The sequence below is a fragment of the Ciconia boyciana genome, chromosome 1 (genome assembly GCF_034638445.1).
Source record: "Ciconia boyciana chromosome 1, ASM3463844v1, whole genome shotgun sequence".
Lineage (NCBI taxonomy): Eukaryota > Metazoa > Chordata > Aves > Ciconiiformes > Ciconiidae > Ciconia > Ciconia boyciana.
In genome coordinates, this window is record NC_132934.1 from 149,376,137 (window position 1) to 149,520,315 (window position 144,179).

Consider the following 144,179-nt stretch of genomic DNA (forward strand, 5'->3'; position numbering starts at 1 on the left):
CTGAGATTCCATTCTTTCAGAAATACAGAAAGCCGGTGCTCAGCAGTAGCTGATGATCGTCCCTGAGTATCTGATGAATAGCGGCCCTGCTGAAGTTCATGGCAAATTCCCAATGCCTTCAGGAGCAGGATTTTGCCAATCACATGTTCAATACTGGCAACACACACTCACACACACATACACACATGCGTAAATATACTATTAGTTATATATTTATATACACAGATATGAGAATATATGTATGAACACTCATATGTTTATACAGTGTGTTCTTTTAACTCTCTGGATTAACAGAATGTAAATCTCTTAATTAACAGGAACGGAATTGTGCCTATCACGTGTTTGATGGGGGCAACATACAGAGAATATATAGTCGTACACTATATATTATCTATTAAATATATTATATAATATACTGTATACGATATATTTATATGTCCTATATTATACAATATATAGTATATAATACATATTATATAGCATGTACGTACATATATATGAAAGTACATACATGTATGTATGCAGAGTGTGTTCTTTCATCTCTCTAAATTAACAGAATTTCCCTCTTAATTAGCAGGAACAGAATGCTGTCTTTCATATGTTTGGTAGAAGCACCTTTCCCGTATGTGGTAATGGCAACATATTTATGTACCTATACACGCATACATATGTACATACGTATACAAAACCTACTTTTTAAAAGTATATCTACATAGACTCATCTGTATGTGTATACCTACACGTTCGGATGTATGTATATACCTATACATACACAGGTAATCTCTATACACATGTATCTAAATTACTTCTACATATACATACACACATACATAGGTAGCCTCTATACGCATATACCTAAAAGATATCTTTAGGTATCTGTATATAGAGGCTACCTAAGTATGTGTGTATGTATGTGTACATACAGGCGTGTACGTATCCACACAGAGTGTGCGAACTCTCGGAATTAGTCTGTACAAATACATACACGTATGCGCATTTATATGAGCGCACACGAACCTCTTCGGAAGTAAGCGAGAGCCACAAGAACACACTCCGGCTCTGCCCCTGCCTCTGCGGGCCCGCTCCTTTCAGGACGGACGGGGGGCAGGAGGCGGTGCCCGGTGCTGAACCCCCTTCCCCGCCGGAGCCCCGCCGGCCGCCGGCAGGCTGGCCCGCACCCAGCCCGAGCACCTGGCGGCGGCTGGGCTGCGGCCCCCGCCCGGGCGCTCCGCGGCGTCTGCCAGCGGCCGGCCGGGCCCGGGGGCGGCGGGGGCGGCGGCCGGCCGCGGCGGGGCCAGCCCGCGGCTTTGCCCCGCGGGGGCGGCCCGGGGGCGGCCCGGGGGCAGCGGGGCGCCGCGGCCGGCCGGCGGCGCCGGGCCGGGACGCGCCCAGTCACCGGGGAGGAGGCGGAGCCGCGGCGGCGGCAGGTGCCCGCGGCGGCGGGATGGTGGCGGCGGCCGGCGCGGGGCCGTAGGGTAGCGGCGCGCCGGGCCGGGGCGGGGACGCCATGGGCAGCCGCGGCGGCCCCCCGCGCCCCGCCGCGCCTCTGCTGCCGGTGCTGCTGCTGGTGCCGGTGCTGGCGGTGCTGGCGGCCGTGGCGGCGGAGGCGCGGGCCACCTCGGAGAGCCAGCCGCCCGGCGCCTCGGCGATGGGCACCGGCACCCCGCCGAGCCCCAGCGGCACCGCCTTCGAGGAGACGCGGCTCCACGTCTTCACCCTGGACTACCCCCACGTGCAAATCCCCTTCGAGATCACCCTCTGGATCCTGCTGGCCTCCCTCGCCAAGATCGGTGAGCGGGGCCGTCGGGCGACCCTCCCTCCCTCTGCCCTCCCGGGCCGCCCGTCCCCCGGGGCCGCCCGTCCCCCGGGGCCGCCGCGGGCAGCCGGGCTGGGGCCGTCCGCGCCCGGCGGCGGGGGAGCGCGGGTGCGGGAGCGGCCGGCGGCTGATGCTCCTTCGCGGGGCGGGATGCCCGGGCGTGATGTGGCTGGCAGAAGACGGGGTTTCCTGGGCTGGGAAAGGTGCGGAGGAGAAAAGCGATTACCTCCAGCCCGCTGCAGCGGCGCGTAAACCCCGGGCTGCGAGGGCTGTAAGACCCAGGGTTCACCCAGTGCGCGACTGGCGCTTCCTCGATCGCCCTACTGGCATTGGAGCACTCTCTTCTTTTTCTTAAAATAACGCCGGGTATAATGGCAGTTTCAGAACAGAACAACGGATCGATGGAAAGCAAATATTTATGAGGGGAGAGTAAGCTGCCTCATTGTACTTTCCCACCATTCACTTATGTCCCGAGAAAGACGAAAAAGACAGCACTGAATGAGCGAGAAAGGCCACCTCTTCCCTCATGTGGAAAATATTTGTATTGCATAGTTTCACTGTGTTTTGTGCAGCTTTTATATAATGTCTTTAATTAGCTTTCTATGTCCCAAACAGAAGAATGAGTACACGATCATAATCTCAAGAATGTCAGGTAAAGGTGCACGAGAGAGCGATTTACAAATCAGTAAATCTCTACAAATTATGGACTTCGTATCTTCTTACCTAGAAGATAATCTTAACGTAAGGAATAAAGCCGTGGGAACAAAAAAAAAAAGGTTTACTCATATTCCAGTTGTTTGATTCAGAGCTCTGATTTTGCAGCGCAGATTTCCATAAAAAACTATGATCATACTCATTCTCATAAAATGCTTTGACAAAACTTAAAACTTTGACTTCTGCTTGTGACATTTAATAGCCTGTGTCACATTCCGGTTAGTGATCAGGTAATTAAGATTCTGCAAAACCAAAAAGTTGTACTCACTTCCTGCCATGGCTAGCATTGTAGCTGGGGGCCTGATCCTCTTCCCAAGCAACTTGCTATGGCTTCATTACTTCCTGCAGAAATACTGTACGTCGCATCCATTAAGGATGCCTGTATCTTGATGCATGTATCTTAATGCATTAAAGATGCATGCTTAGTCCTGAGTATGTATTTAGGTATTTGCAGAATCAGGACAGAGTTCAAATGTGATACACTCAAGTATATCATTAACTGTAATAGCCAGAAAATACAGAGTTTGGTAAAGAACTTATCTCAGCCAGTTGAGTATTGTAAAATTGCTCTGGCTTCTGAGTTCAGATACAGCAAGAAGTCTTGAATAAGCTAAGACTAGTGAAACAGTTTCTGTTTTATTAAAGGTTACAGGGAAGCCATTTGAAACATGTAAACACACGTATATACACAATAATATGTAATTTCTGTAGGACTGTACATTCTGACTGTCGTGATATTTTGCTAGTGCATACGCATCTAAAAAGTAAAAAAAAAGTGACTAATTTTCCAAGCTGACTGCAGTACAGTAAACAAGCAAACAGCGTAGATGAGGAAAAATGCATATAATTTTTAAACCCCTTCAGTTAGACCAAATGAAAGTTCGCGTGGCTAATCTAGGGCATTACCTCTGCTGTTCTAAGTGTGCGTGCGCTCAGCAACGAGGGCTGGATCCAGGAGAGGCCCTAGGTGTGGCAGTGCTCAGCTCCACCACACCTATGCAGGTGCCCTGACTCTGGGACTGGAATTAGGAACATCCAGTTCTTGCTCCTGGAGCTCCGTCTGTGCTTCCTTATCCAGCGAGTGCATCAGATAAACCTTCCCAGGACAGACTCCCATCGCTCCTAAGTCACATTCCCACAGCGTAAATTTTTCACTTGCTTGTGCCTTCTTTCATACTGAAGGTAGCCCAGATGGCAGAGTTCTCTAATCACTGCGATACAGACATGTCAGCTCTGCCACGTCCTACTGTGTTACTGAGAGTGGGCCATGTGTCTCCGTTCGAAGCGATGGAGAGGGGTTTTCCAGCCCGTCTCACTGCCTGTAGCCCCGAGAGCGGCCCCGTGAGAGAGGAGGCTCTCCGGTGCATTCCCCTCCCCAGTATTTCCTGCTGGGCAGCACAGGCATCTCACCCCTGTCACACCAGGCAGCGTGAAATCCTCCTCGAGACTCACGCACTGCCCAGGAAACTTCGGTGCTTAATCTGGCATCACAAATTCCTTTCTGGGGCTAGTCGCTGAATGCTTACGCTTGGCACTGCCGAGTAGCAAACCTTTATGAACGGAGCCCTAAGTTCTTTTCAGCTGCAAGGAGCTCAGAAGATAGGGTCGGATTTAATAACAGCTCTCACAGTGTGTGAAGGATCCTGAAGAAAACTCTATTGCTTATCGCCCGACTGGAGCCTTTTTGAACAAATGTGTTTTTGCAGTAGTCCAGTTGCACTGGAGCTGAAATGTTCCAGCATTTGCTAATTTTTATAGGGGATTTACCTGAAAGGTTTCTCAGATCCTGGCTGTGATCGTGTGATTGTAGACTAGGTTTAGAGAGCGCAAATGAGACAGCATGAGAAAGGAAAACCTGAAGTTGTCAAGCAGAACTTGAACATTTTGACAAGGTACATTTTCACGAAGACGTTAGAAACCTGGTGCTTTTTATTCCAGCGTAGAAGAATATGCCTTGAACGGCATTGTTATTTTCTGGCTAGCTCTACTTATTTATTATCTTGTGTGGTGATACCATATAGGAGGTATGTTACTAACATGCCGATGGACTCCATGAGTATATTAGGTGGGACCCAGTGCACCTGAAGTATGCTGCAGTCTCTAGGCAGTAAGACTAGTCTACTTACCTCCCAGTTTTGCTTAAATCTTATGCTACTAAACCTTCAAAATATTGCCTAACTCATCCAGATTCCCATTACTCCTACGTTTAATCACAAATGCACGATTAGAAGTGCTCCTTCTGGGAACTGAGCTGATATCCTTCCAACACTTGTCTCCTGAAAAAAAGGTTTAAGCTGTTCAGAGGGCCCTTGGAAAACTCACGTATAATCAGAAGTACACATCTCAGTGGCATTTCCAGCATCAGAGTGCACTGGATTTCACCCAAGAAGTAGGAAACCAGGACTCTAAGGACTTTTGCCTTGAAGAATACTGAACTTGCACTTTAGGCAAGTGTCTTAATGGCCCAATGGCCTGAGGGTAAACATCTCCTGTGCTGTTGAAGTTGGGTGACTGCATAGTCAGGAGCCCAAGAACAGGGTCAGAGGGGGAGAAAGTAGCTGTGATCCTGGGTTCAGCATAACAGTCTGAGTATTCATGTACTGCAGGGGATCTGCTCCCAGGGCGCTCCTGACCATGTGGCTGTGGATTCTTCAGAGCAGGGAAGATGTTCCTCATCCTGCAGGGCACCTGCACCTGAATTGATGTGCACTGGATCCTAAATGCTAGCTCTCTGCCCTTAAATGGGGAACCACCACCTCTCCCTGATCACCTTTGAATGTCTTTCATGGAGGCAGGCAGTCTTTTAGGAGTTTTGATGCTGTTTACATGGATAAAAAGCACATTTAACTTTAGTGGGAGCCTTTCCGTTACCTTTAAGGATGAGTTGAGTCCCAAAAGCTCTGAGAGGGTATGAACTTTCCAAAGAGTGATTTGTAAAGAAGAAAAGAAAAAGATTTTTATTTTTATATTCACAATAGACATTTTGTTGCTATTGCATTACAACTGGCTGGAATGTTTTTTGTTTTCATTAAAAGCTGCATTTACAGATATTCCCTCCTCTTCAATTTTTGTTGAGAAAATGATTTAAGATACTTTTGAAGGGCTTAAAAACCCTTTTCTTCTAGCAAAGTCTACTTACTCAGGGGAAACTTCAATCACTGTATTGGAAATTTTGGCGTCCTGCCACTGCAGAAACTAAGACAAACCATAAAATGTTTATGTGGAAGTGGCTGAAAGGTGAAGAGTGAAGTCTCCAACCGCAAATTCTTGTGTTTCCAGGGTCATTACCTGTTCTGCCAATATAGGATATTGGTGATTCCGGTTTTGAATAATGACAGTGAATTTGGCAGTCCTTCTAATGAGTCACATAGGCTGTGTTTCTAAATATTAAAAAGCAGTCTGTATTCATCCAGAAAGGAAAAAAAATGCAGCTTGAGCTGCTTACTTTAAAAAATAGCTTTAATAGTTATAGAATATGTACGTAAAAATCTGTAGGTTAAAACAGTTTTCCCCTTGGTCCTTCTTAACCATTTATTTTTCCTACTTATAAGTTCGGGCTTTCTTTTACCTGGAAAAAATTTATAATGAAAGGAGAATTAACAAAGTAGGTGTTACAAGATACAGAAGCCTGAAATTGGGAAACTGGATGTGAACTATACCAAGCTTACACCAGTTTAACTGTTTCGACTACAGGTGTGATTTTTACTGAAATAGTTTTACTGAAATAGACGCCCGTTATTACCACACCCAGTGTTTCCGTGCAGCTCTCATTTAAAATAATTTAAATGCTTTTTAGTTAGGCAGGAATTGTGGGATCTTGTGGGTGTGGATAGTTTTCTATATAATTACGTGGGCCAAATATAGATAAGGAGGAGCCTGGAAAAGATTGGCATCGCCAGGACCTGGAATGTGACCTTGGTGCATAAGGTTGATCGTTCCATTAGATTGGCCAGAGTAAGTTCCTTCAAAACTTTTCCCATTCATTACCAAAATCATCCTTAAAACAGTCAAGTTATGCAAGTAATGGGAATCTTTAAATCAAAACTGCATGGCTTGGAGAGTTTTAGTAGGCTAAGGAACATCCAACCATTAATTCCTCATTCAGACCCTTTTTTTATTCATTTTTTCAGTACTTTGCACAGATCTTTACGAGACACTCCCAACACTACCGCAATTCATATGATACAGAAGAACGAGCATAATAATACAGGCTACAACTTACTGTCACTTTATGGAAAACACGTTGGTTATTGTGAAATTAATTTGGAGGCTCCGCTAAAATGGAATAGTAATACGTCTGTAAATGCTTCCTCATGGTGGCTGAGGAAGTGACCGTGGGTGCCTGGTGCAGGTCACATGTGCTAGTTCCCCTCCCTAGCTTTGAGACTCTAAAAGACTTCTAAAAATGAAATGAATGTACTCCTTAAACTCCTTTGTGAAGCTGTGCATGGAGGAAGGGGTGGTTAGTATGACTTTTTTTTCTCTATCTAGATGTAATTTGCCCTAGAAAAGTGTTTGCATTGTGTTTCTGGAGGATTCCACGTTACAAAAATCCCCACACATTCACAAACAGAACCCTTGCACACAGTCGCTCCAGCCAGCCTAGCTATTAACTGGAACATCTAGCTATTAAATTGACTCTCCACCAATTCAACTGAATTAACTACCCTAGCTGACAAATTTGTCTTGACCTGTTATGGTGGTCGAGTTCAGTCTTTGCAACGAAAATGAAATAGCCCTGCAATTGCTGTTTGTTTACTATAGAAACTAAGATAACAGAATCCAGAATAATCTTTTGGATTCTGTACAAATAACCATTTTACTTTCCTTTGTTTGAATTTCCTCTGAAGGCTTTCATCTCTATCACAAGTTGCCCTCAATAGTACCTGAAAGTTGTCTCCTCATTCTGGTTGGATTGCTTCTTGGTGGGATTATTTTTGGAGCAGAGGAGAAGTCCCCACCTGTAATGAACAGTGATGTTTTTTTCTTGTATCTTTTACCACCCATTGTACTCGACGCTGGATATTTTATGCCAACTCGCCTTTTCTTTGAGAACTTTGGTACCATATTCTGGTATGCCGTGGTGGGCACGCTCTGGAACGCCATCGGCATTGGAATTTCACTTTACGGAATTTGCCAGATCAGTGCATTTGGTTTGACTGATATCACATTGCTGCAGAATTTGCTCTTTGGCAGCCTCATTTCAGCTGTGGATCCTGTGGCGGTGTTAGCCGTTTTTGAAAATATTCATGTCAATGAGCAGCTTTACATCCTGGTGTTTGGAGAGTCTTTGCTGAATGATGCTATAACTGTGGTAAGTTACTTGACAAATGATTAGTTGATAAAATTGATAAATGATTGTTTGCATGCCGCTCATTATATCTCTTTGTATCTGGTTATTACAGTTTGCTAATAGGTGGAAGTCAAGGAGTGCTGATGCATTTATGTAATTCTCTAAACTGTAGTTTTAGAAACTACGGTAGTCTTACTACACCAGTGTCACGTGTAATGGTAGCATATTTGCTCAAGGGATTTTACTACCTGATCTCTTTAGTTTCTGTGTCTTTGAATTCTATTACTTCTGTAAACTGCAACTGGAGGTTTTCCTCATCTGCAGAAATGTCGTTGGACAGGAGGGGGAAAAGGGCCAATGTGGGGTGTCCCAGCATGTTCCCAGGGAGAGAATGGGCAAATCGTTGAGATGGCACAGGACCCGGTTGATGCTCATCTTTTGCATGTGCCCATCCAGTTGGGACTGCCCTGAGACTGCCAATACATTTCTCCCAGGCTACAGATGAGATCCCAGGCTACAGATGAGATAGGACAGCCATCTGGAGGCAGTAATTTCTAATCATTAACTAGCTGCACGGGGTTTGTGGTGCTGACCTGAGGACAGCAATCTGCAAATTCCATTAACACCCCCAATGCCCCTTGTTTGTAGCTGATGACACCATGTCTGGGACATTACTCCCATTTATCCATGCCTTACTTGAAATCCTGCCTGTGCCAACTATGTCCTGGCACGCTTTCTGGTTTGTGAGACATGGAGGTCCAGTTTTTCATATGCCAGAAGGATCAGAAAGATTCATGAATTGGGTCTGCACCTTCCCTGTTTCTGTCACTGGCTTCTTATTCCTGTCCCATTCTAGGCACAATTGTCCTTTGGTTTTCTCCTTTTCTAGGACTTTGCTTCACCTGCTTAACACATGTATATCTCATCATTTAATCTGAGCCTTCGTACTGATCATTTCTTGTGTGTCTGTGGGAGTACTGTTTTTTTTTTTTCCACTTACGCTTCATGCTTTACCTGATTCTGTTGCTATCCAGCCAGCTGAATTGCATCCTCTCTTATGGGCTTGCCTTAAAGTCTAGCTTTTCTCATTAGCTTACAGCTGAAACTGTCTGCCATTACTAAACTGGTACTTAAGCCAGTCCTGAAAATAAGTGGGTGTAAATACTGAGTTTCAAAAGGCTTAGCAGTTCAGCCATGGCTGTGTCTGTCTCTATTCACTCTTAATGGCCACTCATGCAGTGGAATTCTTTTCATACAAGTTTTTCTGGGGGAAAAAGGTCTGGTTTTATGTTAATGTAAAGCTATTTTTTTGTTGGATTTTTCCAACCAAAATCACTTTTTCCAATCACAAAATCAATCACCTTTCCGTTGGAGCAGCAGTTAATCCAGCAAGATTTGCTAGGAAAACACTGCATCCTGATGACAGAAGTATTCATGCGTGCCATTGCCCAATGGCAAATTACTCTAAACCACCATTTTTATAGGTGCTGGCATGGCAATTTAATAACCGTGATGCATGGCTTTCCTGTAGGCATCATTATTGCCTTCTTTGGAGGTAGTCCTTTCTCACGGCATGCCTGCCCAGATGCCCTAACACAGGGGGAGATACTCTGAGGAGTCTGCGGGGCCAGCCCAGCATACACACTGGCCATACATCTATTCATGAGGGAGTGAAAGGAATTTAAGAGTACATTCAGTCTTACTTCCCAGCTATTGCTTAAAGGTAGCACTTGGCAGGAGATAAGTGGTTTCCACATGCTAAGCATTGGTCTGCTGACGGTTCCTTGTTATGATTTTGCACACCTGCAGTCGTGTGATTGTACTTAAAACGTGACCCAGGCCGCCACACGGATCCCCCATGGGGTGCCCGTAGAGGACCTCACCTCCCCTGCCCACAGCAGTGCTGCCGGACCAGTCCTCGCTGTGGTGCTGCCAGGGTTACGCCGCTATCCACTCAAAGGAGATGATGTTTTGTAAATACTATCTCTTCCTCTGCCCTTGTTGTGTTACCGGCAGAGCTGATAAAACCAGCTAGCAGGCAGAGCTCAGACCCTTCCAGCTTTCGCCTGCTGGAGCCCTTGAGTCCCACCTGCCCTGGCAGGTGCCTCCGGTGGGCTGTGGGGACGAAGCAGGAGGGGAGTTGGCCGTCCACCGAAGCTGCCTAATTCCTATGGCCACTGCAGTTTCAAAAAACCCAGGGGCTACACAGATGGGTAGTGCAGAATGACATGGCTTTAGGAAACATGCTTTCTAAATACTTTAAGCCCTTCTTCCTGCTATCCCACTTGCACTGTCTGGCTGCTCCTAATAAAGCTTTTATTAGGATAGCAGTGTCATTATGCTTTCCCTTTTCAGAAAATGTGCTACCACACCTTCATTTTAGATACAAAGCGAGGTGGGCTTTCTCAGGAATCTCAGCTCTGCTGCGTTTCTCAGATGGTCTTTCATGCCTGATGGTTTTAATGATATGCCTGTGCATTTGGATGATCCCTTTCCTCCACTGATGGAATTTTGGAGCTTGGATTTGGCTAAGGACAATGTTTGCCAGTTGGCTTCTTGTTCAGAGTTGGTCCTTTATGAAAAGAGTGGGTTGGTGATAAATAGCACAGTGATACTAAATGGCAAGATCACAGCTGAAGCTGAGTGTTAGCAGTTCAAATTCCAATTCTGGGCTTAAAATCACAAAGAAGGAGCCAGTGTCATTACAATAATATTATTCCCATGTTAGAAAACATTACAGCAGTGCTCTGTATTCCGCCTCTACTGAAAACATTACTTTAGAGTGCTTTAAAGTAATTTCAGAATTAAAAACTAATAACTGACGAAAATAAGCAATTAGTGTCTAGAAAGAGCAGAGATACTCTGAGACAAGATTAAAAAGAGATTGGTGACTAATATTCCTTGGTGTAACCTTCAGTGAGTTCAGCTGAAGGATGCAAATCTTGAACTTGAAAAAAACCCCGTTCTCATACCAAATGCATTAAAAATGTGACCCGAGTTGATGTTAACTCACCTGAAAGCTTAGAGAGAGCTGTAAAACTGAACTGCTGTAGAGTAAAAGGGAAGTTAACCTGATTTTGATCTCATTTACAGCAGTGTAAATAAAGCACAATAGGAACAAGATTAAAATCATGTTCATGACATTCCGTAGTCCTAGCTGCTGCTTCTACCATGGTGTTCTGGTTTTGATCCGAGGTACGAAGGAGAACATAGCTTTTCTTCTTTCAAATAACTTAACGGCAACAGACTTGAGATTTATGGGGATATCTGTATGTGGAAACAACAGGCTTCATTCTGTCTGCAGGGTGAATACTTTGCTGTGAGGATGAGGTGATGTTATGGAGAGGCTATTGCTTGAGTAGGTCAAAATTATATGCTTCTTTACAAGCAGCTCGCAGTGGCCTTACTTTGGAGACTTGCCTTGTGTATATTTATATAGTTACTTTTTAAAATATAAAAAAGGCTGTTTAAAACTCCAATTGAAGAAAATAATCATCTTCCCTAATACATACCAAGGGAGTATTCTGCCAGGTCAAATTCTGTAGATGTCTTAAAGAGTCTTAAAGAATAACACAGGTCTGGGGTAGTCCCAAGTTTCAACAGGTGACTCAGGGAAACTCCTGTCCTTGCAAACAGCAAGTATCGACAGTATTTTTTCTTCAGTCCGTGATTCATGGAGACTCCTGGGAGTCTGTGGACTGAGAGGTCCTTGTAAAGTGACCAACAAAGGCACACCTGTTGTCAGTAGGCTTAATTCTGGTATACTTCTCTTCATGCAAATCCATAAGGTCCACAAATCAAAACAAGTTGAAAACCACTGGAGACTGTGACATTACTTTCCTGTCCTGCACAGGACATAGTAACAAGGAACAGGGCAAAAAAGCTGGGAATCTGCCTCAGAGCAACAAGATGAAGGGGTTTGTCCAGGTGAGAAAGGATGGTTCTCCCAGGTGGACTCATCCTGAGAGCATCATTCTTATCAAATAAATAGTTCATGCTCCTGCTCTTGCCCAGTTTTTCGCTTTGTAATGGAAATTGGAAATTACTGGTGACCATGCTAATTTTGATTTAACCTTCTTTTTTCATGCTTGCTCTGGAATATATTTTTTCTTTTCTTTTTCAGTTCTTTCCTTTCACTTAGCCCGAAGGACCCATAATAGACCATGTCTTTGCATTAGTCTATAGTGAGAACTTTTACTTCTGCAAGACCTGTCAAATTTTGGCCACGAAGAGCTGTACAACTTACTTTCTGTCATGTGAGAGAGAACAAGACCGCGAACATGACAAATCCCTCCCAGTCGCTATTCAAACACCTACATTGTTGGCACAATGCAAGTGCTGATGAAACATTGTTCTCTCAAACAGCATTTCTGATAGAGAAACCTGTTTGGTTTACTAAGAAGTCCAGAAAGAAAGCAGAGGTTTAACTCCTGCAGACTTTCCAAGATGACTAGTCAGGTGTTTATTATGGCCAAGGTGGCTTAGCCTGTGAACCGACTTTCCACTTCTGGCTTAGATCCTTTTTGTGATAGGAGTAGGTCCCTATGACCAAGCTTAGATCTGTACAAGGGGGCTATGTAGCCATCACAGTATTGCATGGCTGGGAGCATAGATCCATCACAGTATCGCATGTCTGGGAGCATAGATGCAGCACCAGGCAATGCTTAAATCTCCCAAGTAAGTCTGCAAATGGGGAGGCCTTTTAAGGTTTCTTTAAGAGTAACTGATTCCATTGCTGTCTGTTTTGTAGTAACTAAAATACTGGATATTAGAGAAATGTGACGTTTACATCATTCTGTTTCCTGTGTAAAACAAAAAGGCTCTCTGGCTAAGAAAATGTGATAATCCCATGGACCCAGTTTGTTTTGGAGGATGGTTATAAACTCTTCGAAAATGAAACTGAGCAAATACATGGTAACAGGTCTTTTAATGGGAATTAAATCCCAATCTCCAGGAATTATCTAAAGTTTGAGATGTCTTTAAACCATTGGATTCTTAATGGTAATATATCAGAGAAAGAGCACTCCATGGATGCCATGTTTCTTGTACTCCTTGGGGTGGTCACTGTCCATCCCCTTTCCCCCCCCACCCCATGCCAGATGGATCTATGGTCTAATTCAGTACTGCAGCTCTCGGTGTCTTATGTAGCTCAAACACATCGGAAAAAACCCTGATTTTTCACTGATTATGAAACTGTATTTTTTCCTTGTCCTTTTTTATTTCTTTGATTCTGGGGAAAATCTGAAATGGCTATTTATGGGAAAATTATAAGCTCTGCAAATAAATTAATTTAAAGAAAGATTAGATAGATCTATGCTCCTGGCCTGCAGAATGGCATGGGCTAAGAAACCTGTCCCATTTGCAAAAATGGGATTAATGATATTTACTCTTCTTTCTATATCTCCCTGATATTTATGGACGTCAAGTAATATGCCAGGGGTAAACAACAGCATATCTCAAAAGTGAGTTCAAGGTAGATAGAGAAATTCAAAGTTCAACATTAAAGCAGAGGAACATAATGACACAAAGGGAAATATAGAAGAGTTCAGAAACATAACGTGCTTTCTTTTTCCTCATAGGTCCTGTACAATTTGTTCAAGTCTTTCTGCCAGATGCGCACAATTAAGGTTATTGACATATTCGCTGGGATTGCTAACTTCTTTATAGTGGGGATCGGTGGAGTATTGATTGGAATCCTTTTGGGATTTGTAGCAGCCTTTACCACCCGTTTCACCCATAAAATCCGAGTGATTGAGCCACTCTTTGTCTTCCTGTACAGTTACTTGTCATACATAACAGCTGAAATGTTTCATCTCTCGGGCATCATGGCGTAAGTACCCCAAACTTCAGTAATAATAGCACCCAAGTAAGAATGCCAAAGGAAATTGCAGAGAGGACCAGGTTTTGCAGACTTTGCCATATGGCATCGTTCCACCATGCATGGCAGTGATGCTGGCTTGAGGATTTCCGGCCTCTCCCCTCCCGCTTCCATCCCATTCTCTCAGCTTGCCACCACACCAGCTGTGTCACTAAAACTGTTCATGGCATCACACCGTAAACCATATCTTTGAAATGTTCCAAGTTAAAAATAATCCCTTGTATTTTCAGTGGGGTTATTTTTAACTCGGATCAGTTTGGTGACCTGTGTCCTCTTGTGACCCCACAACTAGTCATAAGGGCATGGCTGAAGGGTGGCCCACAGTGATGTGGGGGCAGCGGTGGCCGGGAGGGAGTGGGAGTGGTAGCTGGGAACTTCATGAACTGGCTTCACTTCCGATGCCAATATATTGTGAAACTACGTCTTACACTTTGTCATGTGAGCAGCCAGTAAGTACCATTCGATGAAGACAGCGTATATATCATTAAGGCAAACTCCTGCTGGATTACAAGCACAGTAAGGATTGGGTGAATGTAAAATTTGCAGAATCTAGTCCTATGGTGATATAACCCTTTAGTTTACTATCTTGATACGTGTGCCTTTGTGTTACAATGCTCCCTGTATACATCATTATGTATAAAACAATAATATTCTTGCTACTTCCAACAGATAAAAATATTTTCACTCCTGGTTTTTCCCTCCTGGGCTTCAGTAAAGAGAGAGCACAGCCTCTGGCTTGATGCTGTTTATACTGTAACAACCTCAACTTTAGAAAGAGCCTTTATGACATTTGATACACTTAAATGGTTTGCTCTGGTTCCAAGTAATATTTTTAAAGGCCAACCTTCTTTAATGACTTTGTATTGTTCTAGTGGCAAATATGAGTCATTCAGGCATTAGGAGCATAGCTTTTTATGAAAGCTCAGATGTTACTTCTGAGTATCACTAATACTTGATAATACCTCATCTGGTGATTGTCTTTTAGGAAAGTGAAGATAGGTTTGATACATAGTCATGTCAGTATAACGTTTTCTGGGGCTGGGAAGCAATTTACATGGAAACTTACAGCTGATGATTTCAGTAGTATAAAAATAGAAATATACCATGAAACGGGAGGGGTTAGTACTTTAATGTAAGTAAAGAGCTAAAGATTGCATGGGTTTCTTTCTCTGATAGGAGCCTAAGTAAAGTAACATATGCACCCACTTTGACCGAGTTCATAAATGTGCCATCTCTTTCCCTAGCTTCTATTCATAGCATTTGTGTGGTTTCTAGTTTCCTCCACTTCTTAAGTCAAATGTCCTTGACATCCTATGATCAAATACTTAAAGGGCTTCTAAACCAAAAACGTGTGGCTAAACTGTACATGGAAAAAATTGTGGCAGTGTGCATGAAAATACTGATTTGGACATGCTGCATCCAGGATACAACAGAAAGGGCACGGCGGGTCAGCGGACCCACCGCATGCCAGTGCCTGCAACCAGCAAACCAGTGCTTCCCATGGCACTCACAACCTATTCCTTCGCATTTGTAACAGTGGCCCGAATGGGAGCAAAACAGAAGAGGAAACACAAAGTATTTTTTCCCTCCAACAGCGCAACAGAAAATAAGTTATCTTTAAAATGTCCTGTATGTTTTTTGACTCTAAATGTATTTTGTAATAGCTAAGAGAGCCGGATACATCAGTAACGCCCAGGCGGAGCAGGAAGGGCTCTCTGCAGCTACGTAGTGTCTTCGCTGTCGTGGGACGGCAAGCGTGCCCCCTCCCAGCAGTGCTGCTGAAGGTCTTGGAGCTCCGGTGATCTCCGCATCCCTTTGGAGAAAATCTACCCTGTGCTTTTCCCATGTTGTTGGACTTTGAACTGCAGAGAGTATTTTGCTCTGTGTCACAGTGCAACATGCACCGGTATTGAGTTCCCTGTCGTTTTCTGCAGCGAATGACTCATGGCAGGATTGCTTGGGTCTGACTTCCAAGTTAGCCTCCTTTGAGCATGTAGTTGGACCAAATGACCTTGGAGTGCCCCTTACAACGTGGATTGTTTATTCATTATATGCTTCTGTGGCCATTTATAGTTCTACCTATAGGGGATAACTGTCTGATCTCCCTTTTTTCACCCATATCCATGCGAGTCTGTTTGTTACAGTATTGATTCCCACTTCCTTCATAACGAGGTTTGTAAAGATGCTCAGTGAGACCTTGTAGTTACATGTTGTACCATACTTTAGGTGGAGGACATGAGCAGGAATGTACAGTGTAACCAAATAAGTAAGATACATACACAGAGTGCCTCATTTCTGTGCAAGTAGGAATTCACTGGCAGAGGAATAGAGGGGAATGAAAGGTGCTTGTCCCTCTTCTGATGTCTGCGTACTCGTTCTGGGGACAGACGATTCTTGGAGCACCTGTGTATAAGCCCTGCACTGGGTTACCCAGCTGAAATAGCGAAGGGACTGAGCCATGTCCCTGTGAGCTGCAGTGAGAAAGTCCTCTCCAGAAGGAGAGGAAAGAGCTTCTATTGTAATTAGAGCCGGGCTTGAATCAGGAGCACGTCTGTAAAACATGCAGATGTGAATCTGAACTTTATTTGCTTGGTTCCATTTCTAATTATAATGCTGCATTTTCTGCTTACTAATTTCTCATAAAGGCTGTGAAGCAGCAGAACTATTAATATGTGTTTCTTTTTTTTTTTGCAACAGTGAGTTAGCAGGCTGAAAGGAACAAACATTGAAACTACTGTAAATTTAGTAGGTCAAGGAAACGTGAGGATTGAACCCAGTGGCCTAGTTTATTGCAGTCATGACAGAAACTGTACTGTTTGTACAGGAGGACTTTTATTCTTCAGAAGCACAGAAGGTTGCAGGTTAATTGCAATTAACTGTTGTTTCCCTCCCCTTCTTGACCAAGGCAACTACCTCAGGTCACAGAAGTGGAAGCCAGAATTAATGTGTGTGGATAAGAAATATAAAATATAACACATCTAAGCTTTTGCTTAGATTATGGTGACAGTAAAAATTCCGTTTGGGAAAAACATATTATAATAATGTACATAAAATCTTGCATATGTAAAGAAATTGATTTTATATTAAATTCTAACACTATATTGCCATATCATTTTCAAATTAAAGAGACTTCAACAGGTTTTTTTCTAAGGTAGATAAGTACTCTGAAGAGATACTAGATTCATAAAGTGAGCAGTGATTAGCTGTGGAATATTACTTATCTGAAGAGTAACAAATAATGTACAGCACTATTTGTTATACTGGCGAACCAACTTATCAATTAGTTGACATTAATTGAATGAATGCAAAATGTGACTGAAAATAACATTATATATATGAGTGTTGTCTCTTTAAATTCTAGTGGTTAAGCATGGTAGGTGTTTTAAGTTACAGCTTGCAAAGATCCTGATTAATCTGGTGACAGATTCTTATCAGACGTCTATTTACAGTGTCTCCATTACCTCAGGATCCAAAAACAAACCGTATCCAGAGCATGCTTCCCCACTCCCCAAGCTGCAGGGCTTTCCTAAATGACTATAATCATGAGAACTATTTATTTTAAGAGGGTAATAAATAGTGCTGAGTGTTTTGTTGTGTCTTTGGTGCAGACCTGACGGCCCTAATGCTTCGAGCAGTAAGCTGCAGCTTTGAGACTCTGAAATGGCCACGGGTCTGGAAATGGCTGTTTTGCAGCCTGCCCACTGTGTTCTTGCTATATGGCATTTGCTGCCCCTGCACTTGCCAGCTCCACTGTGTGTGCGATCGGCTGGAAGGAGCTGGGATGCATTGGACTTTTTTTACTTGTACAGATAAGCTGTGCACACACAGGAGAGCTGTCATGACCCATGACATAAGCTGAGATATTTGTAGGTCTGTCAGTGCAGCCTGTGGGTTGTGAAGAGCTGGTTTGCCACTGAGTATGAGAGTTCTGGAGGGTGAAAGTGTTAAGTAGATTTGAGACCCTTCTTCACATATACTTTCAAGGTTGGTCACCAGAACTATGTGTAAACTGAAGAACCTGGGAATGTTTGACAGCTTCCGGGCTTGGGTGTATGGCCTGGCCAAGTCATTAGTCCTTGTCAGGACAAAATCCATGCATGGCCCAGGTCCTCTCCCACTTTCTTCCTGAGATATGCAGGCACTTATGTTTTTGGGATCTATGGTGGGGTCTATGACAAGTCCCCAGTCTGGGCAACTGTAAGATCAGAACAAGGAGGAGAGCTGTGAAGAGCATCGGCAGTCTGTCAGTATTGGCAAAAATGCAGCACCTCTGTTGTCCCAACCACATGTTCAAACTAGAAACGTTACCCACTGAGTGTTGCAGGGAGGAAGCTTGCATGGTTATGAAATCTGCATCATTTCTTCCATGGTGGATCCCACGTAACCATGATGAGCTCTGCTTCCCAGACAACATGCTACTCTTGGGCCACAGAGGATCTTTTTGTTCAGACCATGGTGAAATCAGCTGATAATGAGGAGAGAGCTGACAATTATGTCAGTACTAAATGCAGATGGGTGTCTGGGATAGTTTTAGTCAAGCTTTCTTTCTTAGTCTTGGAGTTTCCTTAGGGTTGGAGCTAGTTTTTGCACGGCAGTGGCCATTTTATTTTGTGCTGACTAGATCTGCCTCTCTATCACCAAGTGCAGGTGGACAAAAATGCAGGGCGAAGGCCAGGTTAGGTGCACTTGTTCTGCTAGCAAATCCTCTCCACCTGTATTTGTAAGCCACTACCCGCCCCATCGGACTGCATCTGTCCCACATCAGACCCTCTTCCCTGGGTTTTATTCACCCTGATGTGCCTGCAGGTGCTGTGCTGCTTGACAGAGGTCAGCGAAGTACACTATGGCCTCTCCCAGTGTCCACATGTCCTCCCAGATTCGTCCCTCAGAAGTAAAGCTGCCCAGTCACTTTGGGGATGTGGATGTGTTGGTGGAGTCAGAGATCTACAATTATGTTTCAGATCTTGGCCATTGTCCTCTAAAGCAGGCCATGCTGGCTCCACATAAGAGAAGGAAACTTCTGGACAAAACTGACTTTAATTAATTAGGAGAAACATGTTCAGAGTCTGCCAGTGACTACAGCCTCAGCTGCTGCTATGGACACCCTCTTGCAAAATGCTAAGAAAGTTTAGTACGCAAAGGTCCTTTTGAAGTACTGCTGCTTCTGGGATTCCCCTTTCTGCTTTGCAAAATTTTTTTTTTAATCCCTTCTTTTAGAAGAAAGAACCTAGACATGTGTGTTCATAATGTCAGTGGGCTTTTTCTGAGCTCTCCCTCAGTCTGGCTTTCCATTTACACTCACATTCAGGGACGTTTGAGCTGTTCAGAGATGGGGCTCTTGGCTTAGAGGCAGGACATGCTCAGCAGAAGACTTTCTGCAGTGGGATCTCCATGAGACGTGGGAGAGTCTTCAGCTTTTTCCAAAGAGATGCTGGCAAACCTACCATCTTTCTCCATGAGAGAGAGCAATGTGGAGATTTCAGTAGGAAGAGGTATCCCCTGTGTTGGCAAATAACTATAAACTGAAAACCTGCTGTAACTGGGATAAATAACCGTAGGACAAGTCCTCATGGGCTGTATTCAGAAAGACAACATAAATACACATCTCTCTCTCTCTGTTTAGGTTTAGTGTACATGGTTTGACTGAGAACCCATACACGGGTGTGTATAACATTTTTAACTGGGAAATCGGAGAAGACATGTTTTTGCCCTAGATAACAGAACCAGGAGTGACAGCTATTTCACAACGCTTCTTGCCTTAGTTGCCCACCCTGATAATTATGAGGCAATTCATACTGTGCTTCCCTACACTGAGGCACCACCTTGAGGTTATCCTCCAGCCAGCTCTGCTTAAACCTGTCCTTAAACCTGTAAACTTTGTAGCTGCGTGGTCCTCAGCCATCCCTGCACCATAGGCAACCGTACTGAGCAAGTGATGTACAGCCAGTAATGTCATTCTTTGCTCTTCCTGCTGATTAAGAAACTCTGCTTACTAACACAGGCTGAGAGCACAGGCACATAGGCATACTTACAGTAAGTCCTGTCTGTTCTCATGTATCAGCCAAGATGCCCATTTCATTGATTTGTAGGTGCTTTAAATGTGCAACAGTGCCAGCGTGATTTCTGGGGGTGTTTTTCTCCTGTTCAGCCCTATGTGCAGGCAAAGTAAGCAGTGACCTAGAGTGGTGGAGGATGACAAATTGTCTGCAGCCTTGCTGCTTACTTTGCCTGGAAAGAGGAGCTGGCTACTGTCGCTACCATTGAGGAGGGGAATGGTTTGGTGGGACAACTGCTGGTGGGAAGGGAAGGAAGCCCTGCCCCAGGACATGCAGTTGCCATCCTGTCTGATGTCCCTCAGCAGCAATAGAAGCAGCAATCCCTGTTTTCCAGGGCTGCCCCTGCCTCTCCTCAGCTCTGCCTCTTTCAAAACACATAGTTTGAGTGATCCCTGCACAGATCACGTGGATTTAGTCTGTGACAAAACTCTCCATATACTGATGTCTTCTCGGAAAACTCCCCACTGTGGAAAAAAATTCCCATGCCCAAAACTGTAGGTTCACCAAGTCTATAAATTTGAGATTGGTTATGGAATAAGTTATGCTTTGTATTTTAAAGAGGACTATGGAAAAGTGAATAATATTCTGTAGAAATGAGAGAGGCTAAAAAAAATCAAGCGAATGAAATACAGGGTAATGTTTGCCTTTCAGGATTACAGCTTGTGCCATGACCATGAATAAATACGTGGAGGAAAATGTTTCCCAAAAATCCTATACGACAATAAAGTATTTCATGAAGATGCTGAGCAGTGTCAGTGAGACCTTAATCTTCATCTTCATGGGAGTGTCTACAGTTGGGAAGAACCATGAGTGGAACTGGGCCTTCGTTAGCTTCACCCTCCTTTTCTGTTTAATCTGGAGGGCACTGGGTAAGCAAGTCTCAGACTATGCGTCAGCATTCTTTGCAAGTGAAACTTTTTACCTCTTCTCAAGTAGAAAACGCCAAAATTTAGACAGAGTCCCATCAGCTTGTAGAATGGTCATCTTATTTGTAATGTGTCCTAGATCTCAGGGTCAGCTTCCACCTTTCCCCTAAAATCAGTTTGGTCCTGATCCTGCCCATCTAAAGTCAGAGGCAATCTGCTTGTTAATCAGAGTACATGTATTTAAGTAAACATTTATTTGCAAATAAACAAATTTTGCATAAAATAATAGCAGTTCTGCAACAGAAAAACAGGTTGTGTTTTGGGTTTTTTTTTATTTATGTCTACTAGCTTTGTGATTTTCCCAGTCATTGGCATAAATAGCATCAAAACAGGAAATGCTGTAGTTGAAGTGTTGTTCAGGTATATATTGTGAAGAAAAAAAATCCTGTAAGAAACTGCTTGGCCCCTCCTGAGTTTGCAGTACTAGCTCCTTTTCTTTTACCTCAAGACCTAAGTGCAGGTCAGGCTCGTAGGTCTTAAACCTGCCCCTCACCCCAGTTTCATCTGTAATGATTCAGTCCCTCCGTGTGTAAAAGTGGCTCATGCTCTGGTCTGCCTCTGCACCCCTACTTGCAGCTCCCAAGTCTCCCTCCAGTGCAGAAATCTGAACTATTTTCCTTCCCACACCTGCAACCCCACGATTAATACCTTATGCTGAAAAACAGCGAAGGAGCCTGGCTGCCCCTCAGCTCCTGGCCCCCATGCTTGCTCCCTTCACCTGCCTTTATAACTTCAGTCTGACACATCTCTGGAGCCTTCACCTTTGGTACACCAGCATGCACTGGCATCTTCTCGCTCCGTCCCCAGTCCTTCATCCTTTCTGTCTGTGCAAGTAAAACTAAGTGAGTGAATAGGAGTTTGCAGGATTCAAAGCACAGATTGATGGAGGTGACAAGCCAAAGTGTTCAAAAGCACCTCAAATCCTATTAAAAAATTTGGAGTCTTGGTCTATACTGACACAGAGAATTATTGCTGTTCTAGAGGTGCAGAGTCTAGCAGATAGCTGTCTTGAGGAGATGAATTAGCTGCTTTGGGCCCTAAATCCAGCTGAGCTGAGGTGGTTATCTCACTAAATATGTTTAAGATGATGCTCCTTAGGCATTTTAAAGTTTTCTTCCATGGTGTTTTCAAGCTGTTAAGTAACATTTCATTTCTTCAATAATGTATAGGTAAGAAGGAAATAAAAGTGTTTTAAAACAAATATTAGCATTGTGGGGGATTTCTGTGTAATTTTAATTTCCCCTTTTTTCCATCCTCCCTGTATTTCTGGTTTTTTTCCTCAGGTGTTTTTGTTCTGACTCAAATCATTAATGTGTTCCGGACAATTCCTCTCACTTTTAAGGACCAATTTATTATCGCCTATGGAGGCCTCCGAGGAGCTATTTGTTTTTCACTTGTATTTCTGCTTCCTCCTGCTGTGTTCCCCAGGAAGAAATTGTTCATCACTGCTGTTATCGTGGTGATATTCTTTACCGTTTTCATTCAGGTAATACCTTTCCTCTTCTGGACTTCTTCTTTCTCAGACAGGTTGTAAATAAACAGTGGGTAGAAAAACAAATGTCCTAGCTTAGTGGAAGGAACATACTTGAAGGTACTCTCTGTGGTCATAATTTAAAAATAAATGCCATGCAGACTGCAGACAGGTAGCAAAAGTATGCCAGATATTGAGTACTTATGCTAACATATAAGTAGTATTAAGCATTTAAGACCTAGTGAGGTTGGAGCAGAGATAAAAGATAATCTGAGTACAGCCCCAGCACTAATTCCTTGTTAGAATATTTGAAGTTGTGCATTTACTCAGGAGTTTGGTGTTGGATATCGTGCACAGCGAGCAGGGGATAGAAGACACTGAGAGCACTGAGAGGTGGACTGGGGTGTGTGGGTCCGGGTGTTAGGCAGTGATGCTGCAAACCAGGTAGACATCCATCCAAAAACACCAGGTGTGCAGAAGAACGTGAAGAACTTGTCTCTGGTGTCAACCTGGCCATGGAGTCCTGGTCAGGAGTGACCAAGAGAGAGGGAAGTGACTGAAACCAGCAAAATGTAGAGGAGGCTAAGCCCCTCAAATAAAGATGTCAGGCTAGTCATTATCCAGAGCGGTGAGAGAGATGTGAGAGGCTAGTACATGGAATTTCAGGTCTGTGGGAAAAAATATATTTTTTTAGCCTGCCTTTTACATGGATAAAGGTGCCATGGGAAGTAGCAAGTATCTGTCCTTGTGCTTGGGAAAGGGGAAGAGGTGGCTGGAGAAGCTGGAGGTCAGTTAGTTGGTCAGTTAGTTGACCTTAGCATGTAAGCTGTGAAAACGGATTTTGAAAGATAGAATAATTTAAAATATGGAGGTAAATGGAATGTGTTATGAACTGCAAAATGGTTTACCAAAGGGAAACCTGGTATCATTCTTTGATAAGGCAGTTTATTTTCTAGAGTAATCTCATCTAACTGGACTATTGTAAAATCTTTGGGGGAGGGGGCTACATAGGAGATTGTTAGTTTAACTACTTGTTCAACTGAGGTTTAGATTGACATTAGGATGACTGTAAAGTGAATGAGGAAGGAGCTGACAGTTTCTCCTATAAAGGGAAATTGAAGCATATGGTCCTTTGGGTCAGAAAAGACCTCTGGGGGTCTCTAGTCCAACCGCATGCCCAAAGCAAGGCCACCCTCAAAGCTAGATCATGTTGCTCAGGGCCATGTCAAGTTGAGTTCTCAATATCTCTATGAATGGAGATTCCCCGGCCTCTCTGGGCACCTGCTCCAGCATTTGACCACCCTGGTCAGATAATAGGCTGACGAGATGTTATTAATGGAATTCCTCAAGCATGGTTCCTGGGGATGGTTTTGCTTAATATTCTCATTATTGACCATGGCACGTGAATGTAGGAGTTGTTTGTTGCTGAAGTTTCTTGATGACAGGCTTTGGAAGGTGTTCTCAGGGTGACAGTGAGATGGGGTATCATGTAGAAAGAAGAGAATAACTGAGGGCCAATATGATAGAAACAGAATGAAATTTAACAGTAACAAGTGCAAATGTGTTCTTGCTAGGACTTTCTTACTAGGGATTTCTCTTATGAAATGGGAACCTTTTGTTTGGAAAAAAATAGAAAGGGAAAAAGACACAGGTGTACTAGGTGATAACGGGGTAGAGTTTAAGCCACCAATACAGTGGAGAAGAAGAAAAGCAAATCTGATCTTAAGACATACTGAGGCAGGTATTTCCATCAGAGAATAGTGTAATGTTCTAGAGTGATCGTGGGACTGGCAAGCCTGTTGTGTGAAAGGAGACCAGGATGCCTTTGCCTTAGCAAAATGAAGGAGAATAGGGAATATAATTACTGTTTATATGAGGGAGTGAACACCAGAGAAGGAGGAACACTGTTTAAACTAAAAAGACAAATGTTGGCACAAGAACAAAGTGGTACAAAGTGACCATGATGCAATTAAGAAGCAGCTTTCTAATTATCAGAACAATGAGGTTCAGGATGAGTGTTCCAGTATGAGCAATGGGGCAAAGAAACCTAACTACTTTTAAGATAAAGCTTGATTCATTTACGGAAAGAAATATGTGACCTGGTTGTCTGGGATAGTAGGGACTGATCTCAACATGGTGAGAGATTCATTCCTCTCCCCTGTTCCAGTGCGCCTATACAAATAAATAAATTATGTCAATTCTTCCACAAATAATTGTTCAAAACCATGATATCATTCTGGGATAGCCAAAACTTTTTGTCCTTTCTCTGAGAATAGTCAGGCAAGGACACATATTTACAGGAAGTCTTAGTGTCACGGGTCTTGGATAGTAATTTTAGTGCTACTGTTGACACATCTTTGAGTACCTGTTTTGGAAGTAATCACTAAAAAAGAGAACTTTATATGTTTGCTTTGGAATGATGGGGGATCTGTTTATTAATTCAGAAAACAAGTGAGGGTTTTTCTAATACATAACAACTGAAAAAAAGTTTAAAAATACTATGGATGGGGTAATTGATGTATTCCTGATGGGGTTTGTCAGGTTGCTCCTCTTGGACCTCTTAGCTCTAGAGAGCCCCTTCCTTCCTTCTGTTGCATCAGTGGAGTCTGTGTGCTGACAAGGACTTCAAAGCTAAGTGCAACACCTGCTAATCACGAGAGTGAATTCACTGTTATAATTATTGTGTCAGGCTGTATTTTGGGGTTAGGAAGGTGAAAGGGTATCCAGAGCTAAAAGGGTATCCACAGCCATTTTCAGTGCTCTGACAGAGATGGAAAAGACTGAAAGGCTTTGTTTTTTCTTTATGTTTATGGAAAAAAAACCAGAACTATTTGCCTTTTTTTATTTTTTCTTCACAGGGAATAACAATTCGCCCACTAGTGGAGTTTCTTGATGTCAAAAGGTCAAATAAAAAGCAGCCTGCTGTCAGTGAAGAAATTTATAACAGGGTATGTTGCAGCTTCAGTGTCATAGATGAAACCCCCATATAGATAAAATTCCTGGTGGCTTTCAGTAAGACAAGGATTCAGCATACAGTATTACAGAGAGACACACACTGTTTTAGATTTCTTTTTGATAGCTGTTATAAGCACAATAACTGTAAAGCTGATATTTAACCTTTGGCAATTATCAAAATTAGCATTATTATGTATCCTTATTTTGGAATCTTCACTTTGTTAATTGTTCACCTCTTGAGGTAAATTAACTTCCTGTAGTTTGTTTCACATATGAGATATGTGTTATTTTAGAACTTGGCCACATTAGGAAAGCTTTGGCAATTTAATTACATTATATTGCATTTGAGTTAGTCTAATTAAACAAATGCAAACTCCTCCTAAACACACTCTTAAACTTACTTAACTCACATCATCAGCCTTTTTATGGATTTGTATTTGGTACGCGTATGTCTCCAATTATTGCAGTCTATTAGCCATGCATATTCTTGAATGTATTTCTCCTTGCAGCATACCTGTGGCAGGTGGTTTGAAATTCTAAAAATGAAGAATAATAAGGGCCACATTCAGCAAAGAAGTCAATCTAGGCATCTAAAAGTCCGTCCTTTTAGAGCTTATCCTTTGGCGTATCTACCAGGATTTCCCTCTGAATTTGAGAGACCCCTACTATGGTACTTGAATTAAGAGCAAACAAGCTGCCTCTGGGGATCGAGTGAGATCTTGGCTGAACTGATTCACTCTGTCATAATTCATAATAGACTGAGGAAGAGTGTGTTTCTAATCTTAGGTGCCCAGGATGCTTTGAGGTGAGTCTAGACCATGATCTCCTAAAATGGGAGCTCAGGACCTGATGCTGGGTATCTCAGCTCTGTCCTGTGCATCCCAAGGGGCCAGTGCTGATGCGGGGAGCTGCTGCCCACTCAGGCTCTCTCCTCTGCAAAGTCATACCTGGTTCACTGTCAGGCCTGGGGAAGTCCTTGGAGAAGTCCCAGGCATAGCCCTAAGTGATTAGGGAACTTAAAAGAAATGAAAATATGGGGGAAAAAAGTTACCTCCAGATTCAGGCAGGAGCTGAGCAAGGCTGACTTGAGGAAATTAGCAACTAACTTCTGTCCTTTTGGGACTGTGAGCTAAGGAAGCTCCAGGAGAACAAAGCAGAGTCTGGCTCTGAGTTTGGTTAGGCGGCATTTCGTTAAACTGAAGCATCGTCCTGAATTCTGACTAGACTTTTCTGTTTTGAAGTAAGTTAGAAACTAGTAATACCTAAGGGCAAGCCAAGTGATGTCTATAAGTTTATGTAATGAACCAATGTTTCCCCTTTAGTTCTTTGACCACGTGAAGACTGGAATTGAAGATGTGTGTGGACACTGGGGTCACAACTTTTGGAGAGACAAGTAAGAATGTCATTTAAAACTTTTGTTATACAGGAGAGGCTAGACTGGCTTAGCAGCAACAAACGAAGGCTGTTGGGCATCAGATTTCATTTTCAGCATCTTATTCTTGAAAGTGGATGGTTGTTTTTAGAACGTGTGGGTTACAAAGGGAAAGCAGCAAAACAATGTCTTTTTACTAAACCACAAGCAAGTAAAACAAAATCTCCAGCTGGGAAGAAAGGCAGCCCTCTGACCCGAGCGTAGAGGATTGTACCTTCTGGGAGTGCGTGTCCTCTCCCTGTTTCTGACTGTTTCAGAGCATTTCCTGTATGTCTGCTGAGCCTTTTATCCCATCTGGCTTTCCTCCTGCAAATTGTACATCTCTGTGGTGTTAAGTGAGGGGTTAGTTCCCTATTTGATGGGAAACATACAAAAGCTTTGGGACTTTCGCTAGAAAGATCAAGGCACTAGCTGGCATGAGGTGCCTGAGAGATCCTAATGGCAGGCAGCTCCACAGTTCTTGATGGTATTATTTAAGACTTAGTGTCAGTTAAGAAGATTACCGCTGGCAATACCTGAATAATTAGTGTTTTCAGTTTAGCTGCTGAGTCATCATCATCATTGGTTTGGATCTAACTCCCTTTTCTCAGAAGCACACTCTTTTACACCCAAATCCTTTAGACCCAAAGCATGGGCATTGCTCACCCACCTTCTAGTCACTGCCCCAACAAGAATTTAAGTGTTTTCTACAAAGACGAATAGCACCAGCAGGAAGGGCTGAGAAGAGCCCTCTCCAAATGACTAGAGGGCATGACAGTGAGGACACTCTCCTGAGAGATGTATGACATGGGTACAACTTTCCTTTACTCAGCCTCGTTCTCCTCCAGTCTGTGTGAGATCTTTAATTAACGGATTACGGAGCAAAGGAGAGTCCCACCTCTTCATGACCTTCAGAAGCATTTTTGACTCAAATTCAAGAATAATTTCAGGATGGCCAGAGGGCAAAATATTTTCGGACAAACAAAATCACCCCAGCTGTAATCAATATTTTTTCACTAAGCATCCAAGAGGGTTGCAGTTGCTTTAGAGGAAGGGAGAACTTCCAAAGTTTTACAAAAGCAGGCTAAAATTTCAAAGAAAAAGCAGCCGGTGCAAATTTAGTTCTTTTATTTATTATTACAGTAAATATTTAATGTTCTTTTAAAATTAAAAATAATATTGCCTAGTAACACAGAATACCTTAAAGTTAAAAGTTGCTGCTAGGGAGACTGTCCATTAATGTATTAACCAAAACACAGGTTAAGTCTGTCTATCTGAAGCAAAGATGAACTTGACCCTTTATTATGTTACTCAGCAGCAGGTTATTAATACGAACAGACACGTTCCCAGGGAATAAACTCTTTCACAGTTGTGTTAGCTACAGTATATGGGCTTTCCTTAACAGTAAAAATTAACTGGTTGGGTTGGTTTTCCTCACGTACAGGTTTAAAAAATTTGACAATAAATACCTGCGAAGACTTCTAATCCGGGAGAACCAGCCCAAATCTAGCATTGTTTCTTTATACAAGAAGCTGGAAATCAAACATGCCATTGAGATGGCAGAGAGCGGAATGATAAGCAAGGTCCCATCGTCGGTGTCTCTCAGGTAAGCAAGCAACGCCAGCATGGCCAAGGATTTCAGCTGGGTCACGTCATTTATTTCACAGCCCAGTCTGTAGGCAGGATAATCACTTTGACTTAGGACACTTTGCGTCCAAATGTCACCTGAACATTAAGTGTATACGAAACAAGAGCGTTTCGCTTGCAGCTCACACGCGAAGTGCTCAGTGAGCTCCGGTCGTCTGGAGCAGGTAGTTTTTTTACAAGGGCAGCTGCTCACGGGAACATTGATTTACCATGTAGAGCAGAGCTGGACTTGAACTAGTGCCTGCACATCTTTTGCAGTAGCTACAGGGGAAGCCTGAGGGGCATTTTGAAAAGTACCTTAATCAAATTTACAATTTAATGTCATTTATATCAAATTTTGGAGACTGAGTTTTGAGCCTTACCACTGACTCAGATGAGATCAAGTTTTCATTCCTACATGTTACATTTCACCTGTTCCTCGGCTGTTTTGAAATGTTTTTTCCAACGCTAACAAAGGAAATAGTTGAAATGTAATTCCCGATCATAAAAATAAAAACATTCTTCCTCTTTCTCTCTTTCCTCTATTTTCCTTTTTTTATTCTGCCACAGTGAATATCATGAAGGAAAAATAAAGCCACTTTCTCCCACTGAAATGGAAAACATGCGAGAAATATTAACAAAGAATCTCTACCAAATACGACATCGAGTAAGGATGAAGTTTTGCATACTTAAATATCCCACTACTCTTTGAATATACTGATTACCTTCCTAACGTATCTTTGGGCTAGTGCAGCATCTACTGTACCACAGCATAATAATTAATGCTGTTACTTACTTCTATTGCCTATGAATCCATTTCCTATCACATGTACAGCAACATATTCTTACTCCTTTATGTAAATAGCTTACTTGATCCTATACTATGGTCAAAGATTAATGTTTTTGTTTCGTTAGTATCTGCAATATACTTACATTACTTAAAAAGCATCATAGGTGCAAATTCAACCCAACGTTGTCCCACTTATATCAGTAATTTGTTCACGTTGTGACAGGGTGAAATTTCCCATTTGCCTCCAGTTGTGAAGTTGTTTGTATTAAAAGCAGAGGTGATGAGCTGGAAAAATAGTGAAATAAAAGCAAAAGGACATTTCACATTTACCCTCCTGTGGCTGAGTAGTTTGAATGCCTGAGCCCTTGGAAAACGTTCAAAAGTGGAGCAAGCTTCAGCTTGCTGGACGTAAAAATGACTTCCCCCTAGGTGACTCATCTTATCACTTGCAAATGTGCGTCCTCTATTGACATATTGACTGAGCTAGTACAGTGTGGGGGTAAACACTGTATTAAGCCAGCTTTTTTCGATTTCTCTTTCATTATAAATATCAGCAGGTTAAAAAAAAAACCAAACCAAACAGGTGCTTGTGAAGCAGATGACTAAAAAAATGCTGGTATAATTACTATTCTTGTTCTTAATCATCTGCAATATGATTTTGTTCACAAGGATTTATGATGCTTATTAAAACATTAAAGCAAAAAGCCTGTTTTGCACTGTGCATATAGTTCAACACATTTGACATTATGCTTTTCAGAATGTGACCACTGCTTTTATATTTCAGACAATGTCATATAACCGACATAGCCTGGCTGCAGATGCAAATGAAAAGCAGGCCAAAGAAATTCTGATCCGTCGCCGGCACAGCCTTAGGGAGAGCCTGAGGAAAACAAACAGCCTGTCAAGAGAAAGACCGGTACTTGCATTTTGGTTGTTTTATAGAAAGCAGTTCTTTGTAGCTAAATGTCATGCAGAAAAAAAATCTTCTGAAATGCAGAAAAAATAAATCCTGAATTTGGAAGACAACTGCACATATAATGTCACACTTACACCTTGAGTTGCACACATGGGCCCCTTAATTTGTGTTGAACCCTTCAGCAAAGCTTCAGTCTTATAGAATGTGATATGGGAGTGGGATCTGCTGCCATAATTTTATCTCAGAGGAGCTGAACAGGCTCTGTACACAGTGTACTTCTAAGGGATGGACAGTATTCTCTATCAGTATTTTGATGAAGCATGGATGATCAAGGTCGACAATGACTTTGAGATAGACAGACTACTTGCAGTATGCTCCAAAATATGGGAAAGAGAACTTTTAATCGAGTCAGTCAGAGTGAGCTTTTCAGTTGAAAAATGTTGTGGGCTCTTTAGTATTCATAAAATGTAGTCAGGACTGAAGTTTTGACACAGAATAGGAAAACCTTCGCCTACAGGAAATGCTGTGGCATGTAATTTTGGCTCTCTGAGGCAATCCTGCAATACCTTCACTGTAAACTTCAGACCATAGTTGAATGGAGCACACTGATTCAGCAGGGAAGTTGATCCCCCAAATCATCTTCCCATTTTAGATTATCAGGGAAATTAACCATCCTATAAATATGTATTTTCATGTTACAGGAATACTTAGTGACTGTTGTCTTCATTGATACAGTTGTCCTTCAGCAGCTGAGGCTGGAATCATGTCTCCAATAAGTGCTCTATCTTGTTTGTGATCATTACCAGGGCTTCTGTGGTGTTAATTGTGACAATAAGTCTGTTCCTGAATGATTTTTTCCCTCTGAACCACAGTTACGTATGTTGTCTTTGTCATACAAATAAATGATTTACTAGGTGGAATAATGAAGAGACACAGCAGGATTGAGACATTTTTGGGGCAGGGAGAGAAATAGGGTGTCTGACAGCTTTTTAAAATGCACAGGCTGTAATTTCAAAAATAAGTATCCTTGGATAAATCCACCCAGAAGGAAGCATAGTGGTCCTGAGCAGCACAACAGTATCCAAAGAGGAAAAATGTCTCATGGAAAATAAATTTCCTTTCAGGTTCCCTTTGAGTGTGCACCAATGAATGGTGCAAGCAGGGGAGAGCTGGTAGACTGGAAAGGTTTTAAAAAAACCTTTGTAAGAAATGTAAGAAAGGATGCTCTTGAGAAATTTTTTAATTTAAAAAAAACCAACAACCTGTCCTGGAAAGTACCTCTCATGTTCCAGGAAGTATGAGGTGTGCTCTGCAGCCAGGGCCTTTAGAGCTTAGTCCTGGGAAAACAAGGATTTTATGCCCTGGACTGGTAAATGATCACGCTGGTGCCTAACTTCCCCATCAAGTTCAGTGTGACTAGTCAACTGTATAAAGTCATTTATATGTATAAAGAGCTTGCAGGATCAGAATACAGATTAGTTCTTGTGCCCAAGCTTCAGTCTCAACCTAATTTTTGCAGCTGACTAATAAAAAGTTTCAAACTGGAGTTGCATGAAGTGATGCCATGCTTGCAGCGTTTGCCTTCCTTAGGAAAACCTGTACGAGTAAGGTTGAGGTTAGAGAGGATACATTTATTAACTTTGATCTCAGAGGGCATATCACTAGGCTTTCCTTTGATTAAGCTGCCTGAGATTACTCAGTCTTTACCTTAGTTAGCGCGGACCTCAACCAGCAATCAGTGTTAACTTGAGTGTGTAGTAAAAGATCACATATTAGCTAATCCCAAACTACTCTCCAGCCCTTTAGCTACATAAACCTGTTCAAGCCTCAGTCATGTATCTTAACATACATTATGCAGGTACTTCAGTCTGCAGTAACTTGACATTTCTTCTATTTCTTTGCATGCAGGCTGCTGCAAATACAAAAAGATTCCTTTCACTTCCTAAAAACACTAAGCTCCCAGAGAAACTACGAGTGAGAAATAAAACATCTTCCAGAGGTAATGAAAAATTTTCTGCTGTCTCTTACTGTGCTGCAGTCATTTTGCCTACGTAAAAGGAAAGTTTTTCCAGGGATGACACAGAGAAATCAGCATATTAATTTTCAAATAAATATAAAATATTTTATGTGCACATGCTTTCATTCTAGAGTTAATACCTTCATAGCATATTTCTAGGCATTGAATATTTAGCAGTGGTCTTAGGGCATCAAAAGCAGGTATTTGAGTGTAGAGAAATGCCCCAGCTAGCACAGTCTTGTGGGGCTTTCTCAGTTCCAATGCCATTGTGGCGTAGTCCTCCCAGCACGCCTTCTCATGTGAGCAAGCAGCAGCCTGAAACACTTCTGTACCAGAAGCACTGCCATGGCTCATTCTCCTTGTCTTTATTCCATAATGTCCAGACCTCCCTCTTGGATTATGAGCCTGTTTGGTTTCTTTTCTCACTGGGGTCAGGGTAGAGGACACTGCTCTGAGAACCAAACCAGAGAGGAGAATGAGGACATGAGGGCTGGTTTATAGTTCTCATGAAGAACTTCTCAAAATACTGTGGTTTACAACCAAAATGTTGATTTTTTTTTCTTGCCTAAACTCACAAATGTTTTATACTGGAGTTCTTGAATTCTAACAAAAAATTTAAAAATCTGGAGGAAGACAACCATTTGATGTGAAAACTTTGCCCAATTCTATATATTACTTTTGATTATTACCGGTTGCATTACCATGCTCATACCATGCTCAGGAGCATTCCCTGTCATGGCAAGTGTCATGGACCCACGGAGCTATAAGCAACAAGCAACCATCAAGATCACTTGCTGGGAAGATTTAATCTCTGCACAATCACTAAAATGTCTTGATCCTAGCCCCAATTAGTTTCCCACTCTTCCAAATTAATTTACCAATAGACCATGTTTTTGTCTGTTAATAATTATGTCTTTGCTCTCCTGAATGTAGGATGCCTTTTATTCTGTAGTTATGTCTGCAGAGGTCACCTACTGTCACCTAGAATTAAAGAGGAAATGTGCCTCCAGATTATTCAATTGTCAAAAAATATATTATTTGACATATTTAGGGGGGGGAAAGCCTGCAAACACAGTCTGATGAAGACCTTCCTTGATATATAATTATCTGGGTGAATGGATAATTTTGTGGTGATATATTTTGTTGACCCCTTCCTCACCTTTTTAAAAGAAATAACATGTAGGCTACTAATGGAAGTTGTTCTTATGACAGTTGCACAATACATAATCCTTTGCTTTGATATATTTAAAACATCATATCTGACTTAAGTCCAAGAACAAATCTGAGGCATTCATAAATGATTGTTAAAATTATTATCAAGTCACTGAAGTGTACAAGTTTTGATGAATATGTTAGTCAATTTAAAAGAAGTCTGCTGGGGAAAATACATGCACGTGTACACATCCAGAGTGTTTCCAGCTTGGTTTACCTGATAGCTATCATTTAAGAGTATTCCCTGAATGATTATGCCAGCTTTCGCTTGACCATTTTCTACCCTGCTGTGATGGGGTGAAGGAGTCTGCAGCACTTGCAACCTGTGAGCTTTGTCATGTAGATTTTCTTTTATATTTTACATTCAGGCATTTTAAGGATGGGATGTTTCCTCCCACCTGTACATTGACCTTGGGAGATCCTTTGCTCAGTGGACTATTGACGCTCCTTTTCCAAAGTCAAGTTTCTAGAGCCGTTGTGCACTGGAAATGCCTCTCAGATTAGATTTCATGGGATGTGAGGGTGAGAAATCTAATTTCTGTATCCTGCTTGGACGTAAGCAGGGACTAGACCCCAGGTAGCTCAGAGACAGGTTTTTCCATGTCCAGAGCCAGAACTGGGGAAATGTCAACTCAAACAGGGGGGCATTCGGTGATTAAGGAGCAGCTGAGTGAGGGCTTTCTAAAAATCACAGTTTTGAGGGGAGGGATGTTTGTAAGCCAAATCTGTCCTCTGTCCTGGCAGAGTTAAGTGTCTGGGTCTAATCAGAAAGCATCAAATTCAGGAAACACAGGGAAACTTTCTTCTTTGGCTGCTAGTGCTCAGTGTGCTGTTATTTGAATATTCCTGAAACTGTAGTATTCTGCACCTAAAATTTTAATTTTGTTTTCAATTAACAGTGGGCGACAGCAGTGACTCTGAGATGGATGCAGCTACCACAGTGCTCAATCTAAGACCCAGAGCAGGGAAAATCTTGAGAGACCAGAGACTGAGACAGCAGAGGCCACTGCCTGAGTTTAGGGTGGAGTGGAAGAACGAAGTTGATGGGAGCCAGGAGAGCCGAGGAGAGCAGCAGGAGCCGAGCACCTTGCCTCAGCCATCCATCGGGTTCAGGCAGCCACTGCTGACGAGACCAAGATTTGGCACTTTGAGCAGGGAAGATTTGACTGCAGACCATGGGTCGGCAAGACCTATGCCACCACCACGGTTAGTTAGGCAGGCATCACAAGGGGAAAGGCAGAGAAATAAGCCTGAGAACCAGCCGTACTGAACATAGCAAAAAGAGAACTATTGGTAATAAACCATGGATGTATCGAATTAGGATTCTAAACTATCTGACTATCAGACTATGGTATCCATTAAAAAAAAAACCAAGCCTCAGTGTGGATCTAACCACTTCCATTTGGGTAAAGTCAATGCCATTAACTAAGTGAAAGGAATACTGGAGCAATTGCAAAGCTGAAGACATTAAAAAAAAAAAAAAATCTCTTTTATAAATAACTTATGGCAATGCTTTAATTACATTATTTCCACTATTAAGATAGGATGGAAATGTGCCTTATCACATCATCTCTTGGAACCAAGTCATGCGGGTTCAATACCCAGTTATCCATTGAAAATCATTGTTGAAAGTCCGGTGATGAATGGGTTCTTAAAAAAATTCTGTATCATTTCAGATTTTATTTATAATCAAATAATACTTAACTAGAGCTTTAATATGAGTAACACTGAAAATTGCACAATGCACCTATCATACAGACTTTGTAAGAAGAATAAATATATTCCTGATGCCCAGTTTGTTCGAAGAGCTCTGATGCAGAAAAAGAGGAAGAAGAGAAGGAACAAGCTGTAGGAGCAGAATTGCAAATATGATTTATGGAGAGGAGTTGCAACAGATATAAGACCTGAATAGCTTGAATTTTTACGTTTTGAATTTTTGGCAATATGTAACCTCTGAAAGGTACTGAGGATCGCCAAGGGAAATCTGAATGACCTTGACTTTCACTAATGTCAACAAGAGCTGAGAGCACCTAGCAGGACACCAGAAGCCCTAAAAAGAGAGAACTTCAAGTGGATAAATAACGTTCTTATTCAAAATTGCTTTTTGCACCTTAGTTTCTTGGTTGCAGTGCAAACACAGCGGTAGAATAGTTGCAGAGCACTGCATGTAGACAAAGCGAGCAATCTCATGTTTGAGTCAGGGACCACTGAGGCTCAAGAAAGCTCATTCACTCATCCTTGTGACCCTGGTCAACTTCTTTTACTTTTTGTTTCCTCATCTGTAAAAGGGGAAAGATCATCTTTTCTTTAGTCTGAGCTATGCACTCCAAGGAACAAAAATGTTCCGTCTAATTTGTTAGTACAGAAAAGTAGCACAGCGGGGCCCTGAATCAGTTGAAGTCACTGTGCACCTTAACACCCATAACAAACATGGACTTCGTGTCCATGGACTTCTTCATGTCCTAGCATAAATGGCTGCCATTTGAGTGCATATGGGAAGGGAGGGTGCATTAAAATAAATGATACTTAACTGTAGCTCTCAGGAATTTGCACTTTCTGTCCCACTTAATCTGTCTTAAGTTTTGAGCTTGCTTTAGCACAGATACACATTTCAGCACAATGCAGAAATCATTTTCATTCTACTTGTTACAAGATTGATAACTTTCATTGAAGAATGTACACTGTGAAATCATAACTTTTCTTTTTCGTTAGCACATTTCTAAATCTGTGGGCAATAAGATTAATTTTTTTATTTAAGCCTGTTTTGAAAAAACTATTAAAAATCAGAATTTCCTTTTAAAATCACAGGGTAGATTTCTTTCAAAGGTTCGTGTGTGGGGTTGATAAATTAGTTTTATAAATGGGGATTTAAGACTTTCCTTCTTCTAACAGCTTTTCCAAAATATTTATTTCACCTATGTGTTTGAAATGTCAAACCTTCCTAAACTCTTATATTGGCACAGGTCTTTTAGTCTTTTTCCTCTGTTCCAGCTATGGAAGTTTCTGCTGTGTGTCAAATGCAAAGTCTAAGCTGCAGAGGGATGGCTATGTGAACCCTAGAAATCTCAGTCAAATGTTCATGGCTATTCTCAACAATTTTTTTTTTGTGGAAGGCAATACTTAGCTATCCTTTAATGATCATCTCCTGTTTGGAAATAAAGCTGGGTTCAAACAAAGCCAGCAAGCTTTAAAAACAAAATTGAATTTGTCTTTCAACAGGAAAATATGTTTCATCAGAAAAATCATCAGCAAGCACTCTGTTACTCCATTATCGGGATCATGTTTGAATAAGACAGAAGCCTAGAGTTTGGATTTCAGTTTTGAAACCACATCCTCCTTGCAGATTAGACTGTTTAGATTAGGTGCTTTATATCAGGCCCTTTGAAAGCTGACCAAATAAATAAATAAACGTGAAATGTTGCACATCAACATTTAGTTTACTCCCTGTGGAGCTTTCTCTTCCATGTGCTAGTCAGGACCAAGCAATTGGCTTGTGTATGGGGAAAGCTGCCTTTTTTTTTGAAATGGCTGTCAATTTTTGGCACAATTTTAAATAATGAATGCAGGTTTCAGGAACCTTACTGTTCTGCTGGTTGCCCATTAGTACAGTGCATGCTCAGATCATTGGTATTTTAACTGGGTGCCCCATAGTACAAGCACATCAAATTGGAGGTCATTTTTATGAAATATGGTCTTAAGCTCTTGGTGCTTCAAAACCTGCTAGCACATTGTTACCTTTCCAAAGCACTTTGAGATCCACGGAAGACAAGCATCAAGGCAGATCTCCAGCACGGTTACACTGTGAAGCAGAATCACAAATCGCCCAGGACTCTGTCTCCTTGCAAGTGTTCTCTCCCTTCCCCACTCCTGCTCCTCCCACCCTTTTCAGGCTCTTTCCACTACTGCTGGGTCAGACCCTCATCACCTCTGGGAACTATCCTGGATGTTCTCCTTTTCAGTAGCAATGACAGCAGCAGGTGACACAGGCTGTGTCCCAGGTAGCCCTTCTCATTCAACTCTTGCTCTGGTTTGGGTCAGAGGTTTGCCTTTTCCTATCTTTTTTTATTTTCCTGCAAAGGAAAAACAAGTTCAATAGCATTTTTTGATCTTTCTAAAAGGCCCATCTAACTTTAGCTTGCAGAGGAGACTTTTCCTCAATGTTGTATCAAGGAGAGTTTGTCTGCTGGAGAATGAAATGCCCAATAAATCTGTCCTCGAGCACCATCTGATGGGGAAAGTCATGTATTGACTGGGGACATGTTTTTCACTTTTTCAGGAAACCACATCTTCAGCAGTGACTGGGAAACTCGCTAAATCCACGTACAAATTTTTTGTTTCCAGATGGACTCCCTGGTACACTCTGTAGTATTGATATTTTACTGCCCTGGTGAGGAAGCACAATGCCCAGTTGTCCAGTTTTAGGGACAGTAGGAAAAGATATATATTACACTCTGAATTAGGGGTTTCTGAGAATTTCTTTCTCCCTCCAGCTGCTGAGAGGCCTACAAATCAGAAGTAAATAGGATAAGAAAGTAGGTATAGCAAGGGCTGGAGAGTAGATAGACATCCAGTTGCCTGTTTTAAGCAGATATTTGAAAGAAAAGATGAGAATAATTTGCCATAAGAGACAACATTTTAAGGGCTGTCCTACCTGGTACTAAAATATAATGCAAGCTCCACTGAAACCACAGGTGTTTAACAAAAGAAAACCATGCTGCATAACAATTTAGAAACTTGAGAATATCCTTCTCTGCTGAAGCCACATAGAAATCACATGGAGAAACAAAGTTAAAAATTTGTCCAAAATAACATGCATGCTGTTATGAAGAGTATCTTGGAGTCTCTGGGAGCAAACACACTGCACCCTGCACAACGTTTTTCAGGAGGTCCAACCAACTCCAGGCACCAGCAACACTTTAAGGCTGACACTGCAAGAAATGCTTCAGCTGGTCACCATTTCCAAAATTGTCTAAGTTCTGCCAACATTCCCCAGGTCCTGAAGAAAAGATGAAGGATCTTGAAATTGGCTGGAGGAATGAGTTTTGTACTGTAAGAGCTCTGATCCTATAAAAATATTCTTGTGAATATGCTTAAAACATGGCATCTGCAATACACAGCCCCAGCCAGGCCAGCAACAGATTGGAGGCTCAGCCTAGGAAACAAAATGCAAGCAGGAGAAAGAGGAACTGCTTTAGCACACAGTAGAGAGAGAAGTCATGGCTCACCTAGTTCACCTGATTCAGGTGCTATTTAAATCCAGGACAGATAGGAGGACTAACAGTCTTTTTTTATGTCTCATTTTAGCAGATCATGATGTAACTTGTACTTTCTAGATGAACCTGCAGCTGTGTTTGACACCGTCAGTTGTGTGAACAACCATGAGGAAGCTGTCTTGCAACTTTCAAGTCAAAGGGTTTTATCTCCCTCTTGGCCTATTTATTAGATGGTCTGGCTAAATGAGGAGCTACTTAAAAAGAAAAAAAAAATGCATGGCAGCTTAATTCTCTGAATATTTGAAGGAACCTTAGCATTTGGGAGTCACTCAGAGTTGGGGCTGAAAATTGTCCCTCTTGAATATTGTGCTGAGCAACTTGAGAATCTTCTCCACCAGAATTCTTCTTGCAGGTGGTAGACAGATCTTCTAATAGGACAACACAATGGGAGACGGGGTTAGCATCATTCCTCTCCCAAGTAGGCAAACACTGATGCAGTTCCCGTACAGCACTGACATGCTGTGGAAGCCTTTTTATCCTGTGAGATTTGACAGAATATGAGGGACTAAGACTGCAGGAGGGAAAGTAATAGTTACACTGGCTGCTCTGGTGAGTCTCACTGTTTCATGATCTGAAATGTGCTCAGCTTTACATTTGTGATTTCTGAGTTACAACAGCACCCTAATTGCCACAGGTTTTGTTTCAAGAAGTAATTTTTTGCCACAAAAAGGAAAAGGCATTTTAAATACCCCATTTAAATATTTTAAATACTTCATTTATTTTTCATATCTAAGACCTCCTATTTATTACAAATTTGACAGAATGGAAGAGCAGTTCCTATCGTGTAGCACATCTCAAAAATAGTACTTTGATGCTAATATAGGATTAAAAATAACTAGAAATTTGGCTTCATTTCTCCTTGTAAGTTAACACAGAAGTTTTTCAAAACTTCCCTTTAAAACAAGCTCTACAAACTTTCATTTTTATGAGAAAGAAGTCTGAGCTCCACTCACAATCATTTGATTCTCAGAGTTCAGGCTACAATGTACTCCCTTAGAAGATTAATGATCAGCTTTTTGTGAATGAGTCTTCAAAATTACAGCAATAACAGCACAGTCAGGCCTTGGGTTTTCAAATCCCAAAGTGTCAGGCTATAAAAGATCACTTAGCCAGGGGTATTCCACAGCACCCATAACCAAATGGGGGCTGCCAGCACCGGAACATACCCACAGAGGTTCCCATCAGCTAGAATGCAATGGCATTAGAGAGTGCTTGAAGTAACGAGCAAGCCAGTTAGTAAGCAACACTTGTCCTGTTTTGTTGCTGCATTATCTGCTCAATAATCAACCTGTTCTCAGAAAACGAGAATGGTACTGACTTCTGTGATGGTGCTGCGGTGAGTAAATTCAGAGAAAAGAAAACAGGACCAGGACAAGAAACTGAAATCTGCAGAACTGGTATGTTTATAAAGCATCTCTTCAAATGTATGCAGCATACACCAACATGGAATAAATCTTACATTTGCTTCATCATTTAAAAGCAACAAAATCAGTACATATCATATGCTACCAGCTGTTTTACAGAAATAAATTACTAAATTGTATACACAGCCTCTTCAACATTAGTTGATCATAAAGGTCAGAAAAGTAGTCAGTGTCAAAAAAGTGAAAATTTCAAAAGGTAAAAACCAAAAAAAACCACCCCCAAACCCCAATTCTGCCTACAAGCCCAAGAAAACCAATCCAAAACTAAAGGAACAGCAAGCAAGAGAAAAGTCTTAATTTGCAGTGATCTGCACGTAGAAACTTTTTTTCTTTAGTCCATATTCAGATCTCTGTTTTGTTACAGTCTTCAGATATCACAGTTGGATTCAAGAAACAGCTGAGTAATTCAGTAAAGCCCACTAGACTGAAGCCAGAAATAGCTGCAACTGCTCCTCCCCCAGCTTAAAAGGGGGGAGTCGCATCTCCTCATCTCCAGGGATGTCATTGAGTCCTCACTCTCTGAACTTGCACAGTTACAGCAACTAAGAAACAACACAGGGGATCCAGGCATGGTCTCCAGGCACTAGGAACAGTAGCTTTAAGCACTCCATCTGAAAACTGCTAAGTTCTCTATTTTCTTTTATTCCTTCTTTTTCATTCACTGTCAAGCCACTTCTTGGTTGAATGCTTGGCTCCTGTGCCTTTTATGTGAAAAGTAGGCAATTCAAATGATTTTAAGGAACAGCTTGAAGAAAAAAAAAAAAAACATCTGCACTTCATATTGACTTGAATACCTCTATTTTGTGCTATATTTCATCAGAGGAAGAGGGGAAAAAACACAGCAGCAAAATGATAGACATGGAATGTCACTTCATTTTATTTCTATTCCTTAAAAAAAAAAAAAAAAAAATAGGGCAACTTGTCTGTAAGTGAGTCTTTACAAAGAAGAAATGTTTCTGCAGCACTTCAGAAATAATTTTGGCCTACAAGTAAAAAACTTTTCTTCTGTAACATCAGTTGCAACGTGTCCCTGAGACCACAGCCTTCCACAGATTTCTCAAGTCGATTATTTAATTTCATTTTTGTTTAGTGTATATGGAGAACTATTTTTCAAAATAAACCAAAAATATTTGCTGACTGTGGAAAGCACGTTTTTCACTTATGTATAAATAAAAACAGTGAAGTTTTGCAGTTTTTTTAAGCAGAAAAGCAATATTCAGGCAGCTGTATAGGTTAGTATAAACTGAATTTTATGGTGTTTACAGAATTCAGCTTTAATCAGTGCAGCAACTTAGAAGTGTAAATGTTATCTGTTACCTCATATAACCAACAAGTATAGTAAAAACTACTAAATCTTTTATATATATTAATTTTTGAGGGTTTTTTTCCTTCACCCCTTCCTATAGTTGCAAAACAGAAGTCCCTGACTTACAGAAGGGTGGTTTTAGGTGTAAAAAAAAAAAAAAGTTAAAAAAAATTAAAAGATGGAAAGAAAGAAAATAGGAAATTTAGGACGAGAATGTTTTGAGGCATCTACCAAGCAAGACAAGAGGAGATAAGACACTTGAAAATGCCTCAAGTTCCTAGGGAGAAATGAAACACAGATTATTACAATAAGGAACTCTGAGGATATGTACTGAAATCATAGCAGTAATAAGACACACACTCATTATGTCAATATATAAAATTAAAACAACTCAGAGTTCTATACATATTCCCATGGTGCTGCCACCGGAATCACTGAGGTTTCAACAAGGATTTAAATGATAGCAGGCACTGGAAAAGGTAAAGAAAAAAAAATAAAAAATGCAAAACACCATCTACGATTCTCCTGAAGCAGCAACACTATTTGCATGGATGATATCAAGGATATCAAGTTCAAGGAGATAACTAAATTGTTTTTAATTAAAAAAAAAAACAAAACCAAACAATTATACATAGCTGGCTTTGTACTTTCATTAAGGATTACTAAGAAAAGCATATGGAATGTTATCAGTGTAAAATACATTTTCCGTATGTTTCAAATGAAATGCAAACAGTGGTGACTGGCAAGTAATATGAACTTGAACAGTAAATAGCAAAGGTGAGTGCTGCTACTCTCAGTATAACTCTGAGAGCAACCTCCCATTAGTTAAGCAGTGCAGACAAATGAAGACTAAAATACCAACAAATAAACAGTTTTTCTTTTGTCACTGAAATGTCACTTATGCCTCCAGAGATAAGAGAGAATGCATTAATCCAGATCCATGAACTACTGCTAGTTGCTCCAGCACACCTTTACAGTCATTCAAAAGAATTAAGAAGCAAATTTATTCTTAAAATGAAGGTAGAAAAATTACACAGGAAATATTAACAAATAACTTATGACAAAGTTGCTCAGTAGAAGTTATTACTAAACAGAAACCACCAGGTCAAGTTTCAATAAAGCTTACATTCAGTCTCAGTTTCAGTCTGAATGACCCCATATTATTCTAAAATTGTCCATTTTAGGCCTTCTAATATATGAAGTTAGCATATACCCAATTCTATTACCTGGGAAAGACCAGGAATCAGCAGGGGTTGGATGGCTACCCCAAGGTGCCTAATCATGCTGTGCAGCAAGTTTTGTAGACAAAGTAGGCTTAACAAAATCACATAAGCAAACACTGTTAATTAAGCTACTGTCACAGCAGACAAATGGCAGCAGACCACAGCATAAGAAATTAAGGCTAACGAGCTATATTGCAAATTCTCCTTCTGATTAAATAATAAAAATTCACCTCTGGTTAAATAATAAGAATCAATTTCTGTCTTTTAACCATCTATCAGTCTAAACACCATTTCAAATGTGAGCTACAAGCAGGATTTCTGTATTTCATGTCATTCTTTTTTCTGTCCAAAAAGGTTAAAAATCCATAAAAAAATCCCAACCAGTACAATACAGCAACACCTGTCCCTCTCACAAGTGTTCTAGTGGTACCAGTTCAAATAACATTTGGCTGGAGTTAACATCCCTGCAGCAGAAATATTTCTACATACTTGCCTCTATGTGAACATGATGTGCCCTCTTAAAAGATCCTTTTACTACTGTACAAGTCTGGCAGGTGTAAGCATCACCCCAGGTTGATTCCCTTTGCCTTTCCTGTAAGATACCTCTATGCAATCCAAATTTGCAGCTATTGATTTTTTAACTTAACATTTCCATGGCTACAGTATTTTTGTTTGTTGGCGTTCATTATCAGAATAGCTACTAAAGCTAGTCCAACCCCTAGACTTGGAGGGCCACAAGGACTGAACTCCTGAGCAATTCCAGAAAGGAGTGGAGCAACTATACGTCCCACTGATGTCACAGACTGTCCAACACCTAGGAGCGTACCACTGGCCTCATTCCCACCAATGGTCAATTCAAGATCCATGATACAAGTACGACCTATAGTAGTTGAAAAGGCTAAGAATGTGGAAGACAAAACGACCATCCATATGCTCAGCGCCGATGCATACAGGAGAATCAATGTGCAGGTAAGAGTGCTGGAGTGCAACAAAATTCTGTAAGTGTTGTGCTGATAGAATCTTGTTATTGGTCCGAGCAGACAACCAGCCAGGACTCCAAGTGCACTGCTATAGCTCATTAGGTATCCAGCAAACAAGGGTTTCACCCCAAATCTCTCCTCCAAGGCCAGAGTAAAATTACTATAGTACAGCAGTATAGCAACAGACATCAGCAACCGCACTAAAAATATATCCCATAGATCAGAGCACGCAATTCCTTTAATCCTCTTCAGCACTGTTGCAACTTGGATCCACGGAGACCGGAAAAGACTATTGCTTGCCACAGCTCCACTAGTTGCTGATTTCAAGTGCAGGTCACGATTTCCTTTTGCTGAGAAACTGTCTGTTCCTTTGTTGCCTTGTTGATGTTCCCTGTTGCCAGTGTTTTCTTCACTCCAGGGTAACATCCAGACAAGACCTAAACAGATCAAGAAATTAGTTGATTTCATTCAATTGCATTAACTTTACATGGAAGACATTAGTCTGATTGTAAGTTTACTTAGTGTAAAGATCAAAATTCAAAAAAGGACTTTAACAATCATTTCACTTTAAAAAATTACAAAGATTAAGTCTAGCGTTATTCACAGTATCAGTTCAATTCTAAATGTGGTGAAAGCAAAGAAGGAAAACACTGAGGTGACACATTTGCAACATATAAACAAATCTAAAGGCTAAAGCCACAATTCTGATTTCTAGTCTTCATCTTTGGGCATATTAAAAATTCCCATTCCTGTGTCTGAATGTAAAAGTGATATATACAATACAAAGCAGAAGCATCTGGAGGTTAACTGTTTCAAAATTCCCGCTGTTGTGGTTTAACACCAGTTGGCAACTAAGCACCACACAGCCGCTCGCTCACCCTCCCCCCCCACCCGGTGAGACGGGGGACAGAATCGGGGTGGGGGACGGGACGGGGGGGGTCAGACATGGACTAAAAATACAAAAAAAACCCAGTAAAACCCATGGGTTGAGATAAAGACAGTTTAATAGGACAGCAAAGGAAGAGAAAATAATAACAATGATAAAAGAATATACAAAACAAGTGATGCACAATGCAATTGCTCACCAGCTGCTGACTGATCCGTCCCCGAGCAGCGATTGCTGCTCCCCGGCCGACTCCCCCCAGTTTCTATACTGAGCATGATGCCATATGGTATGGAATAGCCCTTTGGCCAGTTGGGGTCAGCTGTCCTGGCTGTGCCCCCTCCCAGCTTCTTCTGCACCTGGCAGAGCATGGGGAGCTGAAAAGTCCTTGACTAGTGTAAGCATTAGTTAGCAACAACTAAAACACCAGTGTGTTATCAACCTTATTCTCATACTAAATCCAAAACACAGCACTATGACAGCTACTAGGAAGAAAATTAACTCTATCCCAGCTGAAACCAGGACAGTATCTACCCCTTATTCTATACCATCTACGTCACACCCAGGTCCTACACTTCCCAATACATTCCAATTAATCACCACCACTTTTGCTGTCTTTTGATATATACACACAGATATAATTCCCTTAGTCTGTGGGCCATCCTTCTAAAATGTCCGTTGTGTTCATTTAGTCCATGACTTTAGGCTCCATCTGTCGTAACAGTCCTTCAGGGCAGGAGAGATGGTGTGTGGTGTTGGACTGTTGCATGTTGAAGCCAGTTCTGGTTACATCACCGCTGCACATTCCTTGGTTTCATCAAAGTTCATTCTTCGTTAATCTGGGTGATTCTTACTGTAATACCGTTGATATGGCACATAGCAACCATAGAAGTGATGACATACAGTATTATATAGCAATTAACATCATACAATTCAGTTCATTGGCTATTTTCACCCCAAATCAAATCCCCTTGAGGTACACATCAGACTTCCCCATCTTCCCGCATCACCCACCAAGTGCACCTGGGTCCTTCAGCAAAAGCAATCCCACGAATAGGTTTACCTTTGCCCGAGACAGGAATAACACAGACTGTCTTCCCCAGCATATTTTTTATGTGCACTACAGGGACTTTATCCCCTTCTACAGTGCATAAGAGTTTTGACTGGGCAGCGCCAGCTCAATTGGCAGATCCCCTAGTGTTGACTAACCAGGTGGCCTTTGCTAAATGTGTATCCCAATGTTTGAATGTCCCAGCACCCATTGCTCTCAGTGTAGTCTTTAACAGTCCATTGTATCATTCAATTTTCCCAGAGGCTGGTGCATGATAGGGGATGTGATACACCCACTCGATGACATGCTCTTTGGCCTAGGTGTCTATGAGGTTGTTTCAGAAATGAGTCCCGTTGTCTGACTCAATTCTTTCTGGGGTGCCATGTCGCCACAGGACTTGCTTTTCAAGTCTTTTCAAGGCCCAGGATAGTGTTCTGGGCGGTGGCATGGGGCATGGGATGTTTCCAGCCATCCAGTGGTTGCTTCCACCACTGTAAGCACACGGCACTTGTCTTGGTGGATTTGTGGGAGTATGATATAATCTATCTGCCAGGCCTCCCCATATTTGTATTTCAGCCATCATCCTTCATGCCAAAGAGGCTTTAACCACTTGGCTTGTTTGATTGCAGTGCATGTCTTACATTTGTGGAAAACCCGTGCAATAGTGTCCATGGTCAAGTCCACCCCTCGATCACGAGCCCGTCTATATGTTGCATCTCTTCCTTGATGGCCTGAGGTGTCATGGGTCCACCGAGCTATAAATAATTCACCCTTATGTTGCCAGTCCAGATCCACCTGAGCAACTTCAATCTTAGCAGCCTGATCCACCTGCAGGTTGTTCTGATGTTCTTCAGTGGCTTTACTCTTGGGTACGTGAGCATCTATGTGACAACCAAGTTCTCTACCCAGGCAACAATATCTTGCTATAATGCGACAGCCCAGATGGGTTTACCTTGGCAATGCCAGTTGCTCTGCTTCCATTGCTGCAGCCACTCCCACAGGGCATTTGCCACGATCCATGAGTCACTACAGAGATAGAGCACTGGCCACTTCTCTCATTCAGCAATGTCTAAAGCCAGCTGGATGGCTTTCACCCCTACAAACTGACTCGATTCTCCTTCTCCTTCAACAGTTTCTGTGACTTGTCGTATAGGACTCCATACAGCAGCATTCCACCTCCGATGCTTTCCTACAATACAACAGGACCCATCAGTGAACAGGGCATATTGCTTCTCATTTTCTGGCAGTTTATTATACAGTGGGGCCTCTTCAGTACGCATCACCTCCTCCTCTGGTGATATTCCAAAATAGTTACCTTCTGGCCAGTCCATGATCACTTCCAAGATTCCTGGGTGACTGGGGTTTCCTATTCGAGCCTATTGTGTGATCAGTGCAACCCACTTACTCCACGTAGCATCAGTTGCATGATGTGTAGAGGGGACCCTCCCTTTGAACATCCAGCCCAGCACCAGCAGTTGGGGTGCCAGGAAGAGCTGTGCTTCAGTACCAACCACTTCCAAAGCAGCTCGAACCCCTTCATATGCTGCCAATATCTCTTTGTCAGTTGGAGTATAGCGGGCCTCGGATCCTGTGTATCCCCGACTCCAAAACCCTAGGAGTCAACCTTAAGTCTCCCTGGTGCTTTCTGCCAGAGGCTCCAGGTAGGGACATTCTCCCCAGCTGTGGAGTAGAGCACATTGTTTACATCTTGTCCTGCCTGGACTGGCCCAAGGGCTACTGCATGAACTATCTCCTGTTTAATTTGTTCAAAGGCTTGTCATTGCTCAGGGCCCCATTTGAAATTGTTCTTCTTCTGGGTCACTTGATAGAGAGCGCTTACAATCAGCCTGTAATTTGGAATATGCATTCTCCAAAAACCCACAACACCTAAGAAAGCTTGTGTTTCCTTTCTACCAGTTGGTGGGGACACGGCTGTTATTTTGTTGATCACGTTCCAGGGGTACCAAATGCCCCTCCAAGTGAAAGCAAACTGTGGCCTGCACTCCACTGCCAAAGGGACTCAGAAAAATGCATTAGCGATATCAATTGTGGCAAACCACTTGGCTGCCTTTGACCCCAGTTCGTATTGAAGTTCTAACACGTCCGGCACAGCAGCGGCGTGACTTCATTCAGGCCACAATAGTCTACTGTCAGTCTCCACTCTCCATTAGACTTTCCCACTGACCATATGAGACTGTTAAAGGGTGAGCAAGTCTTGCTGATCACTCCTTGGCTCTCCAGTCGATGAATCAGCTTATGGATGGGAATCAGGGAGTCATGGTTGGTGCGATACCGCTGCCAGTGCACCGTTGTGGTGGTGATTGGCACCTGTTGTTCTTTGGCCCTCAGCAACCCCACAACAGAAGGGTCCTCCGAGAGACCAGGCAAGGTGGACAGCTGTTTAATTTCCTCCGTCTCCAAGGCAGCTATACCAAAAGCCCACCGGTACCCTTTTGGGTCCTTGAAATACCCTCTCCTGAGGTAGTCTATGCCAAGGATGCATGGAGCCTCTGGGCCAGTCCCAATGGGGTGCTTCTGCCACTCATTCCCAGTTAGGCTCACTTTGGCTTCCAGTACAGTTAGCTGTTGGGATTCCCCTGTCACTCCAGAAATACAGATGGATTCTGCCCCTTTATAGCTTGATGGCATTAGGGTACACTGTGCACCGGTGTCCACTACAGCTTTATAGTCCTGTGGGTCTGATGTGCCAGGCCATCAAATCCATACAGTCCAGTAAACCCAGTTGTCCCTTTCCTCCACCTGGCTGGGGGCAGGGCCCCTCTAGTCCTCATCAGAGTATTCGATACTCACTTCTTGTAGATATGAGTCAGGAGTCCCTTCATTAAGATCAGAAGTAAGATCAGCCCTTCTACTCTGTCTGGGGAACTGCACACTGGAAACTGGAGCAGCAGTTTTCCTGGAAGAACCTCCTTGTGTAATTGTTTTTCCTTGCAACTCACGTACCCGTGCCTCTAGGGTTGAGGTAGATTTTCCATCCCACTTCCTCATGTCCTCTCCGTGGTCATGTAGGTAAAACCATAGGGTGCCTCGTGGTGTGTACCCACTGTATCCTCTCTCTTGAGTAGAGGAACGCTTACTCCTAATAGCTGAGATACTGTCTGTACAGGTGGGGAGCAGGACATATCCTCTTTGAATTGTTGGAACTCCCAGGACAGTTTCTCGGCTAGCATGTCCAGCAGTTTCTCCACAGCCGAGATGCAGGCCCATAGGGAGCAAGAGAGACTTTCTTCGTCTTGCCAGAGTTGACCAGCCAATTCATCCACCGTTTGTCCCTCTCCGTCTTTCCAGGTCATTACTACCAATGAGTTGGCATATAACAATGGTGCGCTCCGTACAAACTTCCGCCACATGGGTCGTGTGCACTTGACTTCATCTGGATCTTTGGATAACTGCTTGTTGCTCAGGTCATCATAAATTACCTCCAGCATGGCTAATTCCCTCAGGTACTCTCTCCATGGTGGTCTTGGGTGACGTAACACTTCATGTCACATATGTCACACTTGCCTGGGCAACATATAACATCTTCCTTGAAGGGATAACTTTCCTTCACGCCTGACAGGAGTCACCTCCAGAGGCTGAGAACTTCTGCCCCTTTTCCAATCACTTTGTCAACGCCCCCTCCCCTAGAAAGGGATCCCAGCTGCTTGGCTTCCTTACCCTCTAATTCCAGGCTACTAGCCCAGGTATCCCAGCATCGGAGCAGCCAGGTGACAATGTGCTTGCCTGGATGATGGCAGAAATCCTTTTGCATATCTCACAGCTCACTCAGGGACAGAGATCGTGTGGTTACCGTCTCATTTATGAGTTCTTCCTCTCATAAGGAGGAAGAGGAGGAACTCTCCTGCCAAGTTCTTCCTCAGTGGGAAGCAGGGAATTCTTCCTCTTCCTCCTCCTGTTCTAATGATGTCCCTGCTTTAGACTAGTCTGACTCCTTGCTGGTGGGGCAGTATGCTTCTTCCTCCTGTTCCCTCTTAGGAGAAGCTTCTTCATCCCTTACTAAACAAACTGACTTTCGCTTCCAAGATTTCTTCTTGTGTATGGGGGCGACTGATACTGGCACAGGTTGGTTCACTGGTTCAGCTGCAGTGCCTGTTGCTGGGGTTGGAATAGCCACAGTATTCTTAAATAGTTGTTTATCCCTAAGCAAGACCTGACACACATTCAGGAGACATAGCAATAGGAACATGCTGGTTTGAACATCCCAAGGATATTCAAAATTCTCAGGAGCTATTGTAATTAGCCTGTAGGACAAGGGGAAGATGGAGGAAGGTGTCTCCCCCATCGGTTGGCTCTCCGAGGAGAAAAAGTAAAAAATGTAATTATTAATAATTTCCAATAGATGGCTCCTGAAGTACAGAGGTGATGGCAATGCTGAGTACAAATACCAGATTGATCTCACTACCAATAATTTTATCATAGCATAAGCCAGTGTACACAATACAGCAAAGCGATAACCTTAATCCACCTCCCAGAGGTGATAAACAGCACATAAATACTGATAAACAGTATAGACCGCAAGTAAGGTGTTACATAACACAACTCTGAGAACAAATACAACAACTCTGAGAGCAAATAAATCAAGATTGTGACAAGCAACTTCTAAACTAATATAATGAATGCTTACGACAAATTTGTTTTAACATGCTTTGCTCAGATCTGTGGTTATCTCAACTCTTTGAGCTCCATGTTGGGTGCCAAAAAGGACTGTCATGGTTTAACCCCAGTCGGCAACAAAGCACCACACTGCCGCTTGCTCACCCTCCCCCCCCCACCCCTGTGGGATGGGGGAGAGAATCGGAAAAAAAAAAGTAAAACCCGTGGGTTGAGATAAAGACAGTTTAATAGGACAGCAGAGGAAGAGAAGATAATAATAATGATGATAAAAGAATATACAAAACAAGTGATGCACAATGCAATTGCTCACCACCCGCTGACTGATGCCCAGCCCATCCCTGAGCAGTGATTGCTGCTCCCCAGCCAACTCCTCCCAGTTTATATACTAAGCATGATGTCACGTGGTATGGAATATTCCAGTGTGGGTCAGCTGTCCTGGCTGTGCCCCCTCCCAGCTTCTTGTGCACCTGACAGAGCATGGGAAGCTGGAAAGTTCTTGACCAGTGTAAGCAGTACTTAGCAACAACTAAAACATCAGTGTGTTATCAACATTCTTCTCATCCTAAATCCAAAACCCAGCACTATATCAGTTACTAGGAAGAAAATTAACTCTATCCCAGCTGAAACCAGGACACCCACCCTTTCACACAGGTTCAAATTCAAAGGGTAGTATCGGTATACAGAACATGTATGCCATAGATGATAAACACACCATGAATTCAAGGTATAACAAATGGCATAAAAACACAAAAGTGGGGAATGAAGGGACCCAAGATGCCAAATACGACATACAACTTACCAGCATTCAGAAGGAAGATAGAGGCACAGATGAAAGACGTTTGATAAAAGCCATCTTCCAACTCTGTAAGGTAGCCACCAACGACAGGCCCCAGAATGAAGCCCACACTAGAGGCTGCATTGAAGCGACCCATTACTAAAGGGCGGTCCCTTTCAGAAACCAAGTCAGAAAGCAGGGCTTTAGAGATGGAGAGTGTGTGTTTGAAAATACCTGCAACATAATATAAAATAATAAACACATATTGCTCAGTCCAAAAGATTAAAAAAGACAGAAGCTATCTGAAATATCAGTGTTCAAAATATATTTTTAAGATTCCATAAACCACAAATTCTTCAATGCTAGAGTCATGCAGCATGTTGGGCCATGACCATCATCCTGGCTGTTCAAGGATTTGGACTTAGGAATCAAAATTATTCATGCATCTGTGTCGAAGGAGTGCTCCTGCAGCCCTGCTGAAAGAAGAACGACTATGCTGAGTGCTGGAGCACACCAGGAATAAAACAGCCACTAAAATAGGAACTTGCGAGTGGGTAATGGTGGAGTAGGAAAGGTGTGTCTGTTTATGAACATAGCTCTGTACCAACTTTGCTGAGTACGGAGATTTCCAGGATTGCAACATACCAAATTCATATGGGAGACTGGTGGGTGGCAAAAGAAGAGCACAGAAGGGTAAGCATACTGCAGGAATACTAATAATGCAATCTTTTATGCTCCTTCCCTCTGACCAGGGCAGTGCTGTCAGCACTAAAAAGTATTACCTCTACTGAGTAATCAAATATCAACCAAATAATTCATTAGCAAATTGTCTTTAAATTAAGAAACAATATGAACAATTCCTAAATCAAGACTATGGGCCATAAAAGTGCCCTTTAGTAGATGTGTTCATAGTAATAGCAATGCTTATTATACCAGAATATATGCAATAGATGTTCAGCTATTATAAGAACTCTGATAACGAACCCTGGCACAAACTTAGCTTCAGTGCTGCAAACATGCTTTTGCACAACATAAATATTCTGTTGAAGCAGTGACCTAAAATTTCAGTCAAATTTTGTAGTATCGCTTTGAGGTATATTTTCAGCATGAGAAAAAACAATAATGCACATATCATTCCATTCTGCATTGCAAGTGCAGACCAAGATTTCCAGCAGTGACCTGGTGTATTGTGTACCTGTTAGGACTAACCTTAGAATAGCCTCTTTCAAGGAATTGCTGCACTCCTATTCTCATAAATTTCAGCCACTCAAGGTGGCATAAAAATTGTGACAGTTTTTGAGTATTCTTTTCAAATTATTTTCAGAAAAAAGTAATGAGAATGTTTGATTTGTAGAGATTTTTCCATTACTAGGGTTCAGTTGGTGCTGCTGGATGATGATGCTATGTAGCCATGCCCATACCACGATTTCTCTAGGAGTAATTCTCAAGCTGAGACTACAGGGAATTTAAACTGCAAAATGCCAAGCGTTTACTCACCTACAGGGACTCTAGAAATGGCAAACAGGAACACAGTGGTGGATGTTCCAAGCAGGAAGTAACCCAGTGCACTGAGAAGAATACAAGCAAGCAGGGAATACCGTCTTCCTACTATATCACTCCAGCAGCCCTTTTGTAAAGCAGGAAATTAAGATTAATTTTTTATAACATTTAACTGTGTACAGTGAACAATCAGTACTTCTAAATTAAATTGAAAAAAAGAGATCAAAGGACTGTCAATGAAAGCTTAATAAGCTTATTACACAACATTCCTAAGTGCTCAAAATCTGGAAGTGATGAGCAGAGTTCTGCCCTGCCAGCAGTGCACCTGCTGAAACTATCATTCTATTTAATGTCATGCATACAGCTTTTTAAAAAATAATTTCTCTCCTTTAAAAATACAATCCTGCAATAAACACCATGAAGTATTAGTAGCAGAGGCCCTCTGAAAATGTTATCACAACTGACCACAAATATTTCTTTGCAACAATGGTCACTATGTACGAGACACTTGTTGAGCATCCTAAAAGGAATGATCTTAGCTATGAGGAGTTTGTCATCTGAGTGCAGACAAGTAGGAAGTATTTATGAGAAGGGCAAACAGTAAATTTGCACGCAGCATGCTCATAAATCAGCTTGATTCCAAACATTAAGTTTTTGAAGAAAGTAGGCAATAGTCTTGCAGTTCAAAGAAAATGCCACAAGATTATAGAAGCAAATTATTCCAGGTAACAAACCCTGAAACAGTTTTTTTCATGAGATCCTCAAAATCTGCTCTCTTGAAAGGTAGGAGGTACCAGGGTAATATTAAAGGTGCTCCTGGCTAAATATAGGGATCTAAGGTATTGATAGGTAAAGCATACATTCAAGAGGTTCAGCCTTGATATTTAGTCTTTGCACTCTTGCTTAGATTAGGATGTAAAAAAATCAAAAGCTAATAGAAAACAAAACCAAACAAAGCTCAAAGGCATAATGCATGAATTTAGGCCATATGGCAAACTACAGGGCACTATTCATTAAGCAGGGAAAGCAAACTCTAGATAACAGGCTTATGAAGAGCTGACTTGTGAGACTGCTTTTTGGACAGGCTAGTGCATTGAAGAAAACTGCTTGACTAGCACCAACACTGAAGAGAACCCTGTGTGACTGAGACATGCTCAGTAATCTATGACTGAGCCCAAATCTGGATTCTAGTTTTTGTCTAAAGACTGTATTCTGTTTAGTTCTGAAAAATTTGGTAATTCCCTATAAATGAAACAAATGTTTTCCACACAAACTAAAAACTGGATCTACCAATCAGAAATGCTTATATGAACACTACAAACATTTTAAAAATTTCAAGAAACACTATTATAAACCTCATCCTTTTTTCCCCTAAAATCCATAGAAATACCAACATACTTAGGAATGCAGTGTTAGAACTCACCACAAATGTGCTGGAAAATAGTTGCATTATACCATAGAGAGATCCTAAAACAAACAAGTAAAACACCAATGTTAAAAATTAAACTGATTTTTTTTTTTTTAATGAAAATTGCACAAAATTTTTAAATGAGGAAACATGAGAGAAACTCTGGGAATAATTTACTAGAAGAATAGGAAGAGGGAGCAGGACAAACCAAGGGTGGAGTTTAGCACATAACCAAGGAAATAGTTTCTGCTGAAAACTTGTACAACTATGTAATTAAGAAGGATGTTGCTTTCTATGGTGTATTAAACAAAACAGATCTTGGCATTTATAATTGCTTTCTTAGAATCAGGAGAGAATTTCATTACTGGGAGGCACTAATTACTTTCCACTTGGCACTTCAATGTGTTACAGGGCACCACAGAAGCCCTGAAGAAACCACAGACCCTAATTTTTCATTTTCGAGGCTAAGAGTTTAGCAGCAGTTAGTAACAGAAGAGAAAGAGAAGCAGAGAGAAATATCTGCCAGCCTCTTTCGTTTATAAGAATATACCTCAAAACCCAGTTTCTTTTAAGTTAAAAATCAGACTGCTAAAATGAAAACATATTTTTGATGAATTCCTGCTTAAAATAATACTCTGACAACTCAGAGCAGAACCAGAATTATTTCATGAAAAGTGCTAAATTTAATCCAAAATAAAAAAGGTAATAAAAAGCTGAATAACAGAGCCCATGTCAACCACACGTAGCTATAAAGAATACCATACTTGTATCATTAAAAACCATAACCAGTACCATAAGATATAAATAAGAACTTTAGAACCATGGAGCTTAATTTTACCACTTCATTTTTAAGATAAAATTCCAAACCTTCAGAATTTACTTGTAAACACTCCTTAAAGACGATAAATATTTTACCAAAAGACAACTACAAGAAATTTAATGAAACTGGGAGCAATCACAGGCTTTGGAAAGCTCAGGAGAACCAGCTGCAGAAGTACTGTTTGCAAAGCCTGTAAATAACAATAAAACTAAAAGCAACACGTCTGGCTCCCAAAGTTGCTGAGCTGTAAATTCTTGGATGCTGGAAAAGCATCTGTACAAGTATTACTGCAAGACTTCCTTGTTCTTTCCAAGAATGCTCTTTCCCAAGCACCTGCTTTTGGCTACCGTCAGTGTACAAGTTTGGACAGGTGTTTGGGTCTAACACAGTATGGCTGCCCTTACAGTTTTACTTGGAAATTGGCCTTACTTTTTATTATGCTACTAGTAAGGAAGAATTACTCTACAATGTTCAATTTGCAGTAAGGCATAATCCAGTTCACATTATCTTATTCTTTGGTAAATCAGTCAAGTATTACAACTCACCTATTATTCCAGCAACTGTATGACTTGCTCCTAGAGATTTGATATGAAGGCTCATTAAAGGAACAACCATGCTCACGCCAAATAAATCCTGAAAAGAAGGGAGGAAAAGTTTTAATAACTGATCGCTTTTACAAAGATGATGGCAACCTGGCTTAATAACAGTCAATATTTTTTTTTTAAAATTAAATTATTTCCATATCAATGCAAGATTAAAAGAAAATTTTTTCATGGTCAGTTCATGCATCCAGTAAGTACAAAGTTAGAAAAACACATAAACTGAAAGATAAAGGATTGCCTCACAGAGGAGTTAAAACTATGAAAACGACAATCCTCTTTCCCCCTCCAGATACAACCATTCTGAAGATATATATTTAAACATTAAATATTCCTTCAATATATATTAAACTTTATCTGTTCAACAAGAAAGTACTTGGTACCAGTATTTTAAATTCAAAGTGGTCTGTAATTTCAGTCCCCTAAAAATTCTTTTCACTTGTGCAAAGAGAGTATATTTGGAAAATCTACAGTATTTTAACTCTCAGCCACAATGGGGAAGAAGCTATGGTAGATCTAAACCTACCTACAGACTGCCTTTCTGTATAACTTAAGAAATGTAGTGAAAAGACAGAAACATGAAAAAAAAAAGAAAAACAGCAAAGCATAAGTAAAAAATGTTTTGTGAAAGGAGGGCAAAGGACACTGCCCATCCTGAACAGTACAAGGATCTCCTACTCATTCCTTTTGATTTTTTATCTTTTGTTAAGCTAACCACATTGACCCAGTAGTTCTTTCACTACTACTATCTGGCACAGCATACAGTGTCCTATATCAGAGCAGAACCTTACAGAAGGTCTATTGGAGCAAGATCACCTTTTATCAGTGACTGCTTGAGCTGAACTAGACTCACCCTTCATAGCATCATGCCCAAAGCCTGAATAACTGTAACAACGTGTATCACTAAGTAAATTCTCACAGTCTGTCATTAAGTATCTTTTGATAGTTGAAATTCAGACTTACAAGGTTAGAATCATCATTAAATACGTTAGCATGAGCAAACAGAGCACACAACTTACAAACATCTTCAATAACACAATCTGAGGTGTCATCTGCAAACCTGAAGAGAGGTTCAATGACCTCATCCAGATCATCGATAGAGACATTACAAAGGACAAGTCTCAAAGTATACCCTGGCAGTACTGGACTTGTCACAGGCATGCAGGTAGAGCAAGACCCATTAACCACTATCCTCTGATGGGTAGTTATTTCTCATTTCACCTATAATTTCTTATGTCGAATGATAACTACACTGTATTTGCTTGGTTACAGAAAGCTTGCATCACAGGCAACGGCTCTTTATTACGACATTTCATCACACTCTACACCCTCTAAAAGGACATCCACTTCTTGGTTGATTTCAGTGTGTACTCCAGCTTGGTGTCAGCAAGGTATTACAGGGTTGGAGAACCACAGTGTTTAAAAGTGAACTAAGAAGCAAAGTTTGTTCTAACACACCTTTTCCTGGAATATTTGCTCCAGGACCCAAACCAACTAGATTGTTTCTACTGCCCAACCTAAAGGTAGGCAAGAGAGTATAGCTACATTTCACTGTGCAAATTTGTACTCATTTTGTACTCATTTTCCAAGTTATCCCTTTTAATTTTAAATTAATTAAATTGCATTTTCCCAAGGCTCATTAATAGCTACAGAACACAAACTTTCTTTAATGTCTATACACTATGTTTTTTCAGTAAGGATTTTTTTGTTTGTTTTTTAGAAAAAGCACAGGTTTTTTGTGGTTGGGGGTTTTTTTGCTTATTTATTTATTTTTTAGTTTACACCAACCACTGGTATTCCAAGAAAACAAGGAACAGCTCTCTGATCAGCATGAGGCAACACTTAGCTTTAAGGGCGCTGCGCTATTCCATTGCATTCACAGGATAAAAATCAGACCTTTGTATCAAACTGCACGACTGTTTGCACGGATAAAACAGTACAGCCGCTACAAACCACTATTGCTACAAACATTCAAACTCTAAAAAGGCAGTTAAAGCGATGTACGTCAAAACCCAGCAGCCCTATCTAGAGTGCCACGGAGGAGCCCGCTACGAGCCGGGACCCGGGGCCGCTGGGCGCCCCCGGGATTCAGCCAGGCAGCGGCAAAGGACACGGGGGAGGAGATACGTGTGGGGGTGCCTGCCCCACCTCGGGCTTTGCGGCATCTCCTGACAACCCTGAGGGGGCTGCGGGGCCGTCCCCTCTCTCCCGCCTCCAGCGCGGCCCCTCCAACGGCTGCCGCGGGGCCGGGCAGTGAGCGGGTCGCGTGGGGAGGATTTCCCTCCGCAGGCACGGCCGCTCATCCCAGGCCGCGCCGGAAGGGCACCGCCGCTGCCGCACCCCGCCTCCCCGCTTACCAGGAAGCCCACCGCGTAAAGGCACCGCACGAAGCGGCCGGACGCCGCCGTCGGGCTCCCCGCGGCCCCCCGGCCTCCATCCTCCTCCTCGTCCTCTTCCATCCGGCCAGTGGCACCCGCGGGCCCGCGCCCCGTGGCGGCCGGCGGCGCGGCGGCGCTGAGCATGCGCACTGCCGGCGGCGCGGCGGGAACATGGAGGTGGTGGGGCAAGGAGCGGGGGCAAAGCGCGGTGTTTCGTTTGCGTTAACGAGTGTATTCTTCGTGCTTCCTCTTTTTTTAGGCGAGGAGGAATAAGGATCCCTTGCAGGTTTGTGAGGCCATCGGGATCCCTCCCTCACCCCCCCGCCCCCACGCACCTGTAGGACTTTGCCCATCCTGCCTCTCTTGCGTGTGTGTACGTGGAGAGTTTTGCAACCCGTCAGCTCAGGGCCTGCGGCTCTAAGGAAAGCAGGAAGAACTAGATAGGGCGAAGGGGCTCTGGAGGCAGAAATACACCCGAGGAGCGTGGTAACGGGTCCCCTGCACCATTCTCTCGGTGGCTGTAGAAAATATGACTTTGGAACCTCTGAGCCTGCCCCCTTCATGGGGAAATGTGGCTGTGTCCCACCACTACTGCTGTTGCTTGGCCCTCTCACGGGGCTCAGACGGGTGCCTTAATCAAGTGTTTCTGATGGCAAAGTGTTTTCCTGCCTTGTTACGCAGCTGGTGGTTGTGGTACTGAGGCAGGGAAGAAGGGCATCCCCCTTTCTGCTTAGCACGCACACCGCTGTGCTGCATTTCTATTAAAGTTGGGGATAGCTGGAATTGTGGACAGCTATTATGTTATAATGTATTTACATCCAAAGAAGTAAAATGGCATTCTTAAATCTCTGAGATGCACAGGTGGAAGCGATTGTCACATGCAAAATACCTTTATGTTAGAGGCAGACGGGATTTTTTTATATAGCTGCTAGGTCAGGGATCAATGAAAGGGCTGCAGTTTTAAATACTTAAAAAAAAAAAAAACCCCAAATGCCCAAGGGAACAGGAGATGCTTTAACTTGTTTTTAATTATCAGGAAGAAGAAGCTTTTGAAAAATGGTGATGACTTTAAAATTTTAAAAGTTAGCACCAGTTGATAAAGTTTGAGAATGATCAATCAATAACTGACAGTAGGATAACTTCATTTCTATCTTTGTGTTTTCAGAAGAAATAAATATCACAGGATTGGGGGTCTTCAACAGATTTAGGTCACAAAAAAGGAGAAGGGAATGTGGTTTTCCTTATGGTTATGAAGAATTAAGCTCAAAAAAAAATCCCCCAAAACTGGAAAGCAAGACATATTCCTAGATACACAGCTTATTTATAAGATACCAAGGCAAAGCTTAGCCTAGCATATGCATAGGGACAAAGATGTTATCAGGGTCTCCAGAATAACTCAGTTGTTTAATATCCCAGTGACTATGATATTTTATAGTTGGCTTAACCAATACATCCTATTAATTTAGCTCTCTGAGGCCACTTTGAATAATAAATCCTCTCAGTGAGATTTTTTAAAATTCTGCATATAACATTAATGGAGATCACAGTTGCATACAATTCCTCTGAAATGGACAAAATGGTTACAAGATATTGAAATATCAGAGCATCATGGGAATTGACACTACATTGTCTGCTCAATATTGCACTAATTTTACCCTTGGTCATTTTAACTCTGATAGAAGAAATGCAAAAAGCCTCAAGATTTATCAGAGGAAACTATTAGAGGTAGATGATTAGTTGCAAGGGCATAGGTACTGTTCGTGGGGTATAGGACAGATTGACTTTTGTGCAAACGCTGAGCCCAAGTGAAATTTTTGAGGTTCTATGTAAACATCAGTCTCTGCTATAAGTCTCAGAAACCAGAGGTAGCAATTCTACATTCTTCTCAGATTCTGAAGATCAAAATGATCTAATATAATGGGGACAAAATATTGTAGGCAGGAATATTGAATTCACTGACAATGAACACTCTTTCTTAGTTTTGACTATTATTTCAAGCTATCTCCATGCAGAATGGCTTGTAAAGCAGAGAATAACTGAACTTTTTGATGCTTCATTAACATTGTCAGTGCAAACTGTTCATGGAGCAAAAAAAAAAAAATACTTAGAAAACATATAGGTGTCTCTTCCTTTAACAGATCTCTTACTGCTTTTGTACTGGCAAACTTCATTAGATTATTAAAGAATTGTGCATATTACGTGTTTAGTTTTGCATAATATATAAGAAAAAGGCATAGTACCATGGCAAACATCTCTGTTGCCTTTGAACTGAAGGCAGATGGTTCCTGCTACCTCTGAGGTTCCCACTCATGTTCTGTCATTGCAATTACAAAATTTAAAATAAAGGCTCCCAAATAAAGAAATCTTAAGATAAAGGTTCCCAAATAAAGTGATGGTATGACTGATAAGGGAATTGACTAACAATTAAAGGAATTAAATACAATGAAGACCATTTATCACAGTCTTAAGGAAAACAGAACCGGTCTAATATCTTTGGGGGCAGAATTACAGTCGGTTGATTAAAATGATACTATCTGTATAGTACACTTATATTACTTTAAGGTATTTGACTTATTGCTACTTTAAGGTGTTTGACTTGTTACTGGATGATTCTTAAAGACAGCAGAGCAATACATACTCAGAAATGGCAAACAGCATGTGGATTCAGAATTGTTTGATATGTCTCCAGAATTGTTTGATATATATTTGTGAATGGATAATCTTCCCTGAAGAAGGGGTATGTCTAGATGGTCCTCTCATTTCTAACCCTTTTTTCATGACGTGGAAGAAGAGAGAGAATAAAAATTATTGATTTTATGGATAGTGCTAGGACCAGGAAAATTATGCAGACTACTGACACAACACAATCTGAGTACTTGGCTTTCATGCTATGTAAGCATTCCAAGTGTAAAGGCACAGCTGGAAACAAAGCATGATGCACACTTAGGGGGTGCACCTCTCTGTTGTGGCAGTCAGTGATTATGAGATGAACTTGGTAGTTATAGTAAAAAACTAGTGACCATAAGTTTTTTATCGCTATTCGGTGGCCCAAAATGCAAACTCCATATTTCGGTAAGAACTAGAGGAACCTGAAGTAGAAAAGCAGGAAAACTTTATTACTTTTGTTTCAGTTATTTGGTCTGAATACTAATGCAACATTGTGTCTAGTTCTGCTGTCCTAATTTAAGATCAATGTGGAATAAAGGGAGGGGGTTAAAAAGAAACAGACTTTAATGGCAGAAAGAACGTTTCTTACGGTGTCAGGCTGCTGGAGATTGGGCTGTTCTCAGCCTTCCCTAGTGAGCTCTTCTTGCCTCAGATTATGAATGGAAGGAGAAGTAGTCCAGCGGAGAATGTCTGAGGTTCAGTTTGCTAATGAGAAGGGCTGAGGGATCTGCAACCCTTTTACTAAAAACAACCACTATGGCAAATGCTTGGTGTCACCTGCCAAGCAAGGGGTTGAGGCAGTCTGCAGCTGCCCTTCCTCAGCCAGCTCTGTGGCTGTGTGTGCTCCAAGCCCTGACAAAGTGAAAGCGCTGATGGAAGTCATCTGCAATCTAACGAAGTTTTGAAAAAAAGATCCTTTCATTCCTTCAACAGGGGAGAAAATTTTAAACCTTATAAATTCTTAAATAAAGTTTGTAAAATACTTTTGTAAGACAGATCTAAGACAACTACAGCAATTTATTGCAGTTAAATGCATATTCTTAAATGCAAATCCATATTCTTGGATTCCCGCATTACAAATAGGTAAGGTCAAGGCCCCCAAATGTACAGTTTGTCATCAAATTCAGCGAATCTAACAATGAGTTATTTCATTCTGGTTTACCGCTTCAGATCATTAGGGTAACATTCAACAGTCATTTCAACTTTTCATATACAAATTGAGCCCAGTAGAAAAAGTTACAATCCAGTGGTCCAGAACGTTTTAAGAGGTACTGTGAATGAACTTGAGTTTGGAAACTGCTGTTAATCTTAAAGACATTTAAAGTGTAATCTCTCTGAAAAGATCTGCAGATTTAAGGGATGTGGAAAGAAACCTTTTAATTGACTCTATCCTCAAAGCTGTAAGTGCTGGTGGGCATGACAGAGTGACTTAGAAAGCAGTTCTAAAAATCTTGTTAAAGGAAGGAATTATTTCAGACATTGGGCCTACTTCTCCCCTTCTGGAGTTTTCCATGGCAGCATAACTAAGACCATGTAGCCTTCCGTGTTTCTTTCAATTAATGTTTAACAGATAAAATAAATACGCCAGGAATGGTTTAGATACTATTAATCCTGCTCTGGAGCAGAGGATGGCCTGGATGACTCCTGTTGACTCCAGTCCATTGCCTGTTGTACTACAGTACCCTTATTTCACGCACACACACCCAGCCTGTGACTTTTTAAATTTTTTTTTTAACCTCAGGAGCTCTGTAGAAGCTGGAAGTATACAGGAGGACTGGAGGCTACTTCCTCAGGCTTCCTGAATAAAATCCTGAAATATGTACTAAAATGTCTGTGCAGTAGATGGGAGGAGTTACTGCCTCAGAGTGAGATTCGTCATAGCTCCCTGCTGTGAAAGGACACATGTAAAACAGCAATAGAAATGTTGAAGAAGGGTGCAACTCTTAACTTCCGACTTTCTGGGGTGCAGGCACGTAACTACTTCCATGGGAAACTGCCTGAAACACCTCCTAAAATTTGGCAACTCATTCATTTCTGTGTAAATTGCATGCAGGGATGGGTCATTCCTTTAAAGCACTGCAGGAAACATTAATGGTATTGGCCCGGCTTTCTTAACAGTTGCAAGAAAAGTTTAGAGCAGTCATCAAGGATGTGAGGAACTTGGATGCACCTTCTTGTACCTCTGATGGTTCTAGTTATCTTGCCCTACTTGCAGGGACATGGATTCATCACAACTTGAATCAGTATCATGACTCGATTTAAAAATATTGCACCTTCCCATATCTTTTACCTATTTTATCCAATGTAGGTTTAATGTAAGATATTGCAGAATGGGATACATGAAACAGTGACCCACTCACAATCATACTGAAGCTTTCTCTTCCTTTCTGTGATGCTTTGTAGAGTGTCAAAGTCCTGAACACAGAGGGGGTATGAGGCACAGTCCAAATGGGATATACACCCTGCAGCTTTGTTCATCTGAGTGGCTGCAAGTCTATTGCGTCTTCCTGCAGATGCGTGTTGCACCAGATTGTGCTAATAGAAATGGGAGGGCGACGCTGTAGTTTTCATTACCTCCCACACAATAAATAAGCAGAGTGTATGATATAATCCCTGGGTACATAAAAATGTATAGATATAATGGCTCATAAAGAAGATTGTTCTTGTTGGTTTATTAGAATTCCTGTTGAAGCTGTTGCTGGAATATGGGCTGCTTCTGTCCTTAGGTCAGAAGGGTCGTTACCATCATCTATCTCTTCATGAGCTTAGTATAGCTCATGTGGAATTAATGACTTAGTGATGCCTGTGTTCAGAGTGGTTTGATTTCATCCATGTTTAGAGGACTTGTACTCTCTACAATCTCTACTCAGGTTTTACATGAGCCAACAATGTGTCCTTGCTGCAAAGAAGGTGAATGGTATCCTGGGCTGCGTTAGGCAAAGCATTGCCAGCAAGTTGAGGGATGTGATCCTTCCTCTCTGCTTAGCAGTGGTGAGGCCACACTTGGAGTGCTGGGTCCAGTTCTGGGCTCCCCAGTAGAAAAGAGACATGAACATACTGAATAGAGTCCAATGAAGGGCCACTAAGATGATGAAGGGGCTAAAGCATCTCTCCGATGAGGAAGAGCTGCTGAGAGAGCTGGGACTGTTCAGCCTGGAGAAGAGAAGACTCAGGGGGATCTTTTAAATGTATATAAATACCTGACGGGAGGGTGTAAAGAGGACAGAGCCAGGCTCTTTTCAGTGGTGCCCAGTGACAGGACCAGAGGCAATGGGCACAAACTGAAAAACAAGAGGTTCCTTCTGGACATCAGGAAACACTTTTTTACTGTGAGGGTGACCGAGCACTGGCACAGGTTGCCCACGTAGGTTCTGGAGTCTCCAGTCTTGAAGATATTCAAAAGCTGCCTAGACATGGTCCTGGGCAACTAGCTTTAGGTGGCCCTGCTTGAGCAGAAGGGTTGGACAAGGTGACCTCCAGAGGTGCCTGCCAACCTCAGTCTGTGATTCTGTGATTTGTGGCCTGATTTACTGTAGTATTAAGATTAAAGTGGTCATATCTCAAACTAGTTATTCCAGGCCCCCTTTTAGTCAGTGGAGAAAAAAAAAAAAAAAGAAAAAAAGTAATTGCGCTTTTAGGGCGTGATTCATTGCACATTGAAGTAGTCATCCAAAAATAGGTCAGATGGACTGTGGCATAAAAGTGCCAATATAACTGTAAAGGAAACCTGAGGTGACCAGCTTAATTGGAGACAGCTACCCTGCAGCTGTCTAGTGTTAGGTAAGATGAATCCCAGCCAAAGATTTAATGGACAAGGTGTACTATACTCTGTATGTCTGCCCAGCATGCTGCTGACAATTGATCGTGTAGGTGCAATGGATAACATTCCGCCCAGCCGGGGAGGATGGACAGGATGAGGATCTGAATCAGCGGGTGAGATACTCCATCGCTGTTCAAAATGTTTTTCTTCAACAGTAAATGGGCAGTGAGGTCTCAGAAGGACTCAGCTCTGAGGCAGCTGCTGAAATTGTTTCTTGGTGTGTAGTGAGACATGCAGCCAGTTCTAAAAGGCTGTTTTTAGATCATGGACATATCTGCCAGCACAGATAAGGAGCTGCCTGCCAATTTCAAACATACATACCCGACATTTACTCAGTCACACACAAACATAAACAAGCAAATAAACAAACTCCCCCTCCCATAAACTAATCAAGCTTTTTCTCCTTCAGATGGAAAAGGAAGAAAGAAACAGCCTGCTATTGTTTTGGTTTGTTTTTTTCTTCTTTTCTATTTTTAAATACAAGGAGGGGCTCAGATACTATATTGAAGCTGGAGCTATTTAGATACATAAATAAAATATGCAGATTTAGGAGTTAGTTTAGCCCTATCTATCTGGAAAATAAATGGAAATAAAATCATAAAACTTTTGTCAGCTTTGTTAAATGAGATTGGAATCCACCCATTATGTGGGGGCCTTCAATCTTCACACTATGAATCAACAAAATGAATGTTGGGCTTAACTGGCCAAATTGATTGTATATTACAACTGATTTAAATATTTCATTGTCATTATAGTAGGGATAAGTTTGGCTAAGTCACTTTGCTTTTAAAATGCCAGTCTTTCTGTAGAAATTTAGGAGTTTTGGAAGGAGTTGGGGAATGACCTTGTTTAAGATTCAGAATAATGATTGTTTTGGCTTGATAAGCCTGGCCCTATTTTCCTTGCCTTGAAACTTTCTCCCTTATATTGAGGAACCTTCAGAGTTTAATTTAATTGAAGAAAAAGTGCCCTGAGACTTTCTGTGAGTATTCAAGTAGTGGATAACAGGAATTTTTAAGCTGACATAACAAGTCTTAACATGGCTTCTGATTCATTCCTGACATAGCTGGGCATAATACTGGAGATGTTAGAGTATTTCAAAGATAGCACTGCTGGAGAATGTGCCATAAATATAAAAGAGAATAATTAAATTAGATCCTCTCAGGATGAACATGCTAAACTGAGACCAGACTGCATGTACAGTATATTAAAAATAAATACTTGTACTGCAAAGGCAGTGATTCAGCTGTCATTTGAATTCAGTGAAACTTTTCATGCAAACTAATTTCAGTGAAGCTACTCATGAGAGTAAGTTATTTTCATGCAGAAATGGGTTCACAGAGTCACTGATGTGTTTCTGACCTGAAGCCAGGTAGGTGCAATAAGACTGAAACCAGCCATTTTATTTCTTTTATTATTTGTGGTTCAGTGGCTGAGTCAGGTGGCTGGAGTTCTCTTTTTACTTCTGATGTAACGTTGAAAAAGTAATTTCACCATTGTGTGCCACAGTTTCCTTAGTTACAGGTATGAATAGCAGTGTATAACCATCTTTGAAAAGAGCTTTGAGATTTGTAGGCTGAAGCATGAGAGTGAAAAAAGTTTTATTATTTTCACTGTCAGAATTCACCAAACTCAGGTTTGTCCTCTTTTGCAGTAGTCATACAAAGCACTGTGTGCTGGTTTTGGCTGGGGTAGAGTTAATTTTGTTTATAGTAGCTATATTTTGATTTGTGCTGAGAACAGTGTTGATAATACAGAGATGTTTTAGTTGTTGCTAAGTAGAGCTTATACTAAATCAAGGACTTTTCAGCTTCCTATGCTCTGCCACATGCACAAGAAGTTGGGAGGGGGCACAGCTGGGACAGCTGACCCCAACTGACCAAAGGGCTATTCCATACCATATGGCATCATGCTCAGCATATAAAGCTGGGGAAGAAGAAGGAAGGGGGGGACGTTTGGAGTGATGGTGTTTGTCTTCCCAAGTAACTGTTACGTGTGATGGAGCCCTGCTTTCCTGGAGGTGGCTGGACACCTGCCTGCTGATGGGAAGCAGTGAATGAATTCCTTGTTTTGCTTTGCTTGCGTGCATGGCTTTTGCTTTACCTATTGAACTGTCTTTATCTCAACCCATGAGTTTTCTTGCTTTTACCCTTCCGATTCTTTCCCCCATCCCACTGGGGAGGAGTGAGTGAGGGGCTGTGTGGTGCTTAGTTGCCGGCTGGGGTTAAACCACGACATGCTGTCCAACTGGTATTTTGGAGGTTATAAACCTCCAAACCTCCAACCTATAATGCTGAAAAATAACATTATTTAAGATGAGCACAATGGTGTTATTTTAAACAGCACAGCAGAAGTAATTAAATTTTATCTGTTTTTTTTTTAATGGCTATCATGAAGAACTTTGTATCATTGATTTTGTTTATGATGTAACTATCTGCATCTCTGGATTTCACTGAGTAAAATTTCTTGAGCTTTGGGCCAGTGCTTTCTAAGGCCACCCATACAACAGCAAAATGGTTGGGAACTCTAGCTTGCTGAGTGGGATTCAGTTCCAGCTTAAGACCTTTGCATTCAGACGTCTCCGTGTGAAATAGGGATCTGTGCTGCCATTAGAGTCGATGGAGGTCTGGTTAAAGTGCCTCCAGAATGACCTGACCAGCTAACGGAGACTGGTTTCAGCTGTGTAAACAGAGGTATCTAGCATCATTTTTAGGTGGTGTGAACCTGGCCTGTAGCTGTCATTCAAGAAAGGTGTGGGCCTCCTCTGAGTCCCTTTTCATACCTGCCTGCTGAATGTAGAGGTCTTAGACATCCTGGAGCATCCAACGGCGGGAGATGACAGTATGGCAACTGTATCCCTCTGTTCAGGCTCCATTCAGTCATCATCACATAGGCTCCTAGTGCCATCTGAGGTGGTAGAGGGTACCTAAGACCCCTGCGTGGGGCTGGCAGATGCGGTTAAAATTGGGAGAGAAATATGCCCTTCTGGAGTGGCAACTAAAAGCCAGCAGGGTACCCTGGGAACTAGCTGGAGTGAGGTGTCTGCCCGAGTGGTTGAACTGAGCTCTCTGAGTCTAATATAGGTCGTGCTGAACTGCTCTCCAGGCTCCGCTGTCCGTATTGACTAGATTGCTATTGATTATAATGGAAGAACATCTAGCTCATGTGAAATTGTCTAAATATGGGCATGTTAGTCCTGAACTGAATCCTACCTTTTTTTTTCTTTTTTTTTCTTCTTTTTTTTCTTTTTTTTTCTATTTTGGACACATTAGAATACAATAGAGTACAATATTTCCATTGGTAGGGACCTACAACAATCATGTAATACAACTGCCTGACCAATTCAGGGCTGACCAAAAGTTAAAGCATTACTCTAACCTGCAAGTAATCCTTTTCTAAAATATACCTTATTTTCTTTTATAGCACATTCTATGTGTTCTTTTTCCTGAAGATTTTTGTTTTCCTTTAATAAAAAACAATAAGACATCACTTTCCAAAGTGATGTTTCCAAACATCTCTTTCTGCTATAGCAAAGGGAACTGCATCAGTGGCTGTCAGGGAAAGCAAATGTGGCAAAAAGAGTCTGTTTGACTGAAAATTCATTTACTGTTCTGCATACACTGAAACTGTGCAGTGCAAAAAGGCCACAAAATACTACTTGTGCTTGTGCATGAAGTTAGTATAATATCAGGTTTGAATAAAATATGACTTGTAACAAATGCGAATGTGGCGTTAGGCAGATAATGTAGTGTTATAAAAACACTTGGGACATCTTGTGTTCATCTGTCTGGAAATGAGGAGAGGTGATAGAAACAGTCTTTTCCTTGCTCTCCTGCAGCACACTGCTGCACTGTCCAAATGGATACTGGCATACTGGAAGTAGGAGTCCCTCTGGAGACCTAAGTGTTGCAATAAAATTCTGTGACGAATGTTTTCTGGAGTAAACTGACTTCATCTTTCTCTTGGTCCCAGCACTTCCCAGCATGGGAAGTCAGTGGAATATTTTCTACTCTGGCGCTAGATAATGCCAGTGGAAATTTATAGCATGAGGACTGCAGGATCTGGGACATAATGAACTCAACAAATGTCTACAGGAGCATGCCCTGTAATCCACTGGAGATGTTCAGGAAGGCCTGCTTGGCATGAAAAGAAGTTGTTGGAAAAGCCTTTTTCTTGTGCAGTGAGTCCTTGGAGTTTAAATGTGTTACCTCATCACCTTCCAAAATGGTCAAAGCACATGTATGGGAAAGTGACTTCTTTTTTAAAAAGACTGAAGTTTCTTTATCAGGTGCTGGGAGGAATTTTTAGTTGCATGCATTTGTGATATATGCAAACAAGATGCATCTGAATAAATAAAGCAGTTAAATGCTTAGGTTAGTGCTGTAAAGCTATTACTTTAAGGGTAAGATGTAGATTTTTAAAGCTGACTGGATTTGTAATAAAAGTTAGGATTTTTCAAAGGCATCTCTGCAATTTGGCTACCATATTTTCAAAGTTCCATTAAAAAATCTCAGCCTTCATTTACTAACATGACTTACAGTAACTTTCAAAGTGTTGTGTGTTTTTTCTTCCCCGCTAGCAGCCAAGGAAACATTCACCACCAAGCCTGAATTTTGGAAGTCCTTGCTGCTACTATGTGCCCTGTAACGCAGTTCATGTGGATGGACAGAGCCATTGCATCTCCATCGCCATCACCACTGATGTTGATGCACCAGCTGCAAAAATATTTCAAGTCAATCCCTGATTAGTTAGGGGAAGGTCAGCTATTTCTGACTGGCCTCGCCCAGACAGAGAAACAGAATGAAGCTCTGCCATCAGTGTCCTAAAATAGAAGGCCCTTTTCATCTGTCAGGCTTGAGTCAGCCACATGGAACACAAATTAGGAGACACAAATCAACTCAGAGGGCATTGGGAAACACAGGCAGAAAGTCAAGTGAAGAAAAACTTCTTCAGATATGAGCTATATTCTCCAAACAGCTTTTTAGTCACTTTCCCAAAAATTTTACTGCTTCTTCTTAAGTAATTAAAAAAAGTAGTTCCTTTTTTTTTTTTTTTTTGAAGATAACGTCAATAATGAAACTGAGTGTGGGGATATTTTTTGGAGGCTTCTTTGCAGCTCTGGGGGTTTTGCTTTTTTTGGTGGCATTTGGAACTGATTATTGGCTTCTTGCTACAGAAATAGGAAGGTGTTCAAAAGCACCTGAGGATGCTGGGGTTAGTATGGACATTTTTATTTATAATGAGAATGATATATGTATGTTTCTTAGATGTGTTTATTTTGTAAGAATCTACTTCTGTATGAACTTTTGAATATACTCATTTTGACCTTCTGGAGGCTTACAAGCCTGCTTCAAAACCTGTTGTAACCAATTGTAATCAACTCTAAAATTAGTTTGTCTTTTGTGATACTACTTTTGCAATATGACATTATTTTAAAGGAAGTGTAGCTGTTTAGATATGCTATAGCTAACTATATTCAGACAGGCTGTTCTTCATTATGATGGTGGTGTTTTTTACCTCAATATCTAATTTCAGTTGAATTTGATTCTTTCAGCCATTTAAAAAATTGTATCATAATGGCTTCTTTCCCCCCACCCCATAGGGAGAGAAAGCCACTTTCCATCATGAAGGTTTCTTCTGGCGGTGCTGGTTTAGTGGCAACGTAGGAGAGAATAATGCCAGCATGTGGAATTTCTGGTATAGTAAGTAACTTTTTCCTTTTACATTATCTACAGTAGTTTGTTCTTAAAATTGTTGTGGGTTTTTTTTCTGTCTTATGAATCACTGGATTTCATATGGCTTCTTTGGTGATCAGGTTCTTCAGCTACCCTAAAACAAATTCTTGACAAACATTTTTGTAATCTGTACTAAAGGAAACCCTGGTACAAAACCATGCATGTTTAACTATCAACTTATGCTGTGAGTGTTATGGCTGTCCTGTTATCCTGAGTCCATTCTTATCAGGGCAGTCTGTTGCCACTTATTGTTAAACAGACTGTTTATTTCTGCAACATAGGGAAAAAGAGCTTAGTGGTTAGGATGGTTCATGAATTTTTGCTTGGAGAGTTTCTCCAACTAGTTCTACGAGTGGGTTAAGGAGGGCATGGGCAATTCCACTGTGAAAGTGGTGTAGGACACATCATCTCCAGAAGAATCCCTCTGCTAAATTCACAGATGACCCTTTGCTTTCTTTCACTACATGCCAGGATTCTGGAAGATCAGATAGTGTTTTACAACCAAAATCTCCCATGAAGAAGAGGTCAAGCAAAACTTCTTTACCTGTCTTTGACCATGCCTCTGAGGTACAGACCTCCCTCTCCTTATTGCAAGATTTCCACAATCCTTGTGAAAAGCAGGTGCCATCATACAAATTTGACTTCAATAACCCATATTTTGCTAAAAATGTTGCTTGGTCTTAGGTGGCAAATGTAATATTCATTGTAGTTAATTTCCCCTTGTTATTTATCTGGAGAATTCTGCGGTCAGGAATCTGAAATTTAAATGTGGTTTAAGCTATAGTCAGCCTTTATCTTTCACAAGGAAGAAGGTGATGTTTTTATAAGCATTTAATATAAAGAGTGAAACAGCCCTTCTCTGGGGATATTGATTCCATAGACTAAACTCATATTTGTTGAGACAGTAAACTTTCTGAAGATGCTTGATATTTTTCATTGTTCTTTCACAAGAGAAAAAGTAATTTCCTGTGGGGTTTTTTGTGGGACATGCAATAATGAGACAGACGTAATTAACTCCCACAAAAGAAAGGTACATATGCATATAAAAGCATATGTATGCATTGCATATAAATTGCAGTGTGCCAGATCCTTGCCTTCAGCAAGGCTGCTTTACTGTTCCCATAGTACAAATCTGTGTTGCCCTTTAAGGAATACCCTTGGCTGGATAACAAGGCTGGTATCTCTTACCAAAGCAAAATCCACTGTAAAGCTATTGCCTGGGAAAGGACCTGGAATCTTGAGCTACGAAACTCAGTTTGCCCATTTGAAGAACAGGGTTAAAATATTTTATTGTTAAGGCAGTAAAATATTAATCTTTAGCTTTCTTTCACTTTTAGCTAACCAGTCACCTTCTAAGAATTGTACACATGCTTACCTGTCACCATTTCCTCTTATCCGAGATGAACACAATTCGACCTCCTATGACTCTGCAATCAGTAAGTATTTTTTTGGCTGCAAGTGGATACAATGCCTGTAGTTTCAAAAAAACAAATTGGATGCTTCAGTATAAAACAGCCTTATCGCTCCACACAGTTTAATTAATAGAGTTTTGGTGTTTCATACTTCTCATAATTTTACAACATGCATATTTAAGCCACTGTTTAGCAAAGTACTTAAATGAATGCTTAGCTTTAAGCATGATCGCAGAATGGAAGCCATTTCTAAAAAAAGAGACATTTCCTTTTTCAGTGCTTTTTTATCCAACATAAAAAGTATCTTCCTTGGGCTGAATGCACTAAATAAGTACTTCTTCTCATGTATTCCAATAAAACTGGGGTTTTTTGTTAAATAAATAATCACATGTGGAAATATATTGGATTTTTACTTTATGAGGAAGGAGGAGAGGGGCCTTGATACTGTCTAAGTTTATTCAACTAACTCACTGCACTGACTGCTGGATGTGCCAGCTTCTCTCCATTGATACTATAGAGAGCTGAGGCACTGAAATTACTCTGAACAGTGTGTGCCAGACATGAATAATGTAGCCTAAGATTGTAGCAATGGGCAGTTTTGTTTTGTGAACTAAGCTCTTTTTCAATATGTATATATTCTCTATAATAGTTCAAAATACTTACTATGTTAAACTGAGATATTAACACCAAGAAACTCTAGTGCAGTAAGAGAGATATGTGTATATATATATGGAAGATATACAGTGATTGAAAAACTTATCTTTGAATAATGCCTGGAAAGCTGTTTTTACAACTCCACTTAAAAATATTGGTCATATTTCATCAGATCAAGGGCTTTATGCAAACATATTTGAAGTAAATCAGTTCTGATACTTATTTCATATGACTTTTTAAATAACCCATTATGTGTGGATGCTGCATGTCTCTGAGCCCGCTGACTGAGTGACTTAAGTGACCTGTCCTGAAGCTGTAATTATGCCTTTGCTAACTTTGAAGTGTCTTCAGAATGCAATTTTTATGCTGCAGACATGAAAAAAAAATAAGTTGGACTGATAATGGTTCTGTTAATCTTTAGAAATTATGAACTGTTTGTCCAGGCAGAATTCAGACCTCATGATTCAGAGATCTAACTTCACAGCACATCTAGAACAGTTTATCTTTCAATCTGAAAGTGACAGAGTTATCAGCTCCTAAAAATCTAGACAGAGTTTGTATTCCACCATTCACTCATACATTCACAAAGGTTCCTCAAATTATATCGCATGATTACACAGAAGTGGACAAACAAAGAATAAGGAAAGGAGAAGGAATATCATCAAAAGTTTAATTAATTTTAGTTAATGTTTGCCAAAAGAACCACTGCTCAAATATAATTTTCCTATCTATATTTCATATTAGGAGATTAAAAATAGACAGAACTGTACTATAGATGCTGGCCCAGGTAGCGTATATTCAGAGCCATTCCTGCTATATAAATAGATACAGTTGGATTGCTTCTGAGCTCATTAAAACTGAAGAGGGTTTTTTTTATGCCTCCAGTTCATTTTCAGCATCCAAGCTGAGTTATTTACCGGAGCAGGTATGCTTGTTCAAGAATCTTTCACAGCTTTTTATGAAGAAGGTTATGTCATTATCTCTTCTGTTAGTTCAAAACTTTAGTCTAGTTTGACAGTCCTGCCCATGATATTTGGCAAACAAGTTTTTAAAACCTCGCTGCAACTGCAGTTGCTAAATTAAGAAATACTAGAAGGTTATCCTCTTCTTCTTGATTCGCAGTGGAGGAAATGCTTCTCTGTAAAAGCCAGTGGCAAAAGCCCCTGGTTTGATTTCATGAAGAACAAGATTTCATCAACTATTTGTACATCCAGTTGGCTGCATCTAATACTTTACATCAACTAAACATAGAACAAAAGGGAACTGCCAAAAGATTGAGGTTATTGTCCCTTTTTTTTGTTTCTGCTACTGTTTCTTGATACAATATTACCATTTTCATCGCTCATAGCTTTCTCAACATACCGACTTTTGGGGATAAAAAAAAGAAATCTCACACACAGGTATATGACTGTGTTTTTAGTGAGTCCCTCAAGTCCTATTTTGATTCTATTTTGATTAGGAGTGGAGAAGAAGAAATATTCTGTTATCTGAAAAATACTTAGTTTGCTCTTTCATAGAAAAATAAACAGTTGAATAAAAAGCTTTAAACATCATTAGAAAAATCAAACATGTATGTACAACACATTTTTCTAAAAATCTCTAACTTTCTATTAACAGAACTGTTAGTTTCTGAGCAAGCAAAGGCACATGACTTCTTTTACAGACTGTTTGGCTTAAGGGACTTTGGGACCTTATCAGAGGAATTTGGATTTAACTGCAGCCCCTAGTGGAAACACAAGTGTGGTTTGTTGTTGGAGTGCGATGTTACCATCCAGTTAGAAGGGCTCAGGCAAAGATAAGTTTCCTGAGAAACATAAAATCTCTGATGATTTTTGAGTGCAGTGACTGGACCAAGTTCTCTGTTGACATAACTCCTTTGGCTTTAGTATCAGTAGGAATTTGTCTCAGAACTTTTCTGGGCCAGAATTCAGAAGAGGCTCAATCTATGCCCTCTTAGCTTATTTACATCTTTTTGTGTGTTGGTTTTATGGTGTTTGTGTGATAGTTCCCAAAAGACTCAAACACTGAAGACCTTCAAGTTTAGTGTTTTAGTACACTTTACAAAGCTTTAGACCAAAGGCTTGTTCATCCTGCTGTGCAAACCTAGACTATGAGCTCTTGGTGTTAAGAATTATAGCCTTAGATAGAAATGTAAAGACAGAAGAACCTACAGTGATGCTTATATTGAGGATATGAATGCCTGCTTTAATGTCTCAGGTTTCTTTTCATCGTTACTGTCAGACGCGTGACCAGCTTCGAAGGGTTAGATAGCACTGCTTTGAAATTGCAGCTTTCTGTATCTTTTAGTCACAGTTATAATGGTTTTGTTCCTTCACTGGTTTTATTAAATATCTTGGCAGAGTGGGGAGGACTTCACCTACCTGCATTGTAAGGTGTGATCCACAGCTGTACTAACCATCATCTATGGTTAATGCGCTTAAAGAAATTTGCAGACCATGTCATTTATCTTAACCTGAAATGGGCATCTAAATGAACTCAGGGAAAGCCTGACTTTCTATGATGGTACAGTGGTTTATAGTGACAGCTATTATAGTGTGCAGCTATTAAGTAGACTTAGACAGCACCTCATTGTGTTGCCAGCACATTCATTTATATGATGATTCACAAATGTATGTGCAACAAACTACAAGTTAGGAATAAAAAAAATGAAATTAGCCCATACAATAAAAGTGCCAGAGTAGTGACCTCTACATTCTAAAATAAACATACATTTGTATAATCATAATCAGATTGGTTATTCCATCAGGCTATTTTGAAAACATAATAGTATAGTACTTAAATAATAATTCATTGCTAGCTAGATTAATGCATGGTATCATGTCATTAGATTACTTAACACTGACATTCAAGGACTATCACACTTTTATAAAACTCTCTTTTACTACAGGACAATACTAGACCTGTTTTTGAAAAATGTACAAAGTCTTTACTCGTACAAGTAGTCCTGTTGGCTATAGTGAGATATTTCCTAAGAAAAAGAAGTGCAAGATCTAGCACTTAGTCAAGGCATTAATTTTATTTTTGAGTTGGTTTTTTTTTCAACTTGATTTGGAAATAAACAATAGTTCCTTAACTGTTGTAAATTGCCCTAGTGCCTGCTGAAGCTAAATGGGAAGGCACTTAATGGGGCTGCGCTGACACATTAGTTTAATACTCTGATTTGTAGTTGCTAGTACTTTTTTTCCTGACCATTAGTATCTTATTTTGTCCAGTCCTGGGCACATTGCCAGCATTTGAAGTAGTGCCTAATATAATGTAGAATACAGAATGTTTATAGGACTGAAGCGAAATTCTCGTTCAGCAACTATTATATCTAAAATGGTGTGATCAAATTTATTGGCAGGTTTGTTACTAAGCTGAAATTAACCTAAAATAATATAGAAAATATCAGCAATGAAATCTGAAAATAAAAATTGTACAGTGAAATGTTAGCAGTAGCCTATTTCTAAGGCAAAAAAATGCTGTTATGTAATACAGTCACATAATTGCCCATGAGAGATTGTAATACAGTCCATTTACAAAGGGAGAACTCCCCAGCCACCAAGCAGTGATAAAGCAAGGAGTATTTAAAAAAGCAATGTGTTCATACTGTGAATATTGTATTTGTTTTACTATTAAGGTTATTAAAAAAAAAAAAAGATTATTACTACTAAAGGATAGTAAAGGCTACTGAGTGAAACTGAGAAAAGTTTTGCAAGGTTTATTGTGTTGCCAGGTGTGTCTCCTGTGCTGCTGCTGAGATGTGTGATCTCATTTACAGCTCTTTATCTGCAAAGATACTCATGATTTAGAGTGGTTCAAGCACTTCACCTTTCATTGTATTTTATATTGTGGGTGGCATTTTGATACCTCTTGTCAAAAGCATTTTGATATCTCTTACATTAAATAGAGAGGTAAAAAAGACATATTCTAAAATACAAGGCACAGTCGAATCACAGGAAAGGTTCACTTTAGGATGTGAGCTTGTGGGTGAAAATTCAAGGCAACTTTTTCAAGTCATTTTGCCTATCCTTAGTAATGTTTATGCAGCACTGTACTCACACATGCTTCAAAAAGTTTGCTTTCAGCAAACTTTTCAGCTACTACAATGCTTTTCAGCTTTGTAGTGCTTAGTAATTCATGTTTTATATTAAGTTCGATATTAAGTGGCTGGGGCTTTTTTTGATAGGCCATAGAAAATGTATGGGCTGATGGCTGAGATTTTAAAATGCTTGAAGTCAGCAAGGGCAATAGAATATGTGGTATGGTTTCATGAGGCTGGTGTTAACATCTCCGGTTGTCAATGGGTGTCACATTGTGTCATTGGCTAACCTGTTCTTGAATAACCCATTACAGAGCTTCTGAGGTATGCATGGCTACTACACAAGTGTGCATTGCAGGTGTGTAACTTTGTCAAATATATTATTGCTTCTCTTTCATATCATGCACCAGTAACATCTTAAAATATGAATCTGTGGCTTCAGTTTATAATCAATGCTAGGATCTACTATACTAGAAAAGGGGGCTTTTGATAATTTTCAGCCATTTCTCCAAAATTCAGTCCCTTTCTCAAAACCAGACCCTTGTTCCAGTTTTTAAATGATGCAGAAGTCTCCAGAGGAATCTAAGTTAGGATCTTTAGGGAGAAAATCAAGCAGCAATGGAAAATTACAGGTCATGCAGTTTTGGAGGAATATGCTGCAGCTATAACGTTCCCACAGTATACAGGCTGAACGGTGCAGAGCTCAAAGACAAGCATACCGTGTGTACTCCTGTTTTCCTCTAAGTACTATTTTATTTTTAGGCCTGCCTGTCACTGCCAAGCCAAATGTTGTACCCCAGAGAAGGGGCAGCTTACCAAGACAAGTTACAGAACCTTCTGTTTAGCACTCTTGCAACACAGAGCAATGGTATCTAAGATTAACACTGCAAATAGGTTCACCTCGGACTCTGCGGTAGTGCTTGTACTTTATTTCTTCTACTGTAGGAAACATTTGAAGTAATGCATGTACTTGAGGTATCTAACTCAAACATATCTGTGAAGTACCTTGCAGAGGCAAGGGTACTCCTTGTCATGTGGACCAGAACATGGGCTATCTTATGAACTGCCTCAGTGAGACTTGAAATGGCCCAAACTTCTCTTAACACCTTGTATAGGTACACTGAACCATTACTTCTTGAAACAGGCTGCTTGGATCACAGTGTCATCCCTTTTCATGGGATATAAAGAAGCATAATTCAAAGCAGCATCTTCTGTTGTATTTTATCTGTCATGGTTCACCTCAATCTCAGAGCAGCAAAGTCTTTGACTTGAAGAGTATGTTCATTCTTAGGTGGTTTTAATTTCAGCCAGCTCTTTTGTGTTCATCTATAGATCCCAGCTAAGGTAAATGACAGCAGTAGGGCTGCATTGTAATTTTGAATGATCAGCCGTGCAGGAACTGATCTTGCCCATCTAGGCAGAGGAGATGGGAAATGTGGTCTGAGCAAAAACGGTCTGAGTATGAAATAAGTGAAGCCTTTGCAGAAAATTAACTGCTTTTTAACTCCCTTACTAAAGAAAAAGTCTAAATGCTCTTAGGATGTTTCTTCAGACCTGTGCCACAAATGACCCTAATGACGTACTGTCTTGCAGATTAGAGGGGGTAGCCTTTCACTTGAAAAGTCACTGATTTGGCAACATTACAGACTTTTTACCTGTCAACTCTATTTTCTAATTGACATTTAATGACAGAATTAGCTGGCTAAACAAGTATTAGGATCATCAGAATTTATCCATGATTCTCTAGAGTAAATAATTCTTTCTAGAGAAATAGAATGGAAGCTTATTTCAGATGATAGCTAGGTCAAATCACTATTTCACATATAACACATAAAATAGTTATGCTGTTGGAGCAGAGAAACAGCTTTTCTCTTGTATAGTTATAGATGTTTAAACAAATTTTCATCAGTTACATTTGTACTCCTTTTGTGTTCAGTTTCCAGGAATATTTGAACAAATCAAGCTTTTCTGGTAAAATTTCACTAAAAGCACTTCAAAGCTTCCTGTATGACAAGTAGATAATGAAACTCTATACTAATTTTGTAATGCTGGAGAAGCTTGTATCCTCATCTATTCAGAAAATAGAAACACTGCTGTATGACTTAGGTGACTGACCATAATGATATCGAAGATAGCTTTTTCAAGGTCCATTTTGGCCAATGTGTCCTATTATGTAGCATGACTTTGAAGTACCTTGGGCCATCCATGTAAAAGAGTTGGGTGGTTATAGACTGATTTAGCGGTATTAGGTTTTAAATGAGGAAGTAATGTCCCATGGACTTGGAGACTGCGATGAAGCTTAGCAAAGTAGCCCCATGAGTAAAATAATATGAAATTGCTTCAGAGACCCAAGACTGAAGGACTTGAGAGATTTACCTTTCTAGGTCTCCATTCACTGTCCATTTGCATTAAGTGAATCATTTAACTATGTGTTTAACTTTAAACAGGTGCCTAAATCCCATAAGAGGTAGAGTACTTAAAGCAGAACACACACTTACCTGCTTTGTTGAACCACGGCCATATTTCTTACCTACTGTTTCCATGGTTTTTTGTTTATGTGGCAAGGCTTGTATTGGATATGAACCAAAACACAATTTTAACCCTTCTGCCAGCTACTTTCAGACACATTCATCCTTCCTATGCCCAAATCTGCTGATCAGTGTGGTGGAAAATTATGTCTCTGAATGTTTGCCTGGATTAAAAAGGATGTTATTTAAAAAGTGTGGCTAATGTGATGTGGTGCACGTGATCTAGCTAATACATTTAGAAGGCTGACAGAAGCAAAATGGTGTATCCTTTAACATGAGTTAAGCTGGTCAAGTTAAAAACTGTAGATTTTTGGAACACATTAGTGGGAAGCACAAGCGCAAGCACTAGTGCACCTTCAGATTTCAGATGAGAGCAAACCTGAATTCTTCCAGAATAGCTGGCTCTAACAAGCTGTATGAATTTGAAACTTTCAGGATATGAACCAGTATAATAGTTGCTTGGTTGTGTTTTGCCATAACAGTAAGTAGGTGCTGTCAAATGATAAGTGGCAGTTTCTTTTGTGACTCACTTTTCCTGACTTGCCAGCTGGCTTATATGCTTTCCCTCAGTTGGGTGGAAATGTTTTTCACTGACTGAATTGTCAGTGCTTCAAGATTTTCAGATCTGACGATGGAGATCTTTGCAACTCATAATTTTACTAATGGGTTGTGTTAATGTACCAATTTTTAAATTCATGGGAGAAATTTATGTCACTCTTGTAGCATTTGTAAAATGATGACTTTGTTAAATGGATGTGCAATTAACCAGCTAAAAAATAATTGTTAGAAAGACTCTTTTGGCCAGAGTATGTCACAAAACTCTCGGCTCATTTATCACCAGCTGCATCCATTAATTCAGCACTGCTTGGCACTGTCTAACAAAGGCTTCTGAAACATCACATTTTAAATTTAATAAAATACAAAGAGCTTTAGAGCAGGAATAGGCTGGTTTAAAATACTTAACTGTTTTTCAGAAACCGAGGTTACATTTTTTTTTTGTTTCTCCCCCCTCCTTCTTTAGATTTCCTTCTGTTGAATATGTCTCTATGTAAGGAGAATTACCCAGTTGTAAATTGTAGAGAATTGACAGATTGCTAGTGGTGATATGGTCTGAGCACTAAGAATGCCAAAATGTTACAGCTCTCTGCTTCTCCCAGACAATTTTGGTAAAACAATTGTATCCTGTCAGTCCAATCATTTATCCCAAAGAATCATTGCTACAGCTTTGGTGTACCATTTTCTAAAGCGCATAAATTTGGTCAAGTTGCTATCTTACAAGTCACTGCTAAATATTAAGCAGACAGATTTCATTCATGGGAACTTACAACCTATTTTCCACGATCATCAGATAAGGACTGGCATTGAAACCTAATTTGGTCCACATGACATATAACGTATATGCACAATAGAATGAATGTTTCATTTGTTAATAAGGCAAGTGAAAAGAGAAGGGGAAAAGAAAAATCTTTGTTAGCCAAATATGTCACTTGTTTAAGTTCTAAAAAGTGTTGTATTCTTTTTTTCCTTCTTCCCTTTCTCCAGTTTATCGAGGTTTCTGGACAGTTCTTATGCTCCTGGGAGTGCTCACTATTGTGATGGCTAGTTTCTTCATCATCTGTGCAGCTCCTTTTGCCAGCCACGTTCTGTACAAAGCAGGAGGAGGCTTTTTCATCATTGCTGGTGGGTATACTGTTTGCTCAGTCAATTAAAGAATAGACAGGATGAGGTATTTCTTCCATTTTCCTTGACCAAAAATTATATTAATCATGGTTAAAAGAAAGGAAAAGGATATGCTTCTGTCCTTTGGCTTGTGGAATGCCTGCTTTGGAGACAATTCTTTCCAGTTATTTAGTCATGAAGCTATTCTAAAAGCTACTTGTAGATTAAGATAAAAAAATCCAGGGCAAATCATGGAATTACACTGCAATTTCAATCTACTTTTTTAGCAAGAAAAAGAATGCATATTTAGGGATGCTGCCTTATAGGATTCTCAAGGGCTTTAGCTAAGGAGAGGGGTTTTTTAATCAGTGACACAAAAGATGATTACGGTGGGCACTAAAGAGGTTGGAAGATACAGCACATTCACATGACCAATATAGGTGAAATGTTTTGGATGTGACTGGATTACACGAAATAGTTGTCACATATGAGTAAGTGGGAGCTCTAAACCTCTGTGAATGAAAGAACAAATAACTGAATTCCCTCCTTCCTCATAACCTACACGTACTATGGAGGATGCACCCGCCAAGAATTCAGCTGATATGGAGAGGTCTCTGGGACGCTTTTCTGTTAACCTTGAAAAGTCTGGGAAGATGCCACACTGGTGTGTAAGATACGGTTGTGTAGGATGTAAATGATAGTATGTGCTCAGTCACTGTTCTCCTTTGTATAAAGCCTGGTGAGAGGCAGTCCTGTGAGAGCAGTATTGTGTTAGGGGTAGAGCCGCTCGTGTCAGGACTAAAAGGCCTGGGCTCTCTTTCTGCTTCTGCTGCTGACCTGCCGACCTTGCTTACCCGCTTCATCTCACAGCTCTGCATACGCAGCTGGTGATCATTATTCCCTTTTAAAGGACCCTCATTGAAGTGTGGGAAGTATTTTATAATATTTTTGTTGAAAAAACTCCTGCATACTTGCATTTGATCCCTTGAGAATTACTCCTTCACTCTTTTAAAAGACATACAAAAAAAATTTAATAGTCTGATGGAAATCCTAAGATACTTCAATGCATTTTGTCACTAATTTGTAGGGTAAGAGCCCAATGTGAGTCCTGCTCTTTTCCTGCATTTGTAATCTGTAAAAAACCTCAGTTGTCACTAGAAAGTAGCAGAGACTGTTGGAGAGAAGACGGGCACTTGGAAGGCACCAGGAACTGATGGGCAGAAGTCCAAAGCGACATGTGCGTTCTCTACTCTGGGTCAGTTCATCTGCCCTCATTTAGGCAGGGGAAAGTTAGATCCCCAGGTCTGCGCTAGTCTCCCTTGGCTTCCCTAGGAGGCCTGCAGGAGGCAATAACATTCATTGGCGGTCAAAACGGTAGGTGTGTAAGAAGTTCCCTCGGCTGGGGATTCATTTCATCCTGAAAGAGGGGTTTAATATGGGTCAGATGAATGTGTTAGGAGAAACCCTACACCTCTCTTTCCTTTACTGAGGGAATCTAGAGAGACTATTTTTTTAGGTGTGTGAAGTTAAGTGAGCTTTCTTATCCCTGTGTGTGACCTTGGGCCTGTCTCTTTGCCCCTCTCACCCTTTGTCCCTATAGAGCAGATGTTCTTCAAGGGAAATCCTGACTTCTTACTCTCTATATATGTAGTATCTTTCAACTTCAGGACTGTTCTCAATCAGGGCTTCAGAGAAGAGCTGTGTTATTTTTCCTATTACCATTGTTGTTGAAAAGCAAAGATATTTAGCAAAATCCTGCTATGATTTGCCAAAAGGTAGTGGTGGCAGCAGAGTATAGGATCCTGGAGCCATTCAGCTTGCACAAGACATTTTGGCTTGGATAACGTGACACAGCTCCTGACCAAGCTCTTCTGCATCTACTCCCAGTCACACCACTAGGGCAGGGCTGCTTGGGGAAGGTACTTACTATAAATATCATTATCCTATCCAACACTTCACCCACAAAAACATTTAAAAAAAGTTTGTTGCTCTCAGCTCTTCTCACAAGTCAGTATACTCCTGTAGCCAAGGTGAGGGTTTAGTTATGTCATGAATTAAAATCATGTTGGAGGGAGTGACTATACTGACATAAGAAGAGCTTATAAATACTTTGCATTGTCAGTAGTCAAATCTGTGTCCTGTGGGATGTCTTGGACAACAACTCAGTTTCCTGTGGTGTTACTGATCAATGGCCCATCTTGTTAAATGGACAGTAGGAGGGATTCTCAGACCCAAAGGTATGACGGCATGAAATTGCTATCTCTCTTTCTCTCCCAATAGGAATTCCTCACAATAGTTAATATCTTAAATCTGGGATAACTTGGGGGCAGAGCAAGATGAGGTAGAACCTGATGCAGAAGAGGAGTGTTTTAGCCTGCCTCTAGAAGGCAGGGTGGTGTGCTCTACCGTCTTCCCTGCTGCTGTGACCTCTTCCTCTGTCCATCTCCTTCAGGACTAGAGAGCCTGTTAGTTTACTGCCTCCCAAAGGAAAACAGGGCATGGAAGGGGAGAGTGATGAGAAGTGGTGCATATTTACTACTCATACCAACATGTGATCAGGATGCAGCCAGGGTGTGCATCTATTTAGACACAGACCTAATGGGAAAATGAAAGGATGTAATGTGACTTAGATTGTAGGTGAAGTTAGAGTTCTTGTAAGACAGAAACCAGCATATTGATTCAGAGAAAAAAAGGAATTATATACATTGTTTTGAAAGGGCCTGGATGCTGTCTTACCACAAAGTTCAAGTAGCTGTTATACTGGAGAGAACAGTAAGCTTCCAAGAAAGAAGTTAGACAAGATGGTTGTTCTGTGGAAGTTTGGAAGAAGATAGAAAGAGCAGTCATTTTCCTACTTACATATATGTTTAAAGAAAAATATTAGATGAAGCAATTTTAATAGCTGTTATTGGACTGAAGTGTCCGTATCCTTTTGCAACCTTAACTGACAAATTATGTAGCAGATAAAAGCTCTGCCTCAACTGAAGAGAACAGCTTGTATAATGGTCTGCTGCACCATCTTAGGGTTCAGAAAGCAGCTGAAGAAATTATTGGAAATGGGATTCATGCCAACTATTTAGCCATCCAAAAGCTAAAAGTGTTTGGTATGAACCAACTGCTCAAACTTCTAGTGTCAATAGTAAGAAACACAGTCTCTGAGGGACAATTCAGCTTATCTGTGCTAAGGCAGATAGACTTGCCTTTGGGAGGGACCTATGGAAGGAGCCTAAACAGAGATCCTGAGTGAAATAGAATAAGTTTTGGTTAGAAAGGACCTCTTGTGGCAATCAAGTCTGACCTCCCTTTCAAATCAGGCATGGCTTCAAAGTTGGTTCAGGCAGCTCAGAGTCTTATCCAGTCAAATTTAAAATATCTCCAATAATTGATATTCCACAGCATATTTGGGCATTTGTCCCAGTATGACCAAATTTATTGTGAATTTTTTTTTTTTTTAAACTTATATCCACCGGAAATTGTCCTTGCTGCAGCTTGTGACCACTGTGTCTCATTCTTCCAGTGTGCATGTCTCTGAAGAGTCTATCCTTATCTTCTCTGTATCTCCATTTAGAAAGAAGATGACTGTTTTCTTCTCAGACTAAAACTCCCCAGCTCACTCAGCCTCTTCTTGTCCTCCATCCCTCTAACCATCTTGGTGGTCATCACCTCAGTTTAATGGTATGTCTCTTTCTCCAGGGGGCCTCAAACTGGACACAGTATTCCAGATATGATGTCACAAGTGCTGAGTAAAGGGTAATAATATTATTTTCAAACCTGCTGACTGTGTTCTTGCTGATGCAGCTCTGCATGAGGTTAACTTTCATTTCTGCCGGACCTGCTTGAATTCTTGCACACTGAGAGGGACCATTCTTGTGCTTTAAGGAAGTTGCCTGTGAGGAACAAACAGCTCTTCTGGGCACCTTTGCCCTTCAAGGAACCCTTTGTCCTTCAGGGCAGCCTTTGCCCTTCAGGGCAGCCTCCCTTGGGATCCTGCCTACCATTTCCCTGAACAGGCTGAAGTCTGTTCTCCTGAAGTTCTGCGTCTTTAATCTCCTACTCACCTTCCATATTCCTCCCAGGATACTAAACTTGGCCATTTCATGGCCATTATAACCACAGCTAACACAATCTATCATATTCCTGACCACTTTTTCCTTATTTCTGAGTAGCAGGTCCAGCAAAGCACTTCCATTAGTTGGTCTATTCCACACCTGTTTCAAAAAGTTATCCTTGATGCAGTCCAGCTACCTACCTCCTGGATTGCTTGCTCTCTGCAGTGTTGCCCTTCTAGAAGATATTGGGGTGGCTGAGAGCCTCGTGAGAACCAGACATCATAACTATTTTTCCAGTCCACTTCCTCTTCTTGATTGCGTGGCCTGTAGCAGATGCCCACCATGACCGCACTCTTTTCGTCCACCTTCTTGATCTTAACCCATAAGCTTCTGTTACTTAGAAGATCTCTGTCCTTTCAAGATATTTCTTTGTGCAGACTGCAGCCATCCCATCCCATCTTAACTGCCTGTTCTTAAAGAGTCTTTATCCATCCAGCAAAGCATTCCAATCAAGCAAGCTGTCTCACCATGTCTGCAGCTGCAGTGGCATCATCTATCATCCAGTGACTGCATGAACTTGAATTCCTCCTGTGTTATTCCAACAGAGTTCATTTATGTACATGCATTTGAGATGGACTTTCAGGTGTGCTGCTTTCTGAGTGGAAGCGTACGAGCCTCCCTCATTGCTCTGTCCCATGCATATGCTCTCCATTTCCTTCCCCCTGCTTATCTGGAGGCTTTGATGTCCATCTGCCAATGGTCCTTGCTTGTGTCTCTTCTCACAAAGTTACTGAGCTTGTTGCTCTTTCACCACCTTGTCTGATGGATCTTGCCTCTCCCCAGCAGTCCTTGTATCTCAAAGAGGGTCCCATGGTCACAGAAGCCAAAGCCCTGCTTGCAACACTAGCTACAAAGCTAGGAGCTGATGCACAGTGTATGCCAACTTTTGTACAGTTTTTATCCTTTGGGCAGCAGGTTTGAGACCATCATCACCTGGGCCCCTATGCCCTTACCCCTCACCCTCAGAGCCCTGTAATTACCCACTCAAGGACTCAAGGTCTCTCTGCCAGCATCGCTGGTGCCCATGTGGATAAACTGCAAAGGGTCTCTAAGGGCCAAAGGAGCCTCAGAAGCCTCTCCACAGTGTTGCATATCTGGGGCCCAGAATAGCAGCAAGCCTACCCGCAGAGCAATTCTGATGTCTGATCTGTGGCAGCCACACACCTGCCTTTTCTTCATCCTGATCTTTAAGAAAGGCTGCCTACTTCTCCTATTGAGTGGTGCAGCTGAACTACCACAAATGGAGAGGCACACACAACTATTAGTATTGGTGGCAGCTTATTGACTAGCAGCTTTCCCTATTAAGCTTTGTAACCACATTAACTACCTGAGGCTGCAGGTGAAACTACAGATGCTACACCTGTGGGGAAAAAGTGCTTATCAGTTCAACAATACCAGAGTCAGTGACTTGAGCACTGTCTTTGCAGCCTCACCTCCATGTCTACAACATCAGAGGATGGACCAAGAGCAGCTACAGTAGTGCAAACTGTAAGAAGCCTTATAGTTGCTTCAAAGGTCATAGGAAAAGAAGGGAAAGCTGCCATAAAATAATCACTTAAAGCAGCCTTCAATGAAGTCCATAATTACCTTGGGCCTGTTCCTGCCTGGGTGGTGGTGAAAACTGTCCTCTTGTACTGATATCAAACAAGCAAGCCCCCAGGATGTGCACAGAGCATTGCAGAATCACACCCTTGTGAAGAACCAAGATTTGAAGTACGACTTCTGCTTCCTGCCAAAAGAGTGGAAAAAGCTGATATTTTAATTCTAGCTCCTAGATGAGGACAAACATCTGTCTTCAGAGCTATATGCCAAGTCCCATAGCTCTTAAGTGGGATCCTCTGCACGTACTTCAGGGCAGAATGTCAACCATACTTTTTAAATAAAGGTCACAAGAGGCCAAGGTAGGTGGCAGAATCTGTAATAAGGACAAGGACAGAAAAATGCAATTGAAAAAAAAGTATATACACACATACAAGTTTTCCTCAAGTGAGATAGAGTTCTAAACTTCTAGGCACAAGTAAAAAGCTCATATCATTCTTTCCAGCACCTGTTGTCTTCATGTCTGCATAGTAAAAGATTCATGCCATAAACAGCCATTCACCATTGACAAGTGAAAGGCATTTCTACGTGGGAAGAATAAGTACTAAAGGCCAGCAAACTGCTTCTTGAATTCATAGACATTTCTAAAGGTTCTGTATTCTTTCTCCTCTGCAATATGCACAAGTATTTGTTTGAAAGAAATTCAAAAGAATAAATGCAAAAGACAGAAAAGAGTGACCTCAGAGGAGTCCACGTCTTATCACACTGCACAGAGCTGTGTATCAAACATGTGTGTTCTTAAAAAAATGCAAAATGGAAAAAAAGAAAGAAAAAGGAGGGGGAGGGAAGTATTTATTTGTCTTAATCTCTCTCAGACATACTTCATGTTCTACGAATAATTTCCCCCATCATTCCTGATTCATGCAACTGCTGTTTTATTTTATATTCACTAAAAGGCAAGGGCAAATGGACACCCACACACTATGCAAAAGGTCTAAATGCTGAAAATGTAGAAATACATCATAGCACACATTGTTCCTAAAAATATTTGCTTCATTAAATTGTGGAGATTTTTTTTCAATCTCAGTAATTTTGCCTTGGAGCTTGGCTATGAGAGTTCATGACATTCACAAGATAGTCAGTGCAAGACTGCAGGAACAGATTTCCCAGAATAAATATATATTCGTTTTAGTATCTTCTCCTCCCTAATGAACAGGCATTCCTATTACACTTGTAATGCGTGCTTTCTCAACTCTTACTGGCATGACTAATATTCTGAAGGAAAGAGACAAGCTAGGGAGGCAAACTTGTGGATACAGAAGTAGGATGGAATAGCAGTAGTGTAGTTATATAAATAGCAGAATTCTCCCCATTGTCTTCCACAACCAGCATAAAATTTATCTAAGAAAATACTCTCCAGCAGTTAAAGAGTCTAATTCTGACCTCTCTTCAGTTTTGCATGGACTCTGCTGATGGTTCTGAGTTACTAGTGTTCCAGTGACTGCACTAGATTCTGCAGAATCAAGTCAAAACCTTGTGATTGGGGGTGATGTAAAGAAATAGGCTAATTTTAAACTTTTTGCAATATATGATTTTTCTTAAAAAATACAGTATTCTCTACATATAAATTGAGGCCGTGAAATTTTGCAGTGATGGGAGCTAATTTAAAACACTTAAGCAGACCAAGATAGACAATTGCTTAGTAAGATTTTGTATTGCCTTCAGTCCAATGCTTTTCCTTTTGTTTAAGTACACTCCAGTGAATGGCCCTTCACTGACTGGTATAAATAATGAAAGCAGAATGTTGCGGAAATAGTGTAGATGTACGCACAAAGTAGAAGGATGGAGAGGCAGAAGACTTGTATTTATTAGCAACTCTGTTATGGTATGTGTTATGGGTTAAGCAAATCTGCCTTGACTTTGAGGAGCAAAACTCCTTTGAAAGCCAGAGTTGAGAGCAAAGCTTAGATACTTAGAACCTCTGAATATCAGATTAGTTGTTTCTGTGCCTCATTTTTCTTTCTACAAAATGGAGATAAACCCAGCTTTTGATCTATATTTTTGTAAACACCATCTAAAGTACTGACTGTTATTCGACATGACTATTACAGTTCATAAGGCATAGACCAAATTGATATCTTGTGGCCTGTAAAAAATACTTCACGTGCTACATGTATCTGAATTTTACATGCTCCTCAGCCTGCTGAACAAATTGTTTGTACTCTGTTCTTGGTACTGCTTTTTCTTCAAACCTTTCTTGAACCGTTAACATTTTGTTAAAATAAGACAATGCAAACAGACATGAAATTATATAATCTGAAAAGAAACAGTATTCTTTTGGAATCTAACAACCAGATAAATATTGCAGCGCTAGTGACCATTCATTAAGCTCACAACTTGCCTTTGAATCAGGTATTTTGATGCAATCAGCGTGGATGCCAGGAGGAAAAACCTTTTAAGTCAAATAGACTTGCACATGTGCTTAAATTTAAGCACAACCTGAAGTGCTTAATGCATAGGAAGGAACTAATGCCTCTGGCCCTAAACATCAAACATTTTAAGTAGATGCATTAGTGATAATAGAAGTACAAGATCTGCTTCCCTGCTCTCACCACTGCTTCTAAAGTACTCTAACATCTTACGAAACAAGACCAAATGTTCTAAACAGAGGATCTACCTGTTAAGAAATGCTTCTGTTTTCCTTTTTCTCTGTTACCATTTGTAACATACAGGAGCCTCAGTAAACTCCTGTGAAAGTGCTTAACTCCCATGAAATCTTAACTCTCTGAAAATTAGACAAAAGGAGCACTAACAAATGAAATGCTGTTGGAGGCAACATGATGTGGTCAGTTTTTGCGTAGCCTGATTCTACTGTTCAAGACATTTCTTGAACACACTGAGCAATATACCTACTAATTAGCCTCCATTAGCAGATAGCGAGAACCCTTAAGTACTCCTCTAGTGCCTTAATTAACTAAGAGGGTTTACATATTCTCCCTTTCTTTTTCTTTCTTTTAAAGAAGGACATTTATCTCTGCTTGACATACATTTCTTCAGCAAATTTCCATACCCAACAATTTGCCACACAGAGGTATTAGCAGCTTGCTGTGAAATCACCAGATGGATTTCAGCTTCCCTGAAGTTGTTTTACCGTTGGCAGCACTGGCTTGCTATTTTGCACCTACATGGAGTTGGCTCTAGTTTAACCACCTAGAAGGTGTTGCTCCAGACTGCCCGAAGAGCAAGGCGTGCCCATTTCAACATTAAAGCACCTCTGAATGAGTTTTGTTTTAATGACAGATGCTTCTGACTAACTGGGCTATGTAGCTTTGTGTTGGCCCAGGGTGCCAGAGGTCAAAAGCGTTCCAGATGTGCAAGGAATGGTTACACTTACCTGCTGCTACAGTAAGGGAATATACATCACTACTTTCTGTAATTATTATTGTTTTGAACTAAGTTTGCCCTGATGTGGAGAATAAATAGAAGACTACAGACATTGAAAATGCACAGGCACAGCCATCTGAAGAGGTAAATTCCAATGTTCGTATGGATTGTGCCATATCAATGTATCTTTCCAAATCTTTGGGCTATAATTTTTTTTTTGGTTGAAGTTTTGAAACCTTGAACAAACTCCATGTCTCTAATAACTCCATTTATGAATTTGGCCCTGCATCTTTTTACTTTTTACATCAAAAGTTACTACCTCTGTTTGTTTCTAATTTTCCTGTGTTGCTACATAATCTGTTATCATTAGATGTTCTGTTATAGGAATCTTCTGCTCAATTTGACTTGTATTTGGAAAGTCTTCCATTTAATTTCTCATTCTTTATGTCTGGCCCTAAGGTGATCGTTCTCTCTGATTGTTTCACCAGTTGTATGTTTAATACAATCGCAGCACTAAATTCCATCAAAATTGAGTTTTACTTAGGTAAAATACTTTCAAAATTGAATTTATGCCTTTTAGAGTTGAGTGTTGTTTTTTTTTTAACTTTGTTAGTTATTTGAGCCCTAGCAAAAAATGTAATCCTGGAAGTATATTTCATAGACAGGAAATGTGTCTGCCTCCTTCTTTATTTAGTTTTTCTCCTTTCTTTCAGCCTCATAAAAATTGCAGATCCTTTAGGATTTTCAGTCACGTTTTGATTATGCGTCAGGTTAACTACTTCAGCTCATTTTTTGGTGGGCTTCAAAAGGTAGTATTCACAACCATTGAGTTGTGAGCTCTCACTTGTCAGATGTTCAGGATGTCTAGAATGTAAAGGTATTACATTTTGACAATAAAGCACCAACAAGAATGTCACCAGATCACCAATTTAAACTGCTGCAGCTAACCTGTCTGATTTTGCCTGAAGCAAATGAAGGAATGATAACAAGAGTTGCTCCCTACTAAGTGGGTAGGAAGGGCAGGGAAAGGAGGTGGTGAGGCAGCATCACAGGGTGGGGATGGGGAATGCTAACCATGAAAGGTTACCAGGACTGGTGGGTCTGGAAGCAAATGCCTGTCCATGGGTGCTTACAAAGTGCATTTGTGGGTTTTGCCAGAAGTGTCATATTTGTTCAAGGTTGCATTACAAGTATGTAGGAGGATGGGGAAGAGACCACAAATACCTTTGACTTATACTCTGCTGCTCTACAGCCTGTAGACTCAAGTTTGACAATAAGTGTTCCAAGGAGTATGCACTGGCTTGTGGTTTTAATGAGGCACCTAAACATCCTGGGATAAAAACATGATGGAGTGGTGTCCCCCAAATATTTTAATGTTGGAATAGCTAGTCCTGCTGCTGTAACTGTGCTGTGACAGCTGGAGATCAATGAGCAAGTGGGTACAGGCTGGAGCATGCAAAAAATTCAGACTTGTGCCCTCAGTTTTCCAGCAGATCTGCTAGAGCATCTGTGCTGCAGGCTTGCATTTCTCAAGTGTCCGCATTCCTCTAAAGTGAAATGAAATATTAGGCATGTGACTGATACTTTGGAAAGCACTTTTGTCTTATATCTCCTTCTGGTGCATAGTAACAAAGAGATTAACAAAGTTTGTAAGGACACGTGCTCCTATTACTATCATGTGTAAACAATCCAAAGGCCTTTCAGAGGAGTGGCTGGGAAAAGGCTGTGAATTATGTGGTGGATTAATTCCAGGAAACTGTTGTATTTTGGTGGACTTGGCAGTGCTAGGTTAACGGTTGGACTTGATGATCTTAAAGGTATTTTCCAACCTAAATGATTCTATGATTCTATCCAATCTGAGGTTAATACTAATAGCCTGCTTCATAGCTATTATTTAATTATTGTTGGGTTTTGTTCCTATACCAGGAACTTCTTTTCTAATGTAGAGGATTTTGAAAGAAATACATCTGAATTTGTCTGCAAAATATTTGAGTAGAATACTCTGAAGGTAGTATGTTCCAAACTAAGCCCTTTTCATAAGAAAAAATAAGCAAAATATAGAGAGGTGAAGATGACAGAAAGATTTCCCACCCCTTTCCCCTTTTCATGTCTCATCCAAAACACTGTGATAGAAACAATGTCAAAGTTTGGGAAGCAAAAGTAGGTATTTTTTTCCAGGTCATCCTGTCCTGTCCCCCCTCTTTCCACCTCTCTCGGCTCCTGAATTGAAAACGGTATATACCAGCCTGAATTTTATCCCTAAACACACCTGTGTTTCAGTTTGCCCACCAAAACCAGACATATCCTTTGTCATGGGAGTATGCCTTTCAGTGCCAATCAGAAGTAAGATGGAGATAGTGCTTGTTAGAGGAAACCAAAGGCAAAAAATATGCAGTGGTAGCTGACTGTGCCTTGAGATGAGGCCTCAAGCATTGATGGGTTTCTAGGTATTAGAGTAAGTGCACCCAGCATTTGTCTCACACTGTTGTTAAAACCTGGTGTTTCTTTTCCAGGTGTCTTGTTTTCGCTGGTAGTCGTGATGTATGTCATCTGGGTCCAGGCGGTGGCTGATCTGGAAAACTACACAAACATGAAAAAAATGGATTGCCCAGACTTTGCTGTTTATGTACGCTATGGCTGGTCTTTTATGGTGGCTCCTATAGGAGTATTTTTTGCTTTATTAGCAGGAATGCTGTTCTTGTTGGTAGGGCGTGCCATTTATTTACACTCAGACTAGTCATACACTGCTGAAGGGAATACAGGAATCCTGGTGAAACTTCATGACAATTGTAAACTGGAACACAATTTTATACATTATTACCATTATGGTGATCCTAAGTATGCAGGCAGACTTCTGGAAGTTCTTCTGTTACTTGTTTAAGGGTTAAGGACACAAAACCCAATACAGGAAGAAACCACCTTTAGTCCCAACTAGTTTATTTTATTTTAGTTCTTTAGAAAGTACCCACGTGGTTCTCCATATTGTACTATTAGCAGTATTTTTGCAGTTTTGCAAACAGAGGAAGGCAAAAATTTTCTGCAACCAAAAGCCCAACATGAAGTGGGCCAAATCAACATTTTATACATTTGTCTTTTAACATTTACCTTGTGCTTCTGCTTGTGGAGAATGGTACAAGGTGGAGGAGAAAACAAGCTTTCAAACACAGTAATTCAATCTACCTCCTCTCCTGTTTTCCACTACTTGCCTTAGCTTTAATGCAAGCAAACATGTCGGCACTTTGTAAAAATAGAGTGCAGTTGTTCATGCAGCATCCATGGGAAGAGGATGAGAGAGAAGACAGTTGCCGTGAGCAGCGACCTGGTGCTAGTCTGTACATGTAAAAGGTTAACTGCTTCTGTTACACGTTTCTCTTTTCTGTATGCATTTGAAAGCTGTATACTTCTGTATTCTGAAATCCATGTTTGTTGCATGATTCTATAAGCCAATATGCCATAGTTAAATCACTAGCTGAAGTTATGCCAAAATTGTACTTTGAATTATAGCATTAATATTTTAATCAAGTTTTAAACCTTTTATTTTTGAATGGAATAATTGGCTCCTCCAACAAACATTTTCCCTGTTGTGTAAAATGACTTTTTTATTAAAAAAGGTTTATTATGAAGACAATATCTAGGACATGAAAATGTATGTTTTATGTAGCCTTCATTTTCCCAAATATTAAAAATCGGCATTATAGACCAAATCCAACTTGCCTGCTAGTCATCCCAGGGAAAGCAATGAGACTAGCTAAGACAGCAGGGGAGATGGATTTGGTTCTGTATTGCAGGATTGGCTGGTTTGCTGTGTATATGTGTGTGTGTGTGTGCATATGTTTGGAAGATGGGTGAGGATGGGACTGTATGCATGGTATGGAAAAGATGGAGTGGAGTTTTAACAATGGGGAAAGTTTGTCTGGCATTGGGCCCAAGTTGAAATTAAATCCATCTGAGAGTGTGTTGGTTTTCCCTTTGTAACTCAATGCAGAATATTTCGGGACTGATGGGGAAAAATAAAGACTGCATGTTGGTTTCTTCTTGTTCATAATGCTTAATTCCACAGCTGTTATGAATACTGAAAGCATCACTAAAAGGCAGGAAAGGAGTGCCCACCTAGAAGATGTGGTGGGCCAGATTGGATGTTGCTTCCATTTCAGGAGCTTTTGTGATTGGAAGCTTTCCAGCCTTCCCTGCTACTTATTTATTTTTCCATCATCAAGATTAGCTTTATACATCATAGAACAGGAAGACAACAAGGGCGGGGGGTAGGGGAGCTGGGACTATGAGGTTTGGAATAATTACCAAATCACAAAAATATTTTTATTGGCAGCTAACATGGTGTTTTTAATTACTGTGTCAGAGAGTATGATGGGTGAATTTTAACCAAATATTCATAAGCATATATATGAACTCCTCATAAATGATAGCCATCCGGAGAACATTAGGGTTACACCATAATGCCCTTGGATAGTCAGGAAATGCTGAAATTAACCCTGCCCCTTGTGCATATGGTATTATATTCCTGCCCTTAATTACACAATCACATACTGTTTCTCAAATAATACAATCTGTTGGTATTTACCCCCTTTACAGTCTAAGATACTCACTGGTAATTGTGGAGGTAAATTCAATAATCAAGAGTTATTTGACTAGGTACCCCTCCCAAACCCCGTCTGCTTCTCTGCAGGGGAGAGTCCTTTTCCACAAGAGCTTAGAGGGGGCAATACGCTTGAGCCACTTTCTTGCAACTTTTAGAAGCTGGAGGAATTGAGAGGTGCCTCAGCGCTGGACTTCTTCCAGCAAGCCTAACCATGTGTGCAGCAGCAACTAATAAACTTGGCAAGGAATGAGCCAAAGGCTCCCGTGGAGCCCTTAATTCAGCCCATGTGCATCTTCAGAACTCTCTCCATTATGCAGCTAAATTAGCTACACTCTTGTGTGCGAGGCGGCCTCTCTTGGAGGCAACCCTTTGGGTCAGATGGCGGGCGTAATGGCCGTTGAAGATCCAAGGTGTTTCTGAGGGTTTCCTTAGAAACTTCAGGAAGCCTTCCTGGCGTCAGTAGAAATTGCTTGAGTACTCATAAATTCGTCACTCGCTCAGACTCACACTTTTGGCAAGAGTCTGCAGCTCTATCCATTTGCTTTAATTGGATACTACCTTCTTCTCCTAATGGCAGAACTGAGAGTGAGGTTCCTTGTGAAATGGTGTGGACAGGTTGCTTCCTCCCTCCAAAACACGTATGTAGCTGAGTGTATGATGTGTAATAAGGAGCTGCTGCAGACCAGGGAGCGGTGTTGAGGGTGGTGATGTGGCGTTTCTGTGTGGATATTACCTAAAAGCACAGTCTAACTCTTGCTCTTCTGGTTTCATTAAAGCACTGTGGGCAGGGGAAGGGGTTTGTAAGAACTCGGGGAAGACAGGCCAGCTAAGGAGACTCGCTCTGTGGCATTCTTCCAGATACGCTTTTGTCTAGAAAATCCTTGGCGGCGATGCAGGGATTTTCATGATTACAGCTGAGTAAAAGATTGTAAAGGGGATTAAATACTGTAATCAAAATATTCTGTGAAATTGGTCAAAGAACTGTGTTTCTTACAAACCTATAGGGTTTGGGGGTTTTTATTTTTAATTGCCTGCCTGGCTTAATAGCCTGTGGTCATATTGGAAGAAAAGAGATTTTTTTTCTTTTAAGTAACGTGTGGAAAAGTGATGGTAAAAGGAACAGGTAGATAAGACACATTTTCCGATTACTTTCAATCCGACAATCATCCGCTTGTCTGGTGCAAACATGGTGAGGACCGTGACTGCCCACGAAAGAGGCAGTGAGAAAACGAGGGGATGGAGAGAGAGAAAGGAGGGAGAGAAAGGAGGGTGAGCGTCCCTCTGCCATGCCCTTTGCCAGCCCGCTGTGCAGCTGTTGTGCATTCCTGGGGGACGTGCTGACACAACGTGGCAAAGGCAGCTGCGGACAAAAACAGTCAGAAAAGGATTTGCCCCGGGTTTATCCTTGTTACTCACTGGGGTGGCTGCTGGAAGTTTCACTGGGGCTGACCTTCATGAAATAGGTGGCTCTTTATTGACATTTATGTTAGTGAGGTAAAGCAATGTTCTCCTTTGAGGAAATGCAAAATAAAGCTTGCTCTATTTCTCTGCAGGGTGCCTAGCTGCTGCAACTGAGTCTGTACTCTATAGTGTGCTAGTAAACTGCTAGTAGGACGATCGTAAGTAGTGTCGGTATTGCTGTGTCCCCGTTCTTGCAAAAGCCTAACTGGCTGCAAAGTACGTTGTGCTTATTATCTTTTAGGAAGTCATATTGTACCTCTTAAATGAGCTATTTACCTTCTGATGCAGCAGCTGGGTTTTCCTGTGGCTCTCCTGTTCCTATCTGTACTTTCAGCAATGTGATTTCCAGGCAATGAAGACTAGATAAAGTATGTTCACATGAAATTCTGCTGTATTAACTTAGCGTAAATCTGGATTGGTGCTGCTGAAGTCGGTGGAGATACTGAAATTGAAAACAGAAGTCAGTCATCTATAATCAAAAGTGACAGAAGGGATGAAGAATCACAAGTATTTACAGTGCCACTTTTCCTGCCATGTCTCTTACTCACATTACCAGTTTAAACTGGTCTATCCTTCCAGTCCACAGTGTGGCTCATCTGCCCAGGAGACACGTTGACATTAGGGATCAGGAGAGCCACTTGACATGAAGGTAAGAAGGAGCGGAGGGCTGGCAGCATCTCCTATGTTGGACACCTCCAAACTCTGCACCTGGTTTTTCCCTACGTGCCAAAGGCCCAGAGGGGCCTCACGGGGTGCTGCAAGGCTCTACATTTTACCGTGAGGATAAGGGGAGGGCCTGGAGCAGAACTCACCCCATGTTATTTGCCGTAGATCTGTTCCGTATCTGTTCCTAAAAACCGCCAAGGATGCGTTCAGTGCAAACTAGGGGGAGCCCCTCCAGACGGACGGTGCCTTTCACGCTGGGAGGCAGCCACTCTGAACTGGGCTGCAGCAAGAGGATGGTCTCGGCGGTGGTACTTCACATTTGGCACACCGTTCCCCCCCACCCTGTGCCCCAGGTGCCCAAGGAGATGTTCTCTGAAAAGACCTGCACGTGATTCAGGTTTTAAACAGTTTAAGGAAAAGATCTTAAATTAACACATCTTTAAGATGGAAACACATTTAAAACAGAAAGAAACCCAGAAAGATAATGAAAAACATTCCCCCCTCCTTTTCTATACCACATCAGATTGACTTATCCTCTGTTATGTGGCTTTACTTTGAAACAGATCACTCTCATTGCAACACGTTTAATGCTGCCAGCCACCACATGGTTATTTGGCAGCTATTTAAAGCTCAGATCATATTACCCTGTCGCAGTGCTAGGCACCCGTGTTCCAACTGGTATACAACTGATCTAAAGAGAAATCAGCTTCAGGTTTTGTTCTCTGAAATTAAATGTGACGGCATGATCTCTATGATCCTTTTTTTTCCCCTTTTCTCCTTTTTTTTTGTATGCATTATTACTTTTTGGAACAGCATTTTGCTAGCACCACAAGGGAAATTCAGTTAGGTTGTCAGCCTGATATAGTGTATTATCAGACGCGTTAGCTTTTCCTACCTCTTACATTTGCTTAAGAGCTTATAAACCACAGAGAATAAAAAGTGCTAAATAGAATGAAATGACCTGTCAAGGGTAGATATAGTATTTGTGAATGACTTAAAAAAATTTCACCAGCTTCAAGCACTCCAGTCTCACTGACTGTCTGTACTATCTTGAAATTTGGCCTCTTTCATTTTTCCCTGACGTAAAGCGCTTTGATGGTCATTGATCTTTGATAGTTGTTTCTTGAAAAGGACTAATTTTGTCTTCCCATATGCAGTCCAGGATGAGATTTTGTAGCAGGAGAGGATGCCATTATGAGATTTGAAATAGATTTGAATCCTGTTCTTAATATAATGAGCCTAATCTTGAATTTTACAAAACATTGAACATAGTCAAGACAAGCGACTCCCAAGAAGAATTAACCAATAAATACTTTACACTGCAGGGAATTTAATTATTTTATTAATGGAGGATAGGAGAATTTTCCATAGGAAATAAAGTGACTGATCTCATACCCAGGTCATTGTTAACCCTGATAGATGTATTAAATTGAGGAGCTGGGGTGATCAGCTCGCATTTAACCTCTCTCAGGAAATATGGGATAGTGCTTACCCAGAAGCTCCAGTGGGTATTGATTAGCAAACTGAAGTTTCGTATGTAATCCTTCTTTTATTCCTTTTTTCTGAAGTCCTGTCTGTATCATTCGTCATCGTGTCCCCCCGCCCCCAGCAATTACGTCAAAGCCTTTTTAGGGTTTAAAGCTTTGCCCTGAACCTTAAATAGCAGCTTGCTAGTCAAAGCAATATGAACAGCATATTCCTACATGTTCCAGGACTAGTGCTAAGGTTATAAAGTAACTTGTTTCTCTGGCACGTACATCACATAATCTGGTACAAGAGCACCGCATTCAGCCTTCCCCAAGGAGCAGGCTTTAGGGAGGGAAGTGCCAAGGCTCCCTCTGAGCACCCCATGCTTCGAGGCGCTGGTGTGCTGCTGCCACGCACACAACAGTCCTGCACACGCCTGGTGCTGACACGAGCCTGCACAGCTACGTGAGCTGCTCCAGGACCCACACCGGGGTCCAGACATGGGAGGATACAGTTTAAAATGCAGCTTCTAGAGACGCCTGTGTAGCAATGTACTGTGAACATGTCAACTAGCTCCAAAAAGTTGGCTTGAGTACTGGACTCTGCCATCTGATGGTGACTATGCTGTGGTGGCAAGACAGAGTTGGTCAAAGAGAGAGGAGGAACTATAACCTGGACTATGTTCTCTGCCTTACCCACAGAAACAAGGCCCAGTGTGCCAGTACGGTTTTCCCATCGCTGTAGCTCCATTTTTGCCTATGGCAAATGCTTGGTTTGTTCTTGCAGTTGCACGACGCACCATTAATTTGTGGGTTTTCCAAATGTTAGCTGTGTCTGAGGAAATGAGCCTGGTGGGATTCAGAACAGAAGGTGGTATGTGTAGGTTGTGGCTCTTCAGCTGGATTGATACAGTATTGTATAGAAGGTGTGCAGAGCTTCGTATTTCCTTGGAAGATGTTTCTGATAGACTGCTAACTGTTTCTACAGAGAATGCAATCCACAGGAGGTACTTACTTCTAGTCACTATCGCAAAAAAAAGCTCTAACCTGATCAAAAAAATGCCAACTCCTATCAGCTTAGTTTTTCTAGTTCTAATGAGAACCTAGTAGTACCTTATTGTATGAACAGTCCCGTAGAAATCAGTGTCACAAGGCAATGACATACATGCTCAAGGCCAGGATGGTGGCAGCTGATTCTAGTACATGAGACCCTCTTATAACTCTAACCTGTGATGCACCCAATAGGAAAATATTTGTATAATGTTTCTGCAGTAAGAAGCATTACTTCATAATTCAGATCTGTGGCAATATTAAGTAATTATATTCCAATTATTAACTGCTATAAAAAGGTATGTCTGACATCTTTTCTCTGCAGAAAAAGAACCCCAACAAATTCTATGCATATTCCAATGACGACGAAAAACCCTTCAGATTGCCCTTGGTAATCTGTGCCCATATCTCTGCTGCTCCAGTGAAATGAGCACATCCCTTGAAGACTCTGCATGAATCAGCTGTGGGCTCTTTAATTTAATAAGGAGCTTCTGCACTCAGGGAGGAAGGAAATTCATGAACTAGAGAGACCAAAGTAGAAGCCCCAGTAGAAGCCCCAGCTAACGCCCTGCATCTGGGTATCTAAAGCTCTTTGATCAGTCATATGCTTGGGTTATTTGGTCAGATCTTTATTCCAGCACAAACACACTGCCTGCTCAGTTATCGCCTGTATGTCTAGACACAGGGACACCTTTAGATACAAGAGTGTTTAAAACCTGCTCAATAATAGAAAAAGACAGGGCCCTGAGAGAGCAATTTAACAAAACCGTTTGGCCCATGCCAGCTTTTCAGTGCACCCGGGTTCCGCTGATGAAGAATGCCGAAGGAGTGGCTTTAACTGGGAAAAGGACACTTGCACGTGAGCTTCTGAAGTACCTGTTCTTCCAGTGTAAGACAAACAGTTGGCAAAACCAAACTCCCACCGCACGAGACAAGGATGTCCGCCAATTACTTTCTTTGTGAAAGAACTGCAACCTGCATTGCGTTTGTCGAGGTTTGGGTTTGCTCTTTAGCCTAAGAGGGAACACGGGTAATATCCACATCACCCCTGTGCGAGCCGTAACCCGTATGTTGTACGCAGGATGCAAATCCCGTCAGCCGATGCCTACATCGTCTGTCAGCCCGCCGCTGTTTACCCTCACTCGGCGACTCATGAAAGCGGGCTGGGAGAAGACGACGACGAACTTTTTGGTGCGGGGCCCAGGGGTGTGTTGCTGTGGCGAGGTCAGCCCTGCGCCAAGGGACCGGCCGGGCCGCGGCAAAACCGCGGGGTTTCCAGCGGGGCCGAAGCGGAGGAGCCCGGGAGGAGCCCGGGAGGAGCCCGGGAGGAGCCCGCGCGCGGTGCGGGCGCGGTGCGGGCGGCAGGCGGGCGGGGGCTGCAAGGCGGCCGGCGGCCACCGGGGGGCTTCATTTCACCTCGAAAGGAGCTCAGCCGGGAGCTGCTTGCAGAGAAAGCGGCTTGTTAGTGCTAATGAGAGCCTGGCTTTTCTCCTCCCGCCGCGGAGCATTTGCTGTTAGCTCAGGTTTTATCCGTTTAAAGGTATCTCGGCCTCCCTGTTTATTTCGGGGGCTTCAAGGCCGTCGGCCTTCACAGAGTTGAGGCTAATAAGCACGGAGTCTTGTGTTACCTTCATAACAGCAAAGGCCGTTTTCTGGGGCAGGACAGCCCCAAATGTTGTGCTAAAAGCTCTTTCCAGCCTGCCAGACTCCTCTTCCCGCAGTGCTGCTCTACTTTTTGCTATAAAGGGGTGCGTCGATAATTTCTGGCTTAAATAATTAGCCGTGAGAGTAATACATATTAATAACTCTAATACATGGGGGTTTTTTAAACACTTATATTCATTCATAAGATCTCAAAGTGCTTTTTAAATGAGGTCGGCACAATTAACCCTATCGAACCACTGCTGTGAAGAATTTCCAGACGTGCTCATAACTGCTGCTGTCACTGTGCATCAGCCAGGCAAATGGTCCCGTTTCTAACACCTTTAAGCCAAGGCTGGAACCAAAACCAAAACAGCAGGAAGCCTCCATATTAGACAAGGTTTTTGGTCACAGAAGCTGCTGCTGCCTTGAAGGGAGGGAGAAAACAGCCTGGAAGCATTTGGAAACTGCCCTGCTGTGGTTAAAATGGTTGGGGATCACTGAAGAGCTGAAATGAGGAGAAGCAGCAGTTGGCAAAAACTGGAAGACGCAGCCGTGAGAAGGAGAGCAAAGTTTCTTAAGTAACAGGTAGCTTAGAGAGCTGTCACAGGTTTTGAGAGAGGCTCCTGCCCTTCCTCAGAGAAAAACGTTCCCAGTGATCTGGAAGAGTGAGAGGGCTAAAGCCTTAAAAGGAGGCCTCCAATTTTAGAAATGTCTCTCCTCTCCATAATCCCTCCGCTTTTATAACATTTTCTAGGGATGACATTACACAGAGTGCGTACCTGACAAATCCTCTGTTTGCGTTAGAAGTGGCTTCCCTCCCATCACTCCTCACTGTTAAAAATGTATTACAGAAATTACTATCCTGCCTAGGAAAAAGTATGATGACTCTGGTGTCTGTTGTTTATTTCTCAAACATTTGGGCACTTTTCCTGCCGGGTTGTCTTTTCCCTTCAGCTTCGAGTGGGGGCAGGGAAGGTGTAGGGTTAGGGCAAGATTTTTCTATTTTCCCGGTTATTGCACGCATGCACTGCAGCCCACATGCTAGGCATGATGGGATCTAAATGCTGCGCAGGAGCAGTGAAATCCTCAGGAGGAAAGCAGAATAGAAAGCACAGAGAAGCCACAGTCCGAGCTGCTGTAAGAATGGCCATACCGAATCGGACCAAAGGTACTGGCCCAGGATCCTGTCTTCCTGCAGCGGCCAGTATTTACAGAAAGAGTGTCAGCAAACAGCAAGTGTAACATGACCTTTCCTCTCAAGTGACCTTTCAGCTTCTGCAAAGGGGACGAATTCACCCCTGCTTTCACCTCCTTGCCACATGGGCTAAATTTGGCCCTCCGCATCCAAACGACCCTTTGATGTCCTTCTCCCGCAGGCCTCTGGCTGATGCTCCAGCGCCGCTTCTGAGGGGCTGCTCGCGTGGGGCGTTTCTGAGCATTAATCACGCCGCAGAGATCCGTTTTCCCTCTGATAAGAGCCCGGCTCAATCTGCAAGGAAGGGAGGAGAATCAATCTGCTTGATTGCCGTAGACCCTTCATTTTGCACTCCGCAGCCCCTTGCCAAGCGGAGCAGCGGGGGAGTCTCCGCTCAGTTGCTCCCAGCAGGTGTCACTATGGAATGGGAAAATGCAGTTCCAGGGCTGGGAAAGGAGCCTGGCTGCAGGCAGAGCATCCTCTGACACTGCTGCCGAGGTAGCACGCCGCTATGTCCGGGAAACTTTCATAATTAGATCTGAAACAGATGTGCTGCCGCCCTCTGCTTCCCCCTTTTCTCCCCTGCGTCGCAGCCAACCCTAATGGCAGCTCGGAGGAGTCTTCTGATTTTTTAAAGCATTGCTTAGCAATGAATGAAGAGACACCCGTCTTCATGGATCACTACCCCGTGTAGTAACACAGCACAATAACGTGTAAAGTTTCAAGAACTGTTGGTAATTACTGATAAGCCCAGTTCAGCTCTCAGTTACATACAAAGCTGGGTAAACAATGGGAGGAAAAAATTAATTAGAGCCCATGTTTGCTAAAGCTGGCTAGCGATTCCATCTGATCACGTTCCTGCTCCTTTTATTCCCTTTGCACAAACATTTGGGTGGTCAGGTTTGCTGGCACCTAGGTGTGCAGGAGGAGCTTTTGTCTGTGCAAATAGTAGATCTCTCCCAGGGCATGGGCCCTTCTGGCGAGCGCTCACCTGTGCTCTGCCCTTGTGTTTGCAGCTGGGAAGGTATTTGGAGGCCTGGGGAGACGGAGGTTAAATGATCACCTCTCCCAAGCAATACCCAGAGTCTCCACATCAGCAAGAGCAACAAGGGAAGAGAGGAAAACCAGGAGTGGGAGACAGTGGGAAGGACACATTCATAGGGAGACATTTCGTATGTGTTTTGACCCCAGAGTACTCCTGTGTGGTATGTCTTCTGTGACAGTAAGCACAGCCTATGCGAAGAGGCAGAGGGGAACTCAGCATGTCACAGAAAGCTTCTCTTAGGCATGCTCTGGACACACTGGTGACATGAACATTGGGCTTGGCTTGGATTACCTCGCTTTCTGGGAAAACTGGGGTGGGCCCAGTTCTTAGGGTTTTGTCCCAGCCAAAAGGTAAGGCTTGATGAGTGCTACAAGGCAGCTTGAAGACTGCATGGGCCATTTGTCCCTCCCCGATTCCTCATCAGGGACTTAGGCAACTTCTGTCTGTTCCAGGGGACTGAGGGTGTCAGAGGGTGTTGCCAGGGCTCTAAAAAGCATGTTCTCCTTCATGACTGATTGAACCTCCTCACTATGGTGGGTCTGATTTACTAATGTCAAAGCTAGCCCAGTCTTGAGAAGGTGGTCAGACCAGATGACCTCGAAATGTCCCTTCCAACTAAAATAACTTCATAATGCTATGAATGTGGGGTCACATTTACTTAGCCATGTCCTTGAGCAGAGCCTTTATGTTTTCTGCATGCCATTTACCAGTTTTAAGCAGTGGCAATGCCTGCTCTTCTGCTCTGCCATTCTCAGAGGTCAGGAAGGCTGAATGTGACATCTCGACTGATTATAAATCTGGTGTACATCTTTCCCTCTCCTTCGTCCTGGGAGGAACTCGGATAACTCTGACGGTGAGGACCATGATTGGTCAAGGGTGAACAGGGAAAGGACTTCAGTGCTCTCAGCATCATCTCCTGCCATGCTCCATTCCCTGAAGTCCTCCCTCAGAGTCAGGGCCTCAGTGATTTCTGCAGATTCAGCTCCAAAGTGTAGAAACCAGGTCAGGCAGTCATGGGGATGGCTTGATGTTTTGCTGGCAATGAACAGTTTGGCGAGACATGGCATCTGCTTAAATTCATGATGTGTTTCTCCTCTTGTGAAGCTTGGCAGATGGATCCATAAAATCCTGCCCTTAAGTGCACCCCTTTTATTGGTGTTGTTCGTGCCCTGGTGTGCAAAGCTGTGTTTTATGGGGTGCTGGGAAAGGCTCAGATCAAAGCTAATGTGATTTACCCATGATACTTTCAGCAAGAAGAGGAGTTCAAAAGATAGGAAATCATCTGTGAAGACAATCAGGCTTCACATATCCTTTCCTGTACTTTATGCAGAGTTGGGACCAGAAAAAGAAGAGTTCTGGGCAGGGGCCTAATATCAGTCCCTCTCTTTTCCCACTAGCACGTTGGACAACATGCACCCCATCTAACTTAGCCTGTGGTGTCTCCCCTTGGCCTTCAACCACAAGCATCTGCCCTGGCAGTGTGCTTCTAAAACAAACTCGGACTGTGCAGGTGTAATTAAATTCTCCCCTCTCCCTGTTTGAGGTACCGTTAGCAAAAAAATAATCCCTATGCTCTAATTTTTGTTTATTCTGAACACAGTTGCTGGATGTAAGCCATTCTAATTAAACGGCAAACTTCTTTTGTAGAGAGCTCAGATGTTGCTGAAATCAATGTCAAGCGTTATACAAGTTTGTATCATTTGCATTGATCTTTCTAAACTCTGCTGGCATAGAGAAGAAGTAGCAAAAAAAAAACCAAACCAACCCCCAAAACCAAAAACAAGCCCCCAGACCTATTTACTGTTGCACTTCGTCTGTCCCCGGGGTCTTCATGGAATTTACAAAACCAGGAGCAGAGCCTGATGCAGAGCGTCAGCTGGCAAATGTGGGTGGTACTTGCGTGTCAGATAAAAATTCATTTAGAAATGCAGCCGAGGAGAAGAAAGCCTCCTTCCAGACCCAGCACAGCCCTTGCAAATCAGGGCTCAAATCTGGTATCACGCCGTGAGCATGTGCTCTGCAAGTTGTTCCCCACGCGTAGGTTACAGAGGTGATGCTACTTTAACCTACATAGTTGCACTGGGTGTCCAGCAGAAGACCCCGAGACACTTTGCTAGTGGTGCGGGGAGGGTCTGGGACATGAGCCAGCCAAGCTGCATACACTTGCTCATACTCAATTAGCAGGTTCAGGCTGCGTATGTAATCCACGCTGCCTAGAGTGCCAAGCCGCCAGTTGCCCTCAGCAGCTAATAATATAGAACTGCAGAGTACAGTTAATTAAGTAGGTACAATTTATTCCATAATATGTTCCCTACATACAAAATGGTGTCTGGTTTTCTGATAGCGATGTAGGATGTTGCTCCCAGAGGTGTCCCTCGTGGTCCTGATCTCAGGCGCTGGTTCCTTCTCACATGCTCTGTGCGGGACGGTGGCCTGCACCTGGGGTTGTGGAGGCCATGACTGGCACCAAAAATGTTAAGTCTTTTTTTGGACTAAAGTCTTACTAGTCTTGGCGTCTGGACTTGTGATGGTCTTTCTTTGGCTACCTTTGCCATCGCTTGCCTTCTAAACTAGGATCCCAAAGAAGATCTACAACCGTAGTTCTTTGCTGTTGGAAAATAACAGTGTGGAAGGCAGTGGACAGGACAAGAAAGGTCACTTTTCTAGCCCAGCATCAGGAATTCTGTGGAAGCTTCATGCCAATTGCTCATGGTCTTCCCCACCAGTGTTCATTCAATGCACTGAAACACCATGTAGTAGTCTAATGCAGGGATTCTGCCTCAGCTTTGGTAGTGCACAGAGGCAGAGAGCTATGACCTATATGTCCAGAGGATGTATGGGAAATGCTTTGCAGATAGAAAGGGGCTTGTTTTATAAGCTGCCAGTGAGTCCTCTTTCAGAGAGAAACATGTTTTTCAGGCTGCCTATCATGTTGTTTGAAGGCAGATTCATGACAACTGTGGTGTTAGTTATGGGGTGAAGAGGGGTGCAGTGAAACTTTATAAGGACACTAAAAATTGTTAAAGAAAAACCAAAATCAAAACAACACCCGAGTTATTTATGAATGATTCAGAGTAATCTGGAGGCTATTGTATGAATGAAACCTTGCTTTCTCCTCTGTCCCTGCTTGCTACAGTGAGATTTTGACAGAATCTGCCATTTGTTTGGGTCAAGGTGAAATATCCGTTTGGTTTTGAGGAGGAATCAAACATTTTTACAGCACATCTCATCTTATTTAAACTGTTATTCTTGGGATGCAAAGAACGCTTTGCTACCACAATGTAAATGAGGTGTAAGGCTGCTGAAATAGACTCAGACCAGTCTAAGCAGAGACCAGAAAACAGTACCACATGTTTCTTTTAAAAAAGAAAGAAAGAAAAAAACAACAAACAAACCAAACAACAAAAAAGCTGGAAGAGACAGTGAAAGATAAAGATGTATTTGAATGATCTGGTAATTGTATGTACACCAAGAGCCATTGATTCGTTTATCTATTCTTCCTTTGCCAGCACTGGCGAGCAGGCAGAAACGAAACTCTTCCAACCTTCTCTGTCATTTGCTGCTTCTTTCATCTGCTTTCCAGTTTCGAAATCAAACACTTAGTGCTCCTTCTGCTATGGAGATTTGGAAGGTTTCTGTTGTGTTTCCTTCCGTGAGTTGGCTTTCAGTTCACATGCAGTGGCGGGGCCCAATACAAAAGGTTAAATGATTAGTCCATAAGACTGAATTACTACTTTCAGGAGAAAATAGAAGGTCATGGATCCTGCATGCTGGGAATGTCACTCGCTGTGACAAGGGAGGCATCTAGGTGTTAGGGAGGGCTGATGGACACGTAATGGACACAGCAATGTGCCACTTCTCTACCACTCATATAGGGATAATTGCCCTACACACAAATTTCAGACGTACAGGAAGGCAAAGTGTCTGCTTGTAACAGTCTACAGTTTCACTTAGAACAAAATACAACAACAGTTAGGAGGGGAAAGAGCAAGAATTAGGACAGTAGTAAGATCACACAGTAAGTAACTTCCTACATTCACAATTAGACAGTTCCTAGCCATTTTAAAGTGGAGTTGTGTGAATAATTGATTTTTCAGTTCACTGGTCAAACTGAAGAAAAAACCATTCATTTTGGATTGACCTGAAACATAAAATTTTATTGGCTTTCTTGGCAAAATGAAAAAAAAGTTAAAAAAATTGATTTGGGGTTAAAGTCAAAGTTAATGGTTCATTTAGTTGGGGGGATTGAAAATGCCATTAAGTGCATTTTTAATTTAGAGAAGTTTAGGAATAATAGCTTTTGAACAAAAGATTGAAATATTGGGAAAATATGGAAATAATTTCTCTTTTTGGAAATAATCTTATTTTCAGTCAAAATTATTAGCCAAATAAAGCCAAAGTCAGGAACAATTTTGACCTGATCTGTTTGCTTAGTACCTAATGACACTGGTTCCCTCTACCCTTCCACCTTGCTTTCACAGGATAGTGCATTTGTGGGAAGAAAGGTTGCAAACAACTTCTGAGAGAAATGACGATTTGATTTTTAAATGAGGATTTTTAACTCACTTCTGTTGGAGACAAAGAACATCATAGTTCTAAACCCATTCCTCTGTTAAAAAGCTAAGATTACAGAGAAAATATTCAAGTGAAGTGATTCTGTAGGGGTTTTTTAAGGCACTATAAAGTATATTACCTTATAAGTAAATAAGGCTTGACAAATGAAGAAAGTAGTTATTCTTCAGCAGTCCACCCAAACCACTACTGGTAAAATTACTAATTACTAGTCCTGAGAAATAAACTGGAATAAAATAATGTGTGGTGGTGGAGTATTTAGATTAAGTGTCATGGATTTGCATTGGAGTTACAAAGTCATCATTCCTGCAGCAAACCAGTGGCGACTGTGGGTGCAGAGGGCCACTCAGGGGTCCCGTGTGGAGCCGAAGACAGGGATGATCGGTGTCTGGTCATGCTGGCTGCCTGGGTATCAGCTCCCAAGGCTGAATCTCTCATTTTCACTCACTAGGGAAAAGCTGGTGTGCCTCCTGTGGGCTGTGCTTTCAAGGTTACTCTTCTTCCTGCAACAGCTCAAAGATCAAAGAAGGAACAAGGGCTATCTCCCAGGATCCCGAAAGACACCTATGGCATGGGCCCTGTGGGAGGTGCCTGGCAATGGAACAGGATTTAGTGATTGTTTTGGTTAGTAGAAGGTTCCTTCCTCCCAACCCCTTGATTTTCCTTATATTGAAACTATTTTCTCTCTTATAAATACCATCCACTCTTTATCGGTCCTTCTGTCTCTCAAAAGTGTGCTTTATTTTTTCACGTCATACTTTATATGCACTTTAAAATTACTGAATGGGCTACTTCTACTTGCATTAGCTGAGTAACTTAGAGCAAGAAAAAGAAAGAAGTTGTCCAACATGACCACCTTTCCCACATGCATCTCTCAGCATCACTGACCTGGTGTATTTGGTGCACGGAGCCTCTGCTTGGGTTGGGGAGGAGAGATCTTCACTTGGAGGGGACTGTATTGACCTCTCCTCACGTGGGCTCAGCACAGGAGTACAGGCAGTTATTTATGGCTCTGAAGTCTAAGTGGCTGTTCGAAATGAAGACACCTTGATCCAGTTAGGTTATGGAAAATAATGGGCACTATACATGCACTTTGATATGTTTGCTTTTCTTTTGATTTGGCTGAAAGCCTCTCGCCCTCTGTCTTTCCTCTCCCTACTGTCATTTCTCTTTTTTCTCTTTCATCCCTGTTTAAAACCTGACTTAAAGAGTTTATGAAGGAGAACCAGGCCCCACCACAGTCATTGATCTTAAGGCGAGAAGTTTTCTGCCTGTATCAGTCTGTCCTTGGGGTGCTGCTGAAGCAATCAGACAATTCATTTATTTTATATTAAAACTTTATTAAGAACAACCAATCTTGTTTTTCTTTATGTGTTTCTCTATTTTCTTCTCCAGAAAAATGGAAAGAAACAGTCACACCAAGAGGTATTCATAGAGCAATTAATAATGATAAAAATAACATCATCACTGTCATTAACGACCATACTCTGATACTCTTTTTCAGGTGATAGATCACCTTATCATGACTTCTGTGGGTCTCTGTGAAAAAGAAAAAAAAGCTTCTCATGGTGTATAAAGAAATTGAAACCTGTTTATTTATGACTGGATAAGAATGAGCTGCCTCATTAATGTGGTATAAAATGGGTATAATTCAGCATTCTATACAATCCTCCATGACATGTTGACAGGTGCTGTCATGCACTATCACTTTTAGGTTATTGCACTCTAATAGACTACAATTATAGCTCATTTAATATGATATGACAGTGCGAAAGCACGTGTGAGGTTACAAGCATTTACACTTACAAAACAAGCTGGTGGCAATGGGTACAGCTACAGGTAAATATTGCAGGGGCAAATCCCCTTTCCACCATCACAGGGCCCAAATCTCTGCGGCTACAAGTCTTATACATACAGTTCTTGCAATGAAACATTTGTGTCTAGCCACTTCCTCGCATTTTCTCTTATTTTCCCCACAAATGCCAATATTACTGCTTTCAGTTGTGCCTCCTAATGTTGCTCCAACAGTCGAAACCACAGCAGGGGGTGGAGTAGGCTTGAAGAAAAGCCGAAGCTGTAAGTAGCACAAGATTTATAAGAGTTGGCAGCCCAACATCTCATCTCATACAAACAACTCGGTTTCCTTTTGGCGGCCTGCTGTGCCACTAACAAGGCAGGCTACAAAATTCACCCACTGGGTGACGGGGGAAGGCAGCACGAAGCACATGCCAGCATCATTTTCATATGGTAGGAGAGTGGCAGAAAAGTTGGACCCCGCGCTTTGGTTTCACTCATTAAAGGGGAAAACTGCAGATCTGATAGTGGATAGAAATATTTTTAACCAGTTAAAAAAAAAGTCCCCTCAGGGAGGTTAAAGATTTCTCAACAACATTTGCAACCCAAGCATTGCAGGGTTTCGTCAGGGCAAGATTCATGCTGCGGCCATGTACGTGGTATAAGCCAAAAAGATGCCAGCTAGTCTGTATTTTTGTCTAAGCTATATATTGAAGTGAGTGGCTTTGCTACTTTTTTGCTTAAAATGTATTTCAGATATTGTTTTAAATGCTGAGGTTGTAGCTGTGCTTGCACACTGAGCAACTGTAGGATATACTCCTTCTGGGAGTTGCCACGCACTTACATTCAAGGGTTTAAATATAAAAGCCTAGAAGCTGACTCTGTGCAATGTGTTCAGAAAACCAGCTTTCATGCCCGTGCAGCCGTGGTGCCTCGACAGCTGGGTCACGCCATATGGGTCAGGATGCCGCCTCTCCGTTTCACGCGTCCACGGAGCCGGAGTAACGCTCCTCAACCGGTTCGTAATGAAACATCTCCTTTGCATTACAAAGAACACGCTTATTCGCTGAAACTCTTTTCCTATCAGCAGCAATCACATGCTTGGCATACCTACTGGAAGAGTACACATGCAGCCTCCCCTGCTCCTCCTCAGCAGCACAGAAGGCTCAGCCTGGTGAGCCATCGCCTTCCTCCCTCCCTTCCTGAGCAGCCGCCTCTCTCCTTCATAATTCAGTTTTCCCTGCCACTCATCACACCTTCCCAAACCTCCAGCTCCTGCCATGTCCTCTGTGTGCCTGCTCCAGCTCCTGCCACAGACTCAGTGAAGGGGAAGGGAGGTAACTTTCAGGTCAGGTCCATGACCGGGCTGCTGCTCCTCTGCCAGTGGGAAACGACTTTCAGCCAGCCCTGTGTGCCTGACAAACCAGGGTATTCTGACCACAGCTAATTTTCAGGGGAGAGGCCTATGCACACTTCAGCTTGATAATTCCGACTGATTGCTATGTCCCATGGACTTGCCCAAAGGATGCGTACTGGAGCCATCGTCACATACAAACCCTGTTAAACTAACTGTGCCCTCTGGTTCTTAAGGAGATTGCAGTGCTATAGAAAACATCACAGATAAGTCCCCCTGCTAAAAACAGTAGCATGCTATTTTGCATCTTTTTGTGCTATTTTATGCCTCCATCCCAAGGGAAGAGTTGAATTAATACGGCATACTGGGGTGCTGGAGAGAAAATATGAGAAGTGCTGATATAATCATGCAACATTTGCCTTTAATATTATTACTAATTTGGGACAGGACTCTGAAAAGCTCCTGCTACTCTTTGGGGGAGAACTTCCTCTGCAGAGCAGTGGCACTTGGGATCCCGATCCCTTGGTTCCTTCTGACAATCTCCCATTTAATGTCACTGTTGGTTTTAAATTCTCCTACAATAAAGGCAAAATTGTGACTGTTAAGGTAAACAGGAATACTTTGTTTAGTAGCTCTTTGGCATTTGGAAATTAATTAAACCAAATAATATCTAAACATTTAGACTACATTCATTAGTAATGGATGCTTTTTAAAAAAGTTGATCTCATGTCACATCTATCAGCCCGTTTCTTTGTTGTTGTGACCAATCTCAAATCTGGTAGCCTTTTTTTATGTATAAAAGTACTAAAATTTAAAATCTTGCTTTAGTATACCAGTAATGTCACATAGTTAAGGTCTACTAAGGAAGCGTGAGTGCTAACATTGTCACAACAAAGTAAACTCTGCTATCCTGTAGGCTGAATGCTACAAACAGTAGCATCTATATGCACCAAGCAATGCCTATTGCTACAAAAAAAAAATCCCCAAACCAAAAGGAAACAAGATTGAGGCTGGAGGAGCACAAAGAAGGAACCTTCACTTCTGAATTTTCTATTTTTTTCCTGTTTGGCATGGAAAGCTGGCTCTGTAAATTGAAGGACAGTTGCACCCAAAGCTTCTGCCCCTGAGCAGTGTTTGGTTGGTAGGAACAGTGTTCTCCTTGGTTTTGGTTGTTATTTTTTTTGTCCATACCTGAATAAAGACTTTGTCGCTAAGTGGGGAGGTTAGGAAGGGGAATGAGAATTAACGCTGCTTGAAATAAAAATCGAAGTGAATTTCTATGAGGATCTTCTGTGGGCTCCTCAGGGATGCCGCAGATGGCATGTGGGCCTCCTGCTTTGGACTGCACCCAGCAGGCACCTGTAGATGGGTCTGGGGGGCAAAAGGAGCAGTGCCAGGGAGAGCATTAGACACAGAGGTTTTATTTTCCTGCAAACTGGCTGTGAAACAGCACAAGCAACAGAGTAAAACCTTCCCTATTACAAACTTTGGTGATTTTATAACACATCTTTTAATACTTCATACTTGTAAGAAGCTCCCTTCATCCCCCTTCTCATCCTCACTTCCATAGTCCTGGGAAAGCAATTTATTTAGCCCCTTTTGCTATGTACGGAAACTTCAGTTGTGGCTGTGTGGTTTTAGTCAAGTTTTCAGGAGTGAATGTGTTTCACCCTGCTACTATAGAGTAATTTCTAACACATTTCATAAATTTCATTCTGAAAGAAAATGTCAATTAGAGAATTCAAAGTCCTCTTTTTAGTGCCTGTCTTCATGAACTGCTCACAGTGGATAATGCCATAACCTGTACCGGTAACGTGGAGTATTATTAAAGCCAGGCATTTGCAAATCAGCAGGGAGGTAGAGACCTGAAAGGCTTTTTGTTTTGTTTTTCGTTTTAAATAAGGATGGTCAGATCTTTGCAGATATCTCTTGGTTTTAGGCTCTGTACTGGTTTCGGCTTGACTAAAACCATGCTGAAGTGCTGAGCATTATCTTTTCCCTCTTTGTTCCCAAGAGTTGTGACCTGTAGGTTTTTTTATGAATCAAATATTCAGACCTATGTATATGTGGAAAAAAAGAGAGAAAGTCTGGTACATGAGTGTTTTTTTTTAAACTACATGCAGCATTCTTCTATTTTGTCCTCACATAAGGAATACTTTTCTGGTAATAAAGTAATGAATAGAGGCATTACATTTTTTAAAAAGAGTTTAAGATTATTGAACACTTTTGAAATCAAATTCCCTGTGAAATAAATATTTGTATTTTTATTCCCTCACATACTCACACTGACAAACTGTGGGTCTCATTAGAATTTGCCCAGTAGGACACATTTCTCCTTTATCTTTCTCTCTCTCTTCATTCTTTCCATTTATCTTTCTTTTTTTCTTTCCCACTCTCACTTTTCTTTCTTTCTTCCTTCCTTCCTTGCTTTTCCCCCTTCCCTTCCCTTCCCTTCCCTTCCCTTCCCTTCCCTTCCCTTCCCTTCCCTTCCCTTCCCTTCCCTTCCCTTCCCTTCCCTTCCCTTCCCTTCCCTTCCCTTCCCTTCCCTTCCTTCCCTTCCCTTCCTTCCCTTCCCTTCCCTTCCTTCCCTTCCCTTCCCTTCCCTTCCCTTCCCTTCCTTCCCTTCCCTTCCCTTCCCTTCCCTTCCCTTCCTTCCCTTCCCCTTCCGCTTTCTCTCTCCCTCTCCCTCTCCCTCTCCCTCTCCCTCTCTCCCTCTCCCTCTCCCTCTCCCTCTCCCTCTCCCTCTCCCTCTCCCTCTCCCTCTCCCTCTCCTTCTCCCTCTCTCTCCTTCAGCTATTTTCAAGATAAATCCTACCCTTGCAAATTCATAACTGACAGGGCTGACAACTAGAATATTTACTGGAAAAACAAGAATGCACAGCAAGACTTCATGATTCTCTCTCTCATATGTATTTCTTTGTAGGGTGCATTCTGCAGTATTTGGTGCATGTGTCAGTGGAGATGAAAAGATACTTTACAGGGAAACTGAAATCTATTTCCAATGACATTACTATAGCACAAAATGGAATACTATGAATGACAGTCACTCAGATTTCCATAAATGCAGCTCCTCTATAAGCAAAATTCCGAAGTGATTTTTATTTCTAATGTCACCCTTGAAGGCTCTGCAATGTCATCCTCATTTTTGTCAGAATAATTATATTTAATTTTGGGGTTTGGTCTATCAGAGGTCTACAAATTTGTTTCATCAGTTAACACTACTCATTTGTCAAAAACAGGCAAGAAGCAATGATTTCCCTGTTTGACTTCTATGCTGTATGGGCATTCTTTAATCGTTAAAATGTTATCAGTAGGGGAGGTAAAGAGAAAACATCTTTTGTGAGTCTTTCCCAGTGAACACAACAGTCTTTGTCTGCCTAGTGTGGTAGGCCAGTTGAACCTTGCATCGCATGAAGACCTGAATACCTCCCAGTCAGAAAGGAGCAGCTTCAGCAGTGAGAGCACAGTAGTCTTGTAAGTTTGAAGTGTGTATGTGTGTGTGGGAAGCTAGATTTAGGGAGTTTTCTTTAGCAGCAAGTTATGTAGAGTTTCAAAATGGAATCAGTGAAGTCAAATCAACCTTCCAAGTCCATTTCAGGCGTTCTTTTTTATTATTTTTTTCTCTTTGGTCATAAAACACTTCAAATAAAAGTTCTATTAATAAAGCTCTAACCACAGATTAAATATTTCTGCTGACATTATTTGACTGATAATATCAATTTCAAAGTTCAAATTTTAATAAGGTATTACAAAGCATAGGAAGAAACAAGCTAATCAAGCCAAGTTTCATATTTCCCCTCTTTGTATAAAATGATAAGTGAATTTAAAGCTATGCTTTGTCTCTTTAATATCTGCTAAATATGGATGAATTACTGAATATATATTTATTCTTAGCCTCATTTGAAGGCAAATATTTACAAGGCTTTTCTCTTGTAATCTGATTTTAATATCTCAACTGAAAATGATTCATAACATGTGGCTTCAAATACCCTGTAGTTAAAGAGGCCAAAAATTAATTAGCTGATTCTAGCAAGGGTTTCTTGGAACTGACCTTGAAAGAAAAAAAAAAAAGCGGTACTGTTTATCAGATCATTGTACATTGTTGTTGCTTTTGCAAAGAGTTTCAGGAGTAAATAACAGAGACTGGCAAGAACGTGTTTCTGATCCTTGGTGCTGACGGATGTGTACATCCTTTGGTTTTCTGTGGCTCTTCTAGTAGAGCTTCAGGGGCCAAGTATCTTCTGTCCTTTTGGTGTGGAAATTGTTCAGACAGGCATTGGTATGTGAAGCGGGTTAGCCACTGTTATGCAAGCAGTGGGAAGCACCTCCCTTTAATCCCTTGTCCAGATTAAAATGCAGTGAGTGCGGAAATACTCGCAGGTCCTTTTTTTGCATCTTATAAATATACTCAGGAAGCCATCTGGGAACAGAAATACTCCCTAAGTACTGCTGACCTGAAACGCAAGTGTCTTTGTGAAGTCAGTTTCTCTCCTTCCTTTGAAAGACGATCTTGCTGATGCTGACTGCTAAAAATAAGGACGCAAAATCTTTTCCAGCATCTGGAGTTTTCTGTGCTTTAATCCGTTCATTTCCTTATGTATTGTTATATAGGTATTTCTGTGCACACTCTGATTAATGTACAAATATATATTTTACTCAGTAGGATTAGAGTCAAGTGGGCCTGATTCTCCACTTCCTTGCATCTTGCATCGTTAGCTGTAAGTGTAGGTACAGCCCTTTTAAGAACTGTCATGTTAAAAGGAGCTTTCGGGAATTAGATTAACTCTTGCTTTGCCACTTTACAAATAGTATCCATCTATTGTGAGCTGAAAACAAATCTTTCCTCTGCCATTTTTTTTTGGCTACATGCTTTTCTAGAAACCTGTGCTGTGGGTTGTCTTCTGTCCCATTAAAGCAGCTGCTTCCAAAGGGTACTACATGGTCCAAAACTTCCTTGGGGCAAGAGTATTCCTGTAAGTGTGTAGTGGTATGTGTGCGGGTATTAGATAGGTATTTACACTGTCTAATTGCCAGCCATAAATGTGCAAATAAGCAGTTTAACAGCCCTTTCCCAAACCACCTCAGAAACCTCCTCTTCAGTTCCTGTCATGAGTAGTTTGCACAGTATTTGAGGAGGTCTCCGAATTAAGAGGGTATGCTGACCATATTTTTTGCGTGTGTGTGTGCTCTGGGCAATGGTTCATTCAGCTTTGCAGTAAATCACAAATTTGCTTTGCTTATGTCCGTTCTCCTCCCCTCCTACGAAACTGGGTATCGTGGTAGGTGTGGTGTCCTTGGTTGCTACAGCCACGTTATCTCAGTAATGTGTCAATGACAAATGCTGTGATAGTAGGTGCTCTCACATAATCCTGTATTAGGGCTTAAATCTGTATAATCTGCATATTTCTGATACTCCCACTTGCATATTAGGTTGGCACTAATCATCCTTAAAAGAATAAAACAGTAAAAAATATTTGACATAATTTCTCCAGCAACGATGAGCCTTGGTTTGCTGTGAAAAAAGGTCTTCATGATCATCTGAGTATGGCAGAAATCTGGTACCAGAACACTGATTCAGCTATAATTTCATAAATGCGAACCAGCTCAGGAAGCGTTTCAGGATTCCAGTTTTTCACAGAAAGGAAAACAGAGCAAGATTTGTATACTTATCCAAACAGGAGTGTAGCCTCAGCTCCAGGGTTTGGGTTTTCTCAGTAACTTAGCATCTGCTTTGGTTTTGATAACATTAATTCATTTTTAAAAAGTCAGCGGAATTTACTCTTAAGAGTAAGGCACAAGAATTGCGTATGTACGTATGTACTCTGTGGGATTTTGTCTTTCCGCATGGGTGTGTATGTGCACGCGTGTGTGTTGCGTGCCTCATAAACAGCCCTGAATGCCCCATCTGCAGGCTGGTAAGAGAGTGTGCCAAGGATGCAATGCTACTGATGAAGCTGGGGTGATGCGCACGCTCCTGGTATCTGTCCCAGTGTGTCGTGCATCCTTTATGCTACCTACTGTAAAAATCTTGATTTGTCCATGAGCAGCCTTTTGTAGAAGGCTTGAAAGCTTAGGTGTACTTGTGGGACTTTGCCAGTTCGGTGTTGTCCAGTGTTGCACTGCTATTCCCTGAATTAATGCATTTAACAGAAGTTCTCCTGGCAATGATGGAAAAAGTCAACAACTTGCTGGTGCCCCTGAATTATTGAAGGTTTTGTATTTCAAGAAACATGAAGCATTGTAAACCCACACTTAGCACTTTGGATCAAGTTGCATCTAACAGGAGTAATTGCATTTTTATCAATGAATGGGTTCACTTGAAATAGTTTTTCCTCCTTCCACAAAGTTAGCTTTTTCTTGATATAATTGGTAACTTTTCATCTTCTCTTAATCAAAACAATTTCTGGAAATGCAAGATACATTTTGCTTGAGAATGAAGTTGAGCCACAGTTTTAGGCAATCTCATATGGTTAGTTAAAGGTGGTATGGTTTGCTGTTTAAAAGCTTCTACTGTATACAGCTCCGTATCTTGCATTTTATCAGTGTGATGTGATCTAACAGCCACAGGAAAGACAGAATATCCTGAGTAACCAGCAACTGCTACGAGGCAGTAGGATTTGGCAGAATCCTACTTGTAATTGCCGATCTTGAGCTGGGGAAATATGGATGGAAAAAAGTAAAATAAATACAAAATTATGTGTGCCTTGCTTTTTTTGTAGAAATGTCAGGCATTGCTTGAGAAGTCTGGATTCCTGATTTTTCCCTTCTGCTGCTTTTACAAAAACAAAGGAAGTAATGTTTTGAGTGACCCTTTCTGTGTACATACTATCTGTGGTTTTGATATAGTCTCCTTATTATAGTAGCCACATCCTTCCCTTCTCATAATAGCTCTTTTGCTCTCATCCGTAATGCCACTGCTTATTTCCTCCCTCTTCATTATCTTGTGTAGTGGACTTATAAAGTTCCCTTCTTTACCATACAGCTAGATGACCTAGTGTGGGCTTGCAATAAAAAGCATGTGCTATGGGAATACCAGAGAGCTTGCTGTGATCTTTGACCAATGTTTCACTGGTGTTTGCTGCTGTATAGTTCCTTTTTCCATAACACACCCCTGCCTACTACCATTACTACCATCATAAAAAAAATAAAAGTAAGTATTTAGTTGCAATGATTTGAAAATCAAGTTTAGAAGCTAAGGATGTAGACACTGGATGGTTCAGATGTTTTGACAAACATAGCTCCAGGGAGCTAGCTAAATACACTACTGAATTACCAAACCAGTCCAAAGAACTTGCATAAAGTCTGCTGGTTTATGATTTCTTGAACGCTCTTAGCCATCGGGTATTAGCAAGTTATGCTACGGAGTTTACAGCATAGCGTATACACTCCATGGCCTGTTATAGCCATAATCCATACTTTAATGCTTTATGTCAGGCATCCCTGCTGCCCTCTAACCATTCTTTAATAATAAGACAAAAGTGATATTTTAGGGTAACAGTTAATAAATAACGTGACTTATCCAATCACACCTTTCACTAAAATATTATTATCTTTTGACAGGTTCATTACTGTAGAGACATTGGGGACTGATGAAACATTGTCTAATTCTACCAGTAGTACATTTTCTGTAGTTGTCTTTCTTTTAATTTAATTCTCCTACTCTGAAAGCATACTGTCCATTGCAATTATTGAATGAGCATTTAATCTAGCATAACTAAGGCATTTTAATCTTTTCTTATGGAAAAACGATTAAATGGTCATAACATTGCTATGATATGCACTCATCTACTCCTGACTTAGAGAATCAAAGTTTTCTCCTTTCTGATAACCAAACCTCAAGTAAGATTTTAGCTTTAGTGCAGCACATTGGCTGCCTGAGCAGAAGAGGACTGCTATTTATTTCATGATATTGCAGAGTCAGAAAAACAATTTGTGGTTATCAGTCACTTCTGGTAGGATTGTTTCTGGGAAAATTCTGCATATGCCAGTGCCTTTTGCTGGGTAACCTTTTTTAAAAATCATTATTTCTTAAATCGGAGATGTACAAACCCAAAATATAACAGATAGAAACAAAGAAAAAGCAAAAAAGTATGCCAAAACCACTTTCTGCATACTGATGCGATCACATTTCAAGAAATCCATGTCTTGCAATCTGGGGTGTCCTTTCTCTCTGACATTTCGTGTACAAATTTAATGGGAAGTGAATTTGAAATACACAATCATACATGCAGAAAATAAAATACTGGTTTTCAAGTTTGCCTGCAAAATTTGACTAGAAGCAGAGCCCATCCCTACCAAAAAGGCAACTGAATAAGAAATTCAAATTAACCATCCCAGAAAAACCAGCAGCTCTCAACCTTTTTTCTTACTGAGGTCTGGCTGCTGTCTCTCTAGGAGAGCAGTTCCTGTTGACAACATGGAAAGGTGCAGTAAGTTCAGAACATGCTGCAATCTCCAAATTCCCCTGGAGAGAGTGTATCAGATATCCACTGAGCTCTGCTTCAAATCAATTCATAGGCTTTAAAAGAGATTTTAATAATGGGTAGAATTGTGAAAAAGAAAGCTAAATTTGTCAGATAGATTTATTGCTCATTCCAGTCCCCCAGCCACCTGTTTTTTAATGGCTCATTATTTTGCTCTTAAATAACTAAACCTGTACACATTATAATAAAAGATGATATGTAGTTCCTAAACTTCTACCCACATAATAAACAAAAACTTAGGTAATGAGACACAGTCTTTGCACAGAACTGTAAGTAAAGTCATACTTCTAAATTCAAGGAGAAAGTGCTGGTACGTATGTATACCCTGCAACATGCTTCAGCACATACTAAAAGTATGACTTGACCAGGTTGACATTCAGGTTGTCACCATTCAGTGATTCTCCATCCCAAGCAAGGATGAAAAATGTCTTAGTCCACCCCCACAGGAAAATACAACTGTCTACAAAAAACATCTAATATTAAGGCTTTTTGTCCAGGTACTATAAATTTTGATTTGGAAATGTCAGTGCAGGGCCTCGTAAACACCCATATCCATGGGAGCTGGGTACCTTCTAGCCCTAGGGTCTTCTAAACATCCCTTGGCTAATTCCCCTTCTTCCTGCCTCACCATCTTCATACCTCTCATGGAGCTGAAGTGTTGCAGTGTGAGAGCCTCTGGCTTTAATGAACCATGGTTTAGGTCTGCAGTGAGCAAATGGACAATGTGAGACAAATAACTGGTCTAGAAGGAGATCAGCTGTCCATTTAGTGAACACCACCATTGCAAGTGGCAGCTGACTCTGACACGAGAGCATCACTAGAGATAATGATACTCCAAAACCCAGCAGAGGTAGTAATGGCCAAATTGCATCAGCTCCTACCTTCCAGAAGTGTCTTTTAATTTCTTCCCTAAATTCTTAGCTTATGGTTTTGGAGGACAAAGGTCTTTTTTTTAAAGATGCTTCCCAAGCACATTTCCTACCATGCTAGGCAGAAAAAGGGGGTCAATTCCTGTTTGCCATTGAAGGATTCATCTAGTATTTCTCTTCCCAGACAAATACTGACAAGAACTGTTGGTCCTGAACACAGTAGCTTTCTGTGAGGGTAGCCACATGGTGAAACTGGCTAAAATTTAGCTTTAGCAGCAGCTGTAGGAAAGCTCTTCTTTAATTTAAAGGTAAATAATCATGGATATCTTCTTCCATGCTGACAGCATAAGGTGTGAAAGACTCCTCTATTCCTCCTAGCAATGAGTGGAAAAGGCTACTTTTGTTCAGTTTTGAACCTGCTCAGGAATTAGAAGTTTGCAAGTTCAGTTCAGACTTAACGATTATAGTGCCTGCATGCTACTGGGAAAAGATCAAAGCAAGGAAAGGAACAAACAGCTAAGTCACATCACAGAGGAGGGACACTTTGCAGGCTTGGACATTTACTGTGGTATTAGTTCGTACTTTTGATCTTTTAAAGAGAAGGATGGATGACCTTTAAAAATATCATGGAAAACATGCATTAACTTTGCATTAACTGAGTTCTTAAAACCTAAAATGATTATGAAATATGCAATAATTACCCATATCTTTGCTCTCACTAATACTCACAGAGAATGCATCTGCTTTTAGATCAATGTTGCAGGTTTAAACAGGATGAGGTCTCTCTTTCTGAGTTATCTAAGGACACTACAGGAATAGGAAGACGTTTGCTAAAACAAGAGCAGACCCTCTCTGCCCCTTCAGCTGTGGCAAGGTGAAAGTCGCAGGTGTCTTTTTTCTTAACATGGAATAACCTTGTTGTGGAATATGTGACTGGGAGAAGTGTTCACAGTGCTGGGTCATGTAGCGGGGGAACATACTTCCTAGCCGTGGGCACTGGAAGGCAGGACTGCTTGCTGCATTCTGCCCCAAAATGTGGCAGAGAACCAGCATCTCTGCCTCGCAATGTTGTGGGGATCATTTCCCCATTTTTTTTCTGTCCTCACTTTCCAGGTTATCAGTGGTCTCGATCTTTCATTCATGCCTGTGATCAACGGAAAGATGAAGGATCACACATACTTTCTTATTGTAATGTGAGCTGGACGTTGGTGGGCAAATGCTAAAAGAAGGCTGTCCCTCATCCATATAGCTCTCCACCATTTCTCCCTCTAGTCAGGAAGCCATTTCAAAGGGAGGCTGCTCTGACTGGCTCTATCCTTCTGTACAAAGCTAGCCAAAGATTTGGTACATTAGCATTTTTTTTCCAGCTCAGGAGTGTGCTGTTGAAGCAAATCTGCCCTTGGCTCTTCTTACCAGTTTGGTTCACATCATGGGGTAGTCTCAGGGTGTGTGAAACCGATCCTTTTGGTTGAAACTAAACTAGGAGATACACTCCAGAAATGCACCTAGTGTGCTATATGTGATAACAGGTGTTGAAACCACAGGCCCAGTTTAATATTCTTTCATGACCATAGGGTTTCATCAGCCCTTCTTGACTCAAATCCAAAATAAGGGCAGCAATTTCCTTAATTCATAGCTAGGTTAATGACAAAGTGAGGACTTCACTTTTTCTCTTTTTGCCACAGGTGAAATCACAGTCCTTACCAAAGCTCTGCTGATTACTTACTCCTTATCTTTTGTGTTCTATGTTTTACCATTCCTCATTTATTTGCTCATTTTCTTTGCTTCTTCCTGTGTCCTGTTCCATGCCTGATTTGAAACCTCTGATCCTCTACAAAACCTACCTCTGTCTGCCTTCCCTCTCCCACTTTCACATTTCCCTAAGTCACTTCCTGCACTAAAACAAAGATTATTGGCTTCCCTTCAAATCACAAAGCGTGCATTATGGGTTTTTTTGGAGGTGACTGGAAAAAATGTTCAACTTAAATACTATTTATTTGCTAAATATGCTGATTCATTCAAACTCAAACTTTTCAAAATCCTGATAAATTATCATTTGGTTCTGACCTTCTCTGTATAAAAATCCCTATTTCCAGCTCAAAATAACTGATTGCTTTGTAAGCTAGACTAATTATACTAGGAACTTTTGTAAAAGTCTGAGATGTAAAGGAAATATTTTAACTGCTTTGATACAATTTTTCCCCCTGATTCTTAATGTGGGAAAAATTTCAAAATGCTGACATTTGTCCCAGCTTGAGGATGAAAAAAATAGAAATCTAGAAATATTTTGCTTAGCAATAAAGCCATATGGTTAAGAGGAGCAAAACGCACATATGGCAACAAGATCATCTTCTGTAATTCAACCCATTAGTGCAAGAAATTTGTTCAGACAGGTATGGAGTTTGATTCTCATTTACGTTACTGCTACCTCATTCTTATCTGGCTATAAAAAAGGCCCTGAAATGCTAATGGTAAATATAGCATATGCTCCCACTAAAAGGTGTCAAAATCTTCTTGCTTCCTTACACCAAATTAGGCTATAGTGTGTGTATGTAATGTATGTGTATTTGGTCAAAAGTTGAGTCTCTTTTTTTTTAATTATTTTCCTTGGTCTGAAATTAAACAACTGTAAAAAAGCCACATGAGGATTGCAATATTTTTACACCAAAACAGAATGAAAATCAATGTATTATCTAACTTGTGCATACTCCCCTTTTCTTACTGGACAACCCCTGTTTTGACAATTCCTTATTGTGCAAAGAGTTGATCCCACTGTCTGTGGAGAGGCTTCATGATGAAGCATAATTACAACCATAGAGTAATATGCTTAGTTTCAAAGGGGTTTTCGGTAAGAGTGCTCAGTGGTCAGTAAAACAAGCAAAAATTATGTAATTATCCTGTATATCTAACTCCCAGTGATGGCTTTGAGGACATTTCAGTAGCTTCATCATCATTTCTATGCATGTTTATCCAGTTTCCTGGAATACTGCTGACAATTTACTTGGACAAGGCTGAAAGCCTTGCTAGTTCAACTGTCAGGTTGCTGAATAGTGTGCATAGGGAAGCTGTGTGGCTGAAGGGATAGGAAAGAGTATACCTCTAGTCCGATGAGGGGTCTCAGGTAAGTCCCTTCACCTCTCTGTGCTTCAGATACTGTGATACTCTCTGCCTTTCTAAAACACTTGCAAAGCGGGATAATATTAATGGAGAACATTAAGCAGACCTGATATAAAGTCGTGGTCATTGGAGATGGCAACAGCACACTTCAACACAGCAGTATTGTTTCCCAAAGGGTATTTTCAAACAAAGCTGTACTGACTTCTCTTTTGATTTAAATGCTGCTTGCTTACATCAGGAAATATTTACCTCCAAGGAAACTCCCATAGATTGTAGCTTCTACATACTCTGTCTCCCAGCTTCTGCAAAACCTCTGCACAGCCAAGTTAAATTAAGCTTTTACTGTTACAAGTGTAATACTAGCATGCATTAGCTACCTTTATTGCAGAGAAGCCAAATGGGAGAAGATAGAACACTTGACAAAGTCAGATATGGAGAGCACAAGTAGTACATGACGCTATGAAAACCCTCAATGTTTATTATTATCATATAGAAAATATTCAAATTAATAAATTATGCTAAAATTCAATAGCAGTTGTAATACTCTGATATTGTGAAGCAGAATGGAGTGGCAATTGAACTGGTGGTTAGTACTAGTGACTGTGAATCTTTGTGTATTTAGATCCAAGGACTAACCCTGCTTCTGACTTTATATTCTCTATAATAAACTTCCTGGCCACTGCAAAATTAATGGCTGAGCTGAAAATAATACGTCTTCCTAAGCTCTCGCTGAGAAAATTCTTTATCTAACATAGTAATTTTGTTTAAAAAGTAGCTGTGGAAATCAAAACAAAGGCATTTAAACACACTGCCAAATTGTTCCATAGATATATCTCATTTCTTTTTGTTTGTTATTTATTTTCATGTTCAACAGCTTACTATCATTCAGTCTTTGCCCTCAGGTTTGTTTGGGAACATGGATTAAGGAGACTGTCCCAGGAGTAGATTTTACTGTCAAACCCATCAGGATCTGTGTAAATCCATCACATAAGTTTTAGGGGACAAATTAACAATACTATCTAAGTCTTTTGATAATGCAATAGCTAGCAGGTATGCATAAAGAAGACTAAAAGCAGTATCTGACATTATTCATTGTCAGCAAATGGCTGTTTAAACATAAGAAAATGATCCCAAAGTTTGGCTGCTTTTAAACGCCTAAGTCTACAGGACAGCTGAGAGAGTAAGTGAAATTTTTCACAGGATGAGAAGATTTTTCTGGACAAGAGGCTAGAATGACAAAATACATGTATTTTCTGTGGTGGTAGAAGATTTTAACTGGGAGAGATGATGTATATTACTTCTACCTTGCATATGTTTCTATCTCTATTTTTGCCCTAGTGCAGTGTTTGGCTTGCTATGTGCCTTAAGATGTCAGAAGGTTGTCTGCAAAAATGCTTGTGAAAAGACTCCTCACCAAAATGCTTTCAAACCTGTTCACCACATGCAATCAAGTGAGAGGAAAGGACCATAAGAACATTCAATATTTAGCCTCATTTTGATTTTTCTGTAAACAAGCCCCCTTCTGACTAAGAATTTAAAAAAATATTGCCCTTGGTCCTATGATAAGTCACTCTGAAGGTATTTATATAACGCAGGTCTCTGACTCCTGCTCTAGCCTCTGGACCATGCCAATTCAATGTTGCTCTGCTTTCTCCTGTTGTTTTCAGAGAGCATCAACTGTGTTTTGGCTTGCTTCCCAGACAATGTTGTTCCAGAGCAGAGATTTTGACCCTCACTAGAGACAAAGACATATGAATTAAAAATAAAAAAGAGGTAACAAATAAAAGACTGGAGCTGTAGGCATGTGAAGAAAATCATAGGCAGTTCGAAGGGTAGACCTTAGCATTAGTGTGACCTCTAAACTTAGGTCAGACTTGCACACCTCCAAACTTGTATTTGCTTTTCATGGTCTGTGCTTACTCTTGGGACGTCTTGGCTTTGAATATCAAATATTCTTGTAAGACAAAAATCTTTCCAGCTTCCCAGGAAAGGTCACTTGGGTTAATGGTGAAGGCATCTACAGTAGTAGATTACAGGCACTGTGATGGGTCTACTGAGTCTAGTGTAGCTAGACCTAACTTAACTGCAAATGTGCCTATGTTTTCAAGAGCCTGTCTTTGGAAAGACATTTTGTCAGGTGCTTGGGAAGCTCTTTAGTTCAAGCTGTAATGTGCTTGGATTTACCTGCCTGGAAACCTAAGACAGTCTGGGACTGAGGTGGAAGTTAAGTGCCTTCCACCTACAATTTATGGTCTAAATTATATGGTTTTCTAAAGGATTAAATGTGTCCCATTTATATCATGAAGCAACAGAGAACAACCCAGTCCAATGAAAAACGCTGACTAAGCAGCCCTTCAGACAAGAAGGCTCAAGATAATTGGTGTGAGGGATGACCTTCCAATGACTTTTAATGGAAGCCATAGCTGATCCCAGCACTCAGAGTAACGAAGTACAGCATGAAGCATTTTCTTTAACCTATGAAGGTACTGTATGTATATGTCTCTATTAATTTCCATCTCCATCAAAAGATGCCTGCTGGCACTGCCCACATTTTGAAGCATGCAAGTAGAGATCAGAGAAATCCAGGCCTTTGCCCTTTGCTTGTGTGTCACTGACGTTAGTATTAGCAGTATGAGAGAAGGTGTTGGTGTAGAACAGTACAGTATATAGGCAACTCAAGCAAACACTCTAGCTCTTAACATGTGCATTAGTGCAGGAAGCTTGGAGTCAGACCAGGATTTCTAAATTTCTAATTGCTGGATACCAGTGTGGTATGGAAAGGCATTCAGTGTCCTGTCATTGTTTCTTCAGTAGGGAATAGCCTTTTATCTTGAAATGGATATCAGCAGGAGACTGAATGCTGTGAAACTGGTCCCTTTTACAGGGTAGGCAAAGGCCTTTGGTTAAAAGAGAACAACTACAGGCTGGAGAACAGGCTGGCCGAAGAGTGTGACAGCGGGCAAAGCATGGTGCTGTTGTTTCTTCTCTTCACAAGCCATGCTGTCAGCCCTTCATTTTCCACCTATCCCTTTTTGTTCATTCCAGTTGTCTAATTTTTCCCTTCCTCGGTGTCTTGAGTCAAGCACGTCAGTTCCCTTTTGCAGCCTTTTGTGTTCATTGATCGGACGCTGTCATCTCCTTGACTATCCTTATCTGCAACTGAACCCTCCAAACCTGTGCCTCTCCGCCCTCCTGCTCCACGAACCCCTCGCTACCCCTTACCCTGGGCTGCCGGCATAATGAAGGCTTGATTTCAATACTTCCCCTCATTTCTCTGTTCACTGCTCTGCAGGTTAATGCAGATTCCAAACTTCAACAAGCAGCTGTTAAACATGTCATTAACACTGCTTCGGCTGCAAATGAAACTCTGCTATTGGGATTATTCCGGGAGCTATAGTTTTGTGATGAGCTTTGTCAATCACAGCTGACCTGCTGTGTACAGAATGAAACTCAGATTATCTTCTTTCTTCCTCAGACTCTTGTCATTTTTTCACAAAGAATTACTATTCTACTCCCCGAAAGATTGATTACTTGCACAAATAAGAGAGTCTGAGACATTAATACAAAATTCACAGGCTTTTCTTTATCTCAAACCTGCAACTCCCTCTACATTTCCTCCTGGTAATTATATTAGAATTGTGTACACTAGGAATTGCCATCTGATTATTATGAAACTAGTTTTGTCATGACAAAAATGAGCTTAAGTCTTGTTTTTTTGGAAAATGATCAGTACAGTGCACTGGATGAGAGAGAAGGAGATTAAATCCAACTTGCTTTCATCCATGAATGCTTTCATCTCTTTTTCAAACACAGGAAATGATTACCACTGCTATAAGCCGCAGTTCATATGAGTGAAAAAGGATAAGAAAATATTGAAAATTCTGTAACCAACAGTAGGACATAATATAGGTCCCTGGTACCCACTGAGAGACATGTACTTTATTTTTCTATGTTGGCAATGTCAAGGGTTTCACATTTTAAGAGTTGCCTTCTACTGAGGTGTCATTAAGTACTGGAGAATATGTTAATTAATTTGCCATTTCTCCAGGTTTGGATTTTCTTTTATTGTAAGAAAGCAAAATATGCTAAAAAAATTTCACTCAAATAGCCTGTCCTCATCAGTCACTTAATGAAACTTACTCTTGTTTCTTCCAGTACTTCTGGAATTGTTGAATAGCCCAAAACTGAGCCAAATCTGTCCTTTATTCATAATACTTGGAGTATATTTGGAATAAAGTAGGAAACATTAAACATTGGTCTGGCAGGCTGACTTCAGTTCTTTCGTGTCCTATTTTAATACATTGATCTAAACACTGGTTTGATTTGGTTTTAATTCTAAAGTTGAGGAAATTGCTTGACCTTGCTCTGCTTGCAGAGCACTTTTTCTTTTACTGAAGCATCAATCCCAATGAGCTCTGCCTCCCATGATATAAAACTCAATATTTGGAATCGGAGGCACCTTTGGGCAGGGCATATATTTAAATTTGAGCTCACCTTCTCTAATACTGCAATCCAGTAAATAAAACCATTTCAAGTTTCATTGTCCTTGCCCAACAGATTTTCCCTTTACAAGGCCTGTTGAGCTTGTGTTGAAAAGTAAGTCCTGGCATCATTTCCTCCAAATCACCATTCAAAGCATTTGGGTTTGTTAAATGGTGTGCCCAAGTCAGTAAGAAACTCAAACTCTCACAGGCACCTAAGCCAACAGAGCTGCTAAATGTAAGGTCACGTTCAAAGCCAGATCATCGCCTCATGAATCATGATCACACTCCGAAGAAGTGAAAAAGAAAGACCGAGAGGAGAGAGAGCATGTTTCAGGGAGAGAGGGAAGGAGCAAGCAGCAAGCATAAGGTCCGAATCAAAAGGAGAGATCAAGATGACAAAGAGTGAAGGGTTGGGGAAATGTGGGTGCCTCTTCACCCCTGGAGCTGAGCTGCTAATTTGCTTCTCTTTTAACGCTTCTGTCTAGCAGAGAAAGAAAGGGGAAGGATGTGAAGTGTGGAGTGAGTGACAAAACGCTCACCAAACAAAACCTCACAATTATTAGTAATTGAATATTTCATATTTTGAGTCATTCAAGCTCTGTGAGCCCCAAATAGCACTTTTAAGTATTCAATTTTTTTCTCCATTGACTTTAATTAAGCTTGCCCCAGGCCGGCAATCCTGATGAACGTGGAAAAGGTTTTTTATAAAGGAGTAAGCTTTCTACCAGAGCAGATTTTTTTTCTTCCTGAAATCATCCAGCTGTTATTTAAACTCAAACTCTTATTATGTCATCAGGTACAATCTTAGAAATATAAAATACAGATATATTAAACTGCTGCACCATAAATATTTTCCACTTGGTGACTGTGAAAATTACCATATTATTTCCTGATTCAGATATGCCTGATGAAACCTACTATTAGTGATAAGTGACTGTACATATAGTAACTTCTGCGTAGGGACTGGCATGAAACGCTTTAATGATAGGATACACGTACATACCTGCATTAATGCATCCAGTCTCATATTTTCTGTCATTTAACCAATACTACAGCCTTAACAGCAAACTGTCCAAAATGACCATAGGGTAAGACCATTTGGAAGCAACTTTTCCCCATTATCACAGTGACACTCTTTTGCTGGCATGCAGTGAATTTATTGTGTCCTCAAATTGCTGAATTTACTGACTGAACTGCTCTTGATGGCAATGCACTGGTGTCATAGAAGCCATACAAATCCATGCTGACTACATTTATCCCCCTATCTGTCACCGAAACACAACCAGTTTGGTAACTATGGTCTTTTCCCTGAGTTGTTAGATATTCTGGTGTTAAAGCATGGCCTTTTCTTGGAGCACATCGGAGTCTTATAGAAGCAGTGACACAGATATATTGAAAAAGCACTTTCTTCATGTCAGTGAGTTGGATTTACTGTCTGGATACTCTGTCAATATTATTTGCTGTAACTGTTGACATCAGTCTAGCTATACTGATTTATACTAGTGGTGAGTTAAGATTTTAAAAGGACGGTGGTCTGGAGTGCTAACGAAACTACAATTATGACAGTGAGACATGAAGGGGGAAATAATCCCTGCAGTCATGCAAAGCCCAATGCAGAGAGCAAGGGCAGGATGTCATGCAGCTGCTGAGACGGTGCCTAGCCCAGTGCTTGTTAAGTAAACAGGTGGACTGTCTTTGGGGCTCCTAGAAACCCTAAGCTCCCCATGAGATCAATAGTAGTAATGTTGAGGTATATGTTAGAAACCGAGTCTTTGGATGCTTGAGAAATTGCAGGGACAGTGCAATATGCCGAGGGCTTCAAAGGTGGTGGTGGTGGTGACAGCTTATTCTGATGGCTGTTCTGTAATGGGCTCTCCAGGTAAGCCTCAGCATTTTGCAGCACAGAGGGCTTACTATGAAGAACTGATTTCCCTCATAGCCTCCAAAATTATTCTTGTTTTACCTAGCTTTCTGTTGAGGTAGTTCCTATAGTACCATAACAAACAAGAGAATAGCCTCCTCCTGAGATGCTTGAACATTACATTAAAGCCAATCTGAATAACTCTGCCTCTCTACACTTTCCCATCTCAGTGCACCTGCTGCAGACTTTCAGCTCTGCCCAGTTAAATGGCAGACATGTCAGCAGCTGGTTCCTCTGGAGACCAATCTCAAACCAAATTCGCTTCATTTGTGACCATACTGAATATCTTCCTTGTGGGCCTCTGAGGCTATGGCTGTTTTCTAACCCTGTATTTACAAAACTGGACTTGCCTTTGCTATCTTTCAGTGAAACTCTTTTGGCCAGATTTATGCCTGACTATGTCTAGGCAGTAACCCAAAAGGGGAAATGCGTATTTGCACATAACCTAGCAGGACTAGCTGCGATAGTGCTACTCACTAAGAGGATTCTGAATCACTGACTCCTCCAGCAATTACCAAAGATTTTGCAGCCAGAGCCTTGTTACAATGGGCCAGGCAACCAATGATAGGGCACCAGGCTTCTGAAATGTGGGCTACATAGGCTGATCTAGCAAAAACTGCTTTGTGCACAACCTTACATGAATGCTTTTCATGCTCATGTGGGAGTAATCAGGGTATAGAGGCTGTGCGGGGGGCTTCTGCTACAAATATAACTTGGTGCTGATGCTGCATTAGTAGGATACAGTATTATTAGTAGTTGAATGCAGAATCAGCTTTGAGTGGGTGGCTGTGCAGCTTATCCATATGAACTAAATTTCATCTGTATATCAATCTGAGACAATAGCCATATTGTAGTTAATGCTAATTGATTTTCGTAGCAGGGAAAGTGGTCACACCGAGCACGATTTTGGGCTGCCTTCTTTTGTGGTCGTCTGTGCAAGTCTGTGGGTGTTTTGATCAGATGCAGAGTTCTTGAGTATGAAGTGCTAAAGGGGACTATGAAAGGTGAGTATGAAAATCTCACCTACTATATCTTTCTGAATGTTTTTTTCAGACTTTATTCATGGAAATGGGGCTAGTTTCTTTCCCGCAGCCAAAATAGGAGGAGTGGGTGATCCCCCAACCCTTCTCACCCTTTTTCTGAAGCATTCAGGAGCCTGAACACTCAATTTCTCATCTTTGCCAGCCTGTAAACTTTTGAGATTGAGTGGCATAGTCAGCAGCAGCACGACTCATCCCCTGTGTACTAGGGGGGAGGCCAACATGAGGGTCTGAATTTCTGTTGAGCAAGCAGAATTTAAATGGCCTTGCCCAGGCTGCAGACAAAAATAGATACAAATACATTCAGCGTGAGAAAAGGTGGTGATTTTTTGCTGTTGCCCCTGTGCTAGTTTTGGAATATTTGGGGTTACCCACACTTACAGATCTCATAATACCAAAATTATCAAATACCAAATTATTTGAGTATTTTCTATGTCAAAAGGACAAGGTATTAAAAAAAGTCACAGACAATTCTTTTCCTGTAAAGGTTAGGGATTCTCAATGTACATTCAGAGCCATACACACAAGTGCAAATAAGTCAACTACCACAGCTATTTAATCAGGAGCGTTTGTTGATTTGAGCAGAGCCCCTATGCTGTGAAATGAAAAAAGAAAACCAAATTTTCTTGAGCAATCTTGCTGTTCCTGCTTCAGGTGCTAGGCCATTTCACTAAAGCAGCTCAGACGAGAATGTCATTAGTTCTTAAGCCCCAGGTGAATTTGCCACTGTTCCACATGATTAAGCCAGATAATTGTGTGTTGATAGCGAATGTGGTTGGTGAAATACAATTTCTAGGACCTTCCTAAACAAACACAATGTAGAAGTGAGTCAAAGTGCTGTCATTTCAGTCCTTTGTCACAGGCTTTGCACTTGCAGACATCTCTGGTGAGGACTGGCGAATAATTCTGTGGCGTGTCACTGTGCTCTTAAAGGTGACCCAGCTCAGAAAGTGGATCATACATCTTTTGGCATGCAGTTTAGGGGAGGAGGGGGGAAAAGGCCTAGTTAATGTGCCTGTGAACGATGCAGACTTCTACCATTAACCCGTTTTAAACTATGCATGCTGGAGATTGCTTTGTCTTCAAATAACTTTACAATTCCAGACAGTACTTTCAGAAGTGATTAAAATGCCACAAGTAATGTGCAATTATATATCCTGAGAAGCAAGTCCCTGAAAACTTTTTAAGAGCTATTTTAAACAGGGTTTCTCTATCAGGGCAATGCAGACCCAGTAAGCAGACTTCTGGGACTGTATCCTGTCTCTGCTGACGTTCTCTGTGACCTTGAGTGGGTAACTAAAGATTTGATTTTTGATCCTGATCTGAGAAGAGGCAGGACCCTAGATCTAAATGTTTTTTTTAGATTACAGGTAGATATTCAATGGCAGTGATATCTTCAGCAGGGACAGTACTGCCCTTCTGTTCTCCTGGCCACTTGTTTCTACCCTGGTACTGTATGGGCACAACCATGTATTTGGTGAGTCACAACTGGGGACTTGACTTGGCTGAAACATAGGCTCCTCTGGCTCCAAAGAAAAGTATTTTTTCAGCATATTTAGTTCTCTGATCCTGTCTACCACAAGGGTCACCAACATCTGTGCTGGACCAGTGCAAGATGTAGAGGTGGGAACAAACAAACATGTTTAGGATGTTGGAAAGGGAGAAGGGGAAAGCAAGGGGGTTGATTATGTTGGCACTGCAGCCAAAAAACAGTTGTGATTTTACCTGTAAAAAAGAGCTGCTAATACTCAGGCTGGGATTGTGGGGATTATATATTATAGTAGCATCCTCTAAGATCTTTTGATGAAAGTCATAGTGGCAATGGAGGGCATTAGTGGACTATTCTACTCACTTAACGCTGGTCGTGAGATGTGCAAAGTGATTAATCCTTAATGAAGGAATCCATTTTTACAAAAGCAAACAAACAGAAAGGAAGAGACATAAGAGCAGATGATTTTCCTGATTTACCTACATTACACCTTCTGTATCCAGCAGTGCCAAGAATATCTGTCCTGTGATTTTTAAGCTGCATTTTTTTTTCCTAGTTACCATGTTTATTGGAAGCTGGGAAAGGTGGAGTTGTTTCCCGGACAAAGTAGTGCCTCCAAAACACACAGTAAGTGTGTCTGTATCCTGGCGATGTACGTTGTGGGTCCACCAGACTTTACACGGCAGCCTTTAAAACAAATGTCAAGGTAAAATGTGTGCATACATGCATGCATGTGTGTTTGTGTGTGTGTGCGCACGTGTGTCTGTATCTCACCTACAGAGCTGTGTTTGTCAACCAAAATAAGCAGAATACGAGCAGGCAGGGGAAGGACTGGAGATGCAGGAAAAGAAGAAACCTCCTTGCCTTTTTCAGTACTTCAGAAATATTTATCAGATTATTATTTTTAACTCTCTCATTTCATTCAATAAGCAGGCATATATTATGTTCAATCAGTATCCGGTAGTATTATCTGGCAGTTCTTGTGCCGGACGAGGAAAGGAGTTTTGTCTCGTGATTTATGATACCATTAGGCGTTGGTTGTTTATCTGTGCAAGCTAAACATTTCCAGTGTGCATTCTTCATTTCTGTGCCTATTTTCCCCATCCCTTTTCCTACAGACTCGCTTTCTTAAATCACACTGATCATGTATCTCCCAAGACACTGAACAAGGAATCCCTTGAAAGATCATTTCAGCTTCATTTTATGGCCTGGTTGGGGTCTCTGGGTAGTATGGCTACTGTTTTAAATTCTGAGAGCATTTTTCACCGAAAGCCAAAGTACTGACTGAGAAAACTGTTCGCACCTGCCTTCTGGGTAGTTTATTAATATTCAAAGGTGAGTGAAGAAGCCAAAACGTGTGTACCTTTAGCAAGCAGGTATGGCTTTATCTGGAATAAGACAAACTGATTACATTGACAGTATGGCAAGCTGGCTTAAAGCTTGTGCCTTCAATTAATTTTAATTAGATTGGAGTAAAAGGAAATTTTAATTTCGATGGCTATTGCAGGGCTGAATCACAGAAGAGTAATGGAAACTTTGTTCTTTGTATATTTAACTATGTTGCCTGATCCATGACACACAAGATTTTGGGGAAAAGATTATTATATATGTTTCTTTCAGTGAAGGTGCTCAGAACTGCCACAGGGACTCATAAGCCCTATGAAACACAGACAAACTATATTATGCAGCAAACTGAGTATATGTTTAATTAATTTGGGGAAAAAAAAAAGAAAAAGAAGTTGTTAGTTTTTATCGTGATCTAAACTTTGTGATCATCCCTCCTGCTGAGAAGAAAAAAAAATTCTTGCTAACACTAAGTCTTCTTAAAGACAGCTTTTTGGTTGGTAAGAGTTTGGAGTGTAAGTATAGTCACCAGTGTCAAAAGACAAATGATTTTCTGATTCTTCATAAATTAGTACTAATAATATCTGTTTCTCAAGGGAACAAGACAGCTGTGGATTCAAATGGCCAGAGTAGAGTCCTTAAAGCAACTTCCAAACAATATAAAAAAAAAAAAAAGGGAAAAAAAAAATCCATTGTCTACACTCCTGTCAGAGCTGCCCTAATGGCATCACAGTGTGCATTTTAGAAAAAGCAGAGGCAGTTTTTAACAATTTCAAATAATTGTGTGAAAATAGCCTTGATCTCTCCTTAAACTGCTAAATCTTTTTAATGCTTCTCAAAAAAAAGGCTCCAAATGGGTTTAAACAGCTTTGATGAATGTGAAACTTATCTCTCTGCTTGTAATATTTCCAGAAATAGTGCTATTAAGTTGATTTGTGTATGGACACAAATCATTAGCAAATTGGACCCTTTATGTTAAAAAGGTTTTAGTCAGTGTTTAACTCTTTGGGTGAAACCATGTTCTAAACAGGCTTTTAGAGTATAAACCTTGAGTTCTATAAAATGAGGCATTGATCTCTTTTACCCTTAATATTCAGTGTCATGGGCATTGCATGTCAGAAACTATGCTGGTCACTGACACAAACTTGCCTTTTGCTTATGCCTGAAGGCAGTTAGCATCCGTGCGCTGAACGGTCTTCTGACACCTCCTGCGGCAGAGAGGATTTTTCCGTCTATCAATGACAGTCTTTTCTGCTTATTGGAGGTGATCGTATTCCTTGAATTCACATGGGAACCGACCATAGGACCATCCACAGCTACGATACACAAGCCTGGTCCCCAGACACAATTCAGAGCAGCCATCTACTCCCCTTCCCTTTTGCCTTTATTTTAGTGAGACGGTTTTAACTTTAGGCACTCAGAAACCTACTTTTGCCCTTCTGTGCCTTTTTTTGAATTCCCAGAAGACAGGCTATTTCAATGCCCATCCCTATCTAGGGACTAGAGAATAACACAGTCCACAGCTGCCATGTCATTCCTTTTTATTCCTGTTTAATTACTCACTGCTTTTTTTTCCCCTGTTAAAGAAAAACAATCATTTGGCTTTCACAATATTTCAACAGTGTTCCATACTGAAGACTAATGTCACAGTTCCTTGAATATAAACTAAATGAGCTAGAGCCACAGATCTAGTCCGCTACCCTTTTGTCTAGCAGATTCAGACAGATGGTATCAACCAGTTGGAACACTCTTAGTTATAAGCCATTAAGATGAGCAGCGGGTCAGAGCCTTAAAAAATAGGTAAGTACGTATTTGCTTATAAAATGAGTTTCTAACTAGTGAACAGTATAATTTAGTAAAATGGAGGCAAACCAATTTCTGTTATGAAACTATTGGAATACCAATTTCTGACTCTGGTGATCAGAACTATTCTCATTTTCAGTTAGCTTTATTGTAAGAGTGAATGAATTAGCAGAGAATGCCTTCCTTTCATTTACAGTAGAATATTCCTCAGACACCTGGATAACTAGATTTCAATTTTTAAGAGCATGCTCCAAAACTTCCACAGATTTCAAGAGGTTTTGATTGCACCTTTAAATGCCCATCCCTACTGCAGGTTTTTGTGGGTTTGAGTGAAAAGCTGGAAGAAGAGACTCTTACAAGCAAAAAGCAATTTTGTTAAGCTATACTTTCCTCGAGACCTATATTATTTTAATTCAAGCTCTTCAGGACAAAGACTATCTTTTCTTATCTGTCTGCAATGTGCATACAAACAATGAAGTCCTGTGCTTGACTGGGTCTCCAGCTTCTCTAATAACGCAAATAATGAATCCTACTTGTTTCAGATTTCTAACACATCTTGACTTTCTTGTTCTTGCCTTTTAAACTGCAGGACCCTTGAGGCAGGGGCTGACTTTATTTATGACAGATAACATGATGTATGCTGTTGGAGATTAATTATAAAAAGAAACCCAAAATGTAACAAAACCCTCCATAGTAAGAAGGAGACAATTCTAAGGGAAATTTTGCAACAGTTTTAAGTGCTGTAAGGTATTATCAGTATTAACAGCTTTATTAGAGCCTTGTATTAACAAGTCTTAGTACAGTACATTGGTAGCAGCTGGCTCTGCATTAATTATCTACTACTTTAAATGTGACAGCAATATGTATTTATAGTGGTCAGAAAAATTTTCATTATCTTAGCTAACTTTATCTCAGGAAAGTAACTCAAAGTATTGTAAACTATAATGATAAAGTGGTATAGGTCATCAGTATAACTACTCAGTAATGCATTTTATTTTACCCCAGTGAAATCCAGAGTGTCTTTAAGAATGACCACTGTACAGTTACATATCATTCAGTATAACATTGAACAATTACATCTCCAGCCTTTAGAAATCTGGAAAAGAGCATCTCACTTGGGATTGGATCAACACAATTCAAACCCCTTTAGCTTCTTGAACTAAACTAAATGTTTTGTTTCAGCTCTGTTCAACATTTATCTGTGTTGCCCTGCAGTGTCATTGTGCCTAACATCCCGGTGACCAAGATCTATACAGAAACATCTCCTTAGCTGGATTACATTTCACAAGATGCAACTGGACGTCTTTTATGGGGCGAACCTGGGGATTCAGATGGTGATGTACCTTGTGGCACACTCAGAAAATCTGTTCATAGTGAAAAATTAATAATGCAAGGCATCTAAACTCCAGCTCTTGTGAGGTATCAAGATAATTTCAGGGGGACTTACAATAGTATTGAACTGAGCTAAAATTAAATGTTTTGGTTTCATTCAAAAAATGTTATTCAGTGTTGCAGTTTTGTAATATTCAGCATTTCCTTTAGATCAGAAATACTGAAGTGGCATGTTTTGACATTTCTGAACTTTGTGATTTTCAGAAGTTTCAGTAGTCAATGTTTGACTTTCTGTTCCAAATTGGGATAAAAGCAAATATGAAGACAGTGAAATTTTCAGTGGGACTGAAAACACATGTTCTTTCAGCCCTAGCTGTATCCTTGTTCCACATAAAAAGAGTTTCAGATGTTTGCCAGGGATACTGAATTTTGACTAGTTTCACTGTATTTCCTGACAATATAAAACAGTGGGGATGCAACATTTGTATAACTGTAATAGGTGACTTTTTTTATTAGCTGGCCTTCTCGGAAGTGGAAATTTTAGCATGAGAAAATGAAAATTCAGCATATGTTTGAGTTTTTCTGGAGATGTATAAACTTGAGCCTTTCTTCTTGCAATGATTCTGTCTCATTTTCCCCAGGGGATTCAGTGTTTCTGTCTAATGTGACCTTATCCCTGCGCACTTCTTAAGCAGAAAAAAAGGAAGTGGAGATGACACTTCTGGTGGGAATACCTGCACTATGTGGGGATATACCAGCTCCAGGCCTCTTTCTTGACAACATCCTTGGGAAAGGTTCAGGCACAGGGGTTCCTGCAGAGACTCAGGCAATTGAAAATCACTTTCTGATGTGTCTTTAGGATCTTTGTCATGCTCAAGTGCAAGTGTCTTCTATCATTGTAGGAACATGTATACTGGGAAAGAGCGGAGGTTAAATATCTGTCCTCTGTCTTAAGTGAACAGCAAAGCAAATCAACCCATTGCAGCCTGCCTGGTGTGTTCCATCCATGTGTACAAAGAGGCATGTTTGCAAACAGTCAAAGCATTGCTCTAGATGAGAATGAACTTCTTCCCATGCCTGCTCAAAAGGTTAGAAAGTTTATCTTGCTCCTGTAGAAAGAAGGGTGAGTACAATACATTTAATTCCAGTGAGCTGTTATCTGTAACATCTTCCATATCCTGACACCATGACACTGAAAAACAGTATCACCTCTCTAACAACCCCCACCCCATTCGTAAGATTTCAAGATACACCAAATTATTCTTCATCTCACACACAGTACAGAGTCTCAAAGTGCCAAGGGACGTACAACAATGCACGCGTTTCACGGTGTGCTGGATAAACCTGTGTGATTTGCTGTGCGGGCTTTAAACACCTCATTTTCCCCTGGGGCTTTGCTATTTGAGAACAATTCAAACTCCACTGCAGCAGGCAGGGAAACTTCCCCTCTCCAACGGGGATGCTCCCTCGCCCATCTCAGTCTTTGTCACATTTTAGTCATCTCTCTAGCATGACAGGTAGACTTCCTATGTACAGACAGCTCTCAAGATGCAGTAACTAGGGACAAGTGAGACAGTCCAAGGGATAAGCCATCTAAAGCAAAATATGGAGCATATGTAAATGAGGCTGCTTAGACAATGAGAAGCCTTTGCCTTTGAAAGGCTGGAAGACTGCTTTCTGAGGAGAACAGGGGCAGTTTCAGACAGCCTTGGGCTGTGTTGGCCCTGATGTGAGCAGTGGGCTTTCTGTATCATTCACCTTGTACCTCTGTGGTGAAGCTGAGGATGCTGGGGGAAAGCCCTGCAATGCAGACAACCCATACATGCATAGCTGAGAGTGTACTTTAGTCACCCAGTACTTTTTGTGTTGGTTTTTTTTTAAAGTTTTTATTTTTTTTAATACACAGGTATATTCAGGACCAACGCTTACAGATAAAAATGGGAGTCTGACCAAATCAGGGACCAGTCGGCTGTGTTCCCAGCTGCCCTGCATGGGAGCTTCCCACACAAGCTATCCCACATGCACACGTCCTAAATCTGTGTTCAGTGAAAAGTGCTGGTGGCCTGAACACTTTAATGAATTTGTTGGTGGTGATATATTGGGCTGCTGTGATCCTCCTAGTGCACACCTCACATTTCCCATAAACCAGGTGCTAAATCTGTGCTAATGCCATGTCCTCCCTGCAGAAGTTGAACACACAAGCATTGCAGTTGCAGAAATTCCCCCACTATGACCCCTCCTGTAGGACCTGAGCAGCTTGCTTTGCTCTGTGAATACCTGAGAGGTTCACCACACGAGCTGGTGGCATGCGGCTATTGCAGGCTGCCCATTTTTATTTTATTTTATATTATTTTATATAGATTTTAAGTATCAGAAAGGCTGTCCCCAGGTGTAGAGCATGGGTTTAGCCAAACCTCAGTCTTGTTTGGAAAGTAGTTTTTAATACCCATCTGGAGTGTGGGTGAAGGTGAAAGTTGTCAGGCTGTGAAAAATGGAATTGGTGTTGGCTGACCTGAAATAGGCCGTAAAGTTCTATTCCTCACAAAGGCAAGATATATTATTGCTGTAACGCCATTATTCCGCTCCATCACTTTTAAACCTTGTTCCCATTATCTGCAAGTTAAATATAACCCTATGTAAAAACAGGAAGGACAGCGCTAAGTTGTCCAGCTTAACAGCACACACTTAAAACATAATAGAGCACTTGTTACTGTATTTTATGGAACGGAAACTCCAAATGTAAAGATGTATTAAGGAAATATCTCAAAGTTATTAGGGAAGGATATTTACAATTACAGATTGCTTTATATTATGCTTTTATGAACATCTCAGGAAATGAAATAGCCCTCAGCTGTAGAGAGTGAAGAGGGAGGTAATTTTCCTTAATACGGGTGATAAAATTAATCTGATTGAAATCGCTAGCGATTATTTCGCAGAATACTGAGTGGCAGTACAATCACTTACACTCTTTTATATTTTTTTAGTCAAAGCTCGTGTAGATGAAAGCTAATTACAAAGTAGTGATGTGAAGCGCTAAGGAAATAGTTTGTATAGCATAGAACAGGCACAGCTAATTGGGGTTTGTGATTACACAGATTGTTGTTAGGGAGAATTAACTACCAGCAGTCTCTCCTGCAAAGCTTCTCATCAAGGGAAAGTAAAAATAGACACTGGATCTGTTATTTATCTAATTATGCTATGAATATTTTCACAAGCATGTTACACACTCTCAAATGGTTTGTTGTTCAAAAACTTTCAGTCTCATGTTGCTTCTGATCAAAGTATCAATATGAAGTTTCTGACATTTGATTTTTTTCACTTAATATTACACACTAGTCCTTCTACTCCACAAAACTATGCCTGGGAACTGAATGGTATGAATTTAGGCACCTATACATAACTCTGTGGCAGTGGGAATACATCAAAATGATTATTAGAAAGGTGAATGGACAGAGAAGATTGCAGCGAGTGACCAAAGTAAGAACAGCCAAGATAGGCTTGAAGTAGCACTGAGAAATATTTTCTTAGCTGTTATTGTTTAAATTGTTGTACAAGCCTACCGACAACTAAAACCTTGCAAATATGCAAAAAGGCGGGCCTTTGTTTTACGCTGCTCTATACAGAACAGTAAGGGGTGGAGGGAGGAGATGTTCCATATGGAGACCCTGATCTTGTAAACTAATCTGCATGGGAGACTCCTTATGCTGCATGGAGCCTCACTGAAATCATTAGGACTCTGTGTGGTGCAGTGTGTAATCAGGCTGATAATAGATGCTCATTGAATTTGTTACATGTTTTGCTTTGCTTTGTTACTGCCTTTTACTTGCTGACCTGGAGTAGCTCACTGAGATTGGAAACTGTCATGTGATAAAGTTTCAGATAAATCCGTAAGAGCTAATACAGAAAGCCGCTTAGAGTCCTAATTTCTGGTGGATTATTGAATTAATGGATATTACTTAATAACAGATTCAGCAAACTTTGGAGGAACCATATTTCGGAGGAAGGTCCCTGAAGATCTTACTGGTGGGTTGTTAAACTACATAGTAGTAGTCCTAGCATAAATGTTTGTCAGCCTCCATAGAAGTTCTCGAGGAAGGGGGAAGCAATCATGAAATGCTTCGGCAGTGGCATTCAAACGAATTGCCAAGCATTAATATCACTGCTGAAAGGAGCACCACACCTTCTGTGAGCATCGCTTCCTGGAATTACTGCCTCTCGGTGGAAACCTCAGATACTCTTATCTCCATGCATATAACATCTCCCTGTACCATTCCTCAAGAACTACTTGAATAACACCCAGCTGCATTCTGTGTAGGGGCTGGATGCTCAGTATTTGTAAGATATCTTAGGAGAAAACTGCAGCAGAGAAGTATTTTCCATCTGCATAATCTCCATTTTCTGTGTTATACAGAATGTACAGTCTTTCAGACTCAGTTTAGAAGCCTGAAGATGAATGGGTATTTCATAACAGTTTAATAACTCATACACAAAATAAAAGCAAAAAGTGTCAGAAGAGGCTTCTGACTTCGGGTGGTCAATTTGAGGCACTTGGGTTTGGGTTTGCTTTGTAAAAATTCTGAGTTCCCACAGTCTCCACTCAGAGTTAAAATTGAAATGCCCCAAGTCAGACGACCATTTTAGCATAAGCTCATATGCTTTTATTTTGCTCTCCTTTTTTCTTTTATTTTTCTGAAAAATCCTCAGGCAATAGCTTGCTAAACTGTGAGTTGTCCTATAATCCAGCAGTTCCCAAACTTATTTGAGCTAACAGAACTGAAAACTTCTGTCAGTTCTCCAAAAATTAGTCCTGCTGTGGAAATTCCCCTGTACCCAGAGGTACTTCTAGCTGGCTGGATATCATGGTGGGAGACAGAGCCTATATCTTAGTGTAGGCCCCAGGGATGGGCCATAACCAAGGCTCCTGTGGGTTTAGGACCAGGTGACTTGGGACCATCCATGCACCAACCCTCACTGGCAAGTCTCGCCCTCACTACAGCGTTGCTGACTGTGCTTCTGTGGAGCACAGTGGGAAAATGCCAGGACAGGTGATTTATACTACCTCCATGCAAGTAAACCCAGAAAATTTGTGATGTAGCAAAAGTTACTAACCAGCAATACAAAAAATAGTATTCCATATTCACAGAAAACAATAGATGTACCAAAATGATTGTGATAGGAAAGTGCTGTTATACCTTTAAATAAAAAAGTTGGCAAGAAAATATATATACAGAACCGGAGTCAAATTTTTCCAGAGAGGCTTTTTGCTCTGGATAGTCAATTTAAGATGAGCTGGGTCTGATCTTCCAACGTGCTGGATTCCTGCAGCTTTCACTGACTTCACACTGAGATGCCCAAAAATCAAAGCAATAAATATAGCATTAAATACCTGTAATAGTGCTGGTTCCCCAGCCCTCCCGCTCCCCCACCACTTTTGAGGAGCAGGACCACTGTCCCAGTGGAGACCCTTTGAGAGGAAGGCTGGATACGCATTCTTTGTAACTTGCACCCTATTCTTAAGACTGGGGTATGGCTTCACTTTGGATTCCCTGCCTGGAACCAAGTTCTCACAGGGGTGGAGGGAAGAAGTGTAAGGTATATGTGACTCAGCCTAAGTGGATCACGTCTACATATAGTAGGGACCATAGCATGTTAGGGACCATAGTGTACAACACCCATGCCTAAAAAGCTCACATAAAGCAAGTTGTGTAGACACTGGGATAATGCAGCTTGCCCTCTACTGAGGCAGTGGACTTGTAGCTACTGCTTGCACCCTCTGAAATGTCGTCCCCCTCTGGTGGGGCTCATATAGTGAGTTTTAACTACCATTTTCATTAAAGCCACCTTCTCATGGAAAATCCCTGCAATCACAAACATCAGGCAGGTGAAGAGGAGCCTCAGCTGTGTCACCCAGTGCTAGGGGGAAATCTTAGCACAGACTTGCAGCTGGTCACTGTTTATGTTCCTACGGTACTGCCAACTGTACTGAGGGCACTCTGCTGAGCTACAGGTATTATTCCCCAGATGTGGTATCTGCCTGCAGTGTAAGGAGATGGCATTTTACAATCCTCTGCAATGGGGAGAGGAATAGGAAGAGGGGAAGGTATATCGAAAAGGAAACCTTATCCACCAGTTGGTTTAATTTACATTTGGAAAAGTATCAAGCACAGAGTTACAGCAGACAAAACTGCTCATAGTAGGCATAATATAAGAGGCTCTCATTTTTCATGTGAGTACACAGAGGACACCCTGGATTAGACAAGTTGTCCACCTCCTTCAGTAAACTGTTTATAAAATTGGATAGCTTCAGACAAGCATGCCAGAAACTCTGCAGTAGGTTATACAGAGACAACTTGCCCATAGGGAAAATTTCCTCCTAATCCACAGACTATTTTATGCCCTGAGGCATATGAATTTACATCCTTTCCAAAAGTCTTGGAATTTTTTATGTTTGTTTGCTTTTCTGCTCTTTACTACAATAACTGTAGGTATTTTGGTTGTTGCCCATAAAAGTTCAGTATGTGCAGTATTACAATATTTGGCCACACACTTGTACATAAATATTTATTTCAAACAGAAAATGAGTACAGGTATAATGTAAAATTATATATTTGTTCATACTATTATTAATGGTCTAACACTAGCAACACACTGTATTCTATACATATTAGCAGTTTCACTGCCATTCTGTATGAGCAGAAGATAAAAATTATATTATATGAGTGTATGCAAATCATGAAGGGTCTGGACCTGTGCTAAGTAATTTTCCTGTGCTCCTCTACTTTGTCCACTTCAAGTGACAGCCACTGAAAATTAAATGGTTTTCAATAAAAATTCTGTAACCTGAAATGAATCCCTACAGGATAATTAGAGTATCTTGCACATAAAAAGTAATCATGTCTCTTCCACTTGTGAAGAATCCTCCATAGCTGATTGGCAGCCCTGGAGTGCTGGTCAAGCCAGATCTGTAATGCCCATGAGATGTAACACTCTGCTGAGAGGTGTCACCATGTCACACTGCTCAGGGACATATCCTTCCTCAAGCACACAATTTGGTTTGCTGCTCTGTGCAAACTGTACTGTACTACTTTTTTCACTCCTGTTCTTCATGGCACCGACTCCACCGTGCCTCCTGCTTTCTTGTCACGGCAGTCCACCCTCCCCAACAGCACTTGGTCTAGGACAAAGTGTGCCTTTCCCTATTTGACCACCTACATTAAAAATTCTGCCATCACTAAGGCTCTTGGGGTTCATTTGGTGGAAACAGATTTTGCTCCAGCCTACTCAAGTCCTAAATATTTCAAGACCTGCTTGAAGCTACAACTTACATGTTAGCTTTTGGGAAAACATAAGCCTTATTGCCAGGCCTTGGATCTGGCAGAAAACTGGGCATTCCTACTCTAAAAGCCACATGCTTATAAAAATACTACACCGAGCCTGTACCAGGGTATCCATACTCTCAGTACCACTTATACCTTGGGCTCAAGTCCACCCCATCACAGTTAATGGGACTTTCAGCTCAGAATACGAGCCAGGCAAATGCAAGTCTTCCCTCAGCCTACATTGCAGAAATGTCCCAGATGAAACAACAAAAAAAACATAGTAAAAAATAACTTTGACTTTGCATTTTTAAAGAAACTTTTCCTATCAACTAACGGGCCAGAACTCAGTAAATCTAATGAACTGCAATATTGATATTAATTGTCATTATTCCTGTGTATTACATAGACACCTAATTAGGAGTGCCTTTGCAATATAGTAAAGACATTCCCAGAAACTTACAATCCACAAAGGACATACATGAAGGATAAAGGAGAGAAAAAAAAGATTATTATCTCATTGATTTTAAGATTACGAACTGAGGCAGATGACTGAAATACTTGGTTTTGGAGCCGTTGACTTGGGGAGTCAGTTTTCACACCCAGTGATACACACAGAACTGAACATGTGGTACAAAACCTAAGGACGATCATTGCTTTGATTTGTTTTCATGTGTGCTTCAGGATCAACATTTCTCAGACACTGTACAATGCAGATAACTGGGGAATGATTTTCCCGTCCTATGTAAAGTTCTTAGTGTTTCAGCTTTGCATGGAGGTGACTGTGAGACCAGCTGAAGTTTTTAATGAAAATTAGGACGAGAAAGCCCCTGCTCAGTCATTTATCAGGCTTATAAGAGGTAGGGAGTTCTGCCCAATCAGGCAGAGAAGGGACTAGCATGTATGGATGGGATTAATTCCTCTTGGCTAGCCAGATAAAGTTCCTCAGTACAGAGAGCTACATACCTCTCGAGATCAGTTTACTCCATCCTAGGAGAGACATGTAAGATGAATCACCCTCTGGAATAGCTTATCTTGGCCTAATGCATTTTAGGTGCCTACAGGTATTTTTGCAGGATCCCACCCCTGCCCAGTGGACCCCAGGTGACTGACGGTTTAGCAGTTGCTTTGCAGTGATTCCCTTCTAGTCACCTCTACTGGAGCTACACTGGTTTGTGCAGATGGTAAGGGACCTTTGGCATGGAGAGACTGACATGGACAGGACCTAGGATACCAGGGCAACCTTGGTCTA

At 41.2% G+C, this 144,179-nt stretch overlaps 3 protein-coding genes across 5 annotated transcripts; 2 read left to right on the forward strand and 1 right to left on the reverse strand.

Annotated features, from left to right (window-relative positions):
* The first annotated feature begins 1,507 nt into the window (after window positions 1–1,507).
* SLC9A2 (solute carrier family 9 member A2) lies at window positions 1,508–34,351 on the forward strand. The gene is made up of 12 exons (XM_072853355.1): window positions 1,508–1,790; window positions 7,381–7,844; window positions 13,403–13,653; window positions 20,409–20,626; window positions 21,967–22,169; window positions 25,013–25,102; window positions 26,432–26,502; window positions 27,965–28,126; window positions 28,717–28,813; window positions 29,721–29,852; window positions 31,761–31,851; window positions 33,981–34,351. The coding sequence occupies exons 1-12, from the start codon at window positions 1,508–1,510 to the stop codon at window positions 34,349–34,351; spliced, it is 2,433 nt and encodes an 810-aa protein (XP_072709456.1).
* A 5,657-nt stretch (window positions 34,352–40,008) lies between these two features.
* On the reverse strand, window positions 40,009–57,486 carry MFSD9 (major facilitator superfamily domain containing 9). Its single transcript, XM_072849763.1, has 6 exons — window positions 57,316–57,486; window positions 54,905–54,992; window positions 53,555–53,598; window positions 52,129–52,258; window positions 50,656–50,865; window positions 40,009–43,724 (listed from the first exon to the last, which is right to left on the reverse strand). The coding sequence occupies exons 1-6, from the start codon at window positions 57,478–57,480 to the stop codon at window positions 42,934–42,936; spliced, it is 1,428 nt and encodes a 475-aa protein (XP_072705864.1). The 5' UTR covers window positions 57,481–57,486; the 3' UTR covers window positions 40,009–42,933.
* TMEM182 (transmembrane protein 182) lies at window positions 57,305–92,443 on the forward strand. 3 transcript variants are annotated; one of them, XM_072849766.1, is made up of 6 exons: window positions 57,305–57,622; window positions 69,000–69,037; window positions 69,426–69,525; window positions 70,896–70,994; window positions 79,737–79,874; window positions 91,399–92,443. In XM_072849766.1, exons 3-6 carry the CDS (start codon window positions 69,507–69,509, stop codon window positions 91,620–91,622), a joined length of 480 nt encoding a protein of 159 aa, XP_072705867.1. In that variant the 5' UTR covers window positions 57,305–57,622; window positions 69,000–69,037; window positions 69,426–69,506; the 3' UTR covers window positions 91,623–92,443. The 3 variants fall into 3 exon arrangements, with proteins under 3 accessions (XP_072705867.1, XP_072705866.1, XP_072705865.1); XM_072849765.1 differs by lacking the exon at window positions 69,000–69,037; XM_072849764.1 differs by lacking the exon at window positions 57,305–57,622 and having other exon boundaries at window positions 68,782–69,037.
* The last annotated feature ends 51,736 nt before the right edge of the window (window positions 92,444–144,179 follow it).

What these genes read in the sequence shown, in the direction of transcription:
- SLC9A2 (XM_072853355.1), top strand. Translation starts at nt 1,508, where the DNA reads ATGGGCAGCCGCGGCGGCCCCCCGCGCCCCGCCGCGCCTCTGCTGCCG. An exon ending in GGCCTCCCTCGCCAAGATCG is followed by an intron (nt 1,791 to 7,380) that starts GTGAGCGGGGCC and finishes TTTCCTCTGAAG; the next exon opens with GCTTTCATCTCTATCACAAG. An exon ending in AAATAAAACATCTTCCAGAG is followed by an intron (nt 31,852 to 33,980) that starts GTAATGAAAAAT and finishes TTCAATTAACAG; the next exon opens with TGGGCGACAGCAGTGACTCT.
- MFSD9 (XM_072849763.1), bottom strand. Translation starts at nt 57,480, where the DNA reads ATGCTCAGCGCCGCCGCGCCGCCGGCCGCCACGGGGCGCGGGCCCGCG. An exon ending in TATTTTCCAGCACATTTGTG is followed by an intron (nt 52,259 to 53,554) that starts GTGAGTTCTAAC and finishes GCTTTACAAAAG; the next exon opens with GGCTGCTGGAGTGATATAGT. An exon ending in CATTTCTAGAGTCCCTGTAG is followed by an intron (nt 50,866 to 52,128) that starts GTGAGTAAACGC and finishes ATTATGTTGCAG; the next exon opens with GTATTTTCAAACACACACTC.
- TMEM182 (XM_072849764.1), top strand. Translation starts at nt 68,897, where the DNA reads ATGAAACTGAGTGTGGGGATATTTTTTGGAGGCTTCTTTGCAGCTCTG. An exon ending in AAGCACCTGAGGATGCTGGG is followed by an intron (nt 69,038 to 69,425) that starts GTTAGTATGGAC and finishes CCCACCCCATAG; the next exon opens with GGAGAGAAAGCCACTTTCCA. An exon ending in AGGCTTTTTCATCATTGCTG is followed by an intron (nt 79,875 to 91,398) that starts GTGGGTATACTG and finishes TTTCTTTTCCAG; the next exon opens with GTGTCTTGTTTTCGCTGGTA.